Below are 130,971 nucleotides of genomic sequence, written 5' to 3'. Positions count from 1 at the left end.
CATCTCTTCAAGTAATTAATAATTCAAGAGCCATCTCTCAGTCATCACCTGTGCACTCCTGTTAGACTGTTCTCCACAGTTGTATGGGATCCTTGAATATTATACTTCCACCCAGTAGAATGGCAGACCTTATTTATGGCTGAGTTGGTATAACAACAAGGCTGGGAACAGGCATTCTTACTATCTGAATTTAATAATGGACATAACTCAGCTTTTCAGCTGTCTTCCCACTACAAAGGTGTCTGCAGAGGTTGTCTGGCTGTTAAAATGCTATTTAGAAGATGTTGTCTTGATGGCCTGCTCTTTATTAGTCAGTTCTAAAGAAATTTGTGGCCGATTATGGTTCTGAAGGCCTGAGACATTAGCTTTGATACAGAAAGGTGATTGTTCTTTAGCTATTTTTTGTATTGCTTACATTGCTTCTTAATGAGTTTGCCAGAAAAGGATTATATTGTCACTTGCAGGGGCTTTGCTCTCAAGTAAAGCTGTAAAAGAATCAGAGCAAACAGGAAGCCCCTGTCTTCCAGCCCTAATTTGAACAATATGTGTGTTTACAGAGAACCACCTAATAACTATTTGGCTATTTGATCAGGCTGATCAGAGATTTACAGAAGTCTCTTGGGAAGGCATATTTTAATCATATCTGGCACTTCAGGGGTAGAAAACAAAGTGGAGGAAAATGATGCAGACAGGGACCTAGAGGGGGTATGGCCAAGGTCAGGAGATGACTTAAGGCAGCTCCTCTGCCTTCCAAGTGGGCCTGTGTATATGTATGCGTGCATGTGTGATATAATCTAATCTTGAGGTCTGGTCCTGCTTGCATTACCACCTGTCAAAGAAAGCAGCACTTCAGAAGAGTACATAACTTCTAGATTTGCCCCATAATAAATAAATAAATGTTCCAGGACTTGTCCCATAAGTCGCTGACCTGGGTTCTCATACACCGCCTTCACTGCATGTGAGTGTGTAATTAAATGGGCTCTGTGTGGTGGGAAAACAGCTAGACTCACTCAGATAGCATGGAAAAGAGATGGGGGGAAGGTGAGCTTTGTGAAATGGCTGCTGTTCATCTGGCACCAAATATCTGCCTCTCTTCTGATGGGCTGGGAGTTGCAGCTGTGAAAGAAGAAGGACAATTTGCTGTGTGGGAAAGGCTGCAGCAGGCCATGAGTGGAGGTGCAGCAGCAGGCAGAGATGGGGAGTGGATGCAAACACTGCAGTGCATTGGGTCTCACTTTCCACTTAATTTCTGGGCTGTTCTCGATGAGCTGCTTAACACACCTGGGTCTGCACAGCTGATAATTGACACTGCAGGTCCTGCATGTAAAGTGAATTGGCATTCTCCAGCTCATACAGGCCATTCTTCACTTCCTTTTCTATAAGCTCTTGTATTTCCCTGTTATGAGAAATTAAAATTTCTTTACCATACTGCTTGACCCTTAATGGCAGATGAAGCACACAGTGCCCCTTGGAATAAAATACTCTGTAGTCACTGCAACTGGCAGAAGAAACACAGACCCCTATCTGTCTTCACAAGTCTTTATATACAATATAAGCACAAAGATGTGAATTGCTGCCTGCAGGTGGATGATCTGTCACCAGCTGAGCTGTAATCAGTGTCTCTGAGCATGACAAATAATCTGTGACAAACATGGGAAACTGAGATTACTTTATCTCTATTAAGGAGTACAATAAATTGTATTAGTTTGCAGTTTACATGATCTGAGTGCATGCATGTAGACAGTGACAGAAACAGCTGGTATGTAAACATATCTTAACTAATTTGAATGCTTTTATGGATGTGTACCTGTGTTCATCTAAAACTATGTACCTGTGGAAGTTATTTTTCTCTTTATGAGAGAGGACCTAAATCTGTACTGCATGTAATGGTTTGATAGGTAAACACATAAATGAAATTATGCTTTGCCTTTGGTTTCAATATCAAGAAAACCCTCCCTGCTACACCAAAAGTTTTCTGTTGCTGGCTGTATGGAGTGGTCACCAATTTCTTTCAGAATTGGTTGAAAGCTACTTTTTGATGGATTGGTTCCAAAATCTATTAAAAAAAAGAAAAAAACTGGAAAGCAAGAGTTCTTCATAGCCAGATATGAATCATCTCATGTCTGTCTGAGAGGGCAATTAGGAAATCTAGGAAAGAGCCCATGTTTCCGCCTCACATGTCATGCAACAGCCAGCACCCAAAGTGGTGACTTACTTTGGACTGGGCTCCCTGTGCTCAAGGAACTGAGGAGTTGCCTTTTTTTTCCCCCCAGCACATTAGGCAGAGTGAAACTTTTGTCTAGCTGTCTGGCACTTAAAGGTTCTAAAGCAGCAGAGAAATCATGAGTCAGAACACACGCAAGGAATGTTTTCCAACCCAAATAGTTTATTTAAGAACAGTGCAGCCTGAAGAATGGGGGCAGGGAGGGAGACAGGAGGCTTCAGCTCAGACATTCTTATGATTTCAGTAGAAGTTTTTCATGTCCTGGGAGGAGTTAGTTTTCTTAACCCTCTCATTAGAAGTATCTGAATAAATTCAGACAAAGTCACAGACAATTGATGCATTTTTTTCTTACTACTGTACTTTTGTGGGGAGTCAGAGGAAGAGCATAAAGGCACAATCTGACATTTATACTGGTTTTAATCTGGAGTAATTAGTAATCGAAATGTAATTTCTTCAGAGTGTCACTAGTCAGAGAATCAAAATTATCAACATCCTTAGACCCCCTTTACATCTACTGCTTTCTCTATTAGTAGATTAACACTGCAAGTGACTAGTGCATGAATTCTACTCTAAAAACTCAGCATGTAAGTCACAGCAAATGGGTAACATATGACAATGAGCACTACTGCCAGCTACCTGTATATTTACAGATGAATACACACAGAGGGTTCTAATAAAACTCACTGGGAAGGGTTTCTTTTTCTGTCCCCCTTCTCCTTCCTGTTCTCTTCCATTTAAAAAACCAACACCCTTTAAAAGAGCCTTGTCTGACTTTTGTTCCCCCTGTGCGCTAGGGAGCTGCTGCAAAACTATTTTGTGGTTTGCCTTGATGCAGTGCAGCTGTTGGGAAGTACAGGCTCTTTCCAGCCCTCCAAATTCTCTTTATAGCTGCAGCCATTTCCCCCTCCTCCTTCCTCTTACTAAAGCTGCTTGCAACTCCTTGATTTCAGTATCCAGGCAAAGTTCATGCTGAGTATTCCACCTATTATGAAATAGTGAGAAGGGAGGGTGAAAATGAAAAGAGAGGAGGAGGAGAGAAGCTACCAAAAACCTATTGGTGTTATGAAAAATTATGAGATATTCATCACTGGCTGCAAAAAATTGTATTGAAGCCACTCTTTTCTTTCAGGCAGCCCTTCAGAAGAAAAGGGCTGTTAGTCTCAGAGGAAGTCTGAGCAGAAACACTCAGCAGTATGCTGGGCTTACCTGAAAAGAAGGGAGATTATAATAACACAGAGATGTTACCTGCTTTATTAGAACACACTTTTGACAATAAAGCCTTTTGGTTTTTCAGCTTCTCTAACTCCCCCCAGTGCTGTGCAGCCTTTCACAAGCAGTGAATATTGTGTAAACTTGCAGCATATGAACCTGGATCCTAAAGTTGAAAGCTCAGAGAAGGGCACACCCTTTGGTCAGCATAATAACCATTTGTAATTCAGCAAAATCCACATGACTCATAGTTTTTTAAACACACACATTAAAGAACTAAATATATCTCTGACATATATATGAAAGACAGCAGGGATGGACTGGTTCAACCATAGTCTCTGTCTGTGGCATCGAGCAGTTCTCTCTTATTTGACCATGATATCCAGTGAAACTCTCATTTTAGCCTTCAGTGGCATTTGATTCAGAGTAATTGCTTTGTGTGCACCTCACTTCTTGAATGAAGATCTGAATTGTTGGAAATTATTTTGGAAAAATGCTTGAATGGGCTTTGTTTCCCCTTTTAATGGCATTGTATAGCAGATAATGCTGTTTCCTTTTGCCCTCTTATTAGTCTGGAGTAAATACGTGGTAACTCTCACCACACAGGCTGAAAAACTAAGTGTTTTAATTTTTAATGAAAGGCATGGTCAGAAACACCTGTCTGCCCCATGAACCTAGTGGTGTAGATGCTAAAAAGTAATAAGCCTAGAAAAGATTGTTCTGATTCCTATCAGCATAGTCTTGGAGTGCCTCGGCAGCCAATCCCTCAGAAAGAGACTTGAAAGAATGAAGAAGGAGAAGGAGGGGGAGGAAGAAAGGAAGGAAGTACTTCTGTGAGAAAGCCTACCAATCCTGGGCAGCTTCCTTGAAATCCCTGCATCTGAGAAGCCCTGCTTTGGAGAGCTTGCTGCTGAGCCACGTTTACTTGTCTCCTAAGGAGGGGCCTGGAGAGCAGTGGCAGGATTTGCTCCAGCTAGTTAGCCATGTGGCACTGCTGCTCCTGCTGCAACAGGATTCCTTCACCATTACGTTTCTCCTCTTGGGCTCCACAAGCCGCTCAGATCTCAGAATCTATGCTTAAAATTATGAGGTCTCAAAAAAAAAAAAAACAAAAAAAAAAACAGGAGGAAAAGCCACATTCTGCCCTGCCCTCCATAGTTTGGACAGGAAATCTTTGCAGTAGCACACAGCTCCCATTGAGCAGGCAGGGGACTGATGCATTAAATGCAGCCCAAAGCAGTGTCTGCCGGTCCCAGGATGGGCTGCAAGGCTCTGGTGCTGTGCCTGCAGTACCTGGAAAGCTCATGGCAGGCTCTGTGTGCCTGACCTGGGAAGCCAAGTTCCTCCAGGGCCCGGGTGGAGCTGGGTTCTGGGGAACATTCACAATTCACAGCATGATGAATGGGGGTTTCCTACTCTGGCTAAAAAGGCAAAAGTTGGAAAAAAGTTTGCCTGATTTTTTTTTCCTTCCCATGTGGTAGTAGGATTAATGCACTGAAATCACATCTTGGATTTAACCTCTGGTGGCTGTCTCCTTGGGACTGAGCAGTTGACTTGTGCTTTTCTTTCCTGACACGGGGGCTGCTGCTGGATGTGCAGATTAACCCAACTATTTCTGCCTGTTCCTGGGCAGTGGTGATGCCTCAGAAGGGCCAGCCTATATTTTATCATATGTCAGACATGCACTGAAGCAAGGTCATATTTTAATCTATCAAAGACAAATTAAACACAAACAATTAATCTGTCAGAAATGTGTTGTTCCTCTATATTCCATAGTTTGGTAAAAGCTTTTAAATCAACACATACAGAACTAGATGTGTCATAAACTATATGTGTCATAAACACTGACAGAAGACAGTGTTTCATAAAATGGTAAAATACTTTTAGATGAATGACACCTTCCTAAGTTTCCTTTTAAAGGGAGGAGGAAAACATTTTTTTCTCTGCAAATTCTTTTAACTGGCAAGACTCAATTAAAAAAACCTAAAAACCCAGTCAATGATTTCTCTGATTCTAGTAAATATTTAGAATTTATTTCATTAATGTCTCATGGTTATGAGTTCACTCTGTACTCAGCTGCTTCCACACACCTCTAAGATTCTGAGAAAACATAAAAATACACTACAGTTATGGGACCAACACAGATCTAAAGTTTATTCACTTAGGTTAAAAAAAAATTTAGAAGAGGATTTTTTGTGATTTTTTCTCCCCCATAGTGTGTTATTTGATATACAGATGATACTAGGAGCAATTAATGGAGCATGTTGCTACTTTCACCTGTAGGTGCCCATGTGTTCTGTCTGGTTAAATCATATGGGGTTTACTGCTTTTAGTGAGATAGTCTTTACAGAATTTCTCTGTTATGAGGATGGGTGAAAGAGTTTGAATAAAAGGCTAAAAATGAGTTCTGTTCTAGTTCTGTAACAACTGTGCTGGGATAAATATTTTCCTTTTTATGTGATGTTTCCTTTTCATCTGGCATCTGTATCTGTGTATTGACAGGGTGAAGCATGACAGGCTTAGTGGATTTTAAGGACAAGATATTTGAAGACCTGGTGCTGTTCCTACTCATGGTACAGTTGCATCTGATGGTCTGAGCCGGTCTGACATCTCAACAACTGCCAAAAAATATGATTCCATTCCCATTGGTCCTGGTTGTGTAGCCCCTTATTTCCAGGTTGAGCTCTCATCTAACTTTTGGTCAACAAACTCTGTTCACAAAACCAGCTGAAAACCACTAGTTTTTATTTTTGTACTTGTTTTTGGGCAGTTTAGTGAGCACATATTCCTCATGAAGTCATCAGACAAGCATTGTGCTGCAAAACTGCCCCTTTCAAGCTGTAAGTTCTCAGCTTCAACCAGCTCACCATTTAAATGTTCATTTTTATTTCATATTACTTAATTTACATTTACAAAAACCAGACTAAAAATTATTACATTGTAGTCTGGGATTTCTTACTGGAATCCTTACTTAGGAAATTTCCACCTTCATTTTACTTGCAAAAAATCTTCCACTCAATGTGTCACCTTCCTATCCCTTTGCTGCATCATTTGTATTAAAATTAATCAAAGCTAACCTGTGCTAAGGTCTTTGCTTTTAAGAAAGATTATGTTATTGGGAACTTTTCCTTTCCATTTTTCTCCAAACACAGCTTCACTCCACCATTCTTTCTAGGACAATTGAAAATTTCTGACAATTGAAAATTTCTCTTGTTCGGTGTTCACTAGTTTTCAGTTTTTTGATTTCTTCCTAGGAATACAGAAATACAGTCACAAGCAAAGGAACAAAAACAGTAATTAAGATTCTATGTGAAATAGAACTGACCTAGAATGAAACCCATTAAGCTGTGTTGGACTTAAAATGAAGCTTACTGAAGAGTTCCCTAAGCAGACCGCCATAGGTCTGATTTGTACTGTTTGCTTAGTTGATAGTGAACATAAAAATGGAAACATTATTTTTCTAAATAGCTCCCAATCTGCTTTGATTGGTCATTTAGGTTACAAATAAAAGAAGAGGAAGAATTTTCCTATAGTTAGAAACAGTGAAATGTGGGTCTTATTCCTGGATGACTATGGATTTCTTGACTGGGTGTGCAGCTTCTGTGACATACAGCTATTTCATTTGTATTCCTGGCTGTAGCTTCTCCCCAAAGCTACACCTCTGCCTTGTAAGAGCCAGGTGCTGCTGGGCTGAGTTGCAGGGTGCATTTACTTCACTCAGAGCTGTCTGCCCCAAATCATAAAGGAAGGGCTTAATTTCAGTTTAGGTGCAAGAGAATTTAGCCCCCTGGAGATGAGCTTTTATCCCTTTTGCCCACAGACCCAGGCAAGAGACCTTGCTCCTTGCGCCTGCTAGTATAGATGCCACTACAGACAGTTAGTAGGAAACATAGGACATCAGAAAATGACCCAAATTTTGCCTTTCTTCCAGAACTTAAATACCCCATTGTGCTTATTTAGGAGCTTATGTGAAACTGGGATCTCCAGGACAAAACTGTATGATGACACCTTAGTGCATCCTTAGCATCATTTCATCATTCTTGCATTCAAAATGTAAGAGGAATTGCTGAATTTACAGAAGCAGTGTTGTGAGATAAAATGCTGAAGTGATCTAAGACATGATTCTCTCCGTTTTTCAGTTCATTCATGCTGCAGCATGAGAAGTTACCTACTTAAATGAGAAAATGTTGCTTGTTCTGGTACAGGAAATTGTTTGGTAAGGATTTTTCTGCTTACTGAGTTATTTTTATGTGGAAGGCTTTTCACACATACAAACATATGATGAAGATGTATGTACGGATCTGCAAACACACACACATACACATCACATGGTATTCCCAGCTTCTGTACTTATAAATACTTATAAATGATCCTCTGAAATGCAAAACTTACCAATCTGATAGGAACATAACTGTTTTCTGAATTGAATAATGTTCAAGCTCTCTTTTAATTTTTGGCATTACAAAGAAGTTCACATACAGTTATAGAATTGAATCCTATTCAATTATATAGGTGGGGACCCTATTTTTCCTGTGTAGAAGAGTTGATTGGACACAGAGGGAGGGAAAGGAAAGAAAATTATAGAAATACTGGTCTCCAGCACCACATTATTAATGGATTTAGCTGCACTTCTCCCAGTGGAGCTGCATCCATTTACCCCAGTCCAGTCCCAGACCCAGACTCACTTCCAGTGCTGCTCTTTGAATCTGTGCCAGAGGGAGGTACAATTAAAACCAGAAACAGATGTGGGTGACTGTAGCTGAGCTGCAGCATATATAAAGGCTCCATGTGTGCTAATTTTCCAGGCATTTGTAGCAGGATTGCTGAAATAACTGTAAAATCTTGTAGCTAATGAACCTTGAATGGTGAGAAAGGCTTCTCCTTCGTTTGCTGCAAATTATTTTTCATTTCTGCTTTCCCTGTTCAGCTCTCGCTACATTTATTTGGAATTGTTTTCAGCCTTTTCTGCTAAGGATCATGGGAGAGCAAAGCTAAGTGATTGCAAATGTTTCTGTGGTAATAATTTCCACTGGAGCAGCCAGCTGGATCATCCCCCATATACTGGCTGAAACTTCTGTCCTTTTCTCTCAAAAAATTAAAAATGTGCTAGGATAAATATTTTAATTTGTGTAAATACGGTCCAGAAAATGCAGGATGCAGGTATATAGGACTGTATAAAGTGAGCTTTCCTTGAAACAGAGAAGCACCAGAGTAAGAATTCTTTTTCTGCTCAGTGTGGTTTTGGAAGGCAGACCAAAAGAAAAATGAGAGGTTTCCAGAAAAAACAGAGTTGTGGGCCAAACTAAGCAAAATACTTAAAGTGAGCAAAGCAAAGCTCTGTCTGCTAACAGTTTGTAGCAAGGGAATGTATTTTCTTTACCAGCCTCCTACCCCAGGAACTTTGTCTTAACATCAAATAAAAAACACAATAGGAATAAACAGATTTCTGGTGATGCACTGCTTGGTAAAACCAGGCTATTCCAAAGCTGAAATAATGACTCTTTTCAGAGTCCATTTTTAATGGAAGGTTTGCTCCTGTTTTTCACTTATAAATTAAGACTAGATCACTGTGCACAACTCTGTGACCATTCTATCAGATTTCCTGTGATTTTTTCCAAAGAAATAACCTTTCTTTAATAAGAATGGGTTTAATGGCATTTACTTCTTGAACCTCAGGAGCAAGCAGAATGTTTAGGAAGATTCAGAAGTCCTCACTATTTTTTTTTTCCCTGTGATATTTGTTCAGTCTGAAATGAAGGTGAAGAGAGAGTCCAGTTTCCCCACTGCAAGAATTTCCATGGCTGCATTTCCTGCTGAGTCCTCACAGTGCACGGTGGCTTCTGCAGCTTTAACACTAAAATCTTCAGCAGCATAGCTGCCCACTTGCTCATTATTCCATTTCTCTTCACCATTGCAGAGCAGTTCTGCAGGGGCTGTCAAATGGACTGAGCTTGCAATCGAGACATTCGGCCTCTGAAGTTACTGACCAATCTTTTATATTGAAATTTGCTTCCTGAGCAGCACCAGCACTGTGCCCAGCTTGCCACGTATGTCCCATCTTGTGTGGATCATAGGAATGTGAAGTTATTTTGGCTCCCTGTGCTTGTGGAAGTATAGCAGTGTCACTGGTGGTTCGCAGACCGGTTTTGCATCAGAAAAGAACATTCATCTCTCTATGTTTATAGCACAAAAAAAAGGAAACGCCTCCAAATTTCTGAAAATTTTCTTGAAGAATGTACTATTCTGCAGAGGTGACATGTACAGTGCATGTTGTGGGAAGGGTAGTTCTGCATACAGATAGTTCTGTATTCTGTTTCTTATTGGATTGTCCAAATGAAATGTCCTGTGTTTCCAGGAGCCCCTTGCAGCACAGCCTTGGGCCATGAGTCCTCACCTGAACTATGCTGTAGGTGTTCTCTCTTCAGCCCTGCTTCTGGCCCTGCCTCCTGGCTGTATTTGGGCCTGTGCAATAGGTAACCTGTGTCTGCAAGGACTTTTAACCCCCAATGCAGCCTTGTCTCCGACTGTCTCCTATTGCTTGTGACAGGACTTCCTAGAAGGACCCTGGACCTGATCCCATGTATGCTGGATTTCCAGCTCTTGATGAACCCCCTTGCCAGGACCTGACTGCTGTGTTGTCGTCATCCACTCCTACTCCTAACACTTCTGGAAACTGTTATTAGACAAGCTTTAAAACATTTCTAATTTATATTTGATTGTGGAATAAAAAGAGCAAAACAAGCTTGAGTGGCAGGTTTGCGAGTAGTTCCAGGAGAATTGTCATATTGTGATGTCTCAGAATATTTTACTTTAGTTAGCTAAGGAGGAAAAGAGGTATCTGCAAGTTAAAAAAAAAGTTCATAAGCTATTTAGGGAAAAAAGGAATTCCTTTACTGAGGTACCACATCTCAGATGATGTCTAGAAATGAACACACACAAGCTTAAGACTCCCATGATACTCTGCATGGTAAAGAAATCATCCTTTGAGTTCTGCTGAAATTCAGTGTTGTGCAACTATATATTCATTAGTTAAGAGTATATAGTCTTTTTCATCTTTTTATGGAACCTGTGTGTTCACATTGCACATACATCTCTTTTTTTTTTTTTTTTTGCTGTTCACTTCAGTTTCCTTCTGCAGTGAGGAGTACAGAAAGTCCTAAAGAAGCCAAGTACTTTAGAAGAATGTCATGACACTTATTTATCATCCTGCTAATTACTAGACTGTTTTGAAATAATTGGATAAAATCAGAAATGCAAGAATTTTTAAAATTCTTGTTGACTGTGAAACTGATATTTTTCTTAGCAGGAATTCTGCCTGGTCATCAGTTGTTCTAAAATTGATGTGAAAAATAAGTTGAAGAGAATGCTGTTTGAGTGAGTTCATTTCCATACCAACCTGCAGCTGACCATTGAAGACATCAGTGTGTCTGGATGACAAGAGGAAGCGTGCCTTCAAAGGGTTGGTGTGCTACTAGAATTGAACTGAAGAGCTCTCAGGTGTGAAATTCAGAGAGGGTGGCAACATATCAACAATATCAACATATCAGCTGTGTCAGCTGAACGCTCCACAGCCTCCAGCAGCCCCACTTTCAGAGCAAAGCTAAAGATTCTGAACTGGGGAATCCTCTGCAGTGGTGAGGGTTCACTCCAGGCAAATCCCCATCCATACAGAAATAAAAGTGTGTGATGCTTGGCAGTGCACTTGGCTCCCCAGTCCTAAGTGGCTTCGCTTCATGGATTAATGGCATTGTAGAGCCTCCAGGTGAGAAAAGTCAGTATAAACGTGGGAGCCCCTCCTCCATTTCATAGCCATAAAAGCAGCAGTCACATGTTAGAGCTGGAATTCATGCAGGGCCTTTCTCATTAACCTAGAAACTGTAGCCAACTGGATGCCACAGCCTGAGAGATGTGCTTCGATGTATAAACAAAACCCTATGGAAAGAATGATCATATTTCAGCCTGCTTACTTTAGCTTGCTTTCTCAAAGTGTTTTTTTTTAAAGAAAAAATTTCATTATTTTTTGCAAGTTCTCACGAATCTGTTATCTTCTCTGCCTTAGATAGAGAGAAAGAAAATATTTAAGCTGCACTTATTGTTGTTATTACTAGTTTGAAGTAGAGAGAGAAAGACCAAGCTGGAAGCTGTAGGAAAAAATTTTAGCCTGGCAATTTAGGGGTGAACTGTGGTATCAGTGCTAGCCAGGTTCTGGGCTCCTTGGACAAACTGCAGGAAAGCAGAGCAAGTGCCACCACTCTGCCACTGCCCAGGGCCCCCGAGTCCTCCGGTCTCCAGGCTTGGGCTTGGGCTTTGGCAAACCAGAGTAAGTCCCATTTCTGCAGCTCCAGCTACAATAGTAACCCTGGCACCAGCAGGGCCATTAGCAGGAGGAGATAGAAAAAAATGGATGAAAAGACAGAAGAATTTTAATGTTTGAATTCATCATTACTGTTGAACTGAATTTTTTTTTCTTTCAAAGAAAAATGGTTTTATTTTGACAGAAGGGCAGTAAAATAGTTTTGTTTGGATAATGTCTGGTTTACAAAGGGAACAAAGGCATGAAAATTCTGTATATATGGTGTAGAAGCTTTAATTATAGCATTTAATAATATATGTGACATAATGAAAAAATTCAGTTGATGAATTGTATTAAAGTCACATATCATGTATTGAAGGGTAAGGAAAATCCAGGTAAAGAAGGCTACTTGGGAAGCCAGTACAGAATATTGCTCATATTAATTAGAGTGAATGGAAGTCTAGAAAATTGCATCTTACTTTTGTCAAGTAAACTAAGAAAGAAATGTTGTGAACACCTAAGGTACTGCCAGACCACGGTGCACACAAGGAACTGATATTCTTCATCCAATAAGTTGGTGTTTAAAGCAAAGGCTTGCAAGGTGGGAGACTTAAACCCTTCCTGGTTTTTTTATCTCTCAGAAGGAAACCTATCTTTCAGAAGAGAGGGTTTCTGTGCACATGGTTTATTCTTTGAAGGTGGTTCAGTCTGGGCAGTTGTTAATCAGACCCATAATTCAGACTGCAGATATCCACCCTTCATTTTCTTTCCCCTCAGCAACAACACAAAGCCTTTACATATGCAAGTGCGGACAGGCTTACACTCCTGTTGGACAGGGAAAGAAAAGGACAGGGAGGATTCCCAGATGGGCAGAAACATCCTGAAACATCCAGAGGCTAGCAATCCCCCTCACTTCCACCAGCCCAACCAATTCCACGTCTGGGGTTTTCTCCATCATCTGTGGACTCAAAAGCTGCACATATTTCTTCCATGTGTCACTGCCCAGCAGGAGGAACCCCAGCCCCAGAGGACTGAAGAGATGGGGCTTGCCTTCAGCTGGTACTGGGACATGGCTTGAGTCTAGTTTTTCTGATTCAGCACTGAGCATTCAAATGTCTGGGTACACCACTGCCCCAGTGAAGAAGCAATGTAATTTGGTTGGAAAAAGAAAGGCACATTCCAAAAGACCACCTCTGCACCTGAGGAACTTCCCAAATTTCATAAAACAGATGAGAAGGGTACATTAATGTTCCCCTTACCACAGGTTAAATATATATTATACTGATTTCCATTACATTCATTGCAGGCACAGGTAAACACTGCATTTCTCTTTGTGTCATGCTGCAAGATGTTCTTCAGACCATCAGAAGCACTCATAATTGTTATGCTTAATGGAACATATAGCCTTAAGTCCAGTTGATTTAATTTCAGGCAGTCAATTTGTATATAAACTGTGCAATAACTTCAAAGTATGCAGATGAGTTAGTGTATTGGTTGAGTAAAAGTTCTGCTGAATTTAGAAATTCACAGTGATTTTGTATGGAAGTAGAAAGAAACAACTGAGTATAAACAGTTCCACTGAATTTCTGTGGAAAACTCTCACCTTGTCTTTGGAAGATCACTTCAGAGATAATGTGGCATTTTGATCTCTATTCTGTTGTGGAGTCAGAGGACTTTGTAAACTTCATTACACACCTGTAGTAAAGCTTCTGGGTTGAAATCCTGGGTCCTACTGAAGCCACTTTTACCCTGCATACAGGTGAATATAGGCCATTCCAGTTTGACCCTGCTCTATTGCCAGGGGCTGCACAGTGACTTCCCTTAGCATCAGCAGAAAGGAGGCCAAAAGGCCTTTTTGCTGAAGTTTTGGACCAATTTACTGACCTAAATTGAACCAGAAATGCAGCAAAACCCTGCTTCTTTGATCTCTGCTACTTATTTGGAATTATTAATGCATTTTGTCTTTCTTACTGTCTAAAAAGGTGGAAAGAAGTAAGAAGCTAGGATTTTCAATTTTTAATTTCTTGGTTATGTCCAAATGTTTTTTAAATCTCCAGTGGGGAAAATCAGGAAATGTGAAGAAATACATTGTTAACAATGGGCTATTATGAGTGCAGCACTAAAAATGGTGTGAGGCAATATTGCATTAGGGAATCAAAATTTCATTTTCCTACAGAAAATTGCAGCTAGTCTAAAACAATCTGTCCAGGGCTGTGTTAAGTATCCAGAAACATTTCTGAAGAGAAAAGAATACCAGTTTGTTTGACTCTGAGTATTTGCCACACATTTTTAGCTCTTCCAATCTTTTGAATTTGGGTGCTTGACTTAAAACACTCTTTTAATTTACGTGTATGTTTTATTTCTTTATTAAGGACAAAAATCTTATAAGCTGGATAAACAGTTTCAGAAGGGGCGCACAGATGGTAGCTTGCCTGCGCTAAACATTATGTAAACAAATTTACCATCTCCTTTTCCGGTCTGAACTGTAGGTGTTTCTAAGCACCTACTTCAGGAGAGGCTTTGCTGAGGTTGCACAGATCCCACAGTGTCACTAAGGCCAACGAAAATAGTTCAGGCTGAATGAACCAGTCATTGGCATGATGGGCTTTTTAAGCTGTCCACACAGAGCCTAACCACATCAGGGACCAGAAACCACCAGCACAGCCACCTGTGGAGGTCATTAATGAGACAGGTGTCGTTCCAGAAAAAGAAATACTTCCTTTCCCCTGGCATCTGAGTCCTGCAGGTCTCTATCACAGGTGGGGTATTGATGTAATGGAGTTGGATGGCTGCTGTCCTGCCATGACACTGCAGGCACCTCATGCCTCTTTGATTTTTGCCATAAAATAGATAGCAGTGCACTAAGTCCATATCACCATTCAGCACATACACATGAATGTGTATATTGTAAGTTCATAATACAGAGTGATTAAACATCATTTGGATTTGTGCACACATTTCATTCCACAAATCAAACATTTACCATATTTGTATGGCAAATAATGTGTAAATTATTCAGTCATATCCATTCTGGAAAATGGGAAATTGCCTCTGTTCCCCATGTGAGGAGATTATGTTTACATGATTCAAAAATGCACTTGGAATAGGCAAAAGAGATAACTGAACATCAGTCACCAACTGAGAAAAGTCTATAATTCTATTTATTTTCTAGATTATCCAACACTCATCTGTGTAGTTGTATTTATGTTATTCTTTAAAATTTTCAAAAATATTTGAAAAATGGTACTTGAGTACAGTAATTTCCACCTTTAAACATCTAAATCAACTTGCTTCTGTCTAGATAAAACATGCTTTTTGGGGAAACATCACTTGTTTCTTACATTTTTCTCTGAATTCTGCTACTTGTTTCTCATTTTTGCTCCCAACATAAACTTTTTTTTTGTCCCTAATTCGTTGTATGTCCCTCTTTTTTTCTGCATGTTTCAACACCCCAGATCAAGTACATGTGATAATAAATCTTAATAATCAGCTTATGATATCAGCTCTGATAGTTCCAAGGATGGTTTTACAGCAGACACTTCAGCAGGCTCTTCTGTCCTCAAAAACTTCATGTCTGAGATAGGTAGAGACATGGCTGTGTGAGCACACATTCCTATTTCAGATATATGATTAAATAGGTGTAAAAAGGTGCATAAATCCAGGGTTTTCTTTAATTCATACTTTCCTACTTTTAAGGGATGAGCAGATAAATGGGATGCTCATGTTTGCACTGTTATGGAGTGTCCATACAGGTGATCACTGTTTGGCCTTGCTAGGACACTCATGGATTTATCCTGGACCACTTCTTCATAGTTCATAGAATTGCAAATACACTTCAGTGTTTATAAATGAACCCACTCTGTTAAAAAACTACCCAATGGGCCCAAACCCAAGTGAGATGTCCCATAAATGTGCCTCAAAGTCCCTCTCCCAACCTCTAGAACAAAAAGCCTTGAGTTTCCTGTATGCTGGCTATTCAGAATGTGAGCACAATGGAACCAAAGCCAGCTAGGAATGACATTTGTGTCTCCATGGCAGTCACAACATCATACAGGCATTCCTGAATTAATTCTGCATCCAGAAGCCATCAGGACCTGGGGCTCCTTAGGGCAGGAGCAGCACTGGCTCTCTCTGTGTGTTGGGCTTTGACTCCCAAGTCAGGTCATGGACATGGATGTGAAACTGCACTGCATGGTCTTGATATATCCTCAGTGTCTCCGTGCCTCAGTTCTTCCCTGATTCACAGAGAAGCAGACTGAGAGGCTTTTGGATATAGAAGTAGGAGGTTCTTGGTGTGCTAATTGGAATTAGGCACTTTGTTGTAAGCAGAGGTTTAAAGTGTGTGCCATCCCCCACTGACTGAGATGTGAGGGGCAGGAGGGCAGATATTAGCAGGCATTTGGGCAGTTTTGTGCCCTGAATCACCTCTGTGGTGCCTTCCAGCCCTGCAGTGGCTGAGGAGCACTGTGCTGGGCTGTGCTCCTGCTGATGTGGCACCAGGATTTCCAAGTTCGTCAAGTCGAAGGTATTCCTGCTACCTCCGCCTCCTTTTGTGCGCTGGAGCCCTACAGACGTGGCAGCTTCCTGAGCCCTTCCCAATTATATGGTATGCATGTTGTACGTCCCCTGTGACCATCGGGACAAGAAGGGAGTCAACAATTCCAAATTAAGAGCCACAGAGCAGAAAAAACCACAAACAAAAACAAAAAAAAACCCACCAAAAACTGAGAAGTGAGGAAGAAAAACAAAGACTTTCTCTTCTTATTTTTCTTTTCACAGAAAAGTTTTGTAGTGGCACAGCCTGATACACTGGGACTGAGAATAGCTAGATCTCAGGATCTGAGATTTTTTTTACTGCAGTTCCTCACTAACATTAAAAAAAATGCTGTTATGATTTGAATAAAGCTTGCAAGATTGAGACATTTGCAGGGGAAATTTTCAGCCTTTTTTGCCTGCTCTTTCTGAAAGGGGAGAAGCTGGGAGGCAAGATGACTCACTCCATGGGACTTTTAATTTTAAAATGTGTAGAGCTGCTGTAAGTGAGGCCAGCCTTTGGAACACCCGGAGACTCGAAGGGTTTTATTACCCCTTTCCACGTCATCCTGCATTTCTCAAATCCCTGGAAGAAATATTCAACCAGAGCAGGGGGGAAGGGAATCCTTTGCTTTTTGACCTGCAAGTTTTCTTATTAAAGCAGTTGCATCTTTAACCCACAAGCATAAATTTTGTCAACATTCCTTCCCATGGTATTTCTGCATCCTATGGCTTTTTTTGGAACACCGGAGAATTTAACATTTTCCTTCTCACCATGCAAAAGGACATTTTGCCCTCTCATTGCTACCTCTGCTTTACTATTGTGGGTTAGAAGTTGCCCTATCACCTCTGAAGCTTTCAATTTTTAAGTGCAAAGATACTTGGTTGTAAAAAACAATACTAGGGAGGTACCAGTATTTCAGAAAAATCACAAAGGAATAACGTGAAGGGGGAGGGCAGTTCTCAGTTCCATACCTTGAATAGATGCACTTTGTCACTGAGCTCATGGAGTAAGTGACAATTTGCAGCTAAGCACAGGGGTGCTTGTGTTTCTGCTCGGAAAGCACATGGAGCCTGAGCTGCATTCTCCTCAGCAGCACTTGGAAAATCAGTTTTAATGAATGACGAATATCTAAACTTCCTTGCTCTCCCCCTTTATGCCTACAAAAGTTTCCCTGCTCCTTGCCACAACATAAACCTCGTATGCTGCATTATTTTTTTAACTTAATCGGAGCTGATTCGTGTATCTGCAACAAAAATAGTGAAAGAATAAACTGTAGAACACATGGAGGACAGAGGCAGGGCTTCAAACAGTCTGTGCACTGTGAGATAAAAAGAATCTTGTGGGGAATCTCTGCGAGGAGAGGCTGGCTTGTTTCACTTCATGACGTGTCAGGACGATACAAAGGACAGACCATATCCAGGCTGAGCACAAAGCCTGGGCAAAACCTAGAAATAGCCTTTGTTAAACTGCCCCCTGGATCTTGAGGAGGAGGTGCAAGATCATGTACACTAAGGGGGAATATAATATTTATGCACCTTAAATTTTTGAGATTTTAGAAAAATATGAGATCACCATTGAGAACAATATCGTAAAATAAATTTTTTAGCTACTTTTTAAAATTAAAAGAATGATGAAGAGTTTTCTACTTTTTGAAAGTTTGGTAAATGTAAAGTTTTACATGGCTTGAAAAGATTTTTATACCGCTTTTCATTTCTGATAGTTTTGGTGGTGAACATTTTTACTAAAAACACCGATTTTACTTAAAAATAAAGGCTTTTAATTTTCTTTTTTTAAATTGCTCTTTTAAAAAATACCTTTCAGTATACAGTATGATATATGGGGGGAGGGGTTTGATAAACAATAAATCTTTTAATATGTAAGCAAAACTATTACTGAAATGCTTAGAAATACCCAGTATTACAGTAAAACTGATTAATCATCAGAGAGTTTTTTATTTGGAAAAAAAAAAAAAAAAGTTCACTTGAAAAATTTTTAAAAACTCTTTCCAGCAGTAGCAAGTACCACTTCACAGAGTCAGGTATGTTGATCAGGATCTCTGAGAGTCAGTTAATTCAATTTCCTGCTTGAACCAGCAGAGTTGCCAAAGCTGTATGAGGTCAGCTAAGAGTGAAAAGGTAACTCATATCCTGGGGCTGTTACTTTTTTGTCTCTGGGATGAGATTTCTGATTAGGCCCTTCCTAAAGAAAGGGCAAATGAACAGAGTGAAGGTGTTAAGAAAAATTTTGCAAGAACATCTGCCAAAAATAAATCTGCATGGAATAAATCTCTCCATCTATATCTAGTCCACATTATGTCACTGCACTACATTCTTACAGTTTTAGGGAGGGGGAAACTTATTAATGAGAAATCACTGAAGGTAGAATTCATAAAGGATGAAGAAAAAAGAAGTTGGAGACAAGTTTTAGATATTAGGTTTGGATAAGTAGTCTTGCAGTGGGACAGTCTTAGACAATGTCATAAATAGGGTGTCCTAGAAATAGTCTTTCATTGTAAATGTTTGATTCGGGGCATTTTTTAATGTCAGAAGAGGTCTATGTGAGTTCTGCTCTGCCTGAGATTCTCAGAGCATATTTCAACAGCATGGGAAAACATTTAAATGTGACACCACAGTGGGGGCAGGAGCTGAAAGCCATTATTGTCAGGGTTCAGAGTGATCTTGACAACTTGGACAAAGGAAGCAAACCCATGGAATTCAATTTAAAAAACACTAGCAAAATAAGTTTAGGAAGGAAAGCAAACAGATCCACAAATATACAACGAATAGTTAACCGGGGTGAGTGATAACACCTCAGAGGAGGATCTGGAGGATACAAACAGGGTTACCACTCAACTGAGAGTGAGACAATGGCACAGCCTCTTTGCAGGTTTGCCTGTGTCATTCAGAAGTATATGAATAAAGACATTGTGTGTAAGCAGTTAAATAACAATTTCCACAATCATGTGGTCTCAGCTTTTTTCACTCTTGAGATGTGTGGGGGACAAATTCGAGAGTCCAAAAGTGAGAGCAAGCAAAGGAGCAAGCAGCCATTTAACAAGGTAGAGAACAAGTTTAGAAAATTAATTTTGAGGAAATTAAGATTGAATGGACATATAATCTGTGTTCTTTCAGCATATCAAAGGTTGCTCACACTTCATTTGGGGCAGAGAAAGCAATTTTTTCATTCTTCAGAAGACAAAAATCTTGGATAACATATTAGAGAAAATCTTTCTGCTAATGATAGGTACCTACTGCCACTCTTAAGAGAAATAATTTCCTTAGAAGTTTTAAAAGGATATCAAATATGAGTCAGCATTCATCTGGAAATATTTGCCTTTGATTAGAAGTAAAGATTTAGATTAGCTGACTTTTTGATTTCTCATCCCTACATTTCTGTTATATTTAATAGATCAAGTTTCTTAAAATTTAAATGGGGTTGCTGCTAAAAGAGTTATTTCAATGTCTGCCCAAAGAGCCCTGAATTGCACAACCTTGGCAGGAGTTGGGAGCTTCTCATGACAATGGTAATGCTGGTGATCAAGGACTGAAGAATCTGGCAAAGTGGAGTGAATCTTAGAGCTACCTGTCCAAAACAATTTGATACCTATGCAGTTCAAAGGGCATGGTATGGATTTTCTGATGTGAAACTTCTGATTTTGCCTCAAAGCTGTCTGAAACTTTTTGGCCAAGTGTTGTTTTGGATGTGCACAAAATTCCTACATCCCCCTTTACATCTGGGCCATGCTGGCTATGACCACAGTGGTGAAATGGAAAAGGGGGTCTCCTTGGGCACTATAAATGGTCTTTATTGTCAGAATGGTCCCTGGGCTGCTTTTTGCCCATGCCAGCCTATAGTCTGACAAACAGTTGTGAGGTACTGTGCCTATTTATCAGCCCCCAAATCATCCTTGTATGTAACACAGTGCTCAAAAAAGGTTTCCCAGCCCAGTAGTGGTTCTGGACAACTCAGTTCAATGTACAGAATCCTTCTGGGCATGTCTGCTGTTCTGGTATAGACACACTTTGCCTTCTCTGTGAATCCAAAGGTGTAGCCTCATTTATATTTCTATAGGCAAAGAGAATTTTTTTGCTTCACAGATGTTGAGATATTGTGAGACAGTAAAATATAGGTTCAAAGTCATATAATTTAAATATAATAAAGAGTATATTTGACTACATCAGTCAATCATGTTTGATTAAACCAGTTCCTCAGGAGAGATTTGTGCCTATCACCTAGATTTCTTTTAAAATCCAGATTGCTGTTAGCAGTTGCAGAGGGAGGCAATGTTCTTTTCTTCTGACCAATTAAAATTTGTAATGTTCTCTGTACCATTTTAGATACTCTCATGGCAGAGAAATACAAGTAATTTTAATGTTGCTTTTATTAGCAAATGCTTTATTTAATAAAGAACTGTCATAGATCTTCTCTGTCTAATATAAAATCACTAACTGATGAAAAAGAAGGGATAAATCAAAATTGCTTTTGTTACCATTGATTTTGTCGTCCTGCTGAGAATTATTGGTCTTTGACTTGCACTTGGTTAGTGTGCTGAATACTGAAATAGGTTCTTTCTCAGTACCTCATAACAGACAGATCCACCTATTCTACTACAAGTCTTAAAATTAAGCAAAAATTTGGTTCAAAAATTCCTTAGCTCACTCTAATTCTAGCCAACATTTTGAAAACTTTCTAGAGAGAGCTTTCCCAAGTACTCCCCTTCTCCCAGCTTATCAGGAGCAATTGGTTTTACTTTTACATAAAATAATATTATGCAAGAGTTTGTAATTGAGAAGGTTGATTCTCAAAAAGTGTTTGCTGCTTGGAGACCATCTAGTGTACTACTGCTTAAAGTATCTCTGAAACACAAAGCAATTAGCCTCAGGGTAATTATGTATCGAGGAGTGGCCAATGTGAACTTCAGGAAGGTGAACAAGGCCAAGTCAAGGTGCTGCTCCTGTACTGAGGCAACCCCAGGTACCAACACAAGCTGGGGATGAAGGGATTGAGAGCAGCCCTGCCCAGAGGGACCTGGGGGTGCTGCTGGGTGAGAGGCTGGACATGACCCAGCCATGGGCACTCACAGCCCAGAGAGCCAAACGTGCCCTGGGCTGCACCCAGAGCAGCCTGGGCAGCAGGGCAGGGAGGTTTTGTGCCCCTGCTCTGCTCTGGGGACAGAGACCCCACCTGGAACTCTGCACCCAGCCCTGGGGTCCAGCACAGGAAGGACATGGACCTGCTGGAGCAACTCCAGAGGAGGCCAACAAGATGATCAGAGGGATGGAGCTCCTCTCCTATAAGGAAAGGCTGAGAGAGTTGGGATTGTTCATCCTGGACAAGAGAAGGGTCTGCAATGACCTTATTGTGGCCTTCCAGTACTTAAAGGAAGTTTGTAAGTTGGAGACAGACTTTTCAGCAGAGACTGCAGTGACAGGAGAAGGGATAAAAGGTATAAAGTGAAAGAGGAAATATTCAGATTAGACAGAAGGAAGAAACTTTTTATGATGGGAGTGAAGGGACACTGGAGCAGGTTGCCCAGAGGAGTGGTGGATGCCCTATCCCTGGGAACATTCAGGTTGGAGGGGCTCTGAGCAACCCAATTTATATTGAAGGCATCCCTGCTCATTGCAGAAACTCCGTGGGGTTTTTGGTAGCCAATGAATTTCTGCTGGTCCAGAAGATGCAGCACTTAAACCCCAGACTTCTTGAGGCACTCCAGGACTGATAAAAGGATATCTTTGTCACAAGATGTAGCAACACCTCTTCTTCCCTTGTCATGAGTGGGAGGGCTGGAAGATACAGACACTATGGGGTGGACATTTTGATGTGGTCAACAGCATTAGGGGAAGAAAGAATGTCTGAGTGGAGGAGTGGTGGAATTCTCTTCAAAGATACAGAATAATGCATCCTGAGTTTTATCCGCAGGGCTGGGGAGGCAGGGCTGGTGAGGTGCCTAAGGAGGAGGCAGTGCTTTGCTGGCTTTCCAAGACAGAACTTCTTAGCACTGATATGTTATTTTGTTCCAAAAGGAACAGACTACCTTACAAATACAACCCTTGCATGGGCATTAAACCCACCACTGCAGAGGGGACTGCTGTTTTGCTCTCCAGCTTAGCAAATGCATCATGATATCCTGTATATATTTGAGGATATTTAAACCCTACTTTGCAAAGTGATTTCCATCTCCAGATCATAGAAATTTTTCATACTGTGGCTAAACACCATTGTCTCCATTTTACATGGGGGAAACTGAGGCATTAAGAGGCAAGACGATTTGCTTTAGATGGCTCAACAGGGCAGAGAGAGACAGCAGCATGAAAATTATTTTCTGGTGGGGAGATTTATGTTTGTAGAATTAATGCTTTTTAGTTTGTTCAACTTCATGGTATTTACATAAATATGAGTAGATTCTATAGAATCTGCTTTCAACTCTTTCCCTACAGGGAGTATTTTTCTTTCATTTTATATCAGAAATTTTCCTGGAGGTTGAAGAGAGAAAGCAACAAGTATTTTAATTCTCCAGCTCATCACACATTTATATAAGCAGAGTGAAATCTGTTTTCTGTTAAAAGAGAGGGGAGGGCAGAGTTTTTCCTTTTTCCTTTCTTCTTCTTCTTCTTTTTTTTTTTTTTTTTTTTTGTTAACAGACTCAAAAGTTGTCTGGAAACTGTGCCAAAACAATAGCCTAAAAGGAATTCATCTGGAACTCATTAGGGAAACTCGGAGTGGGCAGTGATTAAAGCAGGATGGAATTTCTACTTTTTTTTTTCTCCCGTTACAGTTTCTAAACCAATCAAACACAGCACAGCTTTAGAGCCTATCAAACCCCAACACTTTTTAAGTCTTATGAATATGCAATCAAGAAAACTTTCCCCCCATTTTCCTCCTGAAGGCAATTCCAGTAAACCCTTCTGTAGTACCTCTGAACACAGTTCCCTGCACTGCTTAGGAGAGTTCAAATAGCTTTACTTTTGCTTTGCCTCTTTTCCCATCATAGTTTTCACTGGAACATTAACTTCTTTCTTACTTTAAAAACAACAGCTAGAATATTATGCTGGCATTGTAAAATACAGGGCTGTAATCTGCATTAAACCCAAATCCCTGTAGAGAATTAGAAGAATCAATTTATGAATGAAGATCTATCTTCTATTGAACTTCTTCTGCTGGCAGATCTGTTTACCTGTGGACAGCCATTTTCCTTCTGCAGGCATCAGAGCTGTGGGCCAGGCTGTTTCAGTCTCCTCCCAATAGCTTCTGCCAATTTATGCCTTGAATGCAGTGGTTACAGCCAGCTAAATCATGCCAGGGTCCTCCTTTCCTAACCAGCTGCAAACCCCTCATAGGACATCCTTCTGCTCAGCATATCTGGTGATGAAAATGCTGAAGACTTCATCCTTTACTGTTCTGCCTAAAGTCCCATTTTTTTCCCTTGCATCTTTAACTGTGTCTAGCAGGGAATCTAATGTACTGCAAGGTTAGAATCAGCTGCAGTCAAAAATATGAGAACCTGCTTTCCTCAAGCAATTTTCAAGATAAGTGACATCATACAGAAATATCAATTGATGTCATTTCATCATCACAAACAGGGAGACAGTAGCTGAATGACTGGACACTATTATTGGCACCTGAAAAGACCATGAAGAAAAGAGCTCTCAGTTTGTATTTTTGTACACAGTGGTTTTATGACGTTCAACTGATGGAGGGGCTATGCTGGTGAGCTTGTGGTGCTCCACTATGTCCGTAAAAAGAGAGATAATATAGTTTTCAATGCTCTTGAATCTCAAAGATAGAAACCAGTGAAAAACTGGAATGGCCAATACATTTACTGGTATCAGTAATGGCTGTGTTCTGCCACTGGAGTGTCCTATGGACTTGGCCAGACATTCAGACCCTCATTCTACAAGTGTCTGTGGTCAGACAAGAATCTAGCAGATCACAGAGGTATTTTGGTATCCTTCTTTAACACTTGGATGAGGCTTACACTAACAGAAGTGTTGCATGTGTGGATATATAAATATTACAGCTTTGAGAGTGCTACACCCCTAAGGCATATGCTGCTAGCAATGATTGCAGAACATTAATAATGAACAAATAAATACAAGTCAAACTCTGCACTGAAATTTACCTGCTAGTCCATAGTATAGTTTTATGCTTCTTCAGGAGTAATTAATTTTCCTGTACCTTACAACACTGAAAAAAACTATATGTTAGAAAATAGGAAATCATATGGAGATGTCCATTCCTGCCATTTCACCTGGCAGGAGCCCCAAGGGTTGAGAAGGACAGAAGGCTGTGGCCACCAGCCAAGGCACCAGCCTGTGCTTTGCCCTGTGCCTGCAGCAACACAGAGGTGGGGCCTGAGCACAGATGATCATTGTCCATTGGCTCCTCCTGCTTTTCACCTTGTGTCTCCTCAAGGAGTATGGGAAAATCATACATGGGGATTTGGCCTGGCATTTCTGTTAGAGAAACAAGTACTTCCAACCTCCTACTGCTTTAACACAAGTCAGTAAAATGTTGCTAATAGGAATCAACCTAGATATTCTTTTAGACTTGAGATCTTCATATGTAAATGAATAAACTTAGCCTAAGACCAGTGCACTCCACTTTACAGTCCCCAGCTTCTTTCTATATTTGAACTTTGGAGCTGCTTATGTCTCATTTTCTTCACTTATTGTTTTCTTTCTGTTTGGCAATTCTCATTTTTATGCAGAAACACTGATGGTACCAAGGGGTCAGCTGTCAAACTATGGCTTCCTGCTGTGAGCAGCATTAAAAATTGACCATCTGGGGCTGAGAAGGTTTTGCTTGAAACCAGGTGCAGATGCAGCAGCAAAATAAACACTATTTCCCAGTGCTTGTAATGGCACTGGGAAAAGGGTTTGTAAGAGCCTGTTTCTGTAACATTTCTCTTAATTTTCTAACAAAGCTCAAAAAGCAAGTGAAATAATCCAAATGACAAGAGATGTGAGAGGTACAACAGTGGGAGAATCCTGAAAACATAGGGAAGAAAATTAACTCTGGCCACATGGGACCAGCTCTGGATGTCTTTCTGCAAGGCAGAGTGTGGGACTCCTCTCTCCCATGACTAGCTCCACTGAAAACAGGAAGAAACTAAGGTGAGAAGAGCATGGGAACAGGTGGAGGAGGTAAGCCTCCCAAGACAAAGAAAATCGCAGGTAAACAGACATTAATGATCATTCTTCTGATTGAAATAGTTTTCCAAATAAAAATATTAGGAATACCTGCTTTCGGTTATTTGTTAAAATCTCTAAGAGCAGCAGTCATTAGCAGCACTTAAATTATAATGGATGAAAATTGTAGGTTTTCCAGACATTGATATAAGAGAAGTATAGCCTGAGCTGGGTGTGGGGATGTCAGATGTTAGAAGAAAACCATAAATATCTCCCATTTTGCTGCTCTGTAGCTATAGAAATTTTTATTTATTCCAAATTTATTTTCTAGTCCTTCTCATATAACATTCATGTTCTTACTTATAGAGGTGAAATTCCCAGTGAAATTCATGTCTTTCTGTCAGCATACCCAAAGGAGGCAGAGAAAACATGTAGTTAATGTGAATGATAGCTCCAGGAAGCTTATTAGCATAGTGCTCATTTATTCCCCCATTCTCTGTGCTTTGACCTTTCCCAAAGGAAATGGAATATGTTCTGAGGAAACAGAAAACATCTTTAAAACAGCTACATGTGTATTGCCTTGATGGTATCATCCTGACCTTTGCAATCAGGTATCAATGATCAAGTAAGCAAATGACTGCACATTTTCCTCCATTTGAGCAGAGTTATCCAATTCCTTGGGGCCACACATGGAAACCACAAGAGACAATGGACATTTGCCAATATAATCAACAGTTCTGTCAGCAGTTCAGAAATTAATTACTCTAGGTTACCCACTTTTTCACAGAGGTGAGATTTTCATGTCAGGAAAGAGGCACAGTGGATGTGGGGACAGCTTTTCCAGTCCTGAAAAATCAGGGAGTTTCATGCCCTTCAAAGCCTGCAGACCAAAAATGGGAGGGAGAAATGAAAACAGGTGATGCAGGGATAGATGTGCCATCCAAAATAATTCTGTGGAGCTGGGCATTTGGCTGTGATGTGGGAAACAAAGACCCAGATTCTTGCCCAGGGTCAAAACAAAGAGTTGGATATTGGAATCCATCTCCCCAGATTCTTGTTTTCCTCTGTTAAATCATCCGTTTCCAGAAGGAAATGGCAGATTAGGGAATCAGCCAGTGATCAGCCCTTAATCTTCCCTCCTGTCACAGGATACAGGAAATAAGGGAAAAGAAAATCAAGATGTTGAGACAAAGCAATAGAAATTTTCTCTTCTGTGCATGTTTTTATATAACCCCAAATTTCTAAGCAAAAATATTTTTACAGAAAGGTATTGTGAGAAATTCTGAGAGAATGGGAAGATGCTTGATGCACAGGAGAGGCTGTTTAATCCTGGATATTACTAAGAGATTTTATGGATAAAAAATGTTATGCAAAAAAAAAAATTTTTTATCCTGTAAAGAAGAGGAAGAAAAATGGAAGAGACAAAAATGAATAAGTAATCTTCCATATTGTGAATGAACTGGAGGGAAAAAGCCCTGAGACATACCTGAAGAATCTTTAAGTTAAAGCACTTTATTTAAAACTGCAAGAGGGAGATCTGGGGAAATCATGATGTCATGGGGATTCTAATTTGAACCTCAAAGATGACCTAAAAGTACTGACAGGACTGGAGTGGAAGGGGAAAGAGAAAATGGGTTAGATCCTAAACAACTGGTAAAATGTCCTCCAACTCTACAATTGAGAGACAATGGCACAAAAGAATAAATGAGCTAGTCAGTTGTGAGAAAGAGGTGAAAGAATATGAAAGGCAGAGAATTAATTGTAATCAGTACCCAGGTAAGTACTTTGCTCCATTTTTACTTAAGAAAGTTATGGTTTTATTTGCTGAGAATTTGTAAAAATTTCGCAGTGATGCTAAAACTTTAAAAAACCCAACAAAAATTCAAGAAATAAATAAAACATAGGGTATTTGCACTGTTCAATTTTCTGGGCCTATCTTGTCATGGTACCTAAGCTCATAGTGAAGCTTCCCAGATCTGTACAGACCATCCCATTAAACTGCTGTCAATATTTTATTTGAATTTAATATGATCCAGGACTTAATAAGGAAGAAATATTCATAGACCATATCTGAAGAACTTTGGAAAATGTGTTAAAAGTACACTTGATAAACTATAACCTGGATTTAGCCAGGAGTCTGTTAAAAAAGTTTTAAGAGTTTTCTGAAATCAGCCATTTAACATAAAGGTGGCATAGATACAAAAAGCACAACAGAAGCTTTATCTTTTCACATAACCCTTTCACATCCCTGAAGGTGTCAATTTGTTTAAAACAAAACATATCCCCAGATCTTCGTTTAAAATATGGACTTCAGCATGCAGTGTGAGCAACACTGATGAACAAGAAGAAGCCTTGTCTGTAACAATTTGCTTTCCCAATGGCAATATTCTCCTTTTGACAGTAGACCTTCATGTAATTTCAAGCAATATCTCTCTTGATAATAAACACACTCTGCTCTTTCTGCAGAAGACCTGCTGTTATTCTCACCACCCCATTTATATACAGGACCCCTTGGGTAAGTCTTGGTGGCCAAACTGAAAAGGATGCCCTGTTGAGAGTACTGCAAATAAGCATTGTAGGGTGTGCTGATTTTGGCTCGCTCATTTCCCATTCCACCCTAACATTTGTAAATTAAACTCCTATTTTCAGATTTCCAGAGACTGTTCTGAAGTTTGATTCCTTTAATTATGGCTTGAAGTAGAGGGTAGTGCATTCCAAGAAACCAATAATTACCTGTGACATGTTATTACAGAGAGACTTGTGGAGAGCTGCAGCTTTTGTGCAACTCCATGAGACATAACAAGAAGAAACTGCTGAAGATGGATCCAGCTAGGTTGCAAATAAAGAAGTCTCAGAATATGAATCTTCTTTCAGTACCAGAGCTGGCATAACAGAATTAAATTGTATCTAGAACTGCTACAAGGTAAAAGCCCCACGAGGTAAATAAGGAGTGATTTTCATCTATGAAAGGAAGATGAGGGATTAAATTTATTTATTTATTTTTAAGATTATCACATATATACTTGTCAGTTCTATTGGTCTTGACATAGGGAAATATATTTTCAGCAGTCAATAAAACCTGAAAATTCAATAGGAAATATTTCCCTTAGAAGAGTCATGTGGGGCGATTGTTCTGCAGACCTTCATGAAATAGAAATCTTCTGCACTATAATTCGTTTGGCAACTGGGCTCATTGAACCTGATGATCCCTTCCTGTGCTCTGTTTCCCTGTATAAAACTCAGCACATTTTCTGATTTGGAATTCCCAGGGTAGCATGTGTTTCTCTAAAGGTAGATGTCAACAACAAAGAAATTTGTGTCTTAACTAGGCCTCCAGCCACAACAGGAGATCCAAACAGTCATCTGGGGCTGGTATGCTGACATTTCACTGCAGCATGTTATCAGTACATCATCAGTCTACTACGACAGGACTACATCTGCAGTGGCTTCAGAATTGTCTACACATTGGCAAAGCTGTAAAGGGAATGTCATAGCTGGTAAAAAACAAAATAGATCTTACCGTTTATCCCAGAACATCAGAGAAGGAATATAGAGACGGGGCTTCTTAAGCAAAAATTGTAGAAAAAGGAACAAGAAGCCAACTTACAGGTTGCCACATTAGCTGAGATGGTGCTAGCCTTTCTTTGTCTTTTTAGCAAACTGTCTTCTTTTGTAAAGTAGAAGTAAATATTATTATATTTCCAAAGTACAACTGATTTTCAGTATTGGCCAAATTAGGACAAACTCCATATTTAAGACTAAGTTAATAATTCAACAGAAGTGTAAAGATAGAAATTTTGTTTAGGGACTGCTTCCTGAAGGCATCAATTGCAACAGGTGCACTGTTACAGATCTGTGGTAGTAGAAGTGATCTCTGCTCTTTGCAATTCCTCCAAGACACTGAGACTTAGGACACAGATCTCTATAGATCACACCTTCTCTTATCCCCATGGGAGATGGGCATGCTGGCCTCGTGGAGCACATTTGAAGAACATTAGTTTTGGCACGTGACTGGGAATTCTCTGTTGCTGGCAAAACTGTCTCATTAATTCATTTTAAAAAGGAATATGGACACTGTTGCATCTGGCTGATCCAACAGGATTCACAAGTTTGGAATTTGGTTGTGAACACCTCGCTGTGTGGATTTGCTGCCTTCCTTTGTCAGACTGCACTAAAGAGCAGTGGGAATGTGACAGTGCATCTGCCATACCTGAGTGCTGCAAAGGAGAGGGGATTTGTGGCTCTGTGCCCCCTGTAACAATGGAAACATGGCACACATAAAATGTCTTTGATGGAAAACCCAGAGAAACACATGCAGCTCCCTAGAGAATGATGTACTTTTTCTGGTTCCCTAAATGTCCTCACATAGCATTGTCCCAGACACCAAGCTAGTGCTGTGCATTCAATGGTCTGAACTCAGAAAAGCAAGATGCATCAGCCAGTGGGGGAGTATTTTCAATACATAGGTGATCTATTTTTGACCTATCAGATTTGATCATTGAGAGGGGCTCATGGGAAGGTTTACAAAAATCTCTTTGAAAGACAAGACTGGGAAATTCGGTCTGTAAGTGTGTTGTCTGTCATATTCAAGAACCTCAGCAGAGATATTGAATTTGCAGCACATTATAATTTTTCTTATCCTTCACATATATTTAACTGTTCATTGATAAACAATTATATTTTCTTTTCCTCTCAGTGCTCCATATATGTAGATAAAAGACTCCTATTTCATCTTATGGTAACATCCTCTTTCTCCATAGAAGGAAGTTATCCTTCTTTTCTCCAATTGTCAAATTGACTAAATTATAATTTCCCAACCAATATTTACCATGGATATGCTAATAAAAGATATTAACTCTTCTATAAATTTTATTTAATAGAAGACTGCATAGCAGCACTTTTAGATCTAGGGAATTGCAAAGCTGTCAGCTTCACTTGCAATTTGGCAATAGAAACACTGGAAAAACCAAGAAGAAAAAATTATCAGAGATGCTTAGAATTCTTTCCTAAAATAGTTATTAGTATACTGTGTTTAAGGTGACAATAATAACCTGAAAGACATTATTTTTTATAATGACAGTTTGTAAAGTTTTCACACATTAAAATTCAGCCTGATTGAAATTAACATCTATAGAGTCACCTGCAACCTTTCTGACTACAGAAGAATTTTGTTCAATTTTAAAAGGTGGAAATTATTTTGTTCCTATCTGGGAGCTGAGGAATGAGAAGTTGCTTGCCAGCTTGCCACCTATGCATCATCTTAAATGTTATAAACAATCTATGAAATTACATTAGAGATAATATTTTAATATCTAAATCATTCAGTCAAAATATTTCATTATTTTAGTATATCATCACTTACAGTTCAATCCTGTACATTTTTCTATTCCACCTCACTACAGCCTTTTCTCTATTACTTGCTCACTTTTTTGCTTGGGTTTTGTTTGTTTGTTCATTTCTCTTTTTTGTTTGGTTTGGTTTGGTTTGGTTTTTTTTGTAATGGCTCTCAGATTTAAAATAAAATAATTTCCAGTCGCTACTTTTCCTAATGGTGCCAAAAACCTCTCTGTTAATCTCTTGCTGCCATGGAGCACTTTCACATCTACTGATATTAGCACTCAGTAATTTTATTCTACTGCTTCAATCACAAACTTTAGGTTCTTACAGAAAAAAAGGAATGGTAGCATTGCAAAAAAAAAAAAAAAAACCAAAAAAACCACCAAAAAACCAACCCCCCCCAAAAAAAAACCCAAAAAACCCCCCAAACAAACAAAAAGAAACCCCCAAAAAAACCTCAAAAAACAAAAAACCACCTGCTGCTTCAGGGAGACTAAATTTTTCTTTTAGAGTGACTGAGTTGCACTCTAGAATGAATTTAAGTCCAAGCTTAGAAGGTTGATTTAAATCCAGCTAAAATCAATGTTAAGAAATTAGCCTTTCCCAAGTTTCTATTGACTCAGTACCTAGAATAATTGATCCATGATGTGTATAACTCAAGCCAGCAATGAAAATCATATTTTTAATTTTGTTATCAGACTACCTCAGTTCCTCTGACATTTTAAATGTGTCAAGGAAGTACAGCCTGTCCTACTCTAAATCCACAGAGAAATGTATCTTCATTAGGTTTTTCTTTATCAAGTAACTATTCTTTAGAGCACTAACAACTGAAAGTGAAATGAGATTAAATAAAAGTGCTTTTTTTTTGCCTGATCCCCTTCCCTGGTTGTAACTGCATCACTGTATGTGTCAAGCACGGGGTATACCTGGAGACCAATAAAAAGTCAGACACTCAGCTGTAGAACAGACTGTGGATACCAGATGAGCAGAGAACAAAAAGGAATCTACAAAAATATGGCCTTAACAGAAAGAAGTTTCCAGGAGCCTCACTCTTAGGCTGTAGGACTGTGACTGTGTAGCTCTGCACAAGCCATTTCACCTTCTGAATGGGAGGGAAAATGAGATGATGCAGCTGGAATTTGCATTAAGGATGAATGAGCAGGATGCCTGATCTTTGTACTTTTTGCACAAAACTACTGCTAGAGACACTGTAAGAGGGGGGTACACTTCACCTTTGCTGCTTTTGAAAACTTCTGCACCCTTTTCTCCCCTAATGACTTCACCTCTTACAATGTGGGAGGGACTGCTGACTCTGCTGCAAAAGAGAGAAGAGTTTATTTGCCCCAATTTTTTGCTTTTCTCCAATTTCCTTGCATTTTTTCATGCATGCTAAAATTCATTGAACCAGAGAGGGGAAGAAATGAAACATAGAGGCAGTTATGCAAAGCTCTGTTTCAAAGTTCTCCACGTTCTCTCCATAGGCCAAGATCTCTGCATTTGCTTCACTTTATATGAAACTGATGGAATTCATGTGCAGCTCTTCTAGTTTGGTAAATATTTCCATAAGTGCAACACTAATTAAATTCAGCTATTGGCAGAAGTATAGAAAGTGCAATGCTGCCAGAATAACTGAGAGTGCTACACTGAAAATTTAACCTTTTGCAAAGGACCCCTTTGAAAATCGATGCAATAGCTTCTTAAAAGCACTTTAAAAGCACTTTAATTTTAGTCTGGGAGGATCATTCATCTCCTGTTGTGTATACATTCATTGGGCATATCAGTTTTTCCCAAAACTGCTCCAGAACTGTCTGCCTTCCATGCTAGCCTGGTTTAGACTACAGGCTGTTTAGAACAGAAGTCACTGCAGTGCCTTTAAAGAAAAACCAACTGCAAAATCAAGCTAACATCTAATTTAGAGATGTTATGTTGCGTTTTGTCTAATGCAAACAGACCTAAAAGGAAAATATTTGCTACGTGCTTTGCTGAAGCAAGGCAATGATCTGTGGGAGGAAGATGACAGGGAATTTTCTGAAATGGAGAAATGCAGGCTGAGGTAGGGGACGTGACATGGCTGTCAGTAGCAACAGCTATTTAGGATTGACCAGAGGAGTTCAGGCCTCAGCCTCTGCATGCCAAATACAGCTCTTCTAAATGATAGAGTGGGAATTCCAAATAGCCTCTGGCCAGTCTGCTTGGATCTCACTGGACCACAGTGCCAGGCATGGCAATTAGACTCACCAAAGAATGGCAGTCTCACTTTGGGGAGCTCCCTCTCCTCCAAACCCTCCTTGGTCCATCTGTGGGTGAGGGGCTTGTTCCATTCACTCCATCCACCTTCCTACACACTTTGCTTGACCCATGCAGCAAGGAGGGATTGTTGATTTATATGCAGCCCCTGTATCATAACAGTCTCTTGTAGCTGGTTTACCAGAAGCCCTAAGGAGTTACTGCTTTTCAATTCCTCAGCAGCCAATATGGTATGTACCTTATATGAACCCACTAAATCCACACCAAGCATTTATGCCAGAGCTGCACAGCTTCTGCAGCAAGATCAGTTTCCTTTCATGATTAAAAAAATCAGGTAATTGGTCACAAATAATAATAAGGAGGGCAGACTTACTCATTTTATCAGCATTTTTTTAAAAAGCTCAGTACATCAGTCTTTCAATTTTATCTTTCTCCACGTGGACAATACATATTCAAATAATTTAAATATAATTTAAAGATGGAAGGCTTTATGTGAGGATCTGTGTGAAAAATAAAAATAGATGGAAAACAAAAGAAATCAAAATAAAACAGTTGAATCTAATTGAAACAGTCTTTAAGAGCAATGTATTTTCCTCCAGCTTCTCTGGTAGAAAGAAACCAAAATTAGTGGGAATCTGGAAAAGTGTAAAAGACAATGATAGCTCTTCTTCCTGCTCCTCTGCTTGCCTTCTTCTAAGAAGTGACTACTTCTTAGTCTTGTGTCACAAAACCAGGTTAAGAACAGATTTCTCCTTCAACACAAGGAAGGATCACCCATTGAGTCCTTTGACCCTGGTTATAAGGATATATGGCTTACATGCCATCCTTGCACTTGCAGATTTTTTTTGCCTGTTACAGACATAAAAATATAACAATATAATAATAAGAGTTATTTCTGTTATTTTGGCCCATATTCCAGGAACTATATTCTGTCAGTTCGAATGGCCTTTGTCTAAAGTGCTAAGAACAAACAACTGAGGAACACAATTTTTATGAGAGCATGTCCTAGGTATTTGCATGGTCCTATAAATACATGTGTGTCCCTACCTATAATTATGTGGGTGCCTGTCTGCTCTGTGCCAGTCCCTACTGATTATGACTATGGAACAGCCTCTTGTCCATAGGTGACTGTATTTAAAGATGTTAGAAAAAGAACAGCATCCTCAATAGCAAACACTTGAATCTTGAAGAATCATGAAGTGGTTTCCTGTCCATCCAAAGTTGGAGAAGGCAAGAAGCAGGAAGGCCATGTAGTCCAAACAAACTATTCCAGGCTGAAATAATGACTGCACCAGAAACAGATCAGTTCAGTGTCCAGAACATTTCCTGTGCTGTGAGGCTATCTAGAATCAGACTAATCATTAAGTTACAGAGAATTTTGCTGCCAATTGTTTGTATTTACCACATTTTGAATATGTGGTCAGTGTTTTCTTTCCAAGACTCCCCAGCTGCTGCTTAGTTATCCACTCATATTTTCTTTTCACATTCCCTAGCAGGAGACACAGAGCAGAGAGGTCTGAGGGCTGCTTTGAGGTGAGCTACAGTGGCAGGAGGGCTGCAGAGGGAGCAGGTGCCACATGCACTGCTGCCAAGCTCTAGAAAACTAAACATTGCACAGGTTTTCTGGGAAAAAATGTTGCTGAATGCAAAAGAAACAGACCTTTGCAAAACAGTTTTGACTTTAATGGGGAAAAAAGAGCTTTCAGATGAGTAGGGGAGTGGAGAGAAATCTTGGTTACGCCTGCCTTCCTGCCTGAACCCCAACAATTCTACCGCCAGGATATCTATTCCAGTTTTTGTTGATTTAGGCCTGAAGCAGAAAATCTTTTTTTTTGAAGTTTCCTTCTTCCTAGACTGCTGGATCTGGCATTTACTCAAAGGGCAATGGCCCACCCAATCAGCCTGCTGGGACGTTTCCCAATGAAAACACCTCTCTGCTGCGGGCCTGTAGTCACTTGCAAGTGAGTACATGGCTGAGGAAGTAGGGGGAGAAAGGAATTCCTCCAGATTTTCCTTCTGCACCTTTTCCTTTAACTACAACTGTGTGTGCTCCTTTTCTTCAAACACTTTTGTTTCATGCAGCAGGAGAGGGCTGGCTGTGTGTCTATGGAAGTAGTTTGTCACAACAGCAACATGCAGTCATTCTTTTTTCCCTTTTACTAAACTAAAAATCATGAGGCTCTTTGCAGACAGTCATCATCCCAGACAATGAGAAGGAGAAGCTAATCCAGGAGCAGGAGCTGTATGGCCAGCACCATTCCTCCAAGGCACAAAAAAAAAAAAAAAAAAAAAAGAAAAAGAAAAAAAAAAAAAGAAAAGAAAACGTCAGAGCCCTGGAAACAAACAGAATTTGGAACTCTTTTCCCAGCTATCCATACCACTCTTCCCCCCCTTGCTCCCAGGGGCTGGTGTTGCTCAGCAGAGCCTGTGGCCCCGCTGGTGCTGGTGTCTGGCCTCTGCTAGAACCGTGACTGGAGAGAAGTGAGGATGACTGGGAGGCATTAGTCCTGCTTCACGCAGCTTTTCCTGAATTGTTTTTCCTGTCCTTAGAATGGGGTGAAGAAAAATTATACATCTCTGTAGCTGCCTAGCCGGGCTCCTCCCTCGGTCCATCCTTCCCTCTCCCGCTCCCCTCCCCTCGCCTTGGTGCGCAGCCCGCTGACTACGTGGACACTGTGGAGCAGAGCCAGGCCAAGGGACACAGAGACACGTCCTCTGTCAGAGCTCTTCTCCCTTTTCAAAAAACCACCTCAGACCCAGCAATTCTTCTTGCACCTCTGCATTTACCCAGCAAAGAAAGAGAATTTAAGGAATAAAGATTCAAATTAATGCAAATCACACTGAAGCTCCAGTAATTTCCCACATCATCAGACTCAGTTATATTCAGTTTGACTGCATGGCAGGAACATTTTCTTAGCACCATTTTCAAATTTTTTCCTTTAGCCCTAATCTCTTAAGACAATATTTTTGAAAAATGCAGATAATATCCCAGTGCTGATAAATCCTGCTGATTATTTGATACATAGCTTGATATAGTTTACTTCACCCAAGGTGAGAGATTGGAAAACAGCCTTGGGAATCAGACTGGACTTAATTAAAAACACACACACAAATCACTGTTGAAGTTTTTATGTAGATGTTGTGTTGCACTAAAAGCACTTTTAATTGTTACTGTCTGCTCTTTTGTCTTAGTGTCATCACCAAAAAATATATGTGCTTCATGCTGAGGTAAGAAATGCATGTAATGTGTGTAGGAGTCTCAGGGGGCTTGGAAACTCTACTTGGAAAAGCAGAGTATGAGTGGGAGTGGACCGTGGATGATTGTGGGGCACTGGGGCATGAGTCTGTGATGGGATGCTGTGGAAGGGCAGCAGAGCCCCCCAGCCTGATGAACATTTGTCACAATGGGGGTTATTGTCTTCAGAATGTTTGGTGAAATATTCCAGAAGGTTCCAAGAAGGAAGAACAATGTAATGGTTTGGCAAGTAACACAGAGAGAATTGATAATATGCTATCAGATGCAGGGGCCTTTTGGCACAACTCTGTGAATAACACCAGAATCTGGGGGAAAAAAGTTATTACCAAATAACAGCAGAAGTTTCTCAGAAATTCTGAGAAAAGGCAAAAGCAGGTGGAGGGAAAGAAAGATGCTTTAAAAGATTAAATTCTCTGTCTCTGCTGGAAATCCCTGCAGTAATGAAAATAAGAAGCAGTCAGCCCTGTCGCTATGGTTGCTTTGTTTTTTTTATGAGAAAATAAAACCAAGGTATCTTCATCAGGGACCAATTTTGTTCTAACATAATTAGTATCTGTTCCTCAAGCTGGAGGTACCTCGGGATTTAGGGCCATCTAATTTTCTTAAAATATTCCTAACCAACATGGTTGGTGGAATTATGTGAACTTCTTGCTCCACATTTCTCCTGCAGCTGTTCCTCCATCCTTATCCCAGGTCACTTCTCTGTGCAGCTGGGATAAGCCACCTCAGGGAGCATCCCCCTTCTAAACAGCTGATGCCTTTTCCACTGGGGAAGTGGGACACCACACCAAGTGGATCCAGCCCTTGGGAAGTTCCTACCCACCTTAGTTTCCTATGAGGAGAGGGGAGGGAGGACTGGATGAAATTCCCTGGGCAGCTGATAAATAAAGGCTATAATTAAAAAAATGCTTGAGGAAAGAGAGTGAGAGAGCACATAATAGAGATAACAGAACTCAAACTGAGAGGAGTAGGCGGTGAAAGGGAAGAGAAAATGCTGGAAAAATGCAGAGGCCAGTATTGGGGAAGACCAGTTACATTACAGAGCTGCTCCTGGGAAGTCAGCCAGAGTATCTCTTTAGGAGCCTTCATCTTTCCCTCTGGTTGTAAAACAGGGCTAAAGCCTCACACAGCATCCAGTTAATGAGCTTAACCAGTGGCAAGGGGAGCATCAGCTCAGATATGATTGGATACCAGCAAATCACTTCCCCAGACTGTGCCAGAATGGAAGATACTGGTTGGAGATTCAGGCATTTCCATCTCCTTTCTGGTAAAGCCTGATGGTTTCCATTAACCCCATATTGTCCCTAGTATTTTTCACTTTGTGCTTCAATAGCACTCTGAGAGTGCCACCGCATCCTCAAACTCTTGTTATTGCTTTTCTAGTAAGAGCTCTGCTTCAAATTTTTACCTTTATTTTTATAAAAATTTTTCTGAACTTTGGGAAGTCAAAGAAGTCTCATAAATTTATTTGTTTTTCAGGACCACAGCTCTTCTTCCTTAGAAGAAATTCCTGCTCACTTCCATTGAAGTTTTACCTGCAAGGGTTGAAGAACATGAATGAGACAATTGGCCCCCAGAGAGGTAACACTGGTGAAATGATCCAGAGACTGCAGATGTCTGTGTTACACTCTGCAAATACAGCTCTGTAGCCTGAAGACCTCCACTTTTTTATTTCTGTGAGCACTGGGGCAAGCCAGAGTAGAAAAGTAGGATGTCATCTAGATTGAAGAAAAGGACACTAACATTTTCTGTGCCTAAATTTTCTTAATCTATAAATCCAGGGACACTTTCATAAACCATTTTGAAATTTCTAGCATACTGCTGGAAAAATAGAAATATTATAATTTAAATAAGTTTTGAGTTGAGTCTTTGCCACAAGTAAGAAAGTAGTATTTTATTTGTATTCATTTTTAAGTATTGTGAAACTTTTTCTGATTTTCAACATGGATATGTCAGCTGACTCTCAGACTAATATTTTTATTTATTTCTCAATACCACACACTTGTTTTAATACCTTGTAATGTGTTGAGACAGGTCATCTGGTAGGACCAACAGAATGGTTTAGTGCACTGGGTCCTCTCTAGGTCATCTGGATAACATTCTGCAAGTGTTACAGTATTTTAATCATGAGGCATTTCAGCATTCAGCAGGTTCCTGTTGAACATCCACACATTCATTTCCATACAAAAATGGAAAAAATATAAAATAAAGAGAGCTGGCAAAAAGAACATGCCTTTAAAACCAGGACATTGCAACACAGGGGTTCAGGTGTGTGCTTTCTGGGGACTAGTAGCTGTAATTTCCTGAGGGAGTGCACAGCAGGAGACAACATCTAAGCTCAGGTTGTGAAGTCTGTGGCAAGCCCTGTGATGCCTGAGGATCTCCTTGGATGACTGAGCCAGTCTTTTCTGCTCCCTCCATTTCATAGATCCTGGTGATGAGGGTCCAGCAGTCACCTGGATTGCAGCAAAAGTGTCAAGAACTTAATAGTTACACACAGGCAGATTTGAAGTTCTTGTCTGACTTAATGGGAAGCTTTTACCCACAAAATGTGGCTGTCTAAATTTTTTATAAAGTGTGTTGGCATATGTCTGCATGTGTGTGTCTGTGAGTGTCTGTACATGAGAGACAAAGAGCTGAACAGCACTGGAAAGATGTTTGAGACTACACATACCCTACTGTGTGTGAATAAAACCCCTAAAATTTAGCCTAGAAATGCTTTTTTTGTTATTAATGATACTCTAGCAATTTCCCTGTCAGAGAAATAAATATCTATAGATACATCTAAAAGCATCCATGTTTTCTTAGGCATTATGTATGGGAAAGAGTATTTGCATGGTTGTGCTTGTGTCCTAAATAGATGCAAGTGGTGATGCACTTATGAACTAAATGTAGATTTAGAGGATAAAGACTTTGTGTGAATATGTGAATATCTGGCAAGTATAAGAAGTACTAATGGTGGCTCAGCTCTTGTGCTCTTTCTGAAATGCCATGTACCACCTGAGCTTCCACTATGGTTCATTATCCTATGCCCCACCTGAAATTCTTGTACAGAACCTGAGATATGCAGCTTTTGTGTCTTCTCCCTGGCATTCCCAAGCTCCTACCCAACAGGCAATGCAGGAAACCTACAGACTAACCAAAGCATCCTCAAGCAGGATCTCCAGAGTGCTGTGCCTCCCAGCTGCTCACTGGGTGTTGATGAGAACTGGAGATGTTCAATGCCAGGGCAGTCAGGACTAGGGCAAAGCAGGTGGGAGAACTCAACAAAAACCAACACACCTGGAGCTGGGTCAGGAATTGTCCTTAGCAGGGTAAGGTGATGGAGGGATGATTCAGGGAAGGAAGGTGTCACAGACAACTCATTAGCAAAAGGGAACAATGAGCTGGCAGGAGGCATGAGCAGCGTGTAGGGAGAGGTCTTATGCAGAAGAGGCTTTCAGGTAGTGTGAGAGAACATAATCAGAGGAAGAGTGACATGGGCCAAGGAAGAAACAGGCAACAATTTTAGGGTTGTAACATAAAAAAATGCTGCATATAATATGACCAAAACTGTTAACTGGAGGAAATCTCCCAGATGTAGGTTATACTTTCTGACTGAGCTATTTGTGAAGATGGATCATAAAAAGGGTGGCAGGATATAGCCTATATTTTCCAGTTCTCCAGACTCAGAGACATAATGCTGACCAAGGCAATTTTTCCTCTCCCAAGCTGAAAGGGATGTTCCTGTTGTTTGCAAGGAAATCTCAGCCCTTGCTGGTACTTTTACAGTTCAAGGTACCCATCACCTTTGGGTGGGGTGCAGGTGCTCCATCAGTGGTGATGGAATGGTGGGATCAGTGGTGGGATCAGTGGTGACTGTCACTGAGGCTGTGGATGCTGTGGCAAAGGGTGCAGCTCTTTCCAGGCAAGATTTTTTCCCTGCCTGCGGTGCTCACGTCAAATCCATCCACGCTGGCCACAGCCTGTGCCAGAGGAAATCCAAAATTTTGGAGACAGCTCTCAAAGCTGGGCTGAGCCCTCCTCCCTTCCAGGCAGAGGAGCAGCAGTGTGTCTGTGGTGTGTGGGGCTGGTTTCAAGCAGGAGGAATGTGGCTGACAGGGAGGTAGAAAACCAGCAGAGGGGACAGGCTGCAGGAACTGACAGCAGTGTTCACCGTGCTCCCTGAGTTTTGACACTCGCACGACATGGAAACAGAAGTAATTCCTTACACTGTCTGACTCCCCTCACTCCTGAGCAAGCTAAGGGAAGGACACTTGCTTTCACAGCCAATCCTTTTTTTCATCAATAACATCAATCTGGCTCCTTCACTTTCACAGTAGCAAGGCAGCAGGTTTTTTCCTTTTTCACCTCTTTCCAGGCTCCTCCTGCCTGCCTTTTTCTGTTAAATTTGATGGTGACCCATTTAACAGAACTCACTTCAGTATATCTGGAAAATTTCAGTAAGGGTTGACTTAGGATACCTGTTCCTCATTAACCCTTGAAAGACACTTAAAGTGTCTGAACATACAGTACAGCTGAGATCAAGACTGACTTTAAATGGAAATTGATTATAACAAGGACTATAGCTTTGAAAAATAACAAACTTCCAGGAGTTCTCACATGTCAAAAAACAGGTAATATCAGAAAAAAAGTGTTTTAAATCTTGAGTGGGATCTCTGCAAATAAATTTGGCTTTAAAACATGGCTGAAAATAATTTGTATAATAATTAGGCTGAACTGATTTTTTATTCATTCCATGGCTTTAATTCTGAAAACAAAATGGGCAACTACTACTTTTTAAATCAAATCCTTACCTTCTGCTGCACAGCCTCAAACTTACTCGTATGAGAGTGGGAAAAAACCCCACATACCATCACTTTCAAAACCTCTCTGTTGTATTTTTATATTCTCTTTTTTCATCCAGTCTTTTTCAGTCTAACTGCTGCTCTGTATTATAGGGTGTATCCGAATTCAGGGAAAACCTCTGGCCAATTGTTTTTGAGGAACGTTCCGAAGGACTGCGCTGCTGTGCTTGGGAGGCTGCGAGTGCCACGTCGCTCCCCAGCTACCCAGGCTGAGAAAACCATCATGGTTACTTCTGCAGCTCTTGATGTGGTTCTGGGTGGTAACTTCCGATGGCCAACATTGTTTTTTTTCCCCTTGGCTGCAAGGATTAGGGCAGGATTGTACTTGCTGAGAAAACCGCGGAGGCTCTGAAGTGTAAAATTGGATCACAGGGACCATCTAGTGTTCATAGCCTGCACCACCACTGTAGCAATGCCTCCTATCTGCAGAACACAGATGTTAATGTTCTGCAGTCTGCTGGATTAAATATCTAATTTTTCAAAGAAAGAAATCAAATACCACTTGAATACTATATGTCAGCACAACTAGTTTTCAGCTGTTCTAATTGAGAAAATGAGAAAAGCACTTTTGAGTGGTCTTTTAGGTGTTCTGCTCTAAATAAAATGAAAGCTGTGTTTTTCAACATATTCACAGAGAATCTATCCCTATTTTTTAGCTAATTTTTTTTTTTTTAAGCTAAGCAGAAAATATGTTGAGGGTGGAAAGGACAAAATAATCTGGCTTTAGAAAGTCCAAAGTTTCCATCTTGGATACATTCACCATAAGGAACCACAGCCCAAGCTCCACTCTGCCCGAGGTGCTTGGAGAGCAGCAGCTGAGATGCCTGGGCATGAGGATCAGGCCATGCAGTGGCAGAAAGCTGAGCTGCCACCAGTGGGAGAGACATGGCATTGCCATGAGGTTTAGGAGTGATAAAATAGAGAATTAGGACGCTCCTGGGTCAGCTGAGGGATGGAGGAGTGAATTTCCAACATGCTGGAGCAGAGATAAGGGGAGCATATCACAACTGCAGGCTGGGCTCTTGCTGGGCTCCTGGAAGGGAGCACGAGGGTGGGACTGAAGCTGTGAGCCAGGGCTGGGGGTACCAGGGCTGTGCTTGCTGCCACCCTCATTCCCACCCACACCAGCCAGGGTTAAGCACATCCCGCTGCCCTTCCCCTCCACCACAGGGTGCTGCCTTTCCTCTCCCTCTCTCGTTTTGCAGACAGAAATTTGGCCCTTCAGAATGCCAGGATTTTGTAGAGGACAGCAAGTTGGGGAATAATACCTGTTCTAAGAATATAATCATCATCTGTGTCTTGATCTCAAGCAGAAGTGCAGAAGTTCCTCTTTCCATGTTTGGACATGATTATTTCTGGAGTTTAAAAGGTAAACAGGACAGCAGGCTTTAGTGAATTGTAACAAGTTGCCAGAATCCCAGGGCTATTTCATCCCACTTGAAGAGAAAAATAAGAAGCAGAGGGCCTTAAGGAAATAGAGACATCCACTCTATTTTAGCTTGCAGAAAAGAAATTCCTCAAAAGAACATCTAGAGGCAATGGAGGAAGGGAAAGGGAGAGGGAAAAAAGGAACACAGTCCCCACACATCTGATTAATGGGGATTCTGCTGCGCAGCAACTAATTTGGGTGATTTTTTTCACTGAAACAATAAGATTTTGCACAATCAAAAATGTTTGTGAAAGTATTTTGTTTCTCAAAAAGGTTCAGCCTTCCAAAAAAGGGAAGAAAGAACTGGCCAAATAACTGAGAAAATAGAAAAAAAAAGTCAGTGATTCAAAACAAAATGCATTTCAAAATGTATTTCACCTGTACATCTACATTATTAATTTTAAAGGAACTTGAAAATGTTCAAAACCTAAATGAATATTTTATTTCATATAATTTATTCAAATTAAGAGGAATTTTATGCAGTATTTTTTATCTTACACACTTATTCTTGCACCTCATCTTTGTGGACTAGATATAAACCCTCTTCATGTGTTGATTCTCTGACAGAATGAAAGTCTGGACATGTCCTAAAATTCCAAAGGTAATAGGGGAGACTAAAGTGGGAAGAAATCTGTGAATTGCTGTAAAATAATCTCCATGGAATAGGACAGCAAGGCATGATATTTATCCTGTGTGTGATATGGAACAGTATAAGGAATAGTTGAACATTTTTCTAAAGTTTTAAAATCTTGCCTGGATATTCAAAGTCTGTTCTTTTACTCTAGCTTTGTGACACTGAAATTTTCTGAACTGTCACCATGCCAGAACATGCTCCTGAACTGGGAAACTTACTCTAATTAATTAAGACACAACTTTTATTCCTAGTCAAAATGTTTGTATTCCATAATCATGAGCAGGGCAGGAAATGCATTGTATCAAATTCAACAGTAAATACATTAAGGTGTGATATATTCATACTGTAGACATTGTCAGCGTCTCCACTATGTGCATTTAGCAAGCCACAAATGATGATCTTTAATTGCAGCACAAAAATGAATGAAACCCCCTTAGTGATTTGTGGGCTAACAGAAAAACTTGAGAGTTCTTTTAAAAAAAACCTGGGAAAATTACCTTTTTTTTTTCAATATATAGAAAAAAGGTGGGAAAATTAAAGGAACTTCAGTAAAATGTAAAATAAAGGAGTTAAAACACAACAACCCCATGTTGGGACCGGTCCAGCAACAACAGCCCTGTTGTTGGAACTGGCACTGTTTAACATCTTTGTTGACAAGATGGACACACACAGTGGGATTGAAGCACCCTCAGTGTGTTCACTGACCTCACCAGGCTGTGTGGCTCAGCTGGCACACTGGAGGGAAGGGATGCCATCCAGAGGGACCTCCACGGGCTTGAGAGGTGGGTCATGAGAGTCTCATGAGGTTCAACAAGGCCAAGTGCAAGGTCCTGCACCTGGGGAGAGGCAATAAACACAAATACAGGCTGGCAGGAGACTGGATCAAGACTGGATCTCTGAGGAGAAAGACCTGGGGATGTCTGTGGACAAAATACTCAATTATGACTTGTCAGTGTGTGCTTGCAGCCCAGAAGGCCAGCTGCATCCAGGCTGAATCAAGAGAGGAATGACCAGCAGGTCAAGGGAAGGGATTCTGGCTCTCTTCTCTTGTGAGACTCCACCTGCAGGGCTGTATCCAGCTCAGGTGCCCTCAACACAAGAAAAACATGGGTTTGTTGGAGCAAGTCCAGAGAAGGGCTGGAGACGCCTGTCAGACAGGCTGAGACAGTTGGGGCTTTTCTGCCTGGAGAAGAGAAAGCCCTGGGGACACTTTACAAGCAGCATTCCAGTACTTAAAAGATCCCACAAGAGAGCTGAAGAGGGTCTATTCAGAAAGGCACATAGTGATAGGACAAAGGAAAATGGCATTACACTGAAGGAAAGAGGTTTGGATTAGGTATTAGGAGAATATTCTCTGCTGTGAGGGTGGTGAGGCTGGAAATGTCTGCCCAGAGAAGTTGGGAATGCCCTATCTCTGGAAGTGGATGGGACTCTTTCTTTAGAATGAATGACAAACTTATTTGGAGAGTAATATTTAATAGTTAAAAATCATTTCTGTGGTGAAGTATTTTGAATAGACTTAACTTTCTTCTTAAAGTTACTTCATTACTTAATTTAGGACCTTAGGTTTTGCTGTGCTTGGAACTGATAGGCCATCTACTGTTGGTTTTGAGCTGGTGTGCATCCGCCACATTATAATGAGTAGGTGTGACTGTGTTCTGCTCACTTGATCCATGTCCATGCCCTCCCTCTTCCAACACCACAACAACTCTGCCTCCACATCCTTTATCAGGCAAGAAGCAAAGTAGTCTTCAAAGGATACAGGGTAGCCTGTGTTGACTGGGTCTCCTGAGGTAAATACCTCCATGAAGGTACTAATTTAAGTCCTCTCCCTCTAGGTGCTTTATGTGGTGTTTTCAGGAACTGTCCCTCTGTCATAGCTGCTCTTCCTTCAGATCTTGCACAGATTTGTTGCCAGTTCAGAAGTTATTTGGGGTAAACTGAGTCACATGGAAAAAAATGTTGCACAAAATAATAGTTAAACGAAAATAGGTCTGAAATGGATGTGAGGGTAAGGCCACTGCAGATGTTCAAGTGCTCTGGCACACTGTATTGGTGTCTAGATCCCACAGTCACTTTTGTTCAAAGTAAACCTGCTCTCTGCCCAGAGCTCTGTACAATTACCTGAAAGTGGGTTGTATTAGGTGGGAGTCTGTCTCTTCTCTCAAGTAACAAATGATAGGACAAGAGGAAATGGCCTCAGATTGCACCAGGAAAGTTTTAGATTGGATCTTGGGAAATGTTTCTTCAAAAAGGGTTGTCAAGCTCTGGAACAGGCTGCCCAAGGAGGGGGCTGAGTCTCCATTGCAGGAAGTGTTTAAAAAAATCTGTAGATGTGGCACCTGGGGAATGGACTAATGGTGGACTTGGCAGTGTTGGGTTAAACTGTTGAACTCAATGATCTAAAAGATCTTTTTCAGCCTAAACAGTTCTATGATTTCTCACCTCCCTCTCCTTTTCTCTGCTGGGATCAGCACTCACGTGACACATATGAACAAGGTCACAGGGGTGTTAAAGCTGAAAACAAGATTGTGATGTGCTGGATTAGATGCCTAGGGCTCTCTAATTAGCCTGAATTTATTTCAAAATAGCTGTTTGCCTTTTAGTGGCCATGTTCTGCCAGACCAAATAACTTGGATCCTTTAGCAAGATGGCACAAGGGGCATTTCTGGACTATGAAGTTCAGACACCTCCATTCATGTCAGACTGATATAACACTTTAGGAAAATCTCTGCAGCCAGTGTTGAAGGAGGAAGAAAGGTGTAGTGATGCATCTTCTGCTAAAAGGAGGTTGGATGCAGCTCCTGCTGCCTGTGTGCAGTTTTGCTGTAATCTTGTCCATTGAGCTATGAGGGAATGCTTGCACTGTGCCCCCGAAGGCAATGGCAGCAGCCCTCTTCAGCCTGCAGTGACTGTAACCACAGAGGAGATGAGGCTCTCTGATTAACTTAATACATATAAATTTGTCCTTCAGAGCTGCTGTTCCTTAACTTTCCAAGGTAGCAAACTTCCAAAGGCCAGATTTGAAGCAACTGGACTAGTAAGTATTTCCTAGCAGAAGTTTTTTTCTCTGTTTTCAGACTTCAGTGGGGCTGAAGTCCAAACTGCCGTGCTTTAAAAAGCACAACTTTCCTATTTGCATAGCTGCTGTAGGGATGTATGTATTCCAAGACTGTTTTTTAAAAACAAACACAATGTTTTGTAGCTGTGACTGCTGGTACCCTAATGTACCTTCAAAGGCAACCAATCTGTCTATCTTCAAGAAGAAAACACTATCACACACATAAAGGTCTCTATTAATGTTTGTTTTTCTGTTTTTCTTGTAAATGTTGTATTTTTTTTCCTTTTCATCATATGAAATTGTGATAAATGAGAATGAAGTATATGGTTTTCCTCTGTAAATGATAAATATTAGCAAAGTAAAGTACAAAGCATCAGTCTCACAGGTAATGGACTAGTGAAAATCACAGGGATTTAATTAGGGAACTGGTTACAGCAGATATCGCAGACTGGAATAATTTCTTGTTTATCACCTCATATGAATTATTTAACACAAATCAAGGGAGTTATTCCAGATTTTAAGTCATATTATGAAGATCTAGATGTTATCCAGCATCAAATTGTAATGACAGAGTTCTAAGCACTTGGAGTAATAAATATTATAGAATACTCTTTGTTGTAAAAATACATAGCCTTCCTCTGTGACTTTGTTCTTTGCAAAACATTTAAGGAAATTATGCATGTGAAACTCTGCTGATTTTAGCGCTTAAATGTCAGGCAGAAAATATCATTGTAAATTTCTTTTACAATGCATTTTGTAAAGGAAAGGTCTGACTGGGCCTCTGGCCAGGTAACTAATGAATCTCAAAGTAACCCATGAAACTCAAAGTAACTCCAAACAGTACTTAACTCTCCTGGCAAACACGATTATTCCTACCTTTGATTCTCTTTCCAGCCTTACATGTTTGCTGGAATAATTCCCTTTGTGACAAGGACGTACATAAAATACACCTGTGCTAATCTTGCCATAACATATTCCTAACAGCAAAATGCTATGAGAGTTTGTGTAGTTATCAGCAGCACCACATGGTGTCTGTAGTGCTAAAGAAAAGAATTAATATGAAATACACTTTGAAATATTTCAGCGGTGGATTTTCTTTTTTCGTTTTTTTTTTTGAAACCTGACTCCACTCATGCAGTACAAAAGATGGAGAAAGTAGTGAAAGTAATACAACATTTGCTGCTTTCTAACAGGTGCATTATAGGAAAGTGTCCAGGGATGAGAACCTAGAAACATGGAAAGACAGGGCTTGGAGGGATCTCAAATTGTTGTCTGGCACTGCAGCTGTATTTATGTCATTCTTGGCAAGTATTTGAGAAAAACACATGGATGATGAGAGGAGAAGAATAAGAGTAAGATTTCTCTATGTCTTCAAGGAATTCCTTCCAGAGTTTCACTAGAATTAGCACTGGATTTATTTTTATTTTTTTTAACTCAGTCTTTCTTGCTCAATGTTCCATCCTATGGATCTTGAGAACAAGTCTTTCCTTTACTCTTTCAATATGCTCCTGTGAATTTTGTCGAGTTAGTCAACATCTTTCTTGAAGTACAGTGCCTCAGACTGAACTCAGTTCATCAAAGGAGACCTCCGAACAGAGTAGGCGTAATTACTTTTGTTCTTTGCTGGCTCAAATTATATGTTCCATCTTAGGGTTGTGTTTGTATTTCCTTAACATTTTTAATTTTTATTCAGCTTTCCACTTCTAAAAAGTCTCCCTTCTCTTTTTCTGTGTAACAGACAAATTTGTGTCTTGTCCAATAATTTTTCTGGATCAAAGGAAGTACCTCATTGTCCCTGCACTGGGACTTGCCAGAGCTTTATCTCCAAATTTCAAGGATTCACAAAAACTGGTTCTATTCTCAAAGTGATCATGTCTTCAGAATATGAGCACTAGTGATGATAATAAAGATATCTGAATGCAGCTGAGACCTCTGTAGGACTTCACTCAATGCATCTTCCCTTCTTACAGGTAATGACTCACAGTCCTCTCAGGGGATGTCTTTCCACTCATTGTCCAATTATTTAATCTAGACTATACTTACCTAGTCTGATGGTGGATTAATTAATGCTACTGATTGCAATTTGTTTCCTGGTTTGCTTGTTTGTTTGGGTTTTGGTAGGGTTTTGGTTTTGTTTTGTTTTGTTTCATGACTGGCATTTTTTTCAGGTTAACTGAAGTGTTGATACCAGGGATTTTGATTCTGTGGCCCTTCCTTTTAATTTTTTAAGACAAGCATGTTTTATGTTGATGAATACCACATTTCTCCTTCAATAACTAAAAATAATTTTTAGCAGTGCAGAGAATTATCCAACCATCTTTAGGTATATCATGGGATGAAGTCATCAGAACCAGATGAATCAAGTAAATTAAAGACTTGAAGATGAGGTCTTTCTTTCCTGCCACATCTAAATTCTGCTACCTCACTTGATAGTGCTCTTTTTAATGAAGAATATCTTAGCAAAAATCATTATCTTATCATTCCCTTTACCTTTTTTTTGGTGTGCTTTATCTTAATTGCAGCTCATTCTATTCCTTGTCTTTCCAAGCAGTTGTGCTATAACTCTGTATTAACACCTGGTAGGTCGGCTTTCTTTTTGTTTTTGCCTTATAACTCAAGTACATGATTGGTAATTTTTTTGTCAAAATGATCTTATACTATACTTCCTATGCCCCTCCACAACTGGATAATTAACACCTGCCCTTAGTAATAATTACCTATTATTCTTGTTCCCTTCTAATTTTAGCACTGAGAAAATTATAAAGAAATCCTCAGAGTTTAATGGTGTTTGCCTTTCTGAAATTTGGAACTCAGGCTGTTTTTTCATTTCTTCTTCCCTAATGATCATAAACTTCAGCATTTAATGACCATTCTCACCTCAGTTGCCTTTTAGTCTGAGAGAGGAATTTTCTGCTCTTTATCAGAATTATCCCTCACAAACCATCACCTCTAGTTGCTCTCCCCACCTATGGATCATGACCTACCCTTCATGAGCTGGATGGGAAGTCTGTACTTCAAGTCTAGTTTATATCTGAGTGAAATCCACTATTGTCAAAGTGTAACATGAGGGATGCTCCTCTAAGAATTTGCAAAAAACCTTCATGCCTATTATCTTCTGTGTTCATCAGCACCATGAAATTTCTATTTTTCTCTTCATTAATCATCACTGTGAAACTTTCAGCAGAACGCGTTAACAACTAAGTCAAATATTGGTTTCTATCCCTGACTTAAAGGGGAAAGATTGCTTCCTTTTTCCCTTGCATCTAATTTATGAACAAGTTATTCCCTTGTGGAATAGTATTTATTCACATAAGTTATCTCCCCAATTCTCTGCCAAGCCATGGCTGTGCACAAATGACAAAACCTTCAGGACTCAGGCTGAAAGCCTGTTACAAAATGTGTATCTTAATCCCACGTTAGATTTTGACTCAGTCTTTGTTCAAAGTCATAGTATTGTATCCTGTTTCTTCTCTACATTTTTGATTTTTATTGGCGTTTTAACCATGTTTATGCACTTCTCCTATTTAAGAAGACTCAGTATAACTATTATTTAAAAAGAAATTTATCCCTCATTTGGAAATACACTTGCATTTAATGGACAAATTATTTGCATGGATAGTTCACACATTATTTAAGGCCTATGCAAGTCTATTTGAGACGTGCAATCATTTAAATTATAAGTAAGGGATAAAAATAAAGTGAAACCTGATCCTTCCATTTTTAATTCCTGTAAATAGCACGTATATCCTCTCGATCCATGCTAAGAGATGCAGAGCAAGGTCTGCAGATTTTCAGCAGGATTTTTGCTCCTTCATGAATAATAATAAAAGTATTTGTTTTATTAGTGAGCTGGTGATTGAATGATTTTCTTGCTGATCCTTTTAAGACACACATTTTCTTTTGGGGTTTTTCTGTCTTTTGGGAGTCCTTCTCTGGTACCTGGAAGATAAAAAATTCAAGATTTATTATCAAAATTTTTGTAAAAATAGCTTATTTAATCACCACCCACAACACATTCACAGCTGAAAGCTTGATTCTGGAGTGGTGTGAAAGTAGTTATGAGGAGAATTATAATAAGAAAAGAAATCACTGACAATATAGCTCTACTAAAAAATTACACAAAAGTTAAGCTACTAAGTTCTTTCTGTCACACTCCACTGCCTTTCTAGGGAGTCTTTAAAGTATTTTCAAGAGTTGAAATTGCAGAGCAAGCCAGTGTCCATTATGATGACAGGCACAGTATATACCAAGCCATTGGCTGACTGGGGTGTTTGCTAGGGACGTGAGTTGGGTGTAGTAATGACTTTCAAGCTCTGGAGTTTTTGAGGAAGCACTGAAATCACCTAGAGGGGGATGTATTGCCACCCTTGGAAGATGTTTGCATATCCCATAGTTTTTGGTTAGATCACAGCGGATGGCCTATACTTTATTGCAACTTTACCCATGAGCAGTAGTGACCAATCCCACATCATGCATTATGTCTCCAACATAAGCCCATACTTAACAAACAAAAGGTGAAACAAAAATGTAACATGTCCATCTTCTTCCTGTCACATGAAAATACTACCCTCGTGGTGACCACTGAGAAACAAAACCACATTGCAATTGTTAGTGATACAAATCTGACTTCTCTGCCCTTGACTAATTCCAGTGGGCCACCAGATAGCAGTTGCTGGGAATAGATGGTCCTGGCAGCAGCAGGGGGCAAGAAGGACATTTCTGTAATGGTTACAGCATGAAATGTGGGGCTCTGACTACTCTGAAACTACTTTTAGATGGTTTTTTACATCTGAACTGAGGCACTGGAAGACTGAAGGCTCTATCGAGCAGTCACTCTCTTCTGCCTTTATACATCCTGTAGGGTACCAGAGCCATTTTCAAATATCAGATGGTTAGGGCACTTTTATGAAACCAAGCCATCAACCAGACACAACTACCAGTGCATGGTGGCCCAGTGCTGAATCAAGGTACTTCAAAGAAGAAGCAGAAGAAGAGAAGAGAAGAGAAGAGAAGAGAAGAGAAGAGAAGAGAAGAGAAGAGAAGAGAAGAGAAGAGAAGAGAAGAGAAGAGAAGAGAAGAGAAGAGAGAAGAGAGCAAGACAACGTTTTCAGACTGAGATGATGCCCAAATCCTTGTTTTTATAAGGACTCTGAAGTTCTGAGTAATGGAAACAGATCTTGAGTCCAGGAGCATCAAGATAATTATATACTCGCCCCAAATCAGTTATGCAGCTTGGAAATAGTTGGTTTGCATCCTGTTTCCAGAAGTATAATATACAAAATAAATTCTATTTCTATTCTTATATAAATGAAAACAATAAATTTTTAAAAAATTCAACACAGTGCTTACAGAAATCAGAAGGAGCTGGCATATTTCTCTTATTGACTTTTCAATGTGTTATGTGTACTCTGTTGTTTATGCCAATAGAATCTCACTACTTTTCAGACCTGAATTAACCTGCTGTAAAATTTGCAGTCTGGTCTATCTCACACTACATTAAGCATGGTATATTTTCCATAAATTCATATGCCTTTAAATTGTTGAATTAAAGGAAGGTCTCATATAAAACAGCACAGTGGTAAATAATATGAGAGTATATTTAACTTTCATATTTTATGAACATTTGCCTCACATTTCTGCTTGAATGGTATCACTCTACTTTCTAAAGGAAAATATGCACTGATGGAACTTTGCTTGGGACCCAACTTCACACAGCTTTAATGGAAAATGGCACACTCTGCTGGCAGCACTTTTCCCAGGATTTTTAAGTAATTCTGTGAGGAACAATGCAATTTCAAAATTGCTAACTACCAGGTTGCTCAGAATTCATTGCTCATTGTCACCATCATAGTGATTCAGAAATTGTTTATCTCTATTTCTTAAAAAAAATTAAATTAGGTTAACTTACAGGTGCAAAACACATATTTAAAACACTTCATATATTTAAGATACATGGTTAAAATACATAGTTTTGTGTATAAGCAAATCTTTCAGGAATTTGGGGAATTCAATGCAGTCAGCAGAATGACTCCTCAAATCTGGATCACTTGGGAAATTTAACTCCAAAGCAACTGGATGTCACTCACAGTTTTATCAGAGTTTTATGTTTAACTGCCTTCCTAACAGTAAGAATATTGACTTTTATCAGGACATTTTTTACCTTGCCTATACAGGATATGCTCTATTTGAACCACAAAGAACTAAAGTAGAGTAACCTACACTTCAGAACTCCTCAGAGTAAACAGGCTCCATCAAAAAGTAGCCAAATGGATTGGGATAGTAATTTAAACATTGTGAGATGAGATAAAAATGACTGCACTAGAAAGAATTCAAGGTACTCCAGTCAGCAGGCTGGCACAATTTGGTCCTGGTGTAACTCATAACTGACTCAAATTATTTAAGCTGCATGCACTTCAGTGAAAGTTTACAATCTTTCCCACTTCCTAATAGATCTTAATATTGTCCCTGAGATTGCTTAATCAGCTGTATAATGGTTTGTGCTTAATCTTCATCCTGCACCTTGGTCTGAGCTTGCCCTTGGATGTGGGAGCATTTTAAAGATGCTATAGTGGAAGCATTGATCCTATCCGCATAACAGCTCACATTTTGCCTCAAGAACCTTCCCTTCCTTCCCCTTCTCCTGCTGTCTTTGTTGCTCAGTGCTCTGAAAACCAGCTTTGGCCTGGGATGCTTTGGGAGACATCTCAAGAAAAAAGTCTACCAGTTTTGTACTAAGCAATGAAATCCATAGACACCACAAATTTAACCATAGGTGCCTGAAAAATTATTTTTCTGCCACCATTGGCTGCATTTTTCTCTAATCATGGGCCAAAAAAGGTCGTTTTTTCATTTCGAAAGGGCTCATCTTAGATGAGGGAAGTTTTGCTTTGGTTCCTTCTTTCCAGAAGATACTCTTTCCCCAGAAAATCCTGATGTGAATAAGCTGTCAGGGGAACTATTCTATGGCACATTTTTGTGTCTCCTCATGTCCTCCAGTTGATCATTTTGCCCATGAGATAAGGATATGTGCCTCAGAGTGACAAGCTGTCTTTTCCATGGACATGTGTGTGTTTTGCTTCTTTACAAAAACCTTACCATCTGACACCTATTGTAGTGAACCACAGTATCCCACACCCATGGTGAATTTCAAACACCATTCTGGTTTCTTAGAGGGTTTTGCTTTTATTTCTAGAACATATCACTTGGAAATTCACTTCAGCCTAGCTACCATGTTGCACCTCTATAAACAATCAATTAAAAAAAAATCATAGATATAATCATTAATTGCCGCATGTAATATTAAAAGACAAAATATGTCTCTCCTATGAAGTAAATATTAAAAAGAAACCTACATGTTTTGAAGTTGAAATTTATATTTTGCTTTTGAATTTCTAACCTATTTTGCTGTTTTTTTCAAACTTCTCAATGCAACAGCACCAGGATCTTATCAGACTCTAGGCTGTGCTGCTGCACTCCAACACTTCTAAAGTTTTTGTCTTTTGCTCTAGCTTTTCTTAAGTCTTATCATGAGTTATATCTTACCCTTGTAAAACGTAACAGAAAAAAATCTATTCATAACTGAAATGGTACATTTTTCTCAATCCATCTTGAAAATTTGTGCTTATAACCGAAGAAATTTCACAGCAGACAGACATCATGCAGTCAAATGGAACCTTCATGTTGCATGATAGCAATACCAACACATTAATTCTGCTTCATGATGCATAGTTGCTCTTTGAAATATTTATGTGGCTTTTTTCCAGTGAACATTATTTATATCATAAATATCACCAACATACATATTTTTAATTGGATAATTGGCAGTTTTAGTGATGAGAGTTTTCTCTACACTTGCCACAGATTTTTTTTTCTCACATGAATCTCAGACAAGTTCTGTAAGAAATAAGGATGTGTCACTAGCTTGATTTTGTGAGGTGTTGAGCACTTGATTTCAGTGAGAATTGCAAGCCCTTACCCTTCTGGAAGAGGGGAAGTGAAGTGGATTTTGGCAGACCTTGGCCTGCTAGGGAGAAAGACTGGCAAAGTCCCTTGGTTTTGAGTGGTGAGGGGCAAGAAGTTGGACATTCTTCAAGAAGGAAATTGTAAAAGCACAGGAGCAGACTGACCCCATGTGTTGAAAGCTGAGTCATCAGGGAAGAAGCCCACCCCAGCTGAACAGAGAATTTTGGCTGGAACTCTTTCTGAGCTGAAAGATAGGTATGGGTAGAAGAATGGAGTTCCCATAATCCAAGGGGAAATGGTCAGAGATGTATGGCAACACATAGACACGCACAGAAGTCTATGGAGCTGGATGGGATTCATCCAAGGATGCTAAGGGAGCTGGCAGAAGTGCTCCCTGAGCCACTTTCCATCATTTACCAGCAATTCTGGCTAACTGGAGAGGCCCCATGACATCCATCTACAAGAGGGGTGAGAAGGAGGACCCAGGAATCTACAGGCCTCAGCCTGCCTCCACCTCTGGGACAGGTCATGGAGCAGATCATCTTGAGTGCCTTCACATGGCATGTACAGCAGAAGTAGGGGATCTGGCCAGCCAGCATGGGTTTGTGAAAGCCAGGTCCTGCTTGACCAAGCTGTTCTTCTATGCCAAGGTGACCATCTTACTGGATGAGGGAAATTCTGTGAATCTGTCTATCTGGACTTCCGTAAAAGCTTTGAGACCATCTCCCACAGCTTTGTCCTGGAGAAACTAGTGTGGGGAACAGGAGGCTCAAGGGTGATCTTATTGCTGTGAAGGAGGTTGTTACAAGGTAGTGGTTGGTCTCTTGTCCCAAGTAACAAGTGATAGTACAAGAGGAAATAGCCTCAAGTTGCATGAGGGGAGGTTTAGATTGGATGTTAGGAAAAATTTCTTCACAGTTGTTAGGCACCAGAACAAGCTGCTCAGGGAGGCAGTGGAATCATCATTCCTGGAAGTATTTCAAGTAGTGTAGATGTGGCACCCAGGGACATGGATTATTTGTGGACTTGGCAGTGTTAGGTTTGCTTGATGATCTTATTGGTCCTTTTCATTCTAAGCAATTCTATGATTCTACTTTTGTCTGCCACTAGCTGGAACGCATAAGACATTTTAATATGAAAGAAACAAATTATGCAGGTTGAGAGAAGAGACAAGTTAATTGCATCCTTCACTTTGTAACATCCACGTAGGTCCTAATTAAGCAAACAATCTTCTTTCTGGAGGTTATGTTGTGAGGGCTGGTCTCACATGGTACGTTGAGTAAAATGCTTAAATAATTTGAAGACTTTTATACTAGTGGTTGGAGCTCAGCTCATTTTCACCTGCAGATCTCCCCACTAAATATGAAGGCTACTGAAGTATCTGAGGTGAGGAGAGTTTTCACAATCATTTTCAAATGTGAATATTTAATAAGACCTTAGGAAGACTTAACAAGAATCACAGCAGAAGCAGGGACATGCTGTCTTACTTTTCAGTGGACAGAAATCCCATCTAGAAGAGACCACATACAGTGAATGTGCTTCACCTGTGCTCTCAAATAACCCTGTAAATTGCCCTTGTAAAACATCAGCTTTTTCTGCACTCTCTCAGTCGTCACTTTCCTTTCCTGACATATTTAAGTGAAATTAATATGCTAAGTCTTTTTGCGCTGGAAGTTGCTGTTGCTTAGTTTTTGTCAGAAATGTAATATGCTGAATGTTCTTTGTTCAGTTAGCATAATGTCTGGTCTCCTGTGCATAGCATATTAGATATTCCAGACCACACCGATTTGAAGTTTCTCACACACTGCAAAAGTCACAAAAGCCCCACATTGATTTTACTTCCTCTAAGGTATATGTAGACCATTCTGGAGGAGTTACGTTGCCCAATGTGATTTGTTTGATCTTCCTGTAGGGCAAGGTGAAACCAAGCTACACTAATTATGTATGCCACTGAGAAAATTATAGCGTTTGTTAAACTGAAGGATTCAAAGCAGGAATCATAATTTTTACCTACTGATAAGCAATTAGAAAATAATGGTGAGATATTTAACAATATGTTTCATACGTGAAGGAAATTAATTACTATGCTGACAGTGATTTGACTTATGTAAAGAAATTTCCTTAACTACAGCTAAAGAACAGATATGGATCTTGCGGCCTTATCCTCTCTTTTCATTCTTGCTGCTCAAAGAAGACTGATGCTCCTCTTCAAACTGACAGCAGGGATCACCTGTGGCCTTTCAACCCAACACAGCTGTGTGGCCACACCAAACTGTGGGACCAAGTGTTTCACTGAACCCATATTCTGGGTAACCTGATAAAGCATCCTGGCAGAGTAATGTCAGAGGTCAGGGCTGGAAGCATTTGTTATCCAGATGGCAATTTATGAGGCTGCAGTGTTGCCTTTCATGTGTCAGATGCTTAACACATGAAACTTGGGGGGAATTAATGCCCCAGCCCTCTGCATCATGCTCTCTGACCAACCATCCAAAGTGTTTCTTTAGATTTGTAAAGCCAGAATTAAATTTTTTTTAATTGTGTTTACAGAATAAATTTTGTTTCTTTTAGAAAAGTAACATTCAAATGCTCTTCACTGCTGGTATTGACATCCACATTACACTAGTCGCTTTTTTTTTTTAAAGCTAAAATGTGAACAATCTAAGCAGGTGAAAAAAAACTTCTTCAGAATAAATGAATCACCTCAAACACCTATGGTTTTATCTCTGTGGTTTTGTCTTTTTCTCTAACGCAGAAGAACTTGAAATTATTCATTTGTAAAAAGCAGCTTATTAAAATGTAACATTGAAAATGCAATTTGCCACTAAGAAAAAATCAAAGGGAAACAAAGCACAGAGGAACGTGAAACTGTGATGTAGTTATTGAACCATTAAAAGCAAGTTCTCTGAAACTGCCTACAATGTTAAGTGTTTTCCCTTACAGTGTTAATTTGCTGCAGAGATAATGGAGTGTGAGACCCTTTATGGAGTACTTGTGTACTGATATGGGCTGCATAAAAGAATGGTGGTGAGAAGATTGAGGGAAGTGATCTTACCCTATGTTGGCAATGGTCCTGCTTCATGTCAAAATTTGAACTAAAAACCCTCTCCAATCAATACTTCTGCTATTGTGTATATGTATATGTTGCATGTCACTCTATATGTGTATATGTATATATTGTACAGCACATCCTCACTTGTGCTACCCTGCCTTCCCTGGACCTAGTGCAAAACACCTGAAATGCTTTCACAAGCTGGTCTGTAATATCAGGTTTTCATATCCACAAAAATGTTATTTTTTTAATGCCAGAATATATTTTTCATCAAAATTCTGTTTCTATTTTGTTCTAAATTCAACTCAGAATAAAAAAACAGTTTTGAAAAGCTGATGTGGAATGGAACCAATATCTTCAGATTAGTCTTCATATTCTTGCCTGTTTAATAGTTCTGGAATACCGGATTTCAGCATTTGGTTGCTGTGTTAATGCTTGTGTTTTATTCCTCCTTTTCTTTGCATTATCTTACTTTGCAAGGCTTTGTAGTAAACACTAATGGTTTACAAAGCAAGAAGCAAAGTTATGTTGCTATAGAGATGTTGCTATAATGATAATATCTTGTTGTGTATTAAGATAATGGAATATTACACTCCATGAGAAGAAGACACATACAAATTCTGACATATGCAGAGGGCAGCACAACATGAATATTTAAACAGAGACATAAAACTTAAAAAATATCCCACAACATCTGTTTCAGAAGAATTTTGGGTATACAGAGTGAAACACTAAACATTAAAGAAACATTGCTGATGACTCTATTTCAAAGTTTATGTAATTTATGAACGATGAACATTGAAGTTATGGTTATGATGGCATGAAATTAAAAAGTGAGAGAAAAAGTAAAGGATATATTTCTCCCTAACCAGCATCTGCAGTGAACCTCAGCATTTTCAAAAGCCTCTGTGGATAGGTGAGCATCTCAGGATAGATGCTGAAAAACTTGGATATTCTGAGCTGTATGGTTAAGGACTTCCAATGAAATGGCAGACATCTCTATGGACTGGAAGACCTGGAACTGGCATGGCAAAGGGTAGATGGGGACAGAAAACATCCTGTACTCTAAATCTGGTCCAAAATAAGCAGCTCCACACAGCTGAGACTGGCAGCTTCAGCATTCACCACACCTTGTGACCTGTCTGAATATTTGTGCTGGAAAAGGAAGGCATGGTGGGGTTAGGAAGCCTTTCCCAAATCATCACACCAATGCATCACACCATCATGCCTCTGTGAATTTATCTGGCTCATCCAAAAGCTAGAAGGGTAAAATCTTCAGGACCTGTGCACACCTGTGGAGCAGTACTTAGTAAAACTCTGTGTCAGCACGTCGCTTTTATGGCTTCTGGGCCACTGCTGCATATGTGACCCTAGGGAAAAATCTGTCTTTTTTTGAAAACTATTTATGAAAATTGTTTCACAGCACAAGTCATATATTGAGTATTTAAATTAGCTTCACAGGAAATGTGGAGGAATGAAACAAAATCACTGACCATATTTGAGGTACAGAAAGGTACAGGTAGTTTTAGCAATATTTATGAGTTTGTGTGAACTCTCCACTAAAGCTATTGCATTTCTCAGTGAGCGCAATCAGGAACCAGGGAAACAGAGGCCTTCCCAATTGTTATCCTCTCATGAGTCTAGGGTATCTGGCTTTTCAGCATGACTGTTTTCCTGCTAGTTTAGGTGATTCAGGCTGGAAAACACAGGAGCAATGCCACTGGGAAATTACACAGCAGCTGAGGGTTAGTATCCGGAGTGCTCCAGTCTACAGAGTGTGACCGCCTCCTTGTTAGCAATGGTCCATTGTATTCCCTAATCACCAGACAAGTTCTGTTCAGCAGGTTAGTAAAAGGCAAGAAAGGCATAGTTTTCCAATAAAAGTCAAACAGTGTCAGACCATTAGCTCTTCAAAGCAGGGGCACTGTCACACACTGGAGGGGTTGTTCTGGCTGGAGCCAGGCCTAAAACTGCAGTCCAAATAATGGAAATAGAGAATGTGTAGAGCTGCCCAAATGAAGAGGCCAAGAACAGTGCAGACAAACTTTCACACTGCAGATGTATGAAATTGCTGTGCAAAAAATCCAAACTGGATGTGAATCCTGCTTTTCTTCTTCTTCTACTTTGGGACATCTATTCATACACATAACCAATGTTATTGTATAGCACACATCCTCTGCTTCTAGCAGTGCCATTAAAAAAAAAAAAACCACAACTGGAAGGCATTGCTTAAATGAAGATCAGCCTAGGTCCTCTTCCATACAACTGCACTGAAGGAACAAGGTGAATGATGTATTGGCTCTTGTTCAAAAGTTTCCTAGCAACAAAACAGGTAATGAAGAAGGCAGCAAGTCAAGCTGTGTACTGTCAGCATCTGCAGTGATGAGTTGTACACAAAAACCAGTACTTTTTATATAACAGATATGTGTCCTAAGACTGAAGGTTGCCTGCAGAATTACCTTGTGAAAGTGAAGTCAGGAATACAAAAGACTATGGCCCTTTTCATTCTGTTATGGCCTTGTTATCATCCCTAATCAATAGTTTACAATTTTTGCACAAGAAAATAGGGGAAATTTGAACCAGAAGGGCTAGCAGCTGCTGGATCCTTTGTTAATGTGTTTGCTATTAAGAGAGATACCCATACCATTAATGGAGCATGAAGAGCAAATAGGCATTATGAACAGGTGATACAACATAAGTATTCATCAAATAGGTGCTATTCTAGTCACTGCCATGCTTAAAAATGATCATTAGATCATGACCACAAGTCATGACCCTGTTGTTCTGATTCACATATTAAAAAAGCATCAGCTTTGCTTTGAACTTTGAAGATTATTACTTTTTTTCCAGCTTACAGCACTTTGGAAGCAGGACTCTATTGGCCTTAGGGTGTACAGCACCAGTCCAGTGGGAGCCTCTGGACAGGCATTTCAGTCAACTAGCTGCCTAGGTGCCTTGGAAGTGCAGGTAGAAAGAGGTTCAGCCTAGTTACCTCCTGCCTCCTCCAGGCATTTTCCCTCTTTGCAGTTTGCCTTCCCCTCTGCTGTGTGTGTTTATACACCTGTTTGGCTCTCTGACATCCTATCCATGTATTTCTTCTATTTAAACAGCATCATGTGAAAGTCTGGTTCAGAAGGGGGGGACAGGGAGAGGTGACCGGAGGAGACTGAGGAGGCAGTAAGGGTCCAGGAAAGAGGAGCTTCAAATAAAAAAGGAAGGGCTTTCACCTGGCCATGTAACTGCAAAGTTCCCCTGAGCAGGAGGAAAACTGCCTCCATGCACAGTGCCAGGAGATGGAAGACTCCTTGTGCAATGTGGGTCCTGTGGCTGTGCTCAGCAGGTGACCTCTCTCTGCAGCTCCAGGGCTGGCTGCTGCCCAGGCAGCTTAATGAGCCACCAGCTCATCCACACCACAGCCATCCTTGGTAAGGATTAGTGTTAGTTCATCTCACCAACATCAGTGATGGACAACGTTGTAGGACAACCTGACATGCTCCTGTGAAATGGGAAGGAAGTTCTTATGGCTATCTGTCATCTTCTCTGAGTCTTCAGAGAACATTGTTATTAACTTTCAGTATTATTCAGAGGCTTCTGCTTTTTGTTGTTTCATGAGTGAGATTATTTTATAATTAATTACCTAATGTATTATTCACATTCTAAGCCTTAGAGCAATCATGTTTCATTTTATGAATCTCCCTCCAACACTATTCTCCTGCCTCCAGCTTGGAGTTCGAGTTTCACAGTAATTCTACCCTAAATAAGCCAGTTCCTTACACTCACACTGAAGCCATTTTTTGTTCCTATCATGTTCTGCTCTATTTCGACAAAGTCAGCACACTTCTTTGTATGCTCATCCTTCTTGAAGCTTTTTTGTCTTTAGCACTGTCCCTTGAAGTTATTGGGTTATGTTTTATGGAGGAGGAAATGACTTTGCAAATATTTCAATTGCAAGGGAAAAAAGCTCCAAAGTTTGAGAGAATCAGAAAAGCCTCTGTAAGCAGCAGTGAGAGTCTTGGTTATTTCTGAAGGGAGTGAGATGTTGAGGCCACATTTGCCAGGGCTGTGACCCTGCTCTGGGACTTCTTCCCAAGCCCCAAGAACTGTGGCAGCTGTGGTGGTTGTTGTTGTTTTGGGTTTCTGCATGAGTATTAGATATGCTGAGGAGTTTCTAGCCATTGTCTATACTGGCTGAGCAGGGACACCAAGGCAAGAATATTTTCATACCTAACTTTGGGCTCCCATAAATACTTTTCTCATTTCTGTTGAAGACATTGCCTTGACAACTAGGGTGGTGATGATGCTTAATTTTACACATAATTCTTAATCAGCCACTCATGTTCAGGAAGACAACAGCATGATGCATCCTTGAGGTGACTTGTCTCCAGGTGATAATCCTCAATGAAAGGGTTCTCCTGGTGGTCCATTTGCAGCCCAGTCCTCCCAGTCTAGAAATAGACAACTTTTTTGCAATTTCAGTTGACGAGTTTGCAGGTGGAATGGGATTTGGTCTCAGGATTTTTGTGAGAACTGTGTTGTTAAGCATTAGCTCCAAACATCAGCAAAAATACCGCAGTTTCTATGTGCCACAGAAATAGCCCTGTCCAATCAAGGGAAAAAAGGACAACCAGAAATCTGCCTCCTAAAAATGTCATAGCAAAACCACAGCATCAAAGTGAAGTCCTTTAGCATCTTTAAATCATACTGAGTGCTGAAATGGCTATTCCTTGCTGACAGTGATACTGATTTAGTAACATAAGCACATTGTAAACCACTAGATTTTGACTATGAAATCAGTCAGCTGTATCCTAATGGCATTTTGTCATTTATTCCTCAAATCAACCAGCATTCACATATGTGCCCTGAGGAGGCAGCAAGCAATTTCAGACTTCTAAGTTTCTGCAGATTTTGCACACAGATTTTTATTGCAGGGGATGAGGGGTCATACATTAGGAAGTTCACTGTCGCAATATGACACAAAATGAACAACATTTGCAGGCTGAGACGTCTAAGGCAAAAAAGGGCACGTTTATTTCTGAACTTCAATATTTATAACATTCTAAAAGTGACCATGGTTGGAGGATGAAATTGCTACCTTTCTAACTACACTGGTCAAACTAGCAGTCCATCAATTTTCTCTTCCTCCAGAAAGGAATGCAAAACAATCATTATTTACATGAAAGGTGCGTGAGAAACTCCATTACAAAAATGTAAACATCAGAAGGCTTAGAAGAACAGGGTGGCAGTTCACACTGGAAATGTTAAATGCATGTTAAATGCAATGTTAAATGTTAATACACACATAGCAGATGATAGAACAAGTACTAGATTTGGAAAGGCTTAGGTACCTCACATTGGAGAGCATGGGTTTTATGGGTCAGAATAGCTCTGATTCTCCAGTAAATTATTTTCTTTTGAACAATCCACCTAAATTAGTAACAAAATCCTGCAACTTTTCAGGGTTACTCCTAGATGTTCAACATGAGCAGTCACAGTGAGGGTTTGGCTCACGGAGGGACACGGAGTCAGACAGACCCCGAAAGGCAAAATCAGCTAAATGATGTGGTGAAGTCTGGCGTAAGGGGCAAGGGTTATGTCAATCAGTGATTAGATGCATTTGCTGAGGTAGACTGAAATCAGGGCAGTTTTCTCTGACAGACCTATGAGCCTATTACTTGGTGCTGCAACTAGTATTCTTCTCACCTCCTTCCTGATCTGAAACTCTTCCAGACAGTGTACCCAAGGCACCTGCACAGGCTGGGGGCTGACCTGCTGGAAAGCAGCTCTGTGGAGAAGGACCCGGGTGTCCTGGTGGATAATGAGCTGTCCATGAGCCAGCAGTGTCCTTGTGGCCAAGAAGGCCAGTGCAGTCCTGGGGTGCATTAGCAAGATGAAGGAGATGATCCTGCCCCTCTACTCAGTCTTACTGAGGCTGTGCCTGAAGTGTGGGGCATGTCCAGCGAGGAGCTACAAAGATGGTTAAGGGACTGGAGCATCTTTCTTGCCAGGAAAGACATGTTAAGTATCAGGAAGAGATGACTGAGAGGAGACCTCATCCATGCCATTCATCAGTGTCTGAAGGGAAGGCACCAAGAGCATGGACCAGGCTCCTCTTGATGGTGCCAAGCAATAGGACAAGAGGCAACAGGGAGAAAGTGATGCACAGGGAGTTCCTCTACAATATGAGGGTGAACTGCTTTACTCTGTGTGACCAAGCACTGCAACAGATTGTCCAGAAAGGGTGTGGTCTGCCACTGGAGATATTCAATAACTGTCTGGACACAAATCTGTGCACTGTGTGCTGGGATGACCCTGTTTGAGCCAGGAGGTTGGGACGCTGTGGTCCCTTACACCCTGATCCATTCTGTGATCCTGTGACTCTGTGTCTGCCCCCTCTCTGCAGTACAGGCCAGCCCCATGAAGCCACTGGTGAAGAACACACACTACAGCTCCATTTTGTAACTCAGGGAGAAAAAACCAGCTTTTCATGTCTGTGGCTCACATGCACATGCTCACATGTGGCTCACTTAGAAAAGAAGTCAGAATTACACCTTCCAGTGATGTTATCTATACAAATAGAAGTACTCAGAGCATCTGGAAGACCATAGGTCTCTGTGGTCTCTACTGAGGTCAGATGAAGAGGGGTGGTGGTGGTTGGACATCAAGTAAAGCTGATGGAAATTTAGGAGTGTTCTGTACATCCAAGCACAGGATGGCAGCAGTCAGACATGGCACTCACACTAAAGATACCACCAAGCTTTGCACAGCAAAGATAAAGGATGACATTGAACACACCAAAGACTGGAAGTGTAAGGATACATGGTGGCTGAGAAAGAGGGCTCCCCATTCAGAAGTGTTTCAGGTTTACCATCCATCAGAGGGAACAAAATATTAAAATATTGAAGATATTCCTGAGAAAAATGTTTTTCTGTTTACCAGAACTATATTTAGGCCAAACCACTCGTATTAAAGCAATTTGTTTCAATATGTTTAAAATGTAGCTTTCGAACTGTAAATCAACTGTGCTCTAGAGGCAAGTAATTTTAAAGTGGAAAATCAGAATTTTCCCTTGAAAAAGGGTCAATACATTAAATTCTGTTGTTTTCTCTGTTTTTTGGTTACAGGATTCTCAGGAACTATTTAGTTTTCAGTAAATGTACATTTTGCTATGAAAAAAATCACAGTCAAGAAATTGCTAGTCACATCCTGAGACAATTATGCAGCCACAATATTAAAACATGACGCATTACCATCTTATTAAAGAAATTAAAAGCCAGAGGCAAACAGTACCATAATAGACAATACCATAATATAATGTAGGAATATTAGCATTAGAAGGCAGTGTGGGACCCTTCACAGCATACTGATGAATATTAGCATGTGCTAATCATTCACTAGATACACAGAGAGGAAATGTGGGCTTATGTTCAAGGTTGTATAACCCGTCAGATGCAAGATTCAGCCTTACCTTAGAACAGACTTCATGGCTAATTAAATTTAAGATGCAGTACAGGGGGTTGGCAAGTGGAGTGGTGTACTGGAAGAGGAGAATGTATGAAATTAAATGCCAGTTTCCTGTGAACCCTGACTGATGGGATCGGATTTGCAATTTTGAGAACAGACATCAAGGGTGCATAGCTGTCAATGAAATTATCATGTGGATATTTTATAATATATAATGATGCTATTTTCAGGGTGATTGCTCAGGAAGGAATCACATCCATTAGATAATAATGTATGCTATAGCCCTTTATACACACTGTATTTTACTGTATTTTCATATTTACATGCAAGCATTGAAGCTACACATATTTGAAATTACTACTGACTTCAAGGGAGAATATATTTGCAATAAGATTTTAATTATTAACAAATAAGAATGTAGCTGAAATGAAAGTCTTAGAAGTTATTGCAATGGAAAGAGAAGTCCTTCACATATGAATTGATATGGATTATAAAAATTCAAGCTTCTTTATTTAACAGCTGCCTTCAGCTTTCTTCTAAAAGTACAAAATCTGCAATTTAATTCTCTTGCTTCAGAAGTTTGGTTCAGCTGCTGAGGTATTTCAATACTTGGCAACAAAAACCTAAAAATAAGAATTCAATTTATCATTCCAAATTGGGCAAAAAGCTATTTGGAGAAATGGTGTGATTACTCTATGACACCTTTGTTTTTTAAATTTTGTTCGCAATACAGCATGGTGTGAATAGTAACAGTCCATTTCATTCTGCTTCTCTTTCTTTATCTTCCCTCCTCACTGAAAAAATGTGGAAGTGAGATGCAGGATGGAAGCAGTTCCTTCCCTTCACAATTTCAGAGAATAGTTTTATGGTTTGTTTCCTACCACTAAAACATTCAATAGAAAATAAAATTCTGTCCAAAGGTGCTGGGAAAATGCATTCCTGGTCTGATCAGTTTTGACTGAGTGGTCCCTATCATAGCACAAAGTTGCTTCTTTTGCAACATCTCTTTGTTACTTTCTAATATTTCTGATGACTTTTCCAATTAATGGATTGCTATTTTTTAAATTTTCTTCTTCCATTTTTCCTTCATTATCTTATGTCTTCTGGCTTAAGAAAATATAAACATAGCTGACACGTTGTAAACAGTGCATATAGGATGAATGGTAATAGTGAATCTTTTGTTAAATACACCCTTGTCCATTTGTTTTCTAGTTCATGGAATACAGCTGCCTCTGAATGTACATGTAAATACAATTAGCATGTCCAGGAGGTATCATGTACATCAGGGAAAATGACATTCTCTCCTGTGTGACAGTGGTCACAAGGGTTTCAGGATGAGAGAGAGATGAAAATGTTGAATCCATGTTCAGAAGGCTTGATTTATTATTTTATGATATATATATTACATTATAACTATACTAAAAGAAATGGAAAGTTCTCAGAAGGCTAGCTAAGCTAAGAATAGAAAAGAATGAATAACAAAGGAGCTCTCTCTGACTCTGTCCCAGAGAGAGCTCGGTCCTTGATCGGCCATTAATTGTACATAAGCAACATGGGCCAATCACAGGTGCACCTGTTGCATTTCACAGCAGCAGATAACCATTTTTACATTCTTTTTCTGGGGCCTCAGCTTCCTAGAAGGGAAAAATCCAAAAGAAAGGATTTTTATGAAAAGATGTCTGCAACACTCCTGTGTTCTTCTCTTCTGAGTATTAGTGTTGTTTATTCTGTTGTATTGAAGAGTCAGGAGGCTGCAACACTCAAAAGTAAGCTTTTCCTAGTAAAGGCAAGGAACCCATCTTCTAATCAATGTTTTATTATTTCCAGTTTCAGTATTTCATCTAGTTGAGAACTTGGTGACATTTACAATACAGACACCTTTGCACTTTAGTACAAACATAGTGATACAGTCTTCTAGTCCTGATTATGACCATGAAGCCTAAACAGCTGAAATTACAGCAGAAATCATTGCCACAGTCAAGCAAGGAGTGCTCTCACCAGCACAAATATCTGTAATATTGCTGTACCATTCTACTCTTGGCTCCTAAAGTGATAGATGTGTAAGATGAAAGAAGATATATACATAAACAAACAAACAAATCTAAAATGGTTCTAACAATGGATGAAACTGATGAAAATACTCCATAGCTTATTTGAAAGATTATGAAGGCAGAATTATCTGTTGAAGTAACCTTGCTTTCTTTTCTGTTGGAACACCTCATTCTCCACATGTTCTTCTGCAGTTACCTCTGGCTCTGCATCTCTTCCCTGTCTCCACACTGTCTGGCTGGACCAGCTGCTGGAAGCAGTTGAACCCATTTGGCAAGTTCCAGCAGATGCTGAAGATTATTCACTCCAGAGGATGCATACAGCATATGTGACCTCCAGAGACCATGGGCTTTGAGAGGCTGGGTCTGCCTCTCAGAAATATGTTTCATGCACAAGCAGGATTTAACAGGAAAGCCCCCAAGGAATGCAAAGTTTGATGCAAGGAACAGGAACAATGGAGCAAAGAGACTGCCAGATTTTCTAGGTCTTCCAAAATTGAGAAAACACAGAACACAGGTGGTGAATAAATGAAATTCTCCCAAGAGACAGAACTCCTGCAGGTTTCTTGAAACTAAACCAAGGCAGATTTGTCTCATTAATTCTTATTAGTGGCTGGTTACAGACAGTGTGATTGAGCAGGAAAATGTTAGTGGTTACAAGGGCTGACTGTGTGCTAAACATAATTGAAAGTTGATGCTGCTTAGAAAACTGGTTAATGCACTTAAAATTAACATTAAATTATTGCATTTTTAAATCAGTTGCTAATTCCTTCTCATAGCCCAAAGTTCTTTTACATTTTAACAGAATAATTCTAATCAAAATCATACTGCTTTCTTTTGATGATGGAAATGAAGCAAAGCATTCCTTGTTGTCTAATAACTTGAATCTGTGTAATTATTTCCACTTGCATTATATGTATGTTTTTTCAGTAATTTGTGTGTCCATCAGCTCCCGGTTTGTTTTTTTTTTTTTTTTTGTGAAATCTTTTGAACCTGCTGGCCATGTTCAACCAGCTATGGCAATGGGATAATGTTGTTCCTGAAGGTTTTGTTAAAATAGGTATTGTTTACACTTTGAAAGCCTCATGAGGTCACCAGGCTTATGTGCACTGCCTGGTCAGGCAGCAAGACAACACTTGGGACAGGCAGGGGTGGGCATCACTACTTTTTGAGTTCAGCAATTAAGCAAGAAGAGGAATCTGAAGTGTCATGAAAGGCACAGAGAAAATGGGAAGGAGATGAAGTAAGTGGAAAGGATGTGTGCTAGGAGTTAGGACAGACACATACAAATAAGAGACTTTGTTCTATTATATATATATCACAGTAATAGAATTACTTGGTTTTCTCTGGATAGAGCATTGCAAATGAATTTCAAATTGTCAAATAGTGTATATAAGAAAAGAATTTCTGAATATGTACAATACATGCACAACTCATCTTCCCAGTTATTGTCCTTTTCCTCGATTGCCTCTTCCAAAACCATTTTCAGCATAGATTAATGCCACTGAATTCACTTTTCCAAAAGTAGAACAAAGTGTGTTATAAGTATGTAATATCTAGCAGCAAATAAGACCAAAAATAATTTGGATTTGCTTCTTGGTCAAACAGCAAAATTAATCAGGAAACACAAGGAGACTTTATAGAAGTCTCTGTCAATTTCAGAGATAATGCTTTGTACAACTATTATCAATTTTTAAAATAAACAGCATCATGATAATAACAAATATTTATATTCCCAGAATTTCATCATGTAAGTTCAGGAAGCTCCGCTCATCCTGACTGGGTTTGACAATGGTTGGTGCTCCACTGCACCAAGATCTCCTCATCTGTTGAACATACAGCCTAAAGAGCAGCAAAGGCCACCAGCTCCCAAAGGCTTCTTCCTTGTGCAGCTGACTAAAGATCAGAAGTAGGACTAGAGCCCCATGGTCACTGCTGGATTCAGGGAGTTTTCTCTTGTCCCCTTACACTCAAAGACAGGATGTGAAGATAAATTTCAGGCTCCTTTCTCTTTTTTCGAGCGTGAAATGATGATGGCTGGGCCTAGGCCCACTGCAGCACTGCACATTCTGTGCTCTAAAGAATTCCTTCTGAAACAGCTGCTGTCTTCAATACAGAATTAAGGCTGTGAACCACCTCCTTATTGGTATAGTGATATGAATCAAACTGTTTTAATGAATTAACTCTGCTGTGTTGGAGAGTTGTGGTTTAGGTATTATTGTGATTTGTTTCCTTTTCTCAGAATATACAACTAGTTACTTTTTAATAGCATTCCTGCAGTATTTTTGGAATTTTCTTTTTTTTGCTCTGTCAGTCAAATTCTCTTAGTCTACCAGCAGAGTGTGCTGACTCACAAGAAGAACATTTTTCAAGTAAAGGTCAGGTTGAGCAGAGATTTGAAAGAGAAAAAGAATTAGGCTAGTAAAAGGGGAGAAAAAGCTTCTTTTAAGGTCAGTTTTTTACCTCTGATGGCCTTATAAATTCTTTTTTTCAAGTCACACAAACTGACTGCGTGATGATAAAACTCAGAATAAATATCTGAACTTTTAAATTTGAGTTTAAATTTCAGGATAAATGGAGAATAAATAATCTTTAGATTGAGTGAAACTCATTCCAAATGTTTCTCAGGTTTTGTTTCCTCAAAGTATTTTGTTCCGAAGGTTCTATATTTTTTTCCATACCTGTTCAGAAACCCTCTGCTTGTTTGGAAAAACTTCTTTATTTCGTGACCCGATGGCATATGACTACAATGCAAATACAAGCCATTAATCACTGTTGTTTAATACTAACTGGAGTTTGTTAATTCCTGCTTTTAGGTAGCACCCTTAGATTAAATGTCACTGTAGATGCCCCCGGGACTCTTTGTGGTGGGGCAGATCTGGAGAGAGGCGTAGAGTGCAGCTGGCCTTGCTGTGTGCATGTGGCAGTTGGGCAGAAGCTGCTTAGGGACATGTTACCACCTCAGAGATAAATCTTTAGTTAGAAATATAAAACATTGACCAGCCATACAGAACGGGATGCAGGGACACCCTCTGGTTGCAACAGCAGCTGGGTAGAAATCATACCTCCCTGCACTTAAAGCTGAGGGGTTTTTTCCCTGCTTTATGGTGCTCCCTGTGGCACTGTTCAAAATTTTAAAGTGTCTTCCAAATTTGAGGCTTACTAAATGTGCGTATGTGCTTGTGTTGTTTTCTGGAACAAAGTAAAATGAGCGTAGCATTTTATCTCAACTCTTTCTACCTGACTAAGCCTGGAATCCTCTTGGTCCTGAATTATAAGGTGTGGGCTGTCTTCTCCAGCTAAGAAGCTTCAAGCTTAACCACCTAATCTTCCTTCTCTGCTGCTTCTAGGCAACAGCTTTCTCCAAAGAAAAATCAGTGCAGTTGTAGCCCACAAGATGCCCACCCACACGAATACAAGAGGTTGCTTGAGGGTTTTCAAAACACGGAAAAAAAGCTAAGTGACTTGAGAAAGCATTTGAATTGCATATTTTTCAACTTATTGACACTTTCAAGTGATTTTCTATTCCTAAACTTCTGAACACTGATTGTGAATAATATGTTTCAGAAAACTATTTCAAGACAAATTTATAAACTCTTAGATATCTGAAGATTTAGTTGACGTGTTGAAGGTGCCTTATGTACTGATCTTTATACAAATGATCTTTAGACTCCAAATTGTCACCAGAAAAACAGTCCCAGATATTTGCACTTGATATCTACTGACATGGGCCAAGACTTATTCCATCAGACTGAGGAATAAGTCACCCCATCCTCTTTTACTGTCATAGAATCACAGAATCCTGAAATCTCCTGAGCTGGAAGGGAGCCACAAGGATCATAGAGGTCCAGCTGCAGGCCTTGCACAAGATCACCTCAGGAATCACACCATGAGTTATCGTAAGTCACATTCACATTGTGTGTTACAGGGGGCAAAAGTCAGGGTTACCTTCTAAAGCAGCTGTCATTTAAGCTGAAAACCCTTAAATTGAGGCCCTTTGCCTGACCACAGATTGACCCTGGAACAGACATTGAGTCAGTCCAGCTTGTGTTTAGGTTCTTTATACAAAAATATTGCAGCAATGTAAGAATGGTCAAACTTATTCTACCTGAAGATTGTTTCTGCCACATTCTGGGCTTGATTTTGGTATGACCTTTTCCTGATCCTCTGCTAAACACTGGAAACAAATCAGATTGGGTGGGGCTCAGGGCAACTTTCCCCAGCCTAAAATGTCCCTGCTGATTGCAGAGGGATTGGACTAGGTGACTTCCAAATGGCTCTTCCAACCCAAACTATTATATGATTCTATTCTAAACACATCTTCCCTCAGGGAATATTAATTCCCAAGTGTCACTAGTATGGAAGTTGTTAAATGGCTATGGAACTACATAGAAATAAATTAATAACCAGATGTTCCCTTAAGGTTTGCAAAGTGTAAAATTCTCAGGAATACCAAGAAGGGATTTCTCACTAGTTGCCATCTTCCTGCAACTGGTGACATAATAAGAACATTGCTAGTTTAGCCTGTGGCCCTCTCATTCAAGAATCAGCTGGAGAGCAGGAGAATGAGTACATGACACAGCTGGTCTCACCCTGACTTATGTATCAATATATTGATTAATACCTCAGCAACTGCTTGAATTTCTGTGTTTGAAAGCTAATATCTGACAAAAAGGCAGCTAAGGGTCATACACAAACCATAAAGAAATCCACACAGAACACATGGTCTTGATGTATTCCAAACTTGCCTTGGGACATCTGAAGCTTGTGTGGACTGAAATCCCCTTTACAGATGCACCTTTCTGTCAACTATAGAGGGGGAAGTGTTATATTTAAGTATCCTGACTGAACACATAAAATTGTGGGGGCTGAATCAAGGCAGAATTTAGGCAGTCTTCTTTTGTGCTATGTAAAGGATTCACTGGCACTATTGTACAGGGCTTGGCTGGAGAATATAGTCATAACTCAATCTCAAACCAAAAAACCCCAAAACTTTATGTGCTCATACATATCTGCAGAATTTCTTTCTAGTTTTCAGACTAAATCCAAACCAATAACCAGTTTGAGAACAGCATCTTTAGTGATGTTATTCACCGTTAGGAATGTCCCACATTACAGAATCTGTCAGGACCCCGAGGCCACCAAGAGGCCTTCATGGCCTTGACCAGCCTCATCTTCAACATCCTACCACACTCTGCCTGCTGCTCCAAGAGCTTCCTTTAGGTTCACCTGGAGCCCTTGGATCAGGTTATCCAGGGCCCTGTCAATAAAAGTATTTTATATTTTAATGAGGGACATTTCACAACTTCTCTGGGTAACCTGTTCCAATGTTAAATTGCCCTCATGATGAAGAATTTTTTTCTTATATCACACAACAAAGAAGAGTAGAATGGTAGAAGAGTAGAACCCAAACTCTTAAAATAAATTAAAAGTTTTCAGCAGTGGAAGTTTGTTTGTTACCATGTATTTTTCAGTGGGTGCAGAGGCACAAGCAGTAAGATCCTGACTTACACTGTTTTGATGCTTTTTATTTTTCTCCTTTGCTATCTGCAACTGGAACCTTCATTTCCCTCAGGAAAGATATTGATTGGCTCAAGGTATGCCTAAACTTCTGGGGAGGAAGCCATCCACAAAAATCAAGTACACTTCTTTAGGAAAACACTAAAGAACAACATCAGGCTACTGCCACTACTGCTATAACACAACATCCTTATCAAGTTTGGAGGTCAGGTCAAAGCCCAGATCAGTCTTTCCATCCAGGTTGTTGGATGTAAAACCCCCCCTTGAAAAAACACTCAATTTTCAGACCTGGGAACACGTTAAAACCTACATTATTGTTGGGGAAACTAAGAATGTATTTGTATTCACCAACTGTTTTACAATTCTTCTCTTCCTTTTTTGTTTTTTTCATTGTCTTTTATTTTTATTTTAGATGAGTACTAATATGACACAGAAAAACCATCACTTCTGACAATAAGCTGCACACTATTCATGTCACACTGTGCTGTTTTTATGTGCCTAGATAAAAAGAACCATAATTAGCCAGACCTTACTTTTAAGCATAGTTCCTGGTAGGCCAGGGTGAAAATATTCCATTACCATGCTCTGATTTAGAAGGCTTCAGGTGATGCAGATAGTGATCTCAGGGCATCCTACTTGTCCATGTCTCAACCTATGTAAGCAATGCCTATTGAGCAGTTCAAAAAAAGAGAAGGCATTCATTGATGATTATCACTTGTCTTCACTCATAGAATTCTAGTTTTATTTTGTTTGTCAAAGTTGTTTAGATCTATTTGGTAGCCAAACTCAGATTATCTAAAGAAAAACCTGTAATAACAACAATAATATTTAAAATATTTGCTTAGCTAGAGTCACTGACTATGAGATGACAGATAAGCCATTTTATCTTTTCAGAACAAATGGTAATAGAATAAAGAGTGTGTTCAAAAATCAGAGCTTTCCTATAGTCAGCCTATAAGTGAGACAAGTAGAAATACAGAAACTGAAAAGAATTAATTTCATCCACTAAATTTTGAATTATATCCTAGGGGAGGACAGTTCAGCTGGAGAGCTGGGAAAAAATGTTAATTGTCATAAATATGTATTTGATTATTCTCAGTCTATGTCCTTTCTCCCAATGAAAAAGTTTTGTGCAAAATTTTCAGCAAGCCTGTCCATTTCCACCCACAGGGAGGAGCTCAGCTGAATTCCTCTGTTCTGTCCCTTCCATTTTACTCCTCTCACTTTGCTGTGTCAACAATATTGTTTTGCTCAGTTTCTCCTTCCATTTTCTGTCCTAAAAGAATTTTGCTCTCCTCTTTACCACCAGTTGCCACTTTCTTCTTGACTTAGTGTTGTTTTGCCTAAGACCATCCATATCTCATCTCATTTGAATTTTTTTTCATTTGCTCATCAAAATTTCTTCCATTTATATAGCACTTTTATGAGACAGATTCTCATAAGATTTTCTCCAAGCCCACTCTGAATCTTTGAAAGTATTGAAAGGGCAATATGAAAAATTGTCAGCAATTTTGAAAGGATAAGTGAAATATTACTAACATACTGCCTCTTCTGCTTTGGGTGACTTGTTGGATTCACACAATGTCCTTTGGCAGAAATCCCAAAGAGCAGCAGCCCAATCTGAAGTCCTGCAGCTTTTGTAGGAAAGAATCAGCAAAAAAAAAAAAAAAAAAAAAAAAAAAAAGTTGACATCAGTGCCATAAATTTATGGCAGTAATGTGCACAGGCTGAACACTGAAAATGCCAGCTCTTGACTTCTAAAATCAGGGCTTGCTAAAAATTCACTGAGGGGAAGTTATGGATGGCTCCTCTTGCAAAGCAAAGATAGACTTGGGAGCACTCCTCTGAGAAAGTTCATCTCTGAGGCTTCCACAGTATTTTTAAGGAGGGAATGGCTTATCTTTTATAAGTAACAGATTCTCTCAAGTAGCACAGATTAAAAAATAACATTCTCCCAGGGGAAATAGGTAGGCAGCCCAGCCACATTTTCCCACCTGAAAAGGCCCAAGGATTCTCCTCTGTACCACCTCAGTCAGGAACAGGGGTCCTCACTCAACTTTTACTCTCTGAAGTGGCCAAATCAGCTCAAAGTCCAGTTTATCTATGAAAACTGCAACTCCACACAAGCTAGAAGTCCATTAATGGTTTGGCCAGTAATAAGTTTGATTTAATATATATATGCAGTGTTTATCAACAAATTTCCCCAAAATGCTGATGCTAGGGGGTTCCAAACAATAGCAAGCTGTATTATAAGAATTTATACATTTTTATTTAAAAAAAAAAAGTGTCAATAGTATTTGGTCTCCTATATAGAGCCTCTTCTTTTTCCAGAGAAAATAATTTCTTTGGATGCAGGACTGAATTCTTATGGGGAGAGACAGAGGAAAGTCCTGGGAAATAAGTTATCTCCATAAATGAATCATTAGAGCATTAAGAACAGAATAAGAATGATGCCTCACTTTGACGACTCTTCTTGTGGCTTTCGTAGGCAATCACTTCTCCTAACCTTTGCTAATTCTCTTTCTTTGAATTCAAAACAGGACTAAAGCCATTTCTGTCTCAATTTCTCTGCTCAGCAAGCAGGAAAAACACAAGACATGGTGCAGGCTGCTGCCCTTGGATGTGGTCTTGCCAGGGTTCAGCTTAGCTGAGGGATGAAACAGCCCATGTGTGCAACACTGCAGACCTTTAGCTGACTTTAATTGACAGATAAATATTAATTATTTTAGGAGAAAACATTCCCAGCATCATCTGTGCCATAGGCTGGTGATATAAACGGAGTCTTTCCTCATTCATCCTTTTTATTCTGGTAGGAAGTGGCAAACTCCTAAAAATTGAGGGTAGGAACTGCAGCACTGGTAAGTCAGAGCCAATGACAAACAAGGCAGTCCCATAACCTATTATGTCCTGCTGTTGTACCTGTGCTGGTTTTGACAGGAATACAGTTAGTTTTCTCTACCATAGTTGGTGTCAGGCTGTTTTGTATTTGTGCTGGAAACAGTGTTGATAATCCAGCACTGTTTTAGCTGTTGCTGAGCGGCGCTTGCACAGCATCAAGGTCTGTTCTGCTCCTCACACTGCCACTCCAGCAGGTGGGATGGGGGTGCAGGGGAGCTGGGGGAGAGCACAGCCAGGACAGCAGACCCAAAGGGACCCAAGAGATATCCCAGACCTCCTGACATCATTCTCAGCATATGAAGCTGTGGAAGAAGGAGGGGAATGTTTGGAGTGGTGGCATTTGTGTTCTAAAGTCGCTGCTATGCATGCTGGAGCCCTGACGCCATGGACAAAGCTGATCCTCTGCCTGTCCATGGGAAGAAGTGAATGAATTAGTTATCTCACTTTGTTGGCTTTACCTAGTAAAATGTCTTTATCCCAAACAGGAGTTTTCTCACTTTCACCCTGCTGATTCTGTACCCCATCCGACCTGGGGAGGAGTGAGCAAGCGGCTCTGTGGGGCTGAGTTGCCAGCTGGGCTTAAACCATGAGAGTCCCTCAAAACCACTGGGGAAGTGATGGCCCAGTTTTTCTGCATGTCAGTACCAAATGGCAGTCCCTTGGTATGAAGAGTTTACAATCAAAATGGATAAAGATAGAATAAATTTACTGTTTTCTACATTTTGCCAGAAAGAAGTAAATTTCCTGAGATGGCACACAGATTATTTGTAGCCTGTGCTGAAATCAGCTAAATCAGCATCTCTCCATCTTCCAGCAAATGCAAGCTACATCCTTGTCCCAGTGGCAGGTGCCAGCTGTGTCACCACAATATGGGAGAACAAAAAAGCTTTGTCAGATGAAATCACAATATTTTAGATTTTTCTAGGTCGGTTGTCTGAACTAAGATACCACTGCTGGTAATAATTCAGAAATGTTTTTCACATATTGGAGAAATAGATGAGGGTAGTATTTTCTTTATACATGTCTCTGTTACATAATCACTTCCAGCTTTGAATGTTTCTAGCAGATTTCTTTCCAATATCCTGTCAAGCAGCCAAACCCATAATTATTTATCAATAAATGGCAAGATTTTCTGCACTCGGTATTTTCCTGTTTAAATGTCTCCCTGACTCCACATGCTTCATCCAGTTACATAAGCTCTTTCATGTCTTCACAAAACAATTTATGCATTACTTTCTTTGTTTTCTTGAGAGTCCCCTTATTTTGCAGTAACCATCAAAGCTAAATCATGTCAGTTTGTTTTGGGGGGTTATATATTTATTTGTTTATTTTCCTCATTAATGGTTATATGACAACAAATTGCCAATTTATTGTAGTGGAAATGGAAATATAAATATTTCTTCCTCCTCCCTGGAAACTTTATTCCAGTTACTTTCAATTATAAAGTCTCCTAATAGGAAGATGGCAGAAATACTACCAGTGGAAGGACATGACCTTCAGATGGCACATACAGACATCTCAAAGTATTCTTCCAAATAAAAATACTGAGCATTGAATGGGAAACTGCAATGCTCAGATCCCTGGAAAATACTAAAAACTACTGCAACCATTTCCAAGCCTTTTTTTAAACCTTTTAAGATAATGCAAACTTATTATCCCTCTTAAGGCTGGGAATTTTGTTCTCAAGATATCCTTATATTCTAATTTTAATTGAACGGTACATTTACATACCTTTAGGAGAATCTTACTCTGTAAGCATTTCCAAGAATGTCTCCAATTACTTGCTCCAAAAGCACCATCTAAATGGATAAAGGTAAAAGGACTGGAACTTCAAAGACAGATTTGGACTCTCTAAGGCTGACAATCTTTCAGTCTTTAATATGCTTTCATGGCACTGGGTTGTCTAACCAGGTGAGACTTTATACAGAAGTCATGTAATTCATAAAGCAAAAAATACAAGCCATTTTTCTCTAATAATATTTCTTCAAATACTGTTTCTGCAGCACAACTATATGAGATGATATTTTGTACACTAAGTTTCAATTAATTATATCAGCATCTTTTTTGAAATTATTACACATTTCTAGAGATCAGCTCTCATATTACTGTTCAGATAACTTTTTTTGTAGTCAGAAACTTTGGAGTTGTTCATGCACAATTTCCTTCCTCCCCCGACTCCAAAGGCCCTATCTGAGTCTTCCATGATCTTCAGCTTCATCTCCACTTGCTGCTGGTAGAGAGGGCTTCATGTAGACACCGAGTCTACAAACTCACCAGGCCTTCTGCAGGATCCTGTTGTCTTCAGGGTTTCTAGTTTTGGTCTCCTTTTCTGTTGCTTCAGGCACATCACTATGCAATTCTTCTTATTCCTAGAAACCCTTGTCTCAGCATTCTCTGCAAATGGTTGTTACACCCATTTCTGTTGCCTCCACTGTCTGGGTGAATTTTTCTCTGGGTGAATTTTTCTCCTGGACCTGGGATCTGTTTGTCTTAGGCATGCTTGGGTGGATGATCATGTATTGTTTGCTCCTCAAGTCCTGTCTGAATATTCATTATGTGCCTTAAATCTGGTGGATTAAATTTGGTTTTCTACACAGTTTGTTCTTTCTTAGTGCAGCAAACATTTGATCTATAGTTGACATAATATTCAGAATGGGCATATAATTTGCATTAGAAGAACAGAAAGTGATGATCTTTGTCCCTTAACTGCAGTAAAACATCAAAGAAAATAGTGTTCTTACATCGGTATCAGGGCATAACTGTGAGAAGACTAAATGTAGGTATTAATGATATCATTATGTAGAACACAATCATGGAAAACACATAAGACAATTTTCAGCATCTGAGTCTATCTTCTGACTGGCTTTGGTTGGAAGTCTAAGGAATCTGGTAATCTTGTGGTCAACCACAAAGATACCCTTCCTCTTATTTCCCCAATCAAAAAGCTGATTAAAAAGCAGTTAGCCACCTTCACTGTAGACTCTTTGTCACTCAATCATACACGAATTGTATGCCTTCAGCACCAGCTGGCAATGTAATTTCTGAAGTGCCATTGCTGTCATGGTTTGGAGACACTGTTCTTCCCAGAGATCTGAGCACATTTGAGCACATGAATGGTGGTGGCCAGTGTACCCTGTGCACTCTACAGCACCTGGAGAGCTTTGCTGTGACACCCCTACGCCCTGCGTGGAGTCAGGAACCAGCTCTGGGTTTCTCAGAGCAAAACCCAAATCACCAATGCCCAGGTTGCTCCCAGAACTTAAAGCAAGGACCTTCTGGTGTGACTCAGCACAAGCTGGCCAAAGACTAAAAGTCAGTCTTTTTTTCTGTAAGTTTTAAGAACACAAGACTTCTTCCTAGGAAAATATTTGGCACCTTCTTGGGTAAGGAAAGAAAATGCCAGAAGGATTCGCTGTGATAAATATCAGAGCATAAAAGCAAAATGTTGCTCCAGGCACTGGGCAATGTTCCCATTGCTCTCTGTATGATTCAGAGGGAAGGATGTGTGAAAAAGGGTGTATAAAGATATTTTTATCTTTTGTGATTGATGGATACTGGTGGCACACTGGTCTCTGGGATAATTTATAACTCTTTGACAGAAATGTTTCAAGAAGATCAGTCTTGCCTGCTGTATTCAACTGTTTCTGTATGATGATGCATGAAACTGTACTGATTATTCCATACCTCAGGTGAAATACAACACTCTCAGTAAGTAAATTAAATTTAGATATAAAGGACTGGCTTATGCTGTCTTTATGGAAAACGCACAATTCTCACAAAGTTAGAGGAGTTACATTAGGGAAAAAACCTCAAAGAACAAAGCCAAGTACCAAAGAAGAAAAGGATTTGTCAAAACACTACAGGGCATATTTGAAACAGTTGCCAGGAGGCAATTAGCATGGTTGTTATTGAAGCCAGCAGATAAGCTGGACCCAGAGTAACAGTACTTTTGAATATGATAATGAGCTTGTCTAAAAACCTGAGGTATTCCAAGTTTCCTGTTTTAGCATAACCTCATTTTTCATGCTTGAAGATTTCTGAATTTTTCAGAATTTTAACTTCCTTGAATGCATGAATTACCCTAAGAATAAGTTTGAAATTAAATGAATAAAAGAGAGCAATTACACATTTTAGTCATCAAATATTCACTTTTATTTAGAATTCATCTTTTTACAGTTATCTTTTTCTATGAGGTGTATGACCCTCCAGCAGAATTCCAACTTCTGTTACTCATTAACCTCTCAAAAAATCCATGACTTCAAAGGTGGTTTTATTCACTTATTTTATACAGAAAAAATACCTATGTTTTCTCTCAGTGTAAACACAGCATATTGATTGATATTTGCATAGATTTTTTATAGTATATGGTTAGATTTAAATTGAAGGAATATTGCTGTGTCTTACAAGTATCTACAAGGAACTGGCATGCCTTTTAAAGTTGTACTTTACAGTTGTACCTATTGTGACCTCTTTTCTTCACTGCAATATGTTGCTTGATGACTTGAATTTCATGAAAGTGGAAAAAAATCTTTTGAAAGATTTCCTTTTGCACATCTAGTGACAATGAACCATGCCCAGAGCATAATTTTGCTTTAATTGTAAAAAAAATCAGATTATGTATATCACATGAGTCCTCTGAAGAAATAATATTCATTGACATGCCATATACAGAAATCTGATAAAATGTCATCATCCAGAAAGAAACATTAGTGTTTATGTAATACACTGGTAATTAGCACAGTGCCTATCTTGAATTTGTGAGCTGGCACTTGATTTTAAATGCCGTAAGCCATGTTCTCCAAAAGATTTAGCCTTCACAGCACAGGTAGTAAAAAATTGTCATCTATATAAGAGTAGCAATAGTAAAAGATCTATTTCTGCTGCCTTTGTTAATTATTGTTACATAATCCATATGTGACTTTCACTGAATGGCCATTAAAACTGAATATTGCATGTGGGAGCTGTTTAGCAATGTCATGCATGTTCCACGTGACAAGACATCAGCAGAAGTCATTTTATAATAGGGCAAGAGTTTCCACAGTTTTTGCCTTCATCCTACACATATAAACAAAGAACTGCATTCATTTTTGCTGCTCCTAAAGTCAGCAAATATTCTGTCAATAAATTAGGGTACACATGGCATCAAGTTGGTCAGAAATAAGTAATATGAAACTTTTACAATAATACTACATATAATTTAATAATAATTAAATTCAATTTAGCACCGTTTTTGGAAATTATATGTGAACTAAAGAAAACCTGTAAATCTACAGTTACTTGCCTAAACCTGTTACAGAGCACTGAAGGTAGAATGGAATAATTCACTCCCTGTCACTGACCAGCACCCTCAAAGAATGAAAACCCATTCAAGTGTCAAGTTGTGACAGTGGTCACAGGGGTTTCAGGATGAGAGAGAGACGAGAATGTTGAATCCATGTTCAGAAGGCTTGATTTATTATTTATGATATATATACTACATTATGACTATACAAAAAGAAATAGAAGGAAAAGTTCTCAGAAGCTAGCTAGGCTAAGAATAGAAAAGAATGAATAACAAAGGTCTGTGTCTCAGCAGAGAGCGAGACCCAGCTCTGCCGTGAGTGGTCAGTAAATGCAAACACCCACAGAAGACAAATCACGGATCCACCCGTTACATTCCACAGCAGCAGACAACCATTGTTTACACTTTGTTGCTGAAACTTCTCAGCTTCAGCAGGAAAAAATCCTAAAAAAGGATTTTAATGAAAAGATGTCTGTGACATCAAGTCTCTTCCTGAACCATATTTTGATTGTCATCCTCTATCACAGTCTTTTGCTTCTCCAGAGCTCAGGAGCCTCCAGTCCTGTCTGATACTTTTACATGAACAGTTTTGTTACACATAACAACTAATTCCTGTTTAAATTTTTTAACAAAGTTAAAAAAAATGCAAATAATAACCCTTAGCTTACAGATAAGACTAGTTACAGATTCAAGCCACAATTACTTATTTTGAATTAAATAAAAAATTATTTCCCCTGATAACATGCAATCATATGCAGCACAAATGTTTAAGAGATTTTTCAATCCACTTGTTTGTAGTGTCTTCCCAAACTGTGCATCCCAGCTGATTCTGAGATGTTCCTGGATAGTTTTACAAAGTCCTGCAGAACAGATATGCGGGGAAATGGAAATGGTTGTCTAGAGTTACCTATGGATGTTCTACATCAACTGGGGTGAGGGGAAGTGTCTGGGCAGTCTCCTCCTGTAGGGTGACAAAAGCACACACCACATTGGTGGCATTAACATGTGGGTGGGTGAAGTTGCTGTTGCTTCCCTTCCCAGCAGGGTTTTCTCACTGACATTTCTACAAGGACAGTTTGTTGCTGAATACTGGCAGGCTGAGCTCCTCTAGTCTGGCTGCATCAGTAACAGGAACATTCCTCACCCTGCAGAGAGACATTCCCAGCTTGGCAGAGGGCACGGCGCTGTCTGCCTGCCCCAAAACATCAGAAGCTGCCAGGTTTTGAAGCTGGCACTCCCACTTCTCTAGCAGGTAGCAAACAGAATGGAAAATGAGCATATTTCCTTTGAAGGCTTGTTAATACCATAGGACGTGGGTTTGCATTTTAAAACTGCATGGTGTCTACTATTTTTGGTGCCTAAGAGGCACTTTAACTGAGGTGTTGAGCACAAAGAAGTCCCACTCAGTGACTGAGTGTAAAATGGATGTGCCAGCGCTGTTCTTTTACCTGCACTGGCAGATTGACTCAGCAGTGCTGGATTAACAATTGGACCCAATGATCTTTCAAAGGTCTTTCCCAGCCTAAATGATCCCATGATTCTGTGATTAATGAGCAGAATGAAGAAACCTAGTTTTTTTAGGCTTAGAGACAAAAGTCTCTTTCTAAAAAAAGTTTCTTAACAATTTGTGAGAGTCTGACTACACACACATATATATATATATATACACACATACACATTAAAATACAGTAAAAAAAAAAGAGTAAGGTTATGTGTGTGGCAGCAAAATTCAATATTTTAAAAGAAAAAATATTAATGTGTTAAATCATTTGTCCCTCCCTGGGCTGAAAGACTAAAACCTTGGTGTAGATGTTGGTGCTCTGAGTTTTGATCGGCCTTTGGTAAACAAACATTAGATTAGATCCAAAAGCACAAATGGTATTAGATTCTCCAGTGTGCAGAAACGTGCAGCATATATTGATCTAGAGTAATTTTTTTTAAATTAACTTTCATTTTTAAAATGAATAATATTTCATATGTTTAGAATATGTTCTGATCAGTACAACTAAATACTGCACATGGGAACTATCTTACATGGAAAATTCAAAAGTATAAAAGTTCAAAATGCCAAGTCAAGTTATTTGTAATAATTGGCTTTGTTATTGCTGTTTACACAACTATTAATCTGTTACATATTCTCCCTAATTTTCTTGGTGAGGAGCTAGCCAGGCTCTCCTTACTGATGTATTTGAGACATTACTAATTTTTCAGGATAAGAGTAATTTAATTCTTTATGAATTAATGAAGACTGATATTATGGGGTGGCAAAGGAGCAAATAAAACTGTAAATTAGCATAAAAATTATTCTCTGATAACAAAGCCTGCAGAAAAGCCTGTAGGCAAGTTGGCTGCAAACACTTAGCTGCAGACTAGCCATGTCATATTTATAATTTTTCTGAAGTGAATCACTGCTTCTACCAAGCTCTATTAAGATGTAATTAAAAAAATATTTTATATTCTGAAATCGCTGTACATTAACAGTCACAATCATCCATTCAGTCATTCATAATTTGCTAATAAGCATCTACTAAACTGTTCACTTAATTTAATAGTACCCTATTGATCTAATTCAGATGTCTTGGGAGCTGTTGCTGGCTTTATAAATGTCAGGAAATAATTGCTAATTTGATCTTTAATCTGATACTTGCTTAATTTCTCCATTATGTAACTCTTCCATTGTTTCTATTTAGAAAAATGAAAGAGAATGATAATGGAAGGGAACAGTCAATTACAATAATGAAGTGCAATGTCTTTTGCCATCTGCATTTCCTCTGCAATGGAATGCATGAATGTTAGTTCAGCACAAAAAAACCCAGCAGGATTTCAGTCATGAACTCCAGGTAAATAAGAAGCAGCTTGTTAAATATCAGGCTCAGATGGTGTAATTTTGTGGGATTTTTACAAGAATCTACCTTTACAGTCATATTTCCTTCTTTTCCACCATACCAATTTTTTATTCTTTTTTACTTTACATTTCTAGTTTATACCCACTTTAAAAATGCAATAAATATACACAGGCTGTGACTACCACAGACCACTATCAGCCTCAATCATTTTGCTGAGTAGGTGTTTAGAGCACTCATGCATTGTAGCAGTTTGTGAGGTGCTGTGAGAAAATGAATCTTCTCTACACTGATCTGACATGCTAATTACCATGTAAGCCTGCACTACCACATCTTCATAATTATGCCAGTGGTGAACAATAACTGGGATTGTTAACATTCTCTTATGTTAATTTCTATTTTTGTAAACTCTTTTTATTTCTCTCACTTTGTATAACTTGTTTGTAGGTATCTTCAATATGACATTCTTCAGCATCATAATTTCATCCCCTCTGTACCTTATTTGTACAGCCATGTGTGTGATTTTTTTCTTGAGTTCCTAATGTTTAAATAGACGTATCCTGCATTAAAAGAACTGTTGCAAGAGAAGCTCAAGATCTTGCAGTTAATGACTTTGTATTTAAATAACTTTATGGTGTTTGCTGTCTAGTAACCACAAAAGTTGTGTGTGAAGAAAACAAAACAAAACAAACAAACAAAAAAAAACAATGAAAAAAGGAGAGAAATAAACTATATAGTTAAAGCATATTTTGGTATAAGGAACTGGAAAAAAAATTGCAGGAAGTAGCCAACCTCACCACCCCACTGTTCCAGTGGTGCTGCCAAGGCCTTTGGGAACTCCGTGCCTCTCCTACAGGCTGGCCTCCTAATGCACTCATTGTAAAAAAAAAAAAAAAAAAAAAAAAAAAAAAAATCTCATCTAGTTTCTGTTGTATCTTAATGTGCAGAGGTCCACCAGGAAACACTAATTAAACACCTGATTGTTTAGAAAATGTTTTCTTCTACTGGAGTCTTCTGAATTTCATATATGCTTCAGAATTTGCTTCTTCAACTTATATCCAGGACTCCACAGTTAAAGAAAAACTTGTAATAAATCACTTGGATATATGAGGAAAAGAGGATTTCTTTAAAGAATTCATTAGTAAAATTTTTGGCTGGACAGAGCAGGTTGAGAAATTAATAACTGTGTAATCACTCAGTCATTCCTCCATTTTTATGTCAGCAGCCAGAAATGGAAAGAGTGGATATTTCTTCCATGGGTTTCATCCTTTCTTCCCATCAGACAAGTGGCAGGAGGGCACTGTGTTCTTCTCCCTGCTCGCTCAACCCATTCCATCTCAGCAATACCGTGTAGCTGCAGAGCCATAATGCCCACACCAAATAACCAGTGGGATTCCTGATGATGGTAAGGACTAAACTTACCACCAAGCCCTAAGAAAATTCTGAAAGGAATAATTTGCCCATGAAATTAATGGCTTTGTGATTTTTTTTCCCCACTTCTTTTTTCTAATGTAGCTGTGCAGTTTTATTGCCCTCCAATGCACTAATTAGACTGTATAAAAGGAGAGATAAATGATCCCTTGTCCTCATTACCCTGTGTGGGATGTGTCTTGAGAACAGGCCCTGCACAGTGAGACCTCAGATCATTTTTGACTCTGGAGCTCCCTCATCCCCATCACCTCCCAAATCAGTGAGTGGGGTGGGCTGTGGCACTGACTTTGGACAGCTCTCCCAGGAGGTGTCAAAACCCTGCTGTGGGTTTTCTCTCCTTGCCCTTGGGCACCTGGCACTGAACACGGCTGTCAGAGGGGCTCCTCACCAGCCCAGTCCGCACTCGGGGAGGATGCAGCAGCAGTCAGTGCACCGCTCCTTCCTCAGCTTCTTTCTGCTTTCCTGCTGCTTCAAGAGTGTCAGATGCTTGAATAATTAATTGCCTAATAAATACTACAAATGTTTGAAGATATTACATATGAAAGGGAACATGGGTAGGATTAAATCACTTTTTTCCTAGTTGGAACAAGATTTTACAGTAATGAAATAATTTGGTCTTCTCTTTATGCTCTTTATGAACCCTTTCTGCTTGGTATACTCAATGCACTGTAAAATGTAAAATCTATTTACACATAAATTACACTACTGACCATATTCAAATCAAACACCCTGCCATTATTGTTACCAAGAGACTGAATAAAATTGAATTTGATCATTTCAGATGGCTCCACTGGAATTTAATATTATAAAGCTCATTTGTAATGGCATTAAAAGAAGAATAACAGCAATTTACGCAAGTGCATGAAAATTTCTGTTTTGGATATGAGCTGGATATGTTATAGTAAATTTAAAGTCAGATTAAATAGTCAGTTCAAACTGCATTTGCCTACATAAAAAGAAGTAACTACTTAAGGAGTAACAAATTGCTTCATTCAGTATAGTTATGATTTGTCAAGGATTTGTATTTCTTTGCCCTCTAGAGCAAGACCAGACAACTGTATCACTGAAAAGGAGGGAGGTAGTTTCTGCTTGATTAGTGATTATATGTCCATGGCAAAACACCAAGAGACAAATACATTGATTTTTCTTGAAACAAGCTCTCCTTAATGTTAACAGGATGTTGCCAGAGGAAATATCATATTGTGGTTACACACACACAGACACACACAGTGAAAGCCCACATGGATGAGGAAACTTTTCACAAGTGTCACTGCCTTTGATGCTGGCTCTCCCAAGAAAATTTTTGTATTTTTTGTATTTATTCACTATGAGGGAAAAGAATTCAGCAAAGCATTTTATTTCATTGATCGCCAAACAAAAACAGTCACTAAACTTGTTATTTTTATAAACACTGCACTTGGTATCTTCTGTAGGAGATTTAATGCACACAATGAAACCTTTCATAAGTAATCAATATCTTATGTACGGCCAAAATTCTAGGAATAGTTTTCAATTTATTTCAATCTCTGCTGCACTATTCAATTTTATGTTGTTAATTTGGTTTTGAATTGATGAAATAAGATGCTTCAAAAGCTTCTGAAAATCAGTCATGACCAAACAGTCCTTAGTCTCTCTGTCCAAACTGGCAGTATGTCAGGCAGCAGGACTATTTTATCCCCACAGGACCAAATGCAGTTTGCACTGTGCATGGCCAGAGGCAGGAAGCATGCAACCACTCCTAAGATTTTCAAGGCAAATGAGCTTTAAGAGTCAATTGACAGAAAATTGGATAAACTGTTCAGGATAAATAAACCTGAGAACTTTATTATTATGATATAATGTAATGGTTTTTTAAAAGCCTCTTTATTTGACATAGTTTCTTTTAATAGCATAATGAATAGGGATTTATTGGATCCATGAGCAGTCTTGATGTAAAAGCACTCCAAGCCTTTAAATGCTCACTAGAGAACAATTAAATCTCTCTTCACAAAACTCTATTTACTTTTGATAGAAAAATCAGAAAAAAATGCCATGAGATGACCATTCATTTATTCCTCTCTTTCCTCCTCTGTTTTGGTATTGATTAATTGTTGGTATTTTCTTCATAGTTTGTGGACAGGAAGGATAGAAAAAGGAATACATGGACCTCAGATTATGTAAACCTGTGGGGAATGCTTGAAAAAGTGGACAAGGACACTGGATCCTTGGGAAGTGAGTGCAAGGAAGAGCAGAAGAGACGCACACATCGTGGCTTGTGTCTATTGGAGGTTAAGGTTTCAATTTGTAATTTTCTAACCTTGCAATCCCTCATTCTTTCCCTCCTATGAGCATCAAGACTCTGCAGCGTACTCCTCCTCCATCTTTTCTCTGTGCCCTACTATTATTCCACTCTTTTGTCTCCAGGATTTTAGCAAGAGCTTCTGCCCAGGTCCAAGGTGTGCTGACAAAGGGTTTGGGATTCTGGCATTCTGTCACATGGGTGGGACTCTTGCAATCCCTCTGTAGTGTGCCTGCAGTGGTCTCCACTCACCTCCCACCTCCCAGATGCCTGCTTGCCTAGGCTGTAGGAGCAAAGTGGAGGTTGGCTTAGCTCAACTTTCTCTGCAGATCAAACAGTTTTGGGAGAGTTTTCATGATATAATAGCAAGCATTAAATAGGAGAATTAGGCATCCCACCCAAAGTGCGTGTTTAATACAAAAATAACTTATTTCAAGGTAAAAAATATATAAGAACTAGATGATACTTTAAAAATAATTCAATGTATTTGCTTTACAGATTTTTCAAAGCTTATCTCTGGCCTATTGAGCTGTGGCATTTTGAGACTGGAAATTCTTAAATATTACAGCAAAAGATGTTAGAAAAATGGTGAGAGAGAGATAGACAAAGTAATGGTGGAAAGTCTGATAAGAGCAAAACAAGGGTAAATTATTGCCATTCCAAAACAAATCCAGTTTGTAGAAAGAAGTGTTGCCTCTAAAACTGGCATCCACCCAGAGAGAACTGAGAATGAACATCCTGTCATGAACCCCCCCCGAAAACTCCCAGGTCCATATCTTAGAAAGTAATTAGGTCAGGAGCTTCCATTGATTTCCAATTTATACATCCTAAAAACCTTTGTGCCTGATTTGGTACAAGGAAAGCTCAGCACGCAGAGGAGCCTGCAGGAAATTACTCTAATTAGGGTTTTGAAGAAATGTTGAAGCAATGCTGAGATGTTCCTTTTGTACAGCAAGAACAACAGCACATGCAAAATAACTGTATTTGCTTTGGCAAGTGTTTCTAGGCAATTAAAAAACCACCAATGCTAATACCTTCTTTAATATACCTGTGAAGTCTAAATGTAAACATTGCAGTCAAAGGCAAATAGTGAATATGAGCAACCATATAACAAATATAAGGATGCCAATTTTCTTGACGTTTCTGTGAAGATTTTTTATCACTTCTTGACGATATAGGGGTTGTTCATGTGAGATTTCTGGTATCAATAATCTATCTCAAAAATTTTTGTGAATTTTCATTTGGAAATGCTTTTCTGTATTGGGATTATGAAGAGGACATCATGGATCTGTAATGTCCATGGATCGCCTGAGTCAGCAACATGGTATCATAAAGGATACCATGTTGCTGATTCAGGGGATCCATGGACATTGTCCTAGTGGTGGAATAGTCCTAGTGGTGGAAATTGCTTCCATTACAAAGCATTTGATATTGTCTAACAAGCTACTATCTGAGTCTAAGACTTTAAGTTTAACAAATCCTTCCAATGTCATATTTTTTTGGTTTAAACAAGCATTGATATTTTCTTTCATAGTTTTCTGATTTTAAAAATAGTAAGTTATTAAAACAACCTAATAAAACTATTCAGGATCCTGGATGTTGTCATAAGGAGTGTTTTATGGAAAATATAATTATTTACTCAACTGTTTATGAATTTGTAATGACGCTTTATAAACTTTATCTGCCACAGACCAATGAATTTTCTGAAAGTTATTTTCACATCTTGAGAAAAAAATAATGAAAAAAGGCCCCCAAAATATTGAACAACTTTAAGGTTCTAAAGGTATTAATTCTGGAAAGACTTGCAAAGCTGGTAAATTAATATATCCATGTACATCTGTGTCTGCATCTGGAGTTCCTTTTTTAATTGAAAACTTCTGAATTGAGATCCTCAGTTTTGCTGACTGAAACTGCGTTAAACTAGTAGAAAGTAGAGTCCCAAATATTGTTTCTTCCATGATAACCTGTCCAAAATAACTGTTTAGCCATCTGTTTGGCCATAGGAGGAATTCAAACCATCTGAAAGGCACCAGTTTGCAGGCCTTTGAGAGGGCTTCTATATCATATTAACTTGACACAATTCATGAAAGATCTCTCCAGCACTCATATCCCAGCATAAATTTAACTTAAATGTTGAAGATGAAACCAAGATCACAGTTATCAAAGTGAATTCATAACCCCTCTGAGCAGCACAGCTTAGGGAAGGGGGCTGTAGTGGGACACAAACAAAACACAGAGGTGTGATGGATAACCAGATGCCCAGAGTTAATTCTCAGAGGATATGGATTCCTTCCCTTCTGGCCTGCAGATTCTCTCCTGGAGGAGAGTAGCTACAGAGAGCTGATGGTACATTGGCTCTTGGATGTTTCACCGAACTCTGAATTTGTCCTCAAAGTTTATGTCAACAATCCCACTCACATCTTCTGTTCCACCTCCAAACCCCTTATCTGAAGCAACTTTTTCCCTTGGCACTTTTCATGCAGTGAGGAAGAGTGTCATTTTCAGCTGTAGCTCTCCTCCACCAGTACACAGATCTCTTCAGCCTCAGCCTCCTGCATCCATATGGCAGGTACCTCCAAATGCTCCTTCCTGGGATACTCCTGGAAAAGCCTTCCCAGCTGAGCTCCCAGCTCACAGTTTTGAATGCAGCATCTCAACACACCCCAAGGAAAGCTGTTCCCAGGAGGTTGCCTCTGGCTCTATGCAATACGAAGGCATTGGGAGATGAGTTCTGTGACACCATACGTACTTAGTTTCCTAAAACCTAGGTTTCTAGACGTTCTGAAACAGAGAATAAATCTAATATTTAATTTTAATAGTTCCCCCAGTGGTTTTGTTTTGATTTTCCACAGCCAGAGTACAAACTTAAGATTTCAGAACTTTTCCATATATTCAGGTTGGGTGTATGGAATATTTGGGATATACCACAGTCTCTGAAGTACCTAAACCAGTGCAACTTTTAAAACTTTATTAAGCTTATATATTATTATTGATGTCAAAAATATATAAACTTTATTGAGTTTGGGAGGTAACTCAGTTCTATTTAAATTCATATTGCCAAATTAATTGCAACTTTAAGCATGAACAGTTCTCAGTGGATGTCTTGAGAAAGACTTTGGTTTCACTCAAGACTTTGTAATGAAAACTACACAGCAAAACTGTCTTCAAACCCTAGATCAAGGTAGAGTATAAGTATGAAGTGGCCAACAAACTGTCTAAAGAAAATTAACTTCTCTAGATTTGTCAAGTTAACTCTCACCAAAAGAGAAAGAAATAACAACAACAGATGGCTCAGTCCAGCTTTGATCAATCTCTCGTTGCTTCCAAAGAATATGTACTGGGGAAAGCACTGCGCTGAACGGAATACTACTCAATGTTTTTATTTTTATAATGTGCTAAATAATGTGCTTCAATGAAACATCTAAAAAATTGCTCTAAGGAATGTGCCCAAAGGAAAAGCTCTTCAGTTTTGAATGGACCTAAAATCTGTCCTACAAAGAAAAAGAACTAAATCCATGGAGGGAAGAGTGACATGGACAGATATTCACTTTTCTCTCGAAGGTCTTAGAAAGGCTCATTTAAAGTAAGAATGATGTAATTAGGCTGCTGATTATACTGAGAAGAGACCTGACCAAACCAGGAGCAGCTCCACCCTAAGATCTTCCCTTTGCTCATCTATTGGCTCTCTTACAGCCAAAAACTTCCAGCAGTGTTTTCATCCTTGTCCTGTCAGGGCCTGTCATTCTTTCTGCCTTTATAAATACCTGTTGAAACAATGGTCATTTTAAATCACTGCAAAATATGTCCCGCTTGGCTTTGCTTGAAATCTTATTTCTTTCTTTTGGTACATTCTGCACTTGCTGTTCAGCTAGGAGTTTGGGTTTCTGCATGTCTTTCCCCATTTATTCTTTATGCAATATAAATATGATAGCTTTTGTTCCTAACCAAAGTAACATTCTTAGCAAAAGAACTATAATCTGTGATAGCCATAGATTTTTATATGGGGAAACCTTCCCCCTGGTGCTGAAATTTAATATTAAATTTCTAAAGAATTTTTCCTCCTTGTTTATCCTGGATGCAAATGGTTTAAAGACACTTTTCATACAACAATAATATTACCAAGTAATTATGTCTGCAATCAAGCCTAATATCACATCAACAATTAGGAAAAAGTAAATTTTTTCTGAATGGCATTCTTGTGAGGAGATAAGTATTTCCCCAGTTTCAAAGACAAAAATATTGAAAACTCTTATCCAAGATCACACATTGTGTCTGTGGTAGATGCTCAAAATCTTTTCCACTCAAGTCAATGTGCCCATGGGGCATCACCAACTCCTAGTGCTGATTAATGATATTTTTAAAGTGGTGTTTTATACTTGAGAAGCCTGCAAAAACAAAAATATTTAACTAAGTCCCAAAATAACTCTGAGAGCAAGAAGTGGGTGGTTTACATGTATGGTAATGAATGCATATCTACTTTTAACTTCTTACTTGGAAAGGGAGAAGAATTTTCCAAATGCTGCAACATAAGCACATATAATGCCCTGATTCCTTTGCTTATTGTTCCAGCTTAATTTAGGGACTGCAATCTTTATAATAATAAATTAACCACTTTAGTATTCCCTGGATATTACCAGTTACCTCATTTCTGATGGCAAGATGGTCCTTGTGAACTATCAGTTGTACAAGCCTGTAAAACTTACAAAACTGCTTTCAGCTTTAAAAATCTTCAGAGAAAATTCAAAAATATCCTAAAAGCAGAGATAAAAGTCCAAGCATCTCTTTTCTTGGTTCACTTCTCTACCTGGAGTTAAGGTGTTTACTCTTTTTCCACCCCTTTCTTTACCAGCCATAAAACAAATCTCCAGTAAAGGTCTCATCTCCAGATTCTTTTATTTACAAAGGTTCACCTGCGCTGCAAGAGCTGGAGGAGGAAGGACACCAGGAATCACATACCTGAGTCAATTCTGACAGCACATCATTACTGGAAACATGCTGTCCTGAAACAGAAGGAGATAGCAGCGTACCTTTCAGTCCAAGCAAGGAACCAGTCTTTCTTTCACTAGTTTTTCATTTACCAGGCTCTTTAGGTGCTCTGGCAGGACTGTGGGATATGAAGAAAACAGACTGTTGTTTCCTCTGTGTGTATGTGGGCCCAAATGCTGTGCCTTGGAATGGTAAGGCCAACAGAAGTTTTGCAGGATCCTGAAAAATTCAGGACGGAGGTTGTGGAAATAAGTCCGCAGCCCTTGTGTGAGTTCTCTCCTCTCAGGCAGTGACTGGTTCCTGGCTATTAATCTGTACTGCTGCACAAACAGGTTTCATTGCATGTCTACACACTTTTAACCCATGAGTACATTTTAAAGTCTCTGAAATTATAAATGTCAATCTTTTATGCACAGAGACCCCCACTTTAATTTGTAACTTCCTACACTCTCCCCAAGGCACAACGGGAATCTGTAAGACAAGTAATTTCGTGGGGTTTTTACTACGCTCAGTGATAATTCACACAAATCAATGCCATTACTGTCCCCTACGGTGGGGACCACAATATATTGCAAATACTTAACCAAATGTTCCTGTGAGGAAGCTGTTCTTGAGTTATTTATTCATACAGAGGCGTTACTGTCACCACAGTCTTATAACTTCAGTGTGACCCAGGGTGGAACACCTATAAAAGTAGTGCCCTGAGCTGTTTTTTTATCAGTTTTAATTCTCAGTTTTAGAATGTATTTTCAAGGTCGATGAGGTTTTTCTCTGCAGAAGAGAGCCACGGATCTGGCTGGCTCTGCCTTTTCTGGCTGGCTCTTGGTGCCCTGGGACTTTTCAGTCCTCTTTCAGATTAGTTATGAAATTGTTCCATGGAGCCTGAAGTGAGCTTGTTGTAAGGAAGTTTTTGGCAATGTGCTGTTATGCCCTGAATGCATCCCCTGCACTCAGGACCTCAAGGCAGCCCAGCTCTGTGACCTGGGGAGAGCCTTGGACCTGTGCTGGGGAGGCTCATGGGGGCCATTGGCCCAGCTTACGTGGAGCCCTGATGTGTACACTTAAAGGAACAAGTATAAATGCATGTGAACAAAATCAAAAAACCAACCAACAAACAGCTGTGAGACTTAGTAGCCTTATAAAATAATCTGTAAATATGCCTCTAAGGATCCTGCCATGGGCTTTCCCTCTAGCACTCCACAGAAGAGATGAGTAATTCTTTGTTAGGCTTGTAAATTCTGCACATCTACAGTGAATTTGGGCCCTTTTAGCAAGCTTCTCTCTGCTCTAGCTGCATTTTCTAAGCTCCTAATCAAAAACTCAAATGCTACATAAGAATGAGATACTTCTCCAAAACTCATTTGCAAAGCAGATGAGGCCGTGCAAAAGCTGAAAAGCTGTGTAAGAGTTTAGTGCTAGCTTTAAGACCCTATGCTGCTCTGTTCTTCTAAGTACTGGGGGATAGAGGATGTTCAGTCCCTCGTGCTTAGTTGTGCCTCTTTCAATCCTAGTAAATGCTCTATCCAGCTTATGGACCACACGTATCTCAGATGTGCAGTTCCAGAGCACATTTCTACCTAGCCAAACCCTACATGGTTCTTTTGTCTTCTCCTCAAGTATTTCCAGATTCCTGGACTCTTTGAAGCCGTAGGGAAATTTCCTATGCACTGTGAAAAATACAGAGGAATGAGAAAAGTACCCTTCTACCTTTTACATAAAAAGAAGGAAGCAATGTTGTTATTAACCAATTTTATTTATAAACTGAAAGGTGATATGCCAACATTGCCTACAGTACTTCTAGATGATGTCTTTCTTCTCTCCTAAAATCTCTGTGACTATAGCAGGGCTCTGGCTGTCAACTAAGAAAAATATTCTGAGAAAGAAAAAATGTATTGTCTTTAATTGGTCTGGGAAAGGAAGAGAGTAATTATTAAGGATAAATTAAAATAAGTTCTAAATTGTGTTTATCCAAGTCAATCATGGAGAAAATTAAGAAGAAAAAAATACCAAAGGCAATAGAAGGGGCTATAAAGCCATATATTCTGAAATATGATGGGTCTTGTATGCAAAGAATGAATACTGATAGCAGACTAACTCCTATGATCAGTGAATCTTTAGGGACATATTAACTGACAGGCATTGTTGATAGAAACCTTTTCTTTAGAGCTGTTTAGGTGGAAAGAATGTAAAAATGGAAAAAAGGAAAATTTTATGCTCAATTTCCTTCTTCTTTTCAGTTTGAGGCTAAAACTGTGAACATATTAAAGCCAAGCACAGCTAAGACAAGTACAGTTCTTGTATCCCTTTTTTCCTTTCCTCACCATGGTATCCATGATTAATAGGCTTCAAAGTGTACAAAACTCTCCCTAGAGAAATGTTTTCTATAGAAATAGGCTTTAAATTTTCCTTGTGAGAAGTTAGTGAAGGTTCATGGTAATAGCACATAGCTTAATTTTAAGAAAAAAGATAAAATGCAAATTTACTTTTTAAATGTAAATTTTTTTTTTAAATTCATGGCAAGAGAAGAAAATGGTCTGTTATAGAAGTTTCTTATTTCCAATTCTAATGTGTTTACTAAAAAAGATTGGAATATCTAAGTATTCTGTTGGTAAATCAGCCCTTCTTTATTTATAACTTTTTAAATGTTTTCTAACATTCTCACAAAACCAGTAGAAAATAAATAGATGAAGAAAATTGAATTGGATGAATGGACTGAAACTCAATTACTTCACAGATTTCAAGAGCATTTAGTGACAGGACAAGGGAGAATTTGTTCAAACTGAAAGAGTCTAGGTTTAGATCAGATATTAGGAATAAATACTTTACTGTGAGGGTCATCAGGGCACTGAAACATTCTGTTTCTCAGAGAAGTTGTGGGTTCCCCATCCTTGAAAGTGCTCAAAGCTAGGTTGGATGGGACTCTGAGCAATTTGCTTTAGAGGAAGGTGTCCCTGCCCATGGTAGGGGTGTTGGGACTGGATGGTCTTTAAGGTCCCTTCTGACCCAGGCCATTCCAGGATTCTGTTTTTAGCTCAGATGTGCAGTAATCTGAGAAGTTTTGTGTTTCAGATGGACTTGATCACACAGATGTGTGTGGTCACATAGAGTTTCTAGAGTAGGACTTGCTCACACCCCGTTGATGTCCAACCCTGAGCATGTGAATAGACCTGACACCATTTGGTTTCTGGAGCAGTAATGCTAAAAACTGTGTCACAAAGGCCAGCTTTAAGCCTGCTATGGGTATCCAGTACTTTTCTTTAAGCCTGCTATGGGTATGCAGTACCTTCCTTTAAGCCTGTTATTCTGTACTTCTACAGATAAACTTTTCTGAAGGTGATGAATGACGTAGAAGAAATTTCAGCTTCCCAACCAATCTCCCACCACCATTTTGGCTGTTTGTGTCTGGTAAGCTTCTGACTCATGACCAGACCAACACAATTTTATTTTGTCTTAGGCTGAGTAATTTTTCCTCCTCCCTCAGCCTCCCAAGAACTTTCAAGATAGAGGCATATGCACACATGAATATTCATGACTCCTTTAGGAAACATTTATGCAAATAGATATCCTCCACTCTTTGAAAACAAGAACAAAGAGTTCTAAGTGGGAAAGTAAATTTGCATTTCGGTTTCAGTAAATAGGTGTGGACTTTTTTTTTTTTTTTGAATATTCAATCAATTTGACAAACTGAGACTGAGACTTAGCCCTGTTGCCTAAATCCTGTGTAGGCAAAGATTTGAATATTCTGGTTCATGTTACTGGTAGATCACAGTGGAAGTAAATGGCAAATTATGAGATTATCTTTGCATTGTAGTGACTTCAGTCAAAAGGGGTGAGAGGGTTCATACAGGTTAATGAGGGAATTTGGAGGGTGGGTTAACAGCTGTCCTCTGATGCAAAGTTGTTTGAATCCCCTGGTGTGAGAGAAACTGGCACACCAAACCAGCACAACCATGCAGACATGCAATACAATCCCACTGTTCAGTCTCTCCACTGATCGACACCTTCCACCATCGCTGGTGACCCTGGGCATAAAGGGTAAACTCAAATTTACCATGTGTCCCACAGAGCAGAGCTATGGCTGCCAAATATCTCGGAGGGAGCTCATTAATATAAAGCCAATGAACTATTTGTGCAGCAAATGGACCTATCATGTCTTTTATCTAGAAAGGAAAATTCATGGACTTGCAAGAAACGTTATTGTGTTTAATCAGATCCTTTCGGATCTTTTCTAACTGTTTCCTGACTGAAAATATTTCCCTCTCCCATGGAAAAAAACAAAACCAAAAAAACCACCAAACCCAAACCAGCATAATAAACCTCCACTTTCATTCTGAATCACATTTCCTTGAATAAAAAATTTTTTTAGGAAAATTTAGGTAAAAAAATCTTTCTGCCATCTCCATTTTCTGTTATGTTTCTGCTTTGGACTACTGAAAAAAATAGGAAGAATTTCAAAACACCAAAGTGACCAAAATACATTTATACACCTTCTAGCTGAAAGAGAATTGACAAAATATTTAAATCTAAAGAATTTTTGAAACTGCTTTACAATTCTCATAATCACATTTCTTTGCTACCACACCATGAGAACACTGAATAAAATTTTTCTTTTTTATTCTGCTTTCATTAAAACTTATCCACTATTTGCATAGTTCTTCATTAGTTTTTCCAGCATATTCATATTCAGGCATAATCAGTCTTCAGAAGCTTAACCTGAAAGTTACCTCTGTAAATAGCATTTCTAACTTGGTGGTGGCTTTGCTTTACAGTGGAAAACAAGAAGAAAACAAATCAAAATTTTGGTAAGCAGCACGCACATGTATTACTCTGAGCTTCCTTTGCTGACCCTAGGAAGCTATAGAATACAGGAAATATTTGTGCTGGTTGACCACCCTTTTATTATCAGGAAATAAATAAAGGAAGGCAGTAGTTAAATGTGGCCTCCGATTAGTAAAATGGGAATCCATGCATACACTTTAATGAATTCACTCATTAAAAATTGTTTAAAAAGCACTTATATTAAATATTCATAACTAATAGCTAATACTTAACTTTTGACTCTTCTGCTGTAAGTATCACTCTTGAATCTGGAGTTTCCTGGAAATCTTATTAGTTTCAAGAGGGGATAAAATTAGTGTGAAGATAGCAGAGCTTCTGGAATGTTACAGAACTTAAGCAATTCTTGGCCATTAAAGTCTAATAAAAGTCAGCAGAAATACAAACTGTGGTAGGAGTGGGTTAACACCAACTTAATGTGAAAATTATCTCTTTATGGTAATGAAAGGGACCATATTTTTCCTGATTCAGTTACTCACCTAAAAATATTTACTTCCATCTTATAGGATTGATTTCATATCCTTTGTGAAGCTGACAGTTCTCTTTACAATATAGCTAGGAGGCTTTTTTATTTCAGGGTTATGCCAGCCTTCATTTTACTTCTTTGCATTTTAGCAATTTTTTTTAGAAAAATAATTTAATGACTGTGCATTTCTGCACTGAATATAAATTTTTAAAAACCTCTTAGTGATTTGTTCAAGGGGATTGTTTTTCAGAGTGCGCAAGCAAGAAATCACTGAGTTTAGGGAAGCTGAATCTCCCGAACAATTTTGTATAGCAGAAGTAGAATTCAATGTGATTCAATCAGTATAATGTGACCTCACACCATCTATTTAAATTATGATCAATCAAAGTTTTGTTTTAAATAGATACTAAGACACAGCGATGCAGCATGGATGTTAAGATGTTCTCTTTTGGAAGAAATCTGCCTTTGTATGTGAATTTTCCAACAGAAATGAACAAGGCAAAAGCTCTGTTCTTGACATAAGATGCCAGGATATGCAGAGCAAGACACAGGCATATGATCTGATTTTGAATGGGTTCACAGCAGAACCAGAAAGCTTTTTCAGGAAAAAAAATTCAGACATGGTTCCACAAAATCAAGTCTAAACCGATTTGAATAGTGAAGCCAGTAATTCCAGCTTCACCAAGCCATAAGAATATGAGAGACTGGACAGTGCTAATCCAACAAATGCTGGTACTTTCCATCACAGACCTCAGAAGTTTGTCCAGAAGAGCTTCTACCTTGAAATAGGTGCTCTTCAAAAAAGAATACAGTTAGATTACTCTGAGCTATTCTACATTTAATGATGCTGATTTTATAACATGGTTAACCTTGATCTACATCAGTGAAAGACAGAAGAAAAATAATTAATTATTGTTCATTACAAATCAAATCCTATATTTGGATCTTTTGCATTGAAATAGGAACAGATTTGCTTCTTTGGTAAGAGCTGTACATGGGTTTAAGGCACTTGACCAAATGAACAAATCCATTTCCACGCAGTTCATTTCTACTGTGTCTTGTAGAGTTTTAACTCATCTGATCTTTGCCATGATATTTTCTGCTATGGTACTGGAAAAATTAAGGGAACAGAACAAATTATTATGAGTAAGTACAGATACCCACAGCTGCCTTCATCTAGTTTTCAGTAGTTTCTCTTCAAGTGGGAGGTTGGGTAACAGACGTCCAGAGATTATTCCTATGACTCACACTGCTCTTTCACTATGAATAAAAAATGCAATTATTCTTCTTGGATTTTTGAATTATTTAAACCTTTGCTATCTAACCATTAATTATTGACTCATAAAAATGGATTTATATGCATAGGAAGCATTGGGGCATATGAAGTTTGTCAAATGTTATTTTCAGGATCCTGTGTTTTCAATAATGTACAGTCATTTTCCTTTCTGATATTATTTCCTCAGATTTCAACACTTTTGAGAGAATCTTGTGTTGTCCTTTTTCAGCCTTTTTGTTTTCATTTTAGTATTACTTGGTAAGTACTGGAATGTTCTAATACTATTAATGCTTCTCAAGGTCTTTCTTGATAATTGCAACTGTTTCAAAAAACCCTACATTTTTATAACCAAGAGTGACCAATGAAGTCATATATCATACAATAAAATATAAATTCAAGCAAGATTATGTTTACTAAAAGATCAAAAAAATCTTAAAGATAATCTTAAAGATCAAGAAATGGCAACTGATGAACTTTGATTGAAGTGGATAAATTTGATAACAATCGAGTTTGCCACTAGGACATAAAAAGAAAGAGGTGGTCAAGCTGCAGTATAAAAATTTCTTTTGGTGATGAGTTATATATACTGAGCCAGGTAGGAAGTAGCATAGAGTTATGTCCTCTGATATCTATTTGCAAGAATATGTCCGGCCTCATTTATTGTGTGATTAGTTTCAGGAAAATCAAATATCACTGAAATGAGTACTCAAACAGGTTCCATAAAAAGCTACACACATACTATAGCAGTGAATTCAAACACATGGATTGATACACACAGGTAAAGAAATAAAATTATTTCCTCTTAGCATTATGTTCTGCTCCACAGTTTTTCAACATTCGTCAAAACCAGAGTGGTGTGGTGATCACTTGTTCTTTCAGCATAGTTTGTACACAAACTGTCACATTGCAAGTAGGTTTGAAAGGACTGTTGCTCTCTATGTTTCCACACTCAAAAGAAGCCTTTTATTTTTCATTAATACAGCTTCTGACTTTGGTGTTATTTACAGTTCTTCTATGGCAGCTGATAACTTCTTCAGGTTCTTCATTTGAACTGCTGCTTTAATGAATGGGAATGATACCTGCCAGGAAAAGCTGCCTATGTTTTAAATAAACATGTCAGGAGATCAATTGCATCTCCTCAAGAAGGGCTTGTGTAAATACTTATTTTGTATTTAGTTTAGAAGGGTTAGGTGCTTCTCCTGCCATCAGCAATGTTAGGAAGTCCTTAAGCTCTATATCAAAATGCAGTTTGAGTAGAAGATCATTCAAAAAGAAAAAAAAAAGTTACTCTGAGGCTCTGGCACCTTCTGTGACTACAGGAAACTGGTTGTACACCTTTTGTGGCCTCAGCTTCTCTTATAGACATTATAATTAAGACCTGTCAGGTTTTCTAGTACCTGTTTTGATATCTGCATGGAAAGCTTCTTACAGATAATTTTTTGCTTCTTTTTCCAGTAAGAGCATTTAGAGATTTTCAGAAATGTAGTTGTTACCCAAAGAACATTTTTCCTAACCAAAACTTAAGGCCAGCCTTTTTTTTCCCAGACAGCAGTATCATGCAATTCTTTTTTGATATCAGAAAAAACTGACTATTTCTCATTTGAAAAATATTTAACTGATTGCTTTAATGACGTGCTACCTCTTAGACTTCCTGCAGTGGTGTCCTGTTTTCCATTCCTCTCTTGGAGACTTAGTCCCATCTGGTCTGTGATCTCTTAGACATAGAGTAAACAATCTCCTCCCCAAACCACTTCCACCTTCTTTTTGCCAAAGATTCTGAACTTAATTACAGCATCACAGGATCACAGAGTAAGATAACTTGTAAGGCCCCCACAAGGATCCTTGAGCCCACCTCCTGGCCCTGCACAGGACCCTCCACACCAAGTGCCTGACACTGTCGTCCAAACGCTCCTTGACCGCTGCCAGGCTTGGTGCTGTGACACTTCCCTGGGCAGTCTGTTCCAGTGCCCAAGCACCCTGTGGGTGAAGAATCTTTTCCTAATATCCAGCCTAAACCACCCTGACGCAACTTCAGGGGTGGCACAACTTCAGTCCTGTCACTGGTCACCAGAGGAAAGGGATCAGTGTCTGCCCCTCCTCCTCCCTTCATGAGGAAGTTGCAGACTGGAATGAGGTCTGCCCTCAGTCTCCTCCAGTCTGAAAAGACCAAGTGACCTCAGTTGCTCCTCATACAGCTTTTCCTTTCTTCTCCTTCTCCTTTGCCCTCCTTTAGATGCTCTAATTGTCCTGTGTTCAAGTTTTACCAAAAAATTTTGAATATTTGTCTGTGTAATTTTTTATTTTCAGGGGGGTTCTTCAACAAAATTTTATGAGTGCTCTTCATTCTTTTTACCTTTAAACCTCCCCTTCAACTCATGAAAAAGTGCCCAGGAAAAAGAGAAAAAAAGGAGGGAAAAAGGAAGTAAAACAAGAAAAAATAATATAATGGCCTAAATTTATCCTGCCTACCTTTAGATAATTATTATTCCAATGAGAAAACCAGCCACACAGGTTGTCTTTATCTGTCAGTGAAGAGAAGCAGTGATCACCATGACTATTGCCATAGGCAATAATAATATGAGCCTAGGGCAACAGAGGTGGGTTCCTTTGCCATGCCAGACCTTGGTAGGCAGCTGGCACATGATGGCTACTCTATATTTGTTATTATTCCACTCCAACTTGGCCTAGCTCTGTCTGTTTGAATCCCACCTGGTGATTGCCCTTATTAAAACTGGGTTATGTTTGGGCCTTTGTGACTCCTCTGCAGAAGGGGCTGGGAGCTGCTCTCAGAGTAGTAATCCGAGTGCCAGAGATCTTCAGCTGTGTTCTGGCTCAGGATATACACCTTAAATTGTTTATGTTCTTGTTTCCAAACTCAATGCCTTTAAACTCATGGAGTTTAGATCCTTCCCATGTTATATGAAAACAGTGCAAAGAGCTAATAAATGCATGTTTTGTTGTCTTGCATAACTCAGAAATTACTGACCCTATAAAAGAAGACATGTGAAGTTAAAGGAATTATTTTCCATTTCACATGGAAAAATCAAATTTTTGCTCGGTTTTGAAAGAAAAAAGATATAAAGATGAATCCAAGTCTCCACTATGCTTTCAAGTGACTATTAGTTCCAGATCTTTTATGCCTCAGATATTTGCTTGCCTGGAATTTATACTGACGAGGCAGAAGAACAGCAATAAACTAACAATCATTTTTGTTTGGTGCATTATATGGAAATGTAGCTAAATCTTTATTTTTTTCTGCTGACATAGAGATGAAAAGAATGTGGTTCTCAGACAGAAATAATAAATATATGTTTCCGTGAGAATCTTATCATGACTGAAATTGGGAAGGACCAGATAGAAATGGAAGAAATTCCATGGAAACACTTGTAGTTACAACTACAAAAGTGTGTAGCTACACCATCACTCTACTGGAAAAAGTCTATCTTGTCAATTTAAAAAATCCTCATGGTCTATATTTAATCATTGCCCTTGTTTTTTCAGTTTGTTAGTAGCAGATTAATTTCATTCACAGTAATAATGTATAGAAAGCATAACATACAGAAAAACATCTGGATTTTGGCTGTAGACCTCATGATCTCATTTTCTTATCTTTATTTCTCTTTGTTTACTATTCTCCCCCTTTCAGTGTTTTTGGTTGAAATTTGCTTGAGAATTAAATATCACAAAAACCCGAAGAAAAACCTCAAAATTCAGAAATTATTTCAGACTGTTAGATACAACCCAAATACAAATTGCTCTGAAAAGAATCAGGCTTGAATTTCCCACCAAGTCAAGGTGGCTTTTTCTGTACGTCTCTGTGATTTAGGGTTTCTTTTCAAGCTGATGGTACCTCACAGCAAGTAAGGGTTTTCCCCATTAGCCAGACAATGAAATATTTAGCCCAACTTTGAAGTTTTAGTGGCATAGGAATGAATGCCACTGCTGCCAGTAAGTTTTTGAGATGTGCTGCACACTCAGCATAGGAAATGCCCATTCTTGGGCAGACATATGTTCCTGATGATGCACCTGGAAACACAGTAAGTGGAAGGGTTGTGGTATTTGCCAGCTCTTTCACTAGATGGCAATAAGGGCCAGCCACATTTAGCTAGTGTCTGTTGTGCTTTCCACAGTGCAGAAGTCACTTGATTTTTGACTTGTCTACTTGCTATTGTTTTACAGACACTTGAGCTTTTTTGGGGCATTATTCAGGTGTATGGTCTAATGGTTCCTATCGCCCTAAAATTGTCCAAGCTCAGCCAGATAAAAGGCAAGTCCAAAACTAGGAATACAACCTAATCATTTTTTCTAGATGGGCAACAAGTTATGTGCAGAGAGGAACGATGCAGACTTCAGTTGCTCTTATACCTAAAATTGGCTCCATTTTAATGTTTGGGACCAAGTTTTAAATCTAGGCAGGTTACAGAAGCTGCTACCTGTATCTTTTTATACCTGTACCTATTGTTTTTACTTTGTGATCTGGTGTCTAAGTGGGGTTTTTTTCAATAAGGCTTCTGCTTGTTTCTCCTGTGGATTGGTTATGAGGTTTTTGCTGGTGAGATGCATTACTGCATTACGTGCATTACTGCAGGCTTTTCTCCATTTTGATAAATACGGTCTCCTGAGGGTGAGCAGAAAAACAGTGTCTAAACATGCAGGAAGATCATAACATTGCAGTAAGCAGAACAGCCACTTCACATCATAAAATATATGCCAGCTTCTCCTGGTCTGTGACAGGAAAGTTAGGAAACTGTCTTAACTGCTGTAATTTAAACTGTATAATGCAAGAACCTTTCATGATAGAGGTAAAGTTCTGCAAGGACAGCTGTGATCATGTTGCTGTGTAAGGCTCCATTTTACCTTTGTGTACTCTAAGCACGTGGCTATATGGAAAAAAAATTTGTACATGCAAATCAACAACCCTTCACTAATCTGAAATTAAGAAGAAAGTAGGATATGAAACAGACATAATATTGGACTAAAAAAGCCTGAAAACTCACAGTCCAAAAATATTGATTTATCAGACTGTATTATTTTTTCTATGCTATGAGGGAAAATCTCCAAGGAGTATACCTCGTGGAAGATCTTCCCTGTCTGTATCAGAAAAACCACAGAAATTACCTTTCTGGTGTCTTCCTCACAGTCTCAAACTGTGCAGACAAATTTATTTAATGATGGCTACACTCATTGTCCACTTTGTTGCTGGAGAAATTCTACGGATGTTTTTTCACTTTTTGAACTTCGCAAGGAGTGCAGTGTCTAGAACCATTTATTGTATATGAAGATGTACACTTTTTTTTTAAGCTAATCCATTTCCCATATTTCTGAACGTATAATGAACTTTTTATACCTTCTAGAAGGGAGACAAAAATATTGCAGAAACATTTGATCCTTGATATTGCATCCTTTCTTCACCCAAAGTAAACACAAATGATAGGACTCCATCAAAGATCACATTAATGATTTTTGCTTTGTGAAGCCCAGTTAATAAGTATGTAACAGTGGTGATGTTATTGATATTATTTTAGACCTCCTGCTGTCCCATTAAAAATTTCTCATTACAATTGGTTTCAGTACATTTATTTTGTGGTGCTGGTAATGATATTGATCAGACCAGAATGGAATGGAAGAATAGCTGGTCCTGTTTCAAATGGTTAGAAGCAAGAATACAGATGCTGTCTGCTGAAATCAGTCCCATTTCCAGGGCAAAGGCAGCTTTGTCAAAGGCACATTCTATTCCACACTCTTGAGCTGAATGTAATTACAGGGAACATTTCCATAGCTCCCAGAACTTGGAAAAGGCAATTACAAATAACTAAAGTTTGGTCTCAATGAGGTTTGAATAACTAAGATTCATGAAGTAAACTGACAAAAATCTCAAAGGATTCAGGCCTCCCTTTGAGTGTTTCCAAATTTAAATATATTAATTAAAGTAATTAAACTTGAATTAGTAAGCTGCGCTGCAGCCATGCATTTTCCAAAATGAACACAATTTAGTTGTATTACTTGGTTAAATTAGATGCCTCTCTATTGCATTGTATTTATGGTAATGATGTTGGATGTTTTGATTCAAATAATAGCTTGTTTATATTATGGATAATACTTTTATTCCTTTCAGAATGATCTTCTACCAGAAAAGATGCTAAAAGACATTGCTCTTGCTAATTCCATTGCACAAAATGACACAGCCCCACTAGACCTCCCTCTCCTTGAGTTTACGTCCTCTGATGCATCAGAAAAGTTGCAATAACCTTTTACCGCCTCTTATTTATTAACATTTAGTTTTAAAAATGGTAATTACAGAGGAATGAAAATCATGAACAATTTTAACTGATGATTAGAAGCATTTATATGCCAGTGGGAAAAAACCACAATATGCCAAAGAAAGTTAAGTTTATCTGGCCTTTCCACTTGGCTTACAAATCATTTACAAGTTAATAACCACTGACAGTTACTTGAAGCAATGTCAATCTTCATGATGAGTGTCTGCTGTTCAAAGAAAAATGAGTGTATAAAAAGGTTGCATAGGCATTTTTTATTCAAAAGCAAGCACAGAAGGAGGGGAAGGTAAGACAAAACAATGGAAAACACTTACACCTTATCAACAGAATTATTATTTAGCTTATAGCAGTGGAGTAATTTGGCTACATCAAAATGAAAATCAAGATAATAAGTAATAGTTTACCAGAAAAATTGAGAAATTATTAATATAAAACATGGTGGGCCTCCTTAATAGGATCACTGAATCCCAGGCATTAAAAACTACTGTGGTAAATCAAGGTGATGTCTTGAGATTTTTGGCTAGAGTAAATATTAGGAAGGCCATGCACTTTTTGTCAATGCATCAAAAGCTCATCAATTACAACAGGAAGACAACTATTTGCATTTGATAAATATTTTAGGAAAGGGCTTCTTATAAGAGCAATGCAGTAATTACCAAAGTGCAGAAATATTGTTCTTTCCACTATGTTGGATTCTATATCTAAGCCTTTTTATTTCCAGCTTATCCCTTTCATTCAATTTCATTCTAACAGGTCATTAACATGTTTAACCAAATGTCTGAAATTATTGTGAACCATTCCCAGTATAGTGACCATTATCTTAATGAAGACCTGGAAAAGAGAACTCCCTGTTGAAAAAGGAATGCTTGGAAATAAATGGACCTTTCATGTACAATGATTTGTTATGCTAAGCTTAATCACTACCTCAGGGCATTACTATTTCAAATAGTCCTGTGACTGAAGTGTGGCAAGGGCTAAAATTTTGAAGCTGCACTTCAATATAGTTATATATTGCATATAATCGCAATAAAGCCTCCCATTTCCTAACAATTCCACCCATACATGCACAGTGTGTATGAAAGCATCAGTTTAGCTATTGCCTCCCAACATAATACATGTTTACAGTGATGTAAGTTTATATGTAGGAACCATATTTAATGATTCTAAAGAATTTTTAAAATGTCTCCATTTATGACTAGGTATTTTATATATAAAATTCCAGTTGAGTTCTGATTCTTTCACAGATAACCCAGGCCTGCCTGGGTAGGATTAAGCTCTGCCCTGTTTTACTACTTGTGTTTGAACTAGCCATCTTGGAATCCCTTTAAATCAGCACAGACCAAACTGGTCCTGTCAGAGTAAAGTGTGCAGTGCTCTTCACCCTAGAGTGCGTATCCAAATTAGGTCAGGCAAACCAAATTCTCATGTTTTTTCTAGTTCAGCCAGAAGTACCCACATTGTGATCCTCAGAAGGTGAAGTCAATGCAGGCTCTGACACCTTCAATTCTACTTGTACATATCTGAGATTGTGTAATCCTAGCGCTCCCAGTAGATGCTGTGCCTGTGGAAATGCTGGTCACTTGGGCAACACTTCTGTTGTTATATGAGAAGTATCGTTTGGCTCACTAACCACTGCAAGAAATAACTGAGAAAGTTAAAAAGCTAAGAACCTATTTAATGATTAAATCTGTTGAGTAGTGAACTTTTGCATTTACATAATCACTTTCTATGAGACTTGGACATTCAAGAACAGCAATAGGAAAAAAAAAATAGCAGGAAAAAAGACTGTGAATAACTAAATTTTTTAAAAATTGTTTTTCCTCCTTTTTATGTTTTTTTTTGGCAGCAATTATCACTGTGATAAAGATAATGAGAATTGCCTGTGGATGTAATCTACGTGTAATTTAGTAAAGCTTTCTGTGCAGTCTCACACAGTGTTCCCCTGGGGAAGCTGGCAGCTCACGGCTTGGAGAGGTGCACTCTGGGTTAAAAACTGTCTGGATGTGCAGACCCAGAGGATGGTGGTGAATGGAGTTACACCTATTTGGTGGTGGATTACTAGTGGGTTTCCCCATGGCTCCCTGGGGCCAGTCCTATTGAATATCTTCATTGATGATCTGGACAAAGGTATTGAGAGCACACTCAGTCAGTTTGCAGACAGCACCAAGCTGGGTGGGAGTGTTGATCTGCTGGAGGGTAGGAGGGATCTACAGAAGGATCTGGATCAATGGGCTGAGGTTCAGCAAGGAAAAGTTGTTTTTGGGTCACAACCACCCCATGGAGCGTGGCAGGCTGGGGCAGAGCATCTGGAAAGTGGCCCTGCAGAAAAGGACCTGGGGGTGCTGGCTGAAAGTGGCTGAACACAAGTCAGCAGCGTGCCCAGATGGTCAAAAAGGCCAAGAAGACCACCTTGGCCTGTGTCAAAAATAGCATGGCCAGCAGGACTAGGGAATTGATCATCCTCTGCAGTCAACTATGGTGATGCTGTACCTTGAGTCCTGGGTCCAGTTTTGGACCTCACTTCAAGAGGGACATTGAGGTGCTGGAGTGTGTCCAGAGAATGGCAATAAAGCTGGTGAAGGATCTACAGAATGAGTCAAATGGGGGCATCAAGGGAGCTGGAGTTTGGTCTGGAGGCTCAGGGAGGACCTTATCACTCTTTACATCTACCTGAAAGGAGGTTGTAGCAGGACACGGGTCAGTCTCTTTTCTCAGGCAACTCTTGATAGGACAAGAGGATATGGCCTGAAGGGAAGGTTCAGATTGGACATCAGGAAGAATTTCTTAATAGAAAGGCTTGTCAAGCATTAAAATGGGCTATCCAGGTAAATGGTGGGGTCACCATCCCTGGAAGAGTTTAAGAGATGACTTCCTACTATGGTTTAGTTGGCATGGTGGTGTTTGATGAAAGATTGAACTCAAAGGTCTTGGAGATCTTTTCCAACCTTAATTATTTTATTCTATTCTGATTAGAGAAAAAAAGAGTCACCAGATGAAATGGTTGGCTTGTGTGATTCTCACACAGATTCTGTCAAAACTGAACTAACAAAATACTAAACTGGTTGAACTGTTCAAAAAACACTGTCTATGGCCTCATTCCTCATGGAAAATGAGAATTTTGTTGTGTTTCCTTCTAGAGGGAAAAAAAATGTTGCATACATGTGTGTCAAATAATTAAAGCATCAGCCTATTTCACCATGGCCAGCACATTGTCAACCTGGCAAAATTTTGCTGCTTGGGCAAAATTTTTCTGACTTCAGAGGACCAGTATAGATCCACAGAACTGATTCTAACAGTTGCTGATTGTCATTGGTATTATTTTTCTCGGCACAGTACTTCACATACATCCTCACTGAATTTCATTTAACTGCTTTTGAGCCATGTCATGTGAATTTTGAGCCTGTTTGCCAAACCTCCTAAGAACTTAGTGCCAGATGAAATCTTTACAAACCATGCATTTCATTCCTCTATCCAAGATGCTGATGAAAATATCAACCAGTTGTGACTCCAGTTGGGACCTTTGTGGGGCCTCACTTGAGGCAGTCTTCTAGATCAACATCAAACTCTACTATAAACTGCTCTCTGTGCATCTGTTTTTATGATTGTTCAATTCAGATCCCTATGCTGCATTGCCAGCAGCTCCTTTTAGGTCCAAATGCATAAAAGTCTGCTACTGACCCCTTTCCAACTGAGTTATTTTGCCTGTAACGAAAGACATTGTTTTGACTGTGTTTATTTCTGACAAACATGTTTAACCTCTTGATTTATCACCTTATTATCCTCTAAGTACTTTTAACTTTACAGTTTCACAGTTCCATTTAATCAGATGACTAGCTGGCAGACAATATTTTGCTCTCAGAGGTTTTCAAGATGGTATCTAATTACAACAAACCGCTGACAGGCTATCACTGTCTGCATGGATTTAAACACAGGGGCCCCCAGGTCATGCTGGAACTAGACCAACACTGCTGAGTAAGCAGCTCTGGAAGTGGCCCCAGTGCAAAGATGAGCAATAACAGAACAATTCTGACCCAGGGCAGCTGCTGCTGATGGGTGCTGCTGCTGTGTCACACAGATGCACCTGGTTTTGGAAACCAGTTCATGGTATCTGCCTCCCTGAGTCCAGCAAGAGCACCAGGGCACAACCCTGGCCATGCAAGGAGTCCATATCAAGAAGCACGCACGAATCAGAAAATGAAAAATACAAAAGAATAGTGTGGTGGCAGAAGCCAGCCAATGCAAGAGCAGTCACAGTAGCTTCTCCTTAGACATGGTCTAAGAGAGAAGAAACAGGCTTGAACAACTGAACACTGCAAAAACTTTGAAACCACTCCCAGCCATTTTTCTAAAGAATGCATTCACAGTTCAGCATGGATTTCAGTACAGCATACATCTTGGAGGAAGACCAATTTGTAGATAAAAGTATTCTCTTGTGGTCAACAAAATTATAGAACCCAGAAGAAACAAGGTATGAAACTAAATTATCCCCAAAAAGCTTTCAAGTCAATCAGTTTCATTAGGTGATGGTAGTACTGATAATTGATTATGCGCCACACCAAATGAAAATATTTGAAAAATATCCTGGTTTTCTGCTGTGGCCTTGAAGTAGTACCTTAGATGTTGTGACACATTTCCCAGCAAAGTTAATAAGGGAATTCCACAGGGCTGACACATTTTTAATGGGGAGCATCTGTCTCTGAATAGAGCTAAGTTCAGTATCCCAGAGAAATGTTACAAAACATCTGCCTTTTTTTCCCTGCAGACAAGGTATCCTTGCTAATATTCTATTCTAATCCTTTGTTTCCCTAAGCTAGAACATGCTTTATGTTTTAAAGAGGATTTTCTGTTTTCCTTGCTGCCAAAGATCTTACATAGCTTTGCAAGTAGGCAACAGGTTAGTAAAGCGATGAATTTTTTAGTTTAGAGTGCACTTAGTAGACACCTAAACTTTCCTTTTGCACTTTTTTTTTTTTTTTTATTTCTGAATGGTATTTGAGTAAAATACCCATATTTTTTGGACATTTTAGTAGACATACACATTTTAAGGATATCTGTAGAATCCATAAAGTATTGATTGTGGTGTCTTGCAGACCTTCCCACTACAATGACAGCCTCAAGAATGGATCTCATGAGAAATGCTCTGTGTCATTAGGTGGCACTGTACAGCAATGCTGGCAGTTTTAAGACTTCCTCAGCTCAAAAGGGACTTTTCAATTATCTAATCTGATTTCCTACATGCTGTACGCTATAGAAATCCAAGCAAGAGTTCATGCCTCACTCCAAAACTCTGTTTCAGTGAATATATATTTTTAGATATAGGTTTTGACCTCAAGAAAAATTAAAACAAACAGTACTGCAAGTCCCTAATTTCTATTTCTGATAACAGAAAACAGTTTGTGTTTCAGATCTTAATCTCTCTGTTAAATAATTTGGAGCTCTCAAACATTACTGAGACAAAATACCTGTTTTAATTCAGAGTAAGCTAAAGGATGTGTGTTCCTAGCGCTGCAGTAAGGCAGACCAGCATTAAATTCAGCATGACATTATAATAAAGTGTCTCCCTATGGAAGCACCAGTCTCAGAAAGGAGTATATGCTTTTTATGGATGCTGATACTCTGATGCCCCTACAATTTCAGCTCCATTTAAACCACTTTTACTTCTGACTGACTTTATAATCCCCAGCTTGTCCTTTCTACTAACAGCCTATTTTCTACTTGCTGCGTAGAAGGTTGGGGCATGTCAATTTTTTAATTTAATTCCCCCAAGTGTGACTGCACACAATTTTCACTAGTCAAATGGCATCAGGCAGTGACTTTGTGCTTTCCACCAAGAACTCTGAAGCTTTATACAGAAGGGCAGATTATGTTATGCTTTTATATATTGTTGTTTTATATCCACAGTTCAGGCCCTGTCTTTACATAACGGCATTACAAGAGCAAGTGTGTGCTAAAATGTCCTCAGTTTTGTCATAAATTCAGATCATTCTGTCCTTACTGCCAGTGCTCAATAAATACTTGTGGAAGCAGGTGAGGAGTGCTGATGGACACTGTTACAGCAGCAGGCTGGAAGAGCTGGTTCCTTTGGTGGCAGATGAAAACCAGCGGGACACCACAGGCTCCAAGGCTCAGTAGCTCAGCCTCAGCCTCATACAGCTGCCTAAGGCAGCCTTGATGTCCAGACCTCAGAAGTGCTTCAGAAAATGGCTTTTGGGTGGAATAATGACCAAAAGCCACCTGATGGTATGAGATAAAAAAAAAAACAAAACTCTGTGAGTTCCTCCCACACACAAGAGAGATTCAGTATGTATTTATAGACAAACAAGACCTATCAGTGACACTGGAAATTGGACTTGGTTGTACACCAATTTTTCTTAAATTGAGATAAGCTGTAAAAGCTGTCAAAATAAATAGTCAGTATTTTACAATAGACATGTTTTTAAAAATAATTTTTAAAGTAGCTTTCAAATAGAAAGATCAAGGTATACCATTCTGGAATGTCAAAAGTGGCATGTATGAAAATATAATTATATTTTCCATTTTGAAGTGCTTTGTGAAGTCTACTACCCAGTCTTAAATTTTTTTCCTGAATATTTTAGAGCCTTCTGGCTGGGTTAATCAGCTTTTATGACCTTCTCATGTACAAAGTGAAGAATTGTCTTTGATTTTCTGTCCAGAAGATATGAGAGGGGTTCCTCCCCCTGGTGATTAGCAAGGGAAATCAAAACACTTTGAGTTACACTTTTCATTTCTTCCTGCGTATTTTCCAGAGCCACAGTCTATTTTTGTATGAAGTCCCTGTGGATATCTGTGAGCTAAACAAATACACATTCAGAGCTTGCTTATTGTCAGTAATGAATTAAAGGTCAATCTTTATATGAAGCCAGTGCTTGTGACTGTCAGAAAAGCATGCTTTTATCATATAATATCAAAAGTAAGAGACGGCAAATAAAAAGGTGTAAAGGTGTTTGTGCTAGGAGAAAACACTCTTTCTGTCACTTGAACTAAAAGTGTGAAACATGTGGGAGCCAAATCAGAGTCTCTGTGTTGTCTCTGTGATACCTGGCTCTGGAAGAGCACCCCAGACAAGTCTGATATTTTCTGGCTGGTTCCACTCACAAAAAGCAAGTGGAACTGGCACGCTGGAGGAAGCAGCTGTTGGCATTCCTCAAGGAATTCAGGCTGAAAGCACAGCAAGAGAAAAATCAAGTCTGGTAAAAAAAAGAGCTTGCCCAAGAATCCTTGGGAGACAGAATCCCATAGTGACCCTGCACATTTATTGTTTTCATCAATGACCCTGACTCCATTAGAAATAAGGGAACAAAACTGGCTGATGACAGAAAATGCAAGATACTGTGAATACAGATGAACATCTGAGCATCTTTCTGCAAGAACTAGATGACTCAGAGTGCAAAAATAATAGAAATTATAAATGTAGCAATGCTGCCTGCAATGTCATGAATTTAAGAGTAAAAATTTTTTGTTCTAAGTGGAAGAAGCTTATTAGCTGAGAACAGCAAACACAAAAAGATCAAATTACATGAGTTTATCAAAAGATACTCAACATTTGTAAATATAATGTCATATGAAGAAAGCACCATGATAATAGGATGTGTCAAGAGAGGAGCTTCTAGCAGAGCCAGGGAAGTGATGGCATGCAAAATTTCAAAAGCAGAAGGTGGAATGGAAAAAAGAGTGTAGAAAATGTAAATATTGAAAAAATGTAAGCTCAACATAATGAAACAAGATCTGCAAGGAATAAATATTGAGACAAAATCCATTGATATAGATGGGGATAGTTATTCCATTGAATTCAGTGGAGGATGGGGAGGTCTCCAGACTCATGGACGAGGCTTCCATATGCCACATATATCATATGGAGAAGAATCCCATGCAATGTGTTTTAATCAAAACCACCTCTTTGTTATTTTAATCCAAAGTCTGCTTAAATCACAATATTCCAATAAGGAATATAGGCTGTTTTTTTTCAGTCTTCCTAATAATCTGACTCAAAAAGTTTATGAAAATGATGTCCTGGAATGCACTATGGTATTTATAATGCCTCATGTTCTTTCTTTCAGGATTTGCAATTTGTCAAGCAATAGCAAACTGTAGAAGGAAAGATCACTGATGTTCTCCCAGCATATTGACTGACCTTTATGTCTACTTTTGCTATTTATATTGGCAGGGAACTATGCAGGACAAAAGTAGGCAGGAACATTCCCAAGTTTTAGGAAAATCCTTTAAAACCTTGTGATTATATTGACGTCACTTCTTACTTTATCTCTTCAATTTAAAATTTACTTGGTAATTTTCTGTTTGTAAATATAGAAGTTGTTTGGTTTTTGAGTAGGTTTTATTTTGCTACATATTGCTGTACTGGTTGAGTAAATAGTTTCTAGGATGAAATAAATAATAATTGCCAGTTTGATTTTCTTGGGCCAGAATAGAGCACAGTACCTTCTTTTAAAACAAAGAGCAATGGAGCAAGATATGAAAGTGTAAAGAATTTCATAATCATTATTGCACATTGTTATGTTCTATTTGCCCTACACAAAGATATAAAGCAGAAAGGAAAAAAACCTAGAAAACCAGAAAGTCACAAAGTTCATTTTCCATTTTTGTGAATTATTATCTATTACAACTTTTAATTAATTTCTAGGTAACTGAAATTATAATAAATTTTATCTAAATAAATTGTGTTTCATTGTAAGGTTTGGTGAGTGTAACTAAGCAGCAATTGTGGCTTCATTAAAGAGAAATGTCAGAGTGAATATCACCATCCCTTTCTGTTGGGCAGGATGAAACAAGAAAGCCTTTTAAATATGACTGCCTAGCAAAAGATTTTGAGAATATAGAAACTATTTGCCAGATTGAAATGAAAGCAACCTTTGAGATACCTTGAATGTAATCCCCCCTGGAGGAAACAATTCCCTCTGCAAGCAGGCAGACCTAAGATTCAGAGCAGGCCTTGCAGCTTGGCAGATAAGGCCCAAAGAATAAGATTTAGGGTTTAACACGTAAACATAGTATGGTAATGTAGTGATTCTTATAGGTTGTGTGGAAATGTCATAAGATATGCATGCTGTAGTAGATTGGTTAATGAGAATCTGCATATTCTCATATGAAGATGATTTATTGTGTTGTAACGGGAGCTTCGCTCTCTTTTTGCTCTCTTTTTGCTCTCTTTTTGCTCTCTCTTTTTGCCCTCCTTTTGCTCACTCTCCGCGCTCTCTTATCTCTCTTCTCCCTTATCTCTTTGCCCGCTCTCTGCTCCTCTTCGCGCCCTTTTCTTTCTTTGTCTCTTTGTCTTCCCTCTGCACTCCTTCACCCCCTCCTTTTACATGCTCTCTGCTCTTAAACTTTTGTCTTTAACTCTCTAACACTTTAGGCCTCTTTTCTCTCGGCCCTGCTCCGAGCTGCGGCTGGCAGCTCGCAACAGGGCCCTTCACCCATGCCCTTTGTAATAAACCGATAGTTTCATGACTTGGCTTCAAAGAGATCTCGTCTCCGTCCATCCCTACCGTGCGTGACCCTCGTCGCCTACACCTTTCTCTTTTTGTTATTTCAATTTTTGCTTTCACTTTTAAGGTGACGATATTTGCTTTGAAAAATGAGTGAGGTGGTACACATCTTTGCTTACTTTCACTTCTTCCACTGCAGATCAAATCTTCATTTCCCTGCGCAATCTGAGCACAGCAGTTGTGAAACTGAGCCCTCCCTGCTCTGCACTGCATTTTATGGCTGTGGATAAACAGGCTCTAAGGGAGAAGAGGAGCCTCCAGAGCCTGGAGTCTGCGAGGAGCGAGTGCCAAAGGCAGACTGGAAAGCAAAGCAAAGGCTGACTGAAATGCTGTGACAAACATCTGGGGCAGTAGGGAGCAATCTGGTAGGCTATAAGGATGAAGGAGGAGGAAAGGAAAAACATAAGGAAATTATACCTCTTTATATCTAGCTTTAAGAAATGTCCTAGTCTTCCCTTACTATAATTTAGCCTTATGTAGAACTACTGTAGATTTAACAGGGATGGACGAAGAAAATGCCTGTACCTAGACACGTGGAAGAGGATGTTATAGAGAGTCAGCTTTAGGCTGTAGCCTGTGTGACAAAAAAACTGAGAAACTGTGAAGTAAAATCTTTTGCACTCAGCAAGCCAATTTGTTTTTATGCCTACAATGTATAAACTTTTAGCTTTGAGATGTGTCTGGGTGGCTGTCATGGGCAGAAGTAGGAGCTTCAGACAATGTTTATGAGAAGCCCTCCAAGATGCAATCTAAACTCCTTCTCTGGCAGGAGTCCAAGTGTGACTGAATTCAGTATTAGACTCAAACTTTTTCAATGTTTTATATTTAAAGGAGTATATAGGATTGCATAGGTGTAATTTGTCCTTTAAACAGCTTCGTTTTCAGGATTAAGGATGACAAACCACATATATCTATATAAAAATAAATTATTTAATATGGTAATGACTAGACTAAAAGATCATAACCAGAATTATTTGCTACACAGCATAAATTGCTATAACTAGTAGCATAGTGCACTCTTTTTGAAGTTATCTTGTTGCAATTAAAAACCCAATTATTAAGTAGAGATTGATGCCCACTACCATGGGAAAATCTCTTTCCCTCAGCCTTGAGGAGAAACCTTGGGGAGCATCCACACTCAAGCAAGGGAAGAATCTCCACACACACTCCCAGAAGGGGTTTATGAGGAGACCCCACCATTAAAGAGTTGGATGGGACTCTTGCAGTATAAAGTGATTGACTGTCACTCATGTGCCTCTGGGCCAGCTGTGTGAGCTCAGCATTTCTAGATGAGTTATCAACAGCATCAGTTGTGGATTCCTGTATCAGGTACTTCACCACTTCTGTCACATCTTCCCCTCACTGTCAGGGTGCCTGACTTTGGAATTGAATCAGGCTGGTTTTAGCATTATTCAGCACCAGAAGCAGCAAGACAACCCTTTCTCCTTTCACCACTGACAGCTTTGCAAATTGAGTGTTGTTTGAGTTGTTCTACCCCAATTCCAAGCAAAGAATACTGCTACAATGGCTTATAGTTTAATTGCTTTAGTTTGCACATTTAATTCAGAAAGAGTGATTCATTGTAAATTTATATCTCTCTAGGTCTGTCAATTTTGTTCTTCCACTTAATGAATACACAGTATTAATATAGCTACAATTTTCAGTGTTCTTAGGAGATTTCAGTAGATTATGTAAGTATTTTTGTGTATGTTTGTTTTTATAAGAAGTTCTGAATCACTGTTTAGATCTAGATGAATAATACACACTTATTGTGATATTTATTATGGTATTTAAACTTCCATTAAACACATGAACATTGAGCTGCAATTTTCTCAAGCATTCACTGTCAAAACCAGTCATGCAGTAGCTGAAATGGGTGTATATATTGTGTGCTTGTATCAGATAGCTAAGATGCTGGTTTGTATATATGCTGCAAGCCATTTAACTTCTACTTTTTTTTTTTTTTTTTTTTTTTTTTCGGATGTATATTTCCAGTATGAATGTTTATGGGTTTGGAGGCTTTAGTTTTCGCATGTATCCAGCCAGACCTCATCAGCTGAGTCCCTAATATTCAGCCTAACAGGTTATATTGGTGATGATGTTGAGAGAGAGAGCATAAAGTAGCCAGAGCACAACAAAAGTTCAGTCCTTGACACACACCAGTGCTCTTGCAGCTCCTCCTTTTACCTCTGCTGCTTTTATCAATGGCCAAGCCACATACTGTGCAAATATTTAGAGGCTTAAGGCCTTCATTTTTTTTCTTTCCTGAATTGTCTAATTTACAGCCCTAGAAATCCAAAAGAATTTCTAAGTTTCAGCACAGTTTTTCACGCCCACATCTGTGTAACACACAGAAACCTGAGTATCTTGTCTCTGCATGTAAAAGTTATGAGCTTGCACATAATGAAGGTAACCCCAAAAGCTATTGTCACCATTAGTAAATATGATCTTGATTAAAAAAACTTACTCTTCTAAATGTCAATGCACATTTTCACTGAAGCTGTACAACTAGAAAGGATTAATTTTTAAATTTAAATTCAAGTTCTTTTTACACAGTGATTTGACTGTGCTAATAAGACAGGTTCATTAGGATTCATGTGCTAAGACTACAGTCTCTTAGAAATTTACAGAATAGTGATTTTGTATGAGACAGGCGATGAAAGAGCTGAAGAGCCTCATTCAGATGCCAAATATATGATTCCAGGACTCAATCCTGCATTTTTCAGCAGTCGTTTGAACAGTGTTTGCCACTTTGAAACAGGTTCTTTCCATCTTGTATCTATAGATCTAGGCAGCTAGAGAAAAGCTCCGTATATGTGAAAAACAAGCACTTAGAATAAGCCTGATTTCAAAGTATACACATTGTATTATCATGATTTTCACCATGTCCCCAGCTTCTCTGTTATCAGAAATATTTTCTAATAACGAGATTAATATGTACAGCCTGGAAATTTTGTTACCTGAATTTAAAAAATCAAACCAAATTCTTTTTTCTGTTGTTTTTGAGATGAAACAGTTAAACTTTACCCAGCATTTTTTGCCATTCTGCTTAAGGTTTCCATTCTTGCTCCAAGATCCCAGGTGAAAATGCAGAAAACTCAGCCCGGCTGTCTTGTATCTGTTTAATTCCCTGTATCTTGTCATGTTGTTATTTAAGGGCCAGGACATTTCCTGGATCACTTAGCATGAGGTTTACAAGGCAGCTACATATCAGAGCAGCCCTCTCTTAGGGCTGCAGCTGAGTTGCTGAGAGATTTCTTTTCATTAGACTATTAAAATAGTACAGCACTGTGATGGCAAGAAATTTCTCAAGCTACCTAATTTGAAATGTACTTTTTCAAATTTCTGTGCTGCTGTTCTGAAACTTAATGTCATTCATATCAGACATCTTGGAGAATTTATTTTATTCTTTGCATTTGCTAAATGATCTTTTTTTTTTCTGTAACTGACATCACAGAAAAACATATCAGTATAGCTAAAAACAGGTATTTTAAATATAGAGGGAAGGCAGAGGTATTTTTCAGGTTAACTAACTACTGTGCTTTTCTGGACTGAGTCCTCATTCACCTTGTATCAACACAGATATACCACAGAAATGCTTTATCATTTGAATCTTCTGTATTCTTCCAAAAATACTACTTTGCTACAGCAAACCCAGAGGAAATGATACAATTCGTGTTGGCTGAACCGAATGCTGAGGAGGTGGGTATTCAGTGATAAAGGAGAATGAAATAAAGACAGCATACAAACACATTTGCAGGTGATATTGTAAGAACTGACTGAATGAGAGGGATTGGATTAGCAGGGAGAGTAAAGGACAGCAAACTTCTCAACATGTGAAAAGATTAAAAATTATTGTTCTTTAACAAAGCCGTTTTACAGCATCCAATTATATTACCAGAGAAGTGAACCCACAGGTGACATGGTGACCTGGTCATGACAAGGAGATGTGGAATGGAAAGTTATTTATTTTCTTCATGGAAGCTATAATATGTTGTGGCTCCATGAGGAGTATGTGAGAAAAGGCAAAATTCAAGGAGAAACTAATGTTCATTCACTTTAGCTTTAAATTTAGAAGCTAGAAATACTAGAAAAAATAGGAGAAATGGAACAGCAGAAAGCTATGGAATGCAAAGGAATTGTCATTCCACAAATGCAAAACTAAATTAAAAGTCTTCATTTTTATTCCAAGCTCATACAGTGTGACAAATGGGGAAGGATCTGGCCACCCCTGGGACTGTAGTTCCCCGTGAGTTCAGTGTGGCTTATTGCAGCCACCGTATATGTCCTTGAACCCAGGTTCACATTTTGGCAAAGTCTGTATCAGGCAGAGATAATTTACCAGATTCATGCTACAGATGTGACATCTGCCATCTTGGGCACTTTTTGATTGTTGGACATCATATTGGAGTTATTTAAGCAGTTTCCCTAAGGAGTTTTTCAGTTCTTTATACAGTGCCTGCTAAAAAGACCTGTTGGTTACATCTTTGGCTGATTCTTGTTGAATATTCACTTTCTGTCTGCAGTAAAAGTTTGCCTGCCTGTTGCACTGAACTTCATGGCATCCCCTAAATAAGCTGTCAGCTTGACTACTACAAGCACTAAAATCAACCTAGCTATGTATGTCACTCAAATATGACATCATTCCCTGCAGTATTTAAGATGTCTCATTTAGAAGCAGATTAGGTACCTCTACACTGTTATGCCACACAGACAATTTGTCAGTACTAATGAAGCTATGGGAAGTGTCAATATTATCTTTTAAACACAGGTACATCTAATATTTGTCTTTTTAAGGGTGACAAGAGACCACAGTTTTGTCATTAAATGCAGAGATAGGAAGGTAGTTGTTTTGTCATTCAGGATAATTATTGTGTTACTCTCTGCTGCTCCATAGAAGCAGGTTGGCTGCACAATCACTGCACCATGGTGATAGCTGGTTGCATGTGGTAGGCTGGAATCATGGAAGCAGTAAGCTTTTGATAATGTAAATGAGAACTGCAGTCAGCTTCTTTAAAATTGAAATTAATTACAGCTGTGATAATTTTTGCAGAAGATGGCAAATCTGTAGTCAAATTTTTGTTGCAGAAATAGATATGCTCCACTGACATTTCATAGAACCATAAAAAAGTTTAGGTTGAAAGGTACCTTTAAATATCATCTAGCCCAACACCCTTGCAATGTGCTGGGTCACCTTCAACTAAATCTGTTTGATCAGAGCTGCATCCAACATGACTTTGAATGTTTTCAAGGATGAAACACCCCCTCTCAGGGAAACCCATTCCAGTGTTTCACTAACAGAATTGTAAAAAATATTTCTTTATATCTAGTCTAACTCTATTCCTTTTTAGCTTAAAATCATTACTCCTTGTCTTCTTGCTACAGGCTCTGCTAAAATATTTGTCCCTACTTCTCTATAAACCCCCTTTAAGGTCACCCTGCAGCTTTTCATTCTCCAGGCTGAACAACCCCAACCTTATCAGCCTTTCCTCATAGAAGAGGCAATTCATCCTTCTTTTCATCTTTGTGACCCTCCTTTGGACTTGCTCCAGCAGGTCCATGTCCTTTCCGTGCTCGGACCCCAGGGCTGGGTGCAGCCCTGCAGGTGGGCAGTGCGGAGCGGAGGAGCAGAATCCTCTTCCTTGACCTGCTGGCCATGAATCCTCTGATTCTGACCAGGATGTGGCTGGCTTTCTGGGCTGTCAGCACATCTATATGTCCAGCTATAATCTGGCTTTTAATATAGGTTCTAATAATAGCTCTTAATAATAGCTGTTAATTTACCTTAAGGTTTTTCAATTCTAGAATAAGTTTTGTGGTATAAGACAGATACAAGCACAAAACCCCAGGCAGGACACTGTGACTCCTCTGCCTGTGACACACACTCTGGTACAAAAGAGTACTTTGAAGTGGAGCCTCTTCCAAAGGAACACACCAAGCAGTGCTGACTTGGACAAACATGCTCCAGTTCTTGTAGTTTCTGAAAGAACTGGCTTGGAACCTGATGTGAAGAGGGTTTGGGTTTGTGTCATTTAGAAGTCAATTCTTTTCATTAAAAGGAATTTCTTATTCAGACAATGTATAAAAATTTATAATAAATAATTTAAAAGGTTTTCAGAGGTTTTCCTGCCATCAAATGTTCAGAAATGTGCATAATTATAACTGTGTATAATATCATCAGAAATTCCTTTCAGGATCTCAGGTTCATTTCAGGCTAGAAAAGGTCCCTAGGTCTTAACTTTTATATGAGACTATTTTCAACAAAAACATTTCCAGGAATGATTTCTTCACAGCAGCTTTTTGACCTGCAGTTTCATTCCTTCTGGTATCTGACCTTCTGCTGTCTATCTCCTAAAAATCCTCAAACTAAACCCTTCAAACTGATTGCTAAGCCCTGGTAATCAGAGATGGCATATGACAAATTTAATTATGTTGCAGTATTACTAGCACAATTTTCTGTAAGAGGGATTGTACATAGTGGAACACACAAAAGAAGAATGCTAAGCAAAATGAGATAAGTATTTGATTGTTCAGCACAGCTAATAATTAATCTACCCTTGCTGAAATTAATAGAATTGCTGCTGCAGACTAACAGATGTGAAGAGTCTGTCCTGATCTAAATAAAAGGGGGTAAAACTCAGGCCTGAGAGGGCCCGAGACTCTCACAGATGCTTTTCTGTCTATGCTGCTGATAACACAAACCCTCTCTTATTACACTGACATGCTCTGCTTGTTTTTCTTTTCAGAATAAAGGAGATTAAGAAATGTATAAATGATTGCATTAAGGGGAAAAGAGTAAAAACAGGTGGTAGAAGAATAATTGGTATCAGTGACTGACTTTGTAAAGCTGACTTTACAGGCATACAAGTGTGTTGACACAGCCTGATCTTCACAATGGCAAGGACTTTTTTTAGCAACAGCTTTACTTCTACCTTCACTGCATTGTCTCTTGTCATTATTTTGCAACTATACATCAAATAAAATCCAGCAGTGTTAGTACTTTATTTTGATGTTACTTATACCTGAAGTCACTGCTGTTTCCAGTCCCGTTAAAAAAGAATGGCTGCTCCCTTTCTGTCCTTGTGCTACAGCCACAGGTTTAATCGACAGCAGAGCTCCCAGCCCAAATTCATCTGCCCCTGCTGGAGAGGCAGCTGGTCCCACTGCTCTCTGCAGGATTGGCCACATCACTGTGCTGACAACAGGCCTGGAGCTGCAAGCCTGCTGTCCCCAACAGCCAGGACAAGGTACATGTGCAAATGGATTTATTTTACCTCATATCTGAACATCATAGATGTCATCTCCAAGAGCAACCTGTGATGCAGTAAGAAAGAGAAGTGAGGTTCTTAATTCAAGGGGTTTTGCAAAATGAATTTGAAGGGAGCACTAAATCCAAGCTCATGGTGAGGTATGTACCTGTATTGATTAATGTGCAGCTACTGATCCTTCCAAAACCTGGCATTTATCTAGGCATTCAGCAAAGAACTCCTCTGGCAGAGGAAGCTATTACTCTTTGTATCTCTCAGGACAGTATCAGCACTTCTATAATCACATTTGCACTCATTGTTTCGGAAGAAATTAACTATTTATTCTTGAAAAGGAGAAATATGTTTGGGCACGTCCAGTGAAAATTGAAGTTTTATCATCTGTTCCAGTGCAGTGAGGCTGCCTTCAGGCACCAGTGACACATGACCAGTAAATACACAGTGAACATGCTGATAAGAGTATCTGCCATGGTCAGGTATGCAGAAGCTGAAGAGAGACTACAGACCATATTTACTTCTGTTTTATTTTACTGCAGAGGGTTAAAAGCCTGAATCTTAATATTCTGTAGTATCTTTTTTAAAATTAGAGAAATATTTTGTTGAGCTTGCTGCCCAATTTTGATCAGAAGAGGGAGAGAACTCAATGATAATTAAGTGACTACAAAATTTATAAAAGGGAGCAGACAAAAGGACCTTGTGTGAATATTTGGAAATTCACTCCACCATCTTTTGGGTGTTATTTTGCTGGCCACTCTCCTGTGACTGCAGCACCCTGTGCTCTACAGAAGGATGCCACAGGAGCATGGGGCATAGCCAAGGGCTTCTGACCAATGCTCCCATCAGATCTTTCATCAAGGAACAAGCCATGGCCAGGTTTCATTAGGCTTATTGTACTCAGGAAACCAATTTTTTCCAGACACAATTCTTCTAAATTCAGAGCTCTGGGAGCAAGAAAGAGCTCTGAATGGGCTTTGACCTAAGGGTGCCATGATGGGATAAAGTTTCCCATAGCAGCTGGATATTCCTTTGCCTTCACTACCCCTTGGATATCCTTGGGACGACCTCAAAATGTGTCTTATCTGACATAGCTATGCTATTTATCACAGAAGTTCCCTTTCCTAATGACTGCTTTCCATTGCCCTGTAGATAACTTCTTACTTTGGTAGTATGGTTTCCTTATTAACCAGATTCTACTACTTTCCATAGTCTTGGAACCTCTGGTAAACCAATCTTGCAAATGATGGACCACTGTACAGTTTATAAAACCCTTCTATTAAAATATATTTAAATATGAAGAGCAAGAAAGATATTTGTAAATATTTTTCCCCTTTGAGTGAAAATAAAATTTTTTTTTTATTATTGCATCTGTGAAAAGACAGCCCTTCCTAAAAGCAGGAAAATCTCCATGGTTATGTTATAGTGAGAGAGCACTGTGTAATTTTTTAACATAGATACATATTTTGAGTTATTATCCTCTCTTTTGTTCTTATTTTCCCCTTTCTCCCACCACTCCCCCATAATTTTAATATCTTAATTGCTTGGATATTTCTGTCATTGAGTGAATAAGGAAGCATAGCTTGCCAAGAATCACAGATAGAAAATTAATGACATTCTTTGTAGTTAATAGAATTTCAGTATTTCCAGAATACCTGATGTTTTAGTGACCTCAAAATTTATTGCATTCATGGAAATAGCTGCGATCTCTTCAGAATACCTGCAATGGATATAAAAGCTTAATGATGTTCATAAATCTGCATAAAAACAAGGAAGAAAAATTTGATTACTATGTTTCTTTTATTTTAAAGGGTTTCAAGTAGTACTAGAATTATCCTGTCATACTTTTTCTTTCTGGTTGTTTCAAAGCAAAAAAAGTTGATTTATTAAGGAATAAAGTCTTTCTATGGAAAGACAGATACCAGTTGCTACTATTTGAATATTCAGAGTATTCATCTTTGCATAACGAACAGAGGAGATTATAAGAAACTGGCTGGGGAGATAATATATCTCTTCTTCACACCCTGGTTTTGAGAGGAGGAAGCTTTTCTAGAGATACTGATTTAGCTTAGTGGTACATGAAAAAAATGAAATTAAAACAACGTAATAACAAGATCAAGAAATTCTATAAGGTATGGTTATCAATTGTAACTTCTAAACAACATAAAAATTACAGAAAATAAGAGCTTGACAAAACACTTTAAACCTTTGAATATTACCATATTTTTTGTGGTAATTGATTTTGGTCTGAAATCTCTCGTATTTATGAATGACTAATGAACCATATTGCCCTTGCAGCATAATGAATGCTACTTGGTGTTATCTCACTAGGATAAAGGACTGATGGGCTTCTTTGGTGTCTCTTTATACAGATACAGCCTAATTGTTCTGTCTCACCTACTGAAACATTTTTGGGTCTGTTTCATTCTGACATTCTGAGAACCTCAAAGGAAACTGAGGAGAAATGAAAAATGAAGCTGAGAAGAGAAGCAGAATTCTTGACAACAGGAATTCCCCGCAGAGAACTCAAGGCAGAGTCTGCTGCCCCACCAGTTGCTTCAGAGATTACTTGATAGACACAAAAATTACAAAACTCATTTGAAGTTTGGCTGTAGTCAGCCACCCACAGATAACATGAGGTACCAAAGCCAGCTGAAAACAAGCCCAAAATTGAGTATGTAGGTACATTTTTTACATGACCTTTTAATACATTATATGTCTTTGTATGAAAAATAGCCTCACTTCTTTAATTTTAACTAATAGCCAAGAAAAGCATATATTTTAACAGTGGGGTATAAATGATTATTAGCTGTGGATATTTTACACAATAATTTTAGTCCTTTTTCCATTGATAGATAAATCTAGATTTTTCTCAATGTGTAACAAATCTCTGAATGGTATATTCAGATGATTTAATCATTTGGGAGACTGTTGAACCTCACCCATCTCCTATATCTATGTGCATGGCACAGTTTTTCCTCTGATACAACTATTAACTCTAATAAGCTGGAGTATAGCAATTATCTAAATGGAATATGGAAGATTTTCTACTGTCTGTTTATGACTTATCAAATGAAAATCTGAATTTCATCAGATTTCTGAGATAGGCTTCATTTTAAAAATCTGAATGGTCATGCACAGTTATGCTTACATCATGTTGTTCCTATGGATCCTTCAGAAGCAGACTGATCTTAGAGCAAGACTATCACATCATCAAATATTTTTCTCTTCTGTCTAATCTGGTCTAGACCAGAACAAGAAAAAATCAAGGACTCAAGGAGAAATTAACATGGCTCCATGCTAAGGAATCAGAATGCTCTATATATGTGATGTAAAGAGCTTCCCTAAGGATGAAGGAAGTTTCCAGAAGATAATCTGAGAATTCTATGAGACACTTTATGTGTGCTTTTCACCAGGTTTTTGGGAACTGTTGTACAATTAGCCTTTTTTTTTAATCACAGAATTTGTCACCCATTCCTAGAATTTGTGCGCTGACAAAAGACAAAAAAAGATGGTAGACAATGAATCATTGAATCATCATACAGAGGTAAAGATTAGTGATGACAACCTACACAAATGGCACTACTAACCTTCTGTAATGAGAGGCTGATGAATGATAACGTAATAGGAAAAATAAACTTGTTGGTTGATTTATTCCTTTCAGTAAGGTAACACCTATAAGCTATAAAACTGTGACCCCACTGTGTTCAGCACATAGTAAAGACTATCATCTCTGGTCCAGAATACCTTGTATCAGTGGTATCTCATAAGATCTTTCATTTTTTTCTTCAGCAGTCATGCTGAAACTGTTCAGCAGCAGGTATCAGGTACCAAAAATGCTCTAGGTATTACCTATTGTATTACCTCTAATCTATGTAAATTACTTATAATACCTATTATAGGTATGAGTAACACCTAAAATCCTCACTATATCAGTAATTTGCCATTGAAAGGCAAAATAATGGATGTGCAAAATACATGTACATCCTTATGTATTATTCTCATGTAACACCCCTTCTGAAAGCTGTCATGCAGGGAACTGCAGAATTGTGGACTAAGATGGACATTTGAAATTGAGCTCCGAAGAGACAATAAAAACACATAAGCTCTGATTCTATGACACTTGTTAGGGAGAAAAAAACCCAAAACCCCAAACACCAAAAGTCAAGCAGAGGACTGTGTTAATGAGGAACAGTCATTAATTAAAAGGTAAACACCGATCCTCAGAGTCTCACCCAAGTGACTGGCTCAGCTTGTTCAGAACAGAAGCCTCTCAGCCCCGAAGGAGACAAACAGAAAAGGGATTGGAAGCCATAAAATTAACTCTTCTGAAGCACTAAGGACCAGCTTCTATCTCTTTGAGGAACAATCTGACATTCAGTATTCTTGTAGTAAGAAGTTACTGACCTGCAACCCTTAACTACTGTGCCTGAAGCTCTCCATGGGACACTGAGGAAACAAGAAGCAGACAGGGGAGCTGCAGCCGCTGCCAGAGCACAAAGGGGAGCTAAGCTTAAAATGAGATGACAGAAAAAAATAAAGCCAGGAGCACATGCCTTCAGAATGGAAAGACTTCCTGGAAAAGCTGAAATAGAAAATCCACTTGGGCATTGACAGTGCTGCTTCAAATTGTGAAAGTTGAGCTGTTCACAAGAGACACTTCACTCGTTTGAGTAATGCAGTGTGAAATGTAACATCACTAATTCTCATCACATGGGCTCCAGCATAAAGAAAACTGCCTGATGGAGAAATTGCATAATTTTCAATATAAGGTTTAATAATTCAAGTGAAAGGAATTATCTAGAAGGACACTATTTTATTTCTTTTCCTCACAATTAAAAAGGAACAGGTGTAGGAGCAGTCAGGAAAACACCCATCTGCTACAATTGGGAAAATCCCCATCTAGAGTTATGTACTATCAGTTTAGAAGGTGAGGCTGTTTTCAAGTCACTCAAGACAAAAGGCATATCTCAGGCAATCAAGAGAATACTAGGTGATAACGTATTAAAAAATTTCCAGTAGAAGATGAAAGCAACAAGAAGGAAAACACAAGGAAAAAATACTCAATGTGTTGGCAAGTGGAATATTGCAAAAATTAGAAATGAATGTGGATTTATTTGAGAAAAGTGTACTATTCAAGCTAGGATACATAAGACTTTTTTCTCAAGGGAAACAGAGGTATAAAAAGCAGACCAATATCAGGGATAACAGAGATGGAAGTAAGTGCAAGAGAAAACCATTGGTTCTTCCCAAGTTACTCAGTTACCAGAAGTGACCATGATGGGAAGAGTTAGACCTTCAAGATAGAGGATGTACTTGTCTTGGATTGCAATATAATAAGCCCAATCTGTGACAGAGACAAATTGTGCTCTGGGAATTTGCAAAAAGAAATCAAAATACATTAAATTTTGAATATAACACATTAGGAACCAAAAGCCATTTATCAATGTAATAAAAAACTTGCATCCAGATTTCCCAGGCCCTTCATGACTTCCAACTCTCTGATTAAACTGAAAAGTTTTCATCTGCAACTTCTGCCTTCAAAGTAGAGTTTACAGAACTCAGTGTGTGGTTCTCCAGGAGTCATAGAGTGAAAGGTTGGTAATCTGAGGGCACGGAGTACTTGCTTCCCTATTTACTTTGTTTTTTAATTCAAGACTTTGTAATAAGTCTACCAACATTTTTTCCTGAACAGAGTTTTTTTCTTCACACCAAGAACTGGGCCTTAAAGCAGAAATTCTGAAAATATGTCCTGCTTTTGACTGAAGAATACCTTAAATGTACTGTTAATAATAACCCATAATATGTACTCTCTAAATATAAGAATATACTAATGTGATAAAGTATGGCATGTACTTCTCACAACTTATTTCTAGAAGGAATAGTCTCTTTTTGGTGTCCTGAAGCTTTTTTTTTTTAAGAGCTGTCATCTATATATCCTTTAAGTCCCTTGGTGTAAGGTAACAATGGTGGCATTGTCTTCCCATTCTTCCTTAATCCTTACAGGGTTTTTCGCTTTTGTAAAAATTTTAGCCTCTAATAAACTAAAATATTATTACTTCTACCTTCCCTATATATTTTTATGCATTCATTCCAGTATGTATGCAGTACCTAAATTAATCTACATAAGGTGTTTGTCTTTTCAGTCTGTTCTCAGAGGTAAAAACTTTTTCCTTCTCAACTAATTATTCATCTATTTATTTTGATAGAGAAGGGAATAAAAACTCTGTAATTCTGTCCTGGTTTTAGCTAGGATAAAGTTACTTTCTTCTCAGTAGCTGTTACAGTGATGTAACAGTTTTGGATTTAGAGGGAGAATGGTGTTGAAAGCACAGTGATGTTTTGGTTTTTTGCTGTTGTGTTTATCATAAATCAAGGACTTTTTTTTGGTGTGTGTGTCCCATGCTCTGCCAGTGAGGAGGTGTGCAAAAGAAACTGGGAGGGAGCGTAGCTGGGACAGGTGACCCAAACTGATATTCCACAGCATAGAAAGTCATGCCCAGTGTATAAACTGGGGAGAGTTGCCTGGAAGGGCAGCTAATCTGGGTTTGGAAAGGGGTGTCTGGCATCTGTCAGTGGGTGGTGAGGGAATTCATTGTGCATCACTTGTTTCTTTTTCCTTTTTCATTCTCATTATTATAAAAATTTACAATTGTTACCATATTTTAATTATTGAACTCTATGTTGTGCTTAATTTCCATCTGGGCTTAAATCCCAACAAATGGCCATAAGTTGCCTGGGAACACCATTCAATCTTAAACAAGAACAAATCTTTCAGAAATTTTTCCATGTGTAATAGAGGTGCTATTATTGCAAGGAGTTAATGCTGATTAGTCCTATGACTAATGTTACATGGAAAGTTACAGCGCTCTGCTGTGACCTTCTTATAAAACAGAGCTTTAAATTGACACAGCAAGAGTGGCAGACAACTTAAAGACCATCATACCTCTCATTATGTTCTGTTCCAAGTTTTCTTAATTGTCTGATCAAATACCCAACACCTGCATAACAAGGAAAAATTGTCATCTCAATGAAAAGTAAATGGAATAGCAGTTCTTATCAGATACAGGTGGAGTAAAAGTACTCATAACAATACATCAAGGACACTACACAAGGCTGTGTAATAAAATAAGCCATCCATAGGCTGCAAAGTAAAATAAAACTGAATTAAATAGTAATTGGCACGTGACAAAGCTGCCCAAGATGTCTTAGGGAAAGTGGAAGAGAGTATTTCAGAGCTTAAATATTTCAGTCAAGAGCACAGAAATACACTTGTAGTATACATTTGACAGTTGTCAGAGCCTTCATTCTTGGTCCAGTGAATCTCCTGACACCCTGTTGACGTGCTCAGGCCATGATCTGTGGGTATGCCTCAGAAGGCTGGCAGAGTGCTCTTTGTGTGCAGCTCACTGGTCCCACAGCACACACCAGGGAGATCTCCCTCATCACACCTCCCACAGCAGGGTGGGCTATTTTGCTAATATCCTGTCCTTTAGATATCAGTCTTTTCAGGCATAATCTTTCAGAATGACAGAGGACACCAGCCAGAGGCAGGGCAGTTGGCTATTTCAATGTCTCATTAATTAGAGCTTTACCTTGGCAATGAGGGTGGGCCTAATTGTACTTGGTGGCAAAAATGAGGCAGTAATTCATTGGACTACATTAACCTGAGCCCAAAAGACATCAGGAAGGGAGTAGAGAGTCCAATTTCCCCACTCGAGTGTCAGGCTCAACTTTTCTCATCTCATCGTAGGTGCTAGAAGAGTGTACCTAATTGACTATAAACTGAGCTTAGCATGATTGGCTTAGATGGAACGTGTTATATCTGAATGAAGCAAGATGAACGCCACTCCTCGTTTCAGAGCTCAAGAAATTTGGTGGCTGATCTGTGCTTAACACAATAGTGTTTGCTTTAAACCCATGTGCCTTCCCCTTCTCCACAGCCATGCACACTTACATTATTTGTTGAGTGGGCATCCTCAGCTCCATCTGAGTTCTCATAAACATCCAAATTTTCTCTCTGGGAGGTATTCAAAATACTCTTATTACTTTTCATAATAAAAAAAAAATGAAGACAAAGACCGGATGGAAATTCTGATCTCAGTGTCTCAAGAAGCAGAGAAAACCCTTGAATGGTTCTAACAGCTGTTAAAAATGTTAAAATCAAAATGGACAAGGAGGTACTTTCAGCTGTAAGAACAAACCCGTGACTACTATGCAGTTCTGCACATTGAAAATATCAAAGACCCAACAGCCTGAAAAAAGAGATGTCTTCCAAACATCTGAGCTGAATAAACTTTTATTCAAAGAATTCCTGCTGAAGAATGTCAGTGAATAATGTGCAATTTACCTTGTTACATTGTATAGGGTTTTTTTGCATAAACTGACATTTAAGATGACTGTGAATGTCATTCTGGCAATCTCCTGTTCTGTCCTCTAATGTATCTTGCTCTTCAATAGTCCAAATATTTTAAAGTTAATTTTACATTTAATCATCAGTCTAATGTTAATATATTCCGGTAGCAATGCTGCAGTCATTATTGCAAAGTATATTTTAAAAAGAAAACCTATTTCCTAAATACATAATGATCTACCACCTTTTAAATGATTTATATTACTAGTCAGGCTTATGATTTGTTTTACTCACCATGCTTTGCTTCCACTGCAACTTCTCAAGCGGTTGCCAGAGTTTTATGAAAAGCTAAAACAAAAGTGTGTTCCAAATCCCTACTGGTGAAGGCTTTCTAACATTTTGTGCCTTGTAACTCTCAAAGCAGAAAGTTCTGGCAGTGTTTCTTTTTCCATGTCTATTTTTTTGAGAATTGCACTGTGATTTTGTCTTACAGTACAAACAGTATGAAGAGGTTAGGAATTCTTTTGTACATTACAAACTCACTCCACACGCCAGTTTTCATCCTGATCCAATTAAGTTACTGCTTAAAATTCAGCATATTTTTAAGCGTTATTGCTATACTGGGATGAATTTGACTATTGCCTCTGTACACCTGTGTAATACTTCTCACACTTTTTAAGCCTTTTCAATTATTTTTTTTAATCTTCTCTCAGATAAAAGACAGTGAAAGTTTTCTCATAATGCCATAAAAATCTTTTCTTTAAAGACAGTGAGAAAGAAGATTCAGTCACAAACATCTAAATTAAAAATTAATTAAAGAAACTATGTTTCTTGCTTTAAAGATTTCTTTTAGGCAAATTTTTTACTTTTCAAAAGTAGAATTTATTTCCAAGTTCTGACTTCAGCTCAGCCATTTAGCATGCAATTATTCATTAATTGCCTTATCACTTGAGCACTAGGTTATGCTTCCTTAGCTAGTTTTAAAAGCGGCAATTCTCAAAGTCATAATTCTTTCATATT

At 38.9% G+C, this 130,971-nt stretch overlaps 1 long non-coding RNA gene across 1 annotated transcript; it reads right to left on the bottom strand.

Annotated features, from left to right (window-relative positions):
* Nucleotides 1-46,562: 46,562 nt before the first annotated feature.
* On the bottom strand, nt 46,563-130,358 carry LOC134429440 (uncharacterized). The gene is made up of 4 exons (XR_010030590.1): nt 130,246-130,358; nt 129,556-129,618; nt 128,545-128,599; nt 46,563-50,144 (listed from the first exon to the last, which is right to left on the bottom strand). It is a non-coding gene; the product is annotated as an uncharacterized LOC134429440 (long non-coding RNA).
* Between the last annotated feature and the right edge of the window lie 613 nt (nt 130,359-130,971).

This window comes from Melospiza melodia, chromosome 1 (genome assembly GCF_035770615.1).
Source record: "Melospiza melodia melodia isolate bMelMel2 chromosome 1, bMelMel2.pri, whole genome shotgun sequence".
In the NCBI taxonomy this organism is placed as follows: Eukaryota; Metazoa; Chordata; class Aves; order Passeriformes; family Passerellidae; genus Melospiza; species Melospiza melodia.
This window is presented reverse-complemented; position numbering and strand designations above follow the sequence as displayed.